Source organism: Podarcis bocagei (genome assembly GCF_964188305.1).
Source record: "Podarcis bocagei genome assembly, chromosome: 16".
In the NCBI taxonomy this organism is placed as follows: domain Eukaryota; kingdom Metazoa; phylum Chordata; class Lepidosauria; order Squamata; family Lacertidae; genus Podarcis; species Podarcis bocagei.
In genome coordinates this window covers 38,160,246-38,295,359 of record NC_138142.1, presented here as the reverse complement: position 1 = coordinate 38,295,359, position 135,114 = coordinate 38,160,246, and the positions used below count along the sequence as shown (strand labels likewise).

The window sequence follows — 135,114 nt, the reverse complement described above, 5'->3', positions numbered from 1 at the left end:
CTCTACATTGGGTAAAATATTTCTACATTTCAGGGGGTTGGACTAGATGATCCTCATGGCCTTTCCAACTCTACAATTCTATGATTTTATGATTCTCCTTGCACCCCAAAACTATATATTGCTGACTTCAACTTCCAAAAACAGATGTCTTTGCCCAGCTTTTCTTTAAAACAAACAAACACACACACACACACACACACACACACACACACACACAACCTGCTACTACTCTTATTATCGTTATTACTGTAATCATTACATTTATTTCTTGCCCTTCACCAGCAGGTGCCAGAGCAGCTTACAAGAACTTACAATTCAGAAGTATAGACAGTTAAAACAGATTGCAATCACGGGAATAGGGTGGCTCCCGAAAATTCATATCTCAGGTCTCAAAGGGCCGGTGGAAGAGGTGTGTCTTCAGCATTTTGCAGAAAGCCAGATAGTGAAGAAGCCAGTTGCACCACTGTCGGGAGGGATTGTCACAACTGAGGGACCGACACAGAATCAGAAATGTTGTAGGGTATGGGGTTGTGCAACCTTTAGAAGACAACCTTTAGAAGACATCTGAAGGCAGCCCTATATAGGGAAGTTGTTTAAAGTTTTATTACATTTTTATATACCTTATTTTTCGCTCTATATGACGCACCAGACCACAAGATGCACCTAGTTTTTGGAGGAGGAAAACAAGAAAAAAAATATTCTGAATCTCATTAGCCAGAACAGCAAGAGGGATTGCTGCGCAGTGAAAGCAGCAATCCCTCTTGCTGTTCTGGCTTCTGGGATAGCTGCGCAGCCTGCATTCGCTCCATAAGATGCACACACATTTCCTCTTACTTTTTAGGAGGGGAAAAGTGAGTCTTATAGAGCAAAAAATACGGTATGTTGGAAACTGCACTGTGGCTGGGGCAACCCAGTCAGACGAGTGAGGTAAAATTACAAACACAAACACAAATACAAATACAAATAATTGAATATGGCGTCCCTATTTTCATCAGAGAAATGTTGGAGGGTGTGGTACAACCTGCAATGCAGGAATAGACCCTGTCTATTCACAGGGTATTTGCTGCATATGGCATGTGCATAGTGCCCAACTTTTTCAGATAAAGAGACAGGACACACATCTCCTAGGAGAAGCTCCTGCGTCAGTCCACATGACCTGCACTGTGATCCCACCCTGAAAAAGCACTTTTTCATTGTGAGATCTTGTGCGGTATAGCCACCCAAAGTCTTTTGCAGGGCAAGAGTTGTTAAGGCTCCTGACAAGAGTATGGCGCAATAGCATGGCACCCCAAATGGCCACTGCTATCATGTGCATAAAAAAACCCAGGATGTCCCATTTTTTCTGGCACACTTTGCATGTATGCATATGTTCCTTCTTTTCTGACACAATTTATGGAATAAAGAACTGGCTCTGCCATCCATTTCAGAAGAGTGCCTATCGTACTGGCCCTTTCCAAAACTCTTCCTGTCCCCGTGTAAACCGACTAACGCTGAACGGAACGTGCCTTCTTTTATTTGGCCTCTAAACCAGCAAAACTTTTGCTCCAATTTATCTCTCTCGTATCGAGAGGAAAACAAACCTAAGTGTGTCAAGCTTCTACTATGGTTCCTTCAAGATGTTTCCATATGTGAGTCACCTTGTTGCCTGAAGCAGGAAGTGAGCAATCGTTCTAATTAATTACTTAATGAATGGGGTTTCTTATCCACCCCTTCTCCACTAGGCCCTAGGGAGGGTTACAACAGTAGAACGTGCTGTTACAAAACAATAAAACTAATGTTTTGATTTAATTATTATTATATCTATATCTATATCCATATTCTGTCCTCTACAGAGACTACCCTCATCCGTCAACCCAGTTCAGTATCATAGGAAACTGTTTTATACTGAGTGAGGCCACTAGTTCATCTTAGGCCAGCACTGCATACACTGAGCGGCAGTAGTTCTCCAGGGTTTCAGACAGCAAGTCTTTTTTTAGACCTACCGGGAGATGACAAGGATTGAACCTGGTACCTCCTGAATATTAAGATGATGCTCTACCACTGAGCTAAAGCCCATCCCCAAAGGAAAACAAGAAGCTGCATTATACTAGTTGCTGGAAACCACAGCAGGGAAGAGAGCTGCTGTTGTCTTTTTTAAAATAATAATAATAATAATAATAATAATAATAATAATAATAATAATAATAATAATAATAATTTTTATTGGTTTTACATATAATCACATTAAAGATAAAGGTAAAGGGGCCCTGACCATTAGGTCCAGTTGTGACCGACTTTGGGGTTGCAGCGCTCATCTCGCTTTATTGGCCGAGGGAGCCAGCGTACAGCTTCTGGGTCATGTGGCCAGCATGACTAAGCCGCTTCTGGCGAACAAGAGCAGCGCACAGAAACGCTGTTTACCTTCCCGCCGGAGCGGTACCTATTTATCTACTTGCACTTCATGCTTTCGAACTGCTAGGTTGGCAGGAGCAGGGACTGAGCAACGGGAGCTCACCCCGTCACGGGGATTCGAACTGCCAACCTTCTGATCGGCAAGTCCTAGGCTCTGTGGTTTAACCCGCAGCTCCACCCGTGTCCCCATAATCACATTACGTAACATCATATCCTCTTATTTTATCTCTTTGGCTGAACTGAGTCTAACGACCTCCCTCCCTCCCGTCTGATGGTTTACAAAATTAAACTTTGCATCGTTCCACTTTGCTTCATTTCCTAGTTATATCGTTACCTAAAATATTATATTACTCAACCTGAATAGGCAGCAGTTTCATCTTACAAATCTTCAGATAACCCTGCTAATGATGTTAATTGCTTACAGTTGTCTTTCAAATGTAATATAAATTTGTTCCAGTCCTTTTGGAATGCTTGGTCACGCTGGTTTCCGGATTCTTCCCGTCAGCTTTGCCAGTTTCGCAAAGTCCATCAGTTTCATCTGCCACTCTTCTTTTATTGGTAACTCCTGTTGTTTCAATCTTTGGGCTAACAAAAGTCTTGCTGCAGTTGTTGCGTATAAGAACAATTTTTTCTCTTGCCTCGGTATCTCCCTATCCACTGTACCCAATGAAAAATGCTTCTGGTTTTAAAAGAAAAGTGTTTTTAAAGGTGAGAGCTGTTGTCCTTGTGTCCTGCTTGTGAGTTTGCTGTAGACATCAGCTTGGGCACTGAGAGCACAGGATGCCAGACTTGTTGGGCCATTGGCCTGATCCAGCATACAGTGGTACCTCGGGTTAAGAACTTAATTCGTTCTGGAGGTCCGTTCTTAACCTGAAACTGTTCTTAACCTGAAGCACCACTTTAGCTAATGGGGCCTTCCACTGCCGCCACACAATTTCTGGCAGACAGCCAGAAGGCAATCTGAAGGAGTAAATCTGCCTGGTGGTAGCAGAGGATGGTTACGATCCATCGACCTCTGCTACCACCAGGCAGACTTACTCCTTCAGGTGGCCTTCTGGCTGTCTGCCAAACCTTAATTGCCTCTGTGTGAGTAGCTGCATGTACACAGTTTCCCAACACTGTTCTCATCCTGAAGCAAAGTTCTCAACCCGAGGTACTATTTCTGGGTTAGCGGAATCTGTAACCTGAAGCATCTGTAACCTGAAGCGTCTGTAACCCAAGGTAACACTGTACTCCTCTTATGTTCTTATTTATCAAGCCAAAACCTTTGGTCCATCCAACTCAGTATTGCCCCATGTTGGCTGGCTATAGCTCTCCAGGGTTTCAGACAGGGAATCTTTTTAGAGATGCCAGGATTTCAACCTGGGACTATCTCCATGCAAAACAGGTGCTTTACCAACAAACCAGCATCCTTCTGCAACACTTATCTTCTGGGCAACCTCACCCTGTTATGCCTTCCCTGTCTCCTTCCTCTTTTGATTTTCACAATCGATAAATCGTAAAGGCGCGAAGAAACCTATGTTTATCAAGTCCTCCCTTGGTTCCCATTGGGATTTCTTTCTTTCATTCTTAAATGCATATACCACTCTTCATCCAAAGACCTCAGCATAAAAATACAATCTATAAAATGCTATTAGCAGCTTTTAAAAAAGCACCTAAACACCACATTTTCAGCATAAACAAGAGGAAGAACCATTAGGAATGGGGCAGGCAAACGTTATGGGAGAAAACAGGTTGTGACTAGAGGGCTGATTCTCAGGAGCACTGCAACAACAGAAGGTGCAAGGCAGGGGAGACACAGAATTTTTGCATCTCAGAGGGCGCTGCTGAAATTTCAAAGACCAAAGTCCACCATTGCCACACCCTGAGCTTGGGTTGGGGTATCTGCCTGCCTGGAATCTCTCACCTCAGTCACCCAGAGAGACCTGTGCTTAGGTCCTGCTTAAGGGTACATTGCTGGGTGATTCCATTCGAGTGAGGTTGGGTGCTTTCCCAACACAGTGGAGTAGCAATCCACCAGCAGGGGCAGAGGGGAATGAAGAAATCACCCTAGTCCATTGGCCTGATTTCTTTCTTTTCTTCTTGATAACTTTTTTATTAATTTTCCAAAAATAACAAAAAGAAAAACAACAATACAAAAACAAAACAAAACAAATTGACTTCCCTCTAGTCCCTTCCTTGGTTCGATTATTTATCAACATACTGCATGCCCATTATTAAATTCTGAACCTATTTAAATGACCTATTATCCATTCATAACAAAATTACAAGTAATCTTAAAACTCTGTTAATCTATTAACCTGTGTGCAATGCTTCTGTATCTATGAAATAAACATTTTCCATTCTTCCTTAAATTCGTTGTCGTCTCTTCCTCTTAGTTTCATTGTCAGTTTTGACATTTCAGCATATTCCATTAATTTAACTTGCCAACACTGGCCTGATTTCACCCAATACCTGTGTCCCGTGTCAGTCATTGCACTGATTTCAGGACCACAGATTGCACCTGCCTGGGCAATAAGGTTGTTACTACTGGTACCTTTCTTCTGTTGTTGATAAGTAGGAAATGCTGAAACCGTGCTGGACTTTAGAAATTTAAAAAGCTCTGCTGGATCAGGCAAAAAGGCTTGCAAATAAACAAGGCCTTAATGCCAACAGGATGGTGATGGGTCAACCTCTTTCAGCCTGACTTGTTTTGTATTGTAGGGCTTTTGTGGACAGAGATGTCCCAAAACCCAATTCTTGGCGGAAGGGTGGAGACGAGTGTGCCAAAATGGAAATGGATTTAATTGGGTCATGGCATGTCCTGCTGTCTTCTTTCTTTCTTTTTTAATGTTCGCATCCCTTTGTTCAGATAAAGCTGTAATCATCAGCTGATTCATGCCGAAAGGCATAGCAGCTGGAAAAGGCGTGTGCATCCATCGGCTTCACCCTGAGAGATGAGGCAGGTGATCTGGGTGTTTTTCAACATCTTCTTTTCATTGATTGAGGGCTAGATCTGTGTTGTGTAAACCATGTTGTTTAGAGCCCCACCTAGGCCAACTGAGATAAACGAGCAAAACCGCATACCATAGGGACCACCTGAACTAGGGCTGAAAGCTCTGAACTAGGTAGACTTTAGACAGCATTTGGGCTGTTTTGCTTAGAGAAAAGGCAAGCAAAAGGCCCATATATTTTAAAAATCATGCATGACATGGCAAAGAAAAGTTTCTCTTCCTCTCTCATGAGGCTAGAACTATGAAGATGGAAGTTGTTCTGCTTGCAGACTTCACAACAGGGCATCCGGTTGATCAGTCTGAGAATAGGGCTGCAAAAGATGGAACTTTGACTGGCCTGGTTCATCGGGATCCATAAAAAAGAATTCACTTGTTTTATTATGTATTTATGTATTTATTTTTTACCTCAACTTTTTCCCTGACAGGGACTTAAGGCAGCTTGCAGATAAAATAAGAACAGCTATAAACATAAGGGGGGAACCATTTAAAAACAAACATTAATTTATTTTTTAAATAAAACAACAACAACAGAGCATAGGATCATAGAGTTGGAAGGGACCCTGAGGATCACCTAAGTCCAAGGATTCCCAAGCTTAGGTCGCCAGCTTTTTTGGGACTACAGTTCCCATCATCCCTGACCACTGGTCCTGCTAACTAGAGATGAAGGGAGTTGTAGTCCAAAAACAGCTGGAGACCCAAGTTTGGGAAACCCTGACCTAGTCTCAGGGTGTGTTACAACCGTATAACCTGACCCCCTATGAGGGTTAAAACAAATTGTAGTCACACAGGCATAAAGTAGGTTCCGAAAACAAACATTTCAGATGTGAAATGCCAGGGCAAAGGGGTACGTATTCAGCATTCACCAAAAGCTGTACAGTGAAGTTGTCAGATGCATCTCTGTGGGGAGGGAGGACTTAGGGGGTGCCACAGAGAAGGCCTTCTCCCAGGCTACAACAACTCAAACTTCTGAGGGTGGTGGAAATATCCATAGGACCACCTCTGCTGATCTTAACTGCCTAAGGGAGTCCCTTAAATATTTGGAAGAAGAACAAAAGAAGAGCATGCTATATCAGGCCAATGGCCCAGAGAGTTTAGCATCCTGTTCTCACAGTGGTCCACCAAATGCCTCTGAGAAGCCCTCAAACAAGACCTGGACGCAAGAACACTCTACTCTCTCCTGCGGCTTTCAGCAACTGGTATTCAGAAGTTACTCCCTCTGAATGCGGAGGCAGAGCATAGTCATCATGACCACTTTGTCCCCAGGGAAGAGTTGTTAGTTATCCTTTTTGGCAAAATGCGGTTACGTCTTCCCTCCTCTCCTGTAACCTCAATGTAGTAAATGCTGCTGACTGAGCATCCCGGTGATTATATAAGCACAACTAGATTTGTAGAGAGATTACATGTTGTATTAAATGCTTCTTAAGCTTTTTTTCTTTATTTCGAAAACTCTTCTGATCACTACATTAGCTATCTTTTGCTTCAGAAGCCTGGGCAAGGCGGACTTCTGCAAATTGAATGAATACACCAGGCAGAAGAATCTCTGTAATATATAAACAAGGGGGGGGGTGTCTACAAAAGTGTCCCTGTTATCATTTGTGTCTTTAAGCATGTGTACAGTTGGTGAACAGAGGAAGTTGCCATTGGTCCATCAAGCTCAATAATTTCTTTACTGATTGGCAATGCTGCCGAGGGTCACAGACAAGGGACAATCCCAGCCCTAGTTGGAAATGCTGGATATTGAACCCAAGGTCTTCTGCATTCAAAACAGATATTCTATTACTGAGCTATGGCATTTCCCTGAAAAATAATTGTAAGGTTACAGTTCTCCTGGTACTGAACATATAGGAACAGAGGAAGATACCTTATACTGAGTCTTATCATTGGTTCATCTAGCTCAGTATTGTATACTCTGATTGGCAGTGGTTGTCCAGTGTTTTAGACAGGGGACATTCTCACCCTGCCTGGAGATGCTAGAAATTGAACCCAATACCTACCTACCTACCTACACCCACCCACCCCATGGGTGCCAACTCCCTGGGGCCCTGGGTGCCCGAGCAACCACAAAATTCCCAATGTATGGACCGGACAGCCACAAATTTCGATGACAGGGCACCCATCCTGCACAGCACCAATAGCCTGGGCACCCATGGTTGTGGGCCAAGTTGGCACTCCTCTCTCTCACACACACATTTCTTCATTCTTTTCTATACCTGTCTTTCTTTCTCTCCCTAGTATATACTCTCTCCTTCGCTATCCCTTTCTTATAAACTGTATCTTAAGAAAATTCTATTCATTGATACAGTTTATAACTAGAATTTGCAGCCCAGAGCAAAACAGGCTGTTAGTTAACCCGCTGCAATATTTTACATGATTCTTGAATATATGTGCGCGATGTGGCGCGATATCTCCTTGCAGCCCATGTTTAAGAGATGGCTTGCTTGTTTGTTGTAGATTTGAAATGCAGTGTTGGTTAGAATTGGTAGGGTGCATTATCGAGAAATCCATTTGCAGCCAGTGTGGTGCAGTGGTTAACATGTGGGACTAAGACCTGGGAGATCAGGGTTCGAATCACCACTCAGCCACTGGTGAGCCCACTCTGGGTGACCTTGAGCCCATCAGTACCTCTCAGCCTAACTTACCTCACAGGGCTGTTGCTGGGATTTAGTGAGGATGGGTAATATACATGTATACCACCTTGAGCTCCTCGGAGGAAAGAAATGGGATATACAGTGGTACCTCGCAAGACGAACGCCTCGCAAGACGGAAAACCCACTAGACGAAAGGGTTTTCCGTTTTGGAGGCGCTTCGCAAGACGAATTTCCCTATGGGCTTGCTTCGCAAGACGACAGCCCATAGGGAAATATCCGGGACAGCGGGGAAGCGCAGCGCATCTTCCCCACTGTCCTCGGACCTCCTCCGAAGCGGGGCGGTGGGGCGGGAACACCTGCCCCCGCCGTCCCGCTTCGGAACGCTGCTCCGAACCCGGGCAGGGGGGGCGGGAACACCTTCTGAAGGCAGGCGGGGGGCGAAAGTCTTTGTCCCCCCTGCCTGCCTTCCCAGGGGCTTTTACATCACCCCAGACAGCGGAGAAGTCCTCCGCTGTCCCGGGGCGATTTTAAAATGCCGCCCGCCAGCATTTTAAGATCGCCCGGACAGCCGAGAAGTCCTCCGCTGTCCCGGGGTTTTTTAAAATGCTGGGGGTGGGAAGAAAAGCCCTTGTCCCCCCCCCAGCCTTCTGAAGGCGGTTTCCCTAGGAACGCATTAATTGATTTTCAATGCATTCCTATGGGAAACCGTGCATCACAAGACGAAAAACTCGCAAGACGAAGAGACTTGTGGAACGAATTAATTTCGTCTTGCGAGGCACCACTGTAAATGCAAAAAAAGAAATGATCTTCCATTTTCTGCCTTCCCTCATTTCTCTCTGATATTATGCAGGAACACCCCTTTTCTCCTGCCAATTCATGAGCCATACACCCCATCAATATTATACATCACTGATCAGATGTTAGCAGCATCCATTATGCTATACAACAGCTTGGCCTTCAGTGATTTAATAGTCAGTGTTTTTTTGGCTCACTGGGTCAAAGATATATTTTTAAAAAAGACTGCAAACACCCTAGAAAATGGGTGCATTCAGTAGTGGGGATTATAGTGTTCATTTCCCTGGTTATAATGCTAGTGGTTCTGCTGTCATGAATAGTATGAACTATATGCTGGAATACTGTCCCATATATCATTTCATGACACAATCCATGAAAATCAGGGGGAAATTGCAGTGCAAAACTCTTGTGGTTCTGCAGGTTCACGAGGTTGCAAATTGATTTTTTTCCTGAAAACAGTTAACACAGAAATGAGGCTAAACTTCCACTATATTCCACTGGATTTCCAGGAGTGATTTTTGTTGCATGTGGCAGATCACATAAAATGTGGACATCAGGTAAGGAAACAATGGAGAAACATAATCAATGGTATCTGAATGTATCTTGTGCCAACACTGAGTGTAGATTGGCCAGCTGTCCAGTGAGTGGTGACTTGTGTCCGTGTGGAAATGGGAGAAAAACTGAATTAAAGATTAGAAAAAAATGAGAAACTGAGAGAAACCAAAATGGACAGATTTTTCCATCTCTGTAGGTAATGGAAGTGAAACATATACAAAAATTGTTCAGATCACAAACAGGCTGATTTTGAGAATGTAGGAAGATCTCTGCTGTATTGGACCAAAGATCAATCTAGGCCAGCAACTTTTTCTGCACAAAGAACATCTAGATGCATCCAAGAAATCTGCAAACAGAGTAGCCCTCTACTACTGTTGAATCCTAGCAAACAGTATTCAGAGACATGCAGTCTCTGATCTTGGAGGTAGTATATATGTCCATAACAATTTCTGGACATTGATAGTCATATTAAAGGTAAAGCTAAAGGGACCTCTGACAGTTAAGTCCAGTCGCGAACGACTCTGGGGTTGCAGTGCTCATCTCGCTTTAGAATCCGAGGGAGCTGACGTTTGTCCGCAGACAGTTTTCCCGGGTCATATGGCCCAGCAACGGAACACTGACACCAGAGCAGTGCATGGAAATGTCATTTACCTTCCCATCAGAGCAGTACCTATTTATCTACTTGCACTTTTTGGCGTGCTTTCGAACTGCTAGGTTGGCAGGAGCTGGGACTGAGCAACGAAAGCTTACCCTATCGGTGGGATTGGAACCACCGACCTTCTGATTGGCAAGCCCAAGGCCCAGTGGTTTAGACCACAGTGCCACCCACGTCCCATGCTAGTCATATTATCCTCTATAAATTTGTCTAGCCCCCTTTTCAAAGTTGTCTAAGTTGGTAACCATCACTACTTCTCATGGAAGCATCTTCCAAAGTTTAACTATGTGCTGGGAAATATTTAGTTTCCTTGAATGACCCCATTAGGTTATGGACAAAATAGGGAGAGTGATTATATATATATATATATATATATATATATATATATATATATATATTCATTCCAAGGCAGGATCCCAAACATTGGGACCTTCCCTGATAATTAGGGACAATTGGAGCAAGCAAGGCATGTGATTCCACATTTGGAACAGTGTGCAAAGTGTTTACACAGATGTTCATAGGTTGGACTTCTTTCCACTTACGTTATTAAGACCAAGAGTTCATAACCTCAATTTGGCAACCTTGTTGGGTGGAGTCCATAGTGTGCTGAGTCGCAGGAAAAAAAAATAGTAAACACAATCAATAAGGTGATTATTCCTATCGGCTTGATAATCAACCACTGGAGAGTATGGGGAGTGGGTGATTACTTAAGAGCAATTTCCATGGAGGTGTCAATGGATTAATTCACACCCAAAAGTGTGTCATACTCACCTGGTGGTGGAGGAAACTGTATAAAAAGGTCGGCACCCAAGGACTGCCTTCATCATCTCTCTTGACTCTTTCCATCCTCCAATAACAAGTACAGGTAAGTCAAAGCAGGTGTCTTTCAAAGCTGATATTGCAATTGAAATGAATTTGGAGATGAATGAACCTCTTCAAGGTGATTCTCTCAGCTTGATTATGCCCACATTTAATGTTGCTTGAATCTGAATTTTGATCCTAGGAACATGAGAAACTGCCTTTGTGATGTTCAGACCATTGGTCCATCTTAGCTCAGTGTGATCTTTACTGAGTAGCAACAGGGGTTGCGGCTGAAGAACATTCCCAAACCTACCTGGAGATGCTGGAGGACAAACCTGGGAGCTTCTGCATGCAAAGCAGATGCTGTTTGTGCAATGTCTCCATGGTTGGAAGCACTAAAGCTTCTGTTTGCTGCTTGCTGGAAACTGCAGGGGGGGGGGAGTGTGCTTTTGTGCTCTGGTCTTGCTTGTGGGCTTATCTTTAGGGCATCTGCTTGGCAACTGTGTGAGCAGGATGTTGGACTAGGTGGACTATTGGCCTAATCTAGCAGCCAGGCTGTTCTGATGTTCTTATGGGTAACGATTAGGGAGGACTCTTGCATTCATGCTCTCCCTGTGGGCTTCCTGGAGAAATCTGATTGGCCACTGTGAGAAAAAGGATGCTATACTAGATAGGCCATTGGCCTTTTCCAACAAGCTCTTCTTGTGGTCTTATGTCCTTATGTTCTGCCCGTCTGCTAAACATTATGAATCAAGGAAACAGATGCAAGTATTTCTAGAGGGTGGGGAAACTTAAAAAGTTGGCATATTTGCCAATGTTAGGTTAGAACTTATCAACAAGATTATGGGTTCTTTTGAAAATGTTCTTTTCAAGCTTGATTTCCACACATATGGGCCTCTCCATTCCTGTGGAGCAGTAGAAGGCTTCTCATCAGGTTAGAACTCTGAGGCTGTGGAGGCTGCAGAGTGGAATTTGCCACCAGGGTTGCCTTCAGGTTTTGGTGGGCCTTGGAGCAAAGTAACCCACCTAAAGCCCCTTGTCTCAGTATCTTCTCGCTTCCAGCAAGTGCAGTGACCACCTGCTGGAAGTCTCCATAGGAGGTGGCGTTCTACCAAGCCAAGTCATTGGTCCATCAAGCTTAGCATTTTCTCCAAGGACTGGCAAAAAATCTATGGGATTTCAGACAGGAGTTTGTCCCAACCCTACTTACAGATGCTGGGGGTTGAATCTTCAGCCTTCTGCATGATATTCAGGAGTTCTACCACTGGCTCTTCCCATCGACATTACCAGTTAGAGAAGCAGTTAGAAGAAAGTTCTCTCTGCAGATGGAGGCCCTCTACAGGTGCCTATGCCCCTCCTTGGGACCAGTCCTGCCTCCCAGCCTTAGTGTTGCAATTCTTTTGTTTTTAAGTTCTTATCCATATGCAATCTCCTTTTGCCTATATAGCGTAACAGAGAAGCACAGCTATAAGCAAGTCATAAAAAGGATGCAGGAGGGGAAAGAATGAATGATTCAGAACTCCAAATATATCTTCTAAGCTGGCAAGTAAACTAGGGAGGAAAGGATTCCCTTGTCCCTTTGGTGTAACATGGATTCTTTCCACATTGCAATAGACTTCTCTCAAGTTCTGATTTAATATGGAGAATTTATAGAAATAATGATATTATTATTATTATTATTATTATTATTATTATTATTATTATTATTATTATTATTATTTCTACCCCGCCCATCCAGCTGGGTTACCCCAGCCACTCTGGGTAGTTTCCAACAGAGGGTTAAAAATACATTAAAACATCAGTTATTAAAAACTTACCTAAACAGGGCTGCCTTCAGATGTCTTCTAAATGGCAGATAGTTGTTTATTTCTTTGACATCTGGTGGGAGGGCGTTCCACAGGGAGGGCACCACTACTGAGAAGGCCCTCTGCCTGGTTTCCTGTAACTTCGCTTCTTGCAGTGAGGGAACCGCCAGAAGGCCCTCGGAGCTGGACCTCAGTGTCCGGGCAGAATGATGGAGGTGGAGACACTCCTTCAGGTATACTGGACTGAGGCCATTTAGGGCTTTAAAGGTCAGCACCAACACTTTGAATTGCACTCAGAAATGTACTGGGAGCCAATGGAGGTCTTTCAAGACCAGTGTTACGTGGTCTCAGCGGCCGCTCCCAGTCACCAGTCTAGCTGTCGCATTCTGGATTAGTTGTAGTTTCTGGGTCATCTTCAAAGGTAGCCCCACGTAGAGCGCATTGCAGTAGTCCAAGTACTTACTTGCGCGTTGCAAGTAATCCAATATTGGAATGCCTAATTTGCTGCAGATGGTACTTCCTTTGCATTATCCCTCTCTACATCCTGAAAGTGCATGTGTGCATTGCTAAATTATTGCAAACAAATAAAACAACAAAATACAGTCTAACCGCAGGCTCGATTACATCAAGATTCTTTTTGTACATTGTTGTCACCAATGAGCAAAATTTTCTGCTGCACCTTGAGAAAACAATGTACACAAAGGCACTTGATCCAACCCCATTAAACTGACCCTATTTCTGTCCACCCTTAAAGGAAGGGTGGGAAAGCTGAGTGAACTAAATGATGTGTAAAAATTGCACATACAACAACACAATATATAATTTGAAATCAATAGAAGAGCAGTGATTAATTCTCATTTCGCTGGAACTTCTTGCAAAACAAGGTGAGTTTATTGGAGACTCAGAAATCCAGAGGAAAAAAATCAGAGAAGGGATTGTTTCTCAGAGTTGCATGTGGAAGGACCTGGGTTCACTCCCCAACATCTCCACGTTGGGCTAGGATAACCATTGTCGGAAACTCTGGAGAGGTGCTGCCAATCAGTGTAGACAACATTGATCTCGATGGACAGTGGTCAGACTTGATGTAAGGCAGTTTCTTCTGTTAAAAAGAACATAGCTCAGTGGCATTACAATGTCCTCATGGAATGAATCTCAGTAGTAGCATCTCAGCATCTTCAGGAGGAGCTGGGAAGGCTATTGTTATGGAAATACTGGAGAGCCATTGCCAATCAGTGCAGTTCAGCCTTCCCCAATCTGGTGCCCTACACATGTTTTGGACCTCAACTCCCGTCAACTCAGTTGGGCACAATCATTCCAGCTGGGGCAAATGTGAGTTGAAATCCATAACACCTGGAAAGGATTAGGTTGCAGCAGATTGCTTTGGACCGATGGTCCCATTTAGTATAAAGCAGCATCTCATGACCCTTCCTACATTTTGGGTATGGAAAGTTGTGGGGGCATCCCTCATGTCAAGGCATTGCATGCACCAATATTGAATGTGTTTTGACCCAAATGAATGTGTGCGTGCGTGTTCAGTTCCATATACATGATTGAAAGTGTAATAAGTTGGCTTGTTAACCCTAGATCATAACATACTGGGAGACAACCTTAGCAGAACACGGACAATGAAAACCTTGCATTCTGAAAGCTTTCTAAGTATGTTTCTGGCAAAAGTGATTGATCTATGTTGACTTGTTTGCTATTTAGATGCAACATGTCCTCCTTGGTTTTAATATTATGTGGAGGAGCTTGCCATCACCCAAAATGGTACAATCACTTCTGTGAGAAACAGTTTTGACTATACAAAATACCAGATGCAGATGATGCTTTCTGGAATGAGATATGAGCTTTGCATGCTTAGAATCCTCACCTCAAAGAAAATAAGGTTCCATAATTCTTAATTGAAATCTGAGTCAGAGAATAACCCAACCAGCCACTCCAATCTCAATCCACTTCAATTTAAACAAAACTTAGCAGCCAATGCAATGGTGGTCCTCTAACCACACAAAGAGAGGGTTCTGCAGTCCTCATCCTCTTTCATTGGTAGCAGGATAGGAATATAGACTGTGATGGCCCTTCGTTGAGGTTTCCCATTTGGGGACAACGGGGGAGTTTATTTTCTGCACCATCTGAACCTGAGCCAGGCAAGAGATGATAGGAGTATCATTAAGTCTTCAAGTCTATTGGGAAGGTAGGGAACCTCTGGACTTGGGAGCTGCTAGTTTGCAAGATATTTCTTCTTCTTCTTGCATTAAGCACTACATAGCTAAAGGGTCAGATATTAAGAGATTACTCTAATGGTTTTTAATTAAAACTCATTGTCAATTTAGTTGGTTTCAGATTTGCATCATGCTAACCTAAGGGCAAGTTGCAACATCTTGCAGTGCTGCTTAAGATGATCGCCCTGTCCTGAAGACTGATGGCCAATTAAATTAGGGTTGTTCACTTGGAAGGGAAACTCATTGTTTTCAGCAGGGCTTGAGTAATGACACTTTGTTTGGGCTTTGAGCAGCCAACTCCCTTGATTTTCTTTCCAAAGTGTTCCATCCCTGCTTCCCACACAAACTTCCCTGTGATCATAACTACCACCTGAAAAGGCCTTCTTCATCAATCCTTTTCCAAAACAAATGACTAAATAATGAAACCTGGACAAATCCACTCCCATGGCACTAATTCAGAAGATATTTCATCTGATCCCAGTTCAAGAACCACTAAACACAGGGACTTTAAGGAACTTCTTTTCTGGATTATCAGACCAAAAGTCTGTCAGATCCCTAAGGACATAAGAAAAGCCTGCTGGGTCAGGGCAATGGCCCATCTAGTCCATCACCCTGTCCACACAGTGCACAACCAGACACCTGTGGGAAACCCACAAGTGGGTTTTGAACACACCACACACACACAATCTCCCCGCCTGTGGTTTCCAGCAACTGATATTCAGACGCATTACTGCCTCTGACCATGAAGGCAGAGCCAACACATGATGGTTTGTAGCCATTGGTAACCTTATCCTCTATTATTTCTTCCAATCCACTTTTAAAGCCTTCCAAGTTGGTGGCCATCACGGCCTTCCACAGGAGCGAGCTCCATAGTCTTAACTATTTGCTGTGTGAAGAAGCATTTTCTACCAACGCTTAGCTTCATTGGACAGTCATGAGTTTTACTTACAGATAGGTAGCCGTGTTGGTCTGCCATAGTCAAAATAATAATAAAAAATCCTTCCTGTAGCACCTTAAAGACCAACTAAGTTAGTTCTTGGTATCTGAAGAAGTGTGCATGCACACGAAAGCTTATACCAAGAACTAACTTAGTTGGTCTTTAAGGTGCTACAGGAAGGAATTTTTTTTATTATTATGAGTTTTACTGTTATGAGAAAGGGACAGAAAGCTCTGTCTTATCCACTTTCTCCATGCCATGTATAATTTTATAAATTTCCATCAGGTCACCTCTTAGTCACATTTTCTCTAAACTAAGAAGTCCCAAATGCTACAACCTGTCCTCAAAGGACAAACCTGTCCTTCATCCCCTGGATCATTTTGGTTGCACTTTCAAGAAGCTTCTCCAGCTCTACAAATATCCCTTTTGATATGTAAACTATCCTTCCTGAGCTGAGGTGCCCAGAACTGGACATAGTATTCCAAATGTGGCCACAGCATAGATTTGTATAACCTTCTGGATTATCAGGCCAAAGGTCCACCAGACCCAACGTCCTGTTTCCCACAGTTGGCCAATCAGAAGCCCCCAAGAAGGGCATGGGCATTATAGTCTTCACAGGCTGCTGTCTGCCAATGACAGTTGCACTGTTAGATACTGCCATGAAGCATTAAGGTCTAAAGCAATGTTCATCAGTCCTCTGATGTTGTTGGGCAACTCCCATCATTCTTGACCATTTGCTAAACCAGTTGGAGATGATGTGAGCTGTGGCCCAAGAACCTCTGGGGACTGAAGGTTAAAGAACCCTGTTCCAAAGTGACTTCATGACTAACATGTCAGACTGCTCCTAATTTCCTTAATATGTGACCTGAGTAAACTATGCCAGCTGGGCAATTGGCAGGTAATTGCTTCTACAATAGAATGTATTCTAGTTGCTGGGTATCATAAATGGACAGAGTGCTGTTGCAGTGGTTGTGGGCCACTGTGAGAACAGGAGGTTGGTTTAAATGGGCCTTTGGCTTGATCCAGCAGTCAGGTTCTTTTTTTTTTTTATCGGTAACAATGAGGGGCTCTTGCATTCATGCCCTGCTCATGGGCATCCTGGAAGAATTTAATTGGCCACTGTGAGAACAGGATGTTGGGCTAGATGGTCTTTAGGGTTCTTCTGATGTTCTTACAAATGTCACCTTCGAGCAGCCCATGCAGCCAGCAGAGTTAGGGCTTATGCTTATGAGAGTTGCAATCTAGAACCATTGAATTAAGGGAGGAGAAGGATATCAATGGCTTCTAGCCACAATGACTGTGTTTACTCTCCACTACCAAAGGCACAATGTCACTGAATACCAGTTTATGGGAACTACAAGTGGGGAGAGTGGCTACTTGTGGGCTTTCTGTAGGCATCTGGTTGGCTAATGTGAAAAGAGGACTCAATGGGTCATTGGACTGATCCAGCTGTGGGACGCTTCTGTTCATGGACACCTTTGTGAGCTGCAGCAGAGGGCATGACTTTATCAACCTCTCTATTAATCTGTAGGGATTTGGAACGAGTTTGTTGAATTAAATGTTGCATACCACATTGATCTCTCGTTGTGCTCTTTCAGAAACAGCTCTCACCCTGCAAAGATGTCCGTCGGAGGCGGTGGAAACATGTGCTATGCCAGCTGTCCTGCATCCACAGTGACTATACAGCCACCACCCTTCGTCCTAAATATCCCAGGACCAGCGCTCTACTGCCCTGACCAAAACTTTGGCATTGAGCAATACAACCCATGTGCAGGCTATGGCGGTGGATATGGAGGCAGCGGAGGAATGGGGGGACGTGCTATTGGTAGCGGAAGCGGCATGGGCATAGGTGGTGGTATGGGTGGAGGAGGAGGTTATGGAGGCAGCGGAGGAATGGGGGGACGTGCTATTGGTGGCGGAAGCGGCATGGGCATAGGTGGTGGTATAGGTGGAGGAGGAGGTTATGGAGGCCTTGGTGGTGCAGGTGGTTATGGGGGTGGAAGTATGGGAGGCCGTGGGCTTGGTGGTTTAGGTGCAGGTGGCAGTCTGGGCGGTGGAGGAGGTTATGGTGGGGGCATTGGTGGTGGTTATGGGGGTGGAAGTATGGGGGGCCGTGGTGGGGGTGGTTTAGGTGGGGGTAGCATGGGTGGTAGTGGTGGCATTGGTGGATCTGGTGGACGTAGAGGCAGCATAGGTGGTGGCAGCGGGGGCGGACGTAGAGGCAGCATAGGTGGTGGCAGCGGGGGCGGACGTAGAGGCAGCATAGGTGGTGGCAGCGGGGGTGGACGTAGAGGCAGCATAGGTGGTGGCAGTATGAGCGGACGTAGAGGCAGCATAGGTGGTGGCAGTGTGGGTGGACGTAGAGGCAGCATAGGTGGTGGCAGCATGGGTGGTGGGCTTGGTGGATCTGGAGGTAGTGTTGGTGGTGGCACTGGTGGAATTGGAGGCAGTATGGGTGGTGGAGGAGGAGGACGCCGAATCAGCGGGGGACGCCGATACAGTGGCAGTGGTGGCTACAGCAGTGGCGGATATGGTGGAAGTGGTGGCTACAGCAGTGGCGGATATGGTGGAAGTGGTGGATACGGAAGTGGTGGATATGGTGGAAGTGGGGGATATGGCAGTGGCGGATATGGTGGAAGTGGCGGATATGGTGGCAGTGGCGGATACGGCAGTGGTGGATATGGTGGAAGTTGCGGATATGGCATGGGCGGATATGGCAGTGGTGGATACGGCAGCTATGGTGGTGGATACAGTAGCGGTGGATATGGTGGCAGAAGTTATGGCACCAGAAGGATTATATACTCTGGAGGCCGCAGAAGCGGATATGGTGGAGGCGGCTACAGCAGCAGGTCTTATGGCGGCTCCTATGGTGGAAGCTTGGCGCTGCTGCCTATTACCGCATGCTACACCTGCTACTGAACCCAGAGGAAACAACCCAGAACTCACGGGACAACCGCAGAAACAAAAGACGATGAACCCAAAGCTTGCAGGAGTGGACTTGGGGAAACCCTTCGTCTTCTGTCGCCTGCTGATGACAAGCAAGCTCCTTGAACTGAATGATCAGCGAATCCACACTTGAACTTTGTGTGCATTTTTGTTTCCACAACTGCACACAAGAAGAAATAACTCGCAGTAATATCCTTTCCAGGCTATGTTGCTTTCTACAGACTTCACGACTATGACTTGAAGCGGGTGGGGGAGAGCATATAAGCCCACCCCTTTTCTCCGCTCTGACGATGAACAACCCACAACTGTGCACTTGCATGTCCTGTCTGAAGAGATTCTTGAATGCCTTGGACTGTAACCACTGAAGCATTGTGAAACCTCTGTTTCCACATCCAATGAAGCAATAGTGCAGATTGAAAAATCAATTGCATTCTAATTTATCACCCTTTTCCCTGCTGAAAAAAAAATACTGCTGTTTCTTCATTTCCTATGTCATTAAAGCTTTTTTTTGCATCATAAAATTTCCCCTCCTGTCTAGTTTGTATTCCCCTCATACTTCAAATTAGGCAGGTTGGGCTGACACACGAACAAGGAACTAAATGATACAAGGGCAGCCAAATGAGGGTTCCACTTGAGAGGGATTTTGCACCCACTTCAATTCAAGCTGGTCTGTAAAAAACAATTCCAGCCATTACCACATGGGGGCCTATTCACAAGGTATACTGAAACCTTCCAGGTAAACTGAGTCACTGGATCTTTCTGCATTTTATTCCCCTTTAGAGGAGGAAGTTAGTGGGTTAAAGATCATTAGCTGGAGAGAAAAAAAATCTTGATTTAAAATGAATTGAATGAGTTTATTTCAGAGAACCACATAGTTCCACAAATCCCCTCCAAACACCCATAGCAAACTGAGCAAACATCACAAAAAAATTCCTTCCAGTAGCACCTTAAAGACCAACTAAGTTAGTTCTTGGTATGAGCTTTCGTGTGCATGCACACTTCTTCAGATAGGAACCTGTAACTGAGCAAACATCAGTTAGCTAGGGCACACTGAACGCAAGAGTGGAAGGTATCCAACCTCCTTCCTAATGAAGGAAATCCAGACCTTAAAAGATGGCAGTCCAGCTTCTGTTTGGAGACCTAGAGTGAAGAAGAACCCATCCACCCTCAGAAGGTCGTGGATCATATACCTGTTATGGGCCAGACTGAGTTGGATGGACCAGCAGACTTTGCCCCCAGAACGTTCTTGAGATGTTTGTTCCATTCTCTTTTAAGGAAAAGGGGACTAAGTTAAAAAGTTGCAGGAATTTTATTTATTTATTTATTTTGCAAGCAGAGGGTCCCAAGGTTCCAAGATGGAGCAGCAAAATTACACAAACTTACAAGTGCATTTTCGATTGCACAGTTGACACAGATGTACAGTGGTATACCTCAGAAGTTGAATGGAATCCACTCTGGAAGTTTGACTTCCAAAACGTTCGGAAACCAAGGCACAGCTTCCAATTTGCTGCAGGAAGCTCCTGCAGCCAATCGGAAGCCACGGAAGCCCCATTGGATGTTCAGGTTCCAAAGGATGTTTGCAAACTGGAACACTCCTGGTTTTGCGGTGTTTGTGAGCCAAAAGTTTGACTTGCAAGTAAATCTACATCATAGTTCTTTTAGGGCATTGCCACCTGGGGGGAGGACTATGACTCAGTGCTAGGGCATCTTATTTGCATACAGAAGTTACTGGATGGCATTTCCACGTAGGGCTGGGGAAGTCCCCTCCCTGTAATCCCCGAGAGCTACTACCAGTCACTGACAACTGAACTGGCCAGACCCATGTTCTGATTTCATATAAGACAGTTTCCTATATACCTGCATAAAGGTAAAGGTAAAGTGACCCCTGACCGTTAGGTCCAATTGTGGACAACTCTGGGGTTACAGCGCTCAGCTCACTTTATTGGCCGAGGGAGCCGACGTACAGCTTCTGGGTCATGTGGCCAGCATGACTAAGCTGCTTCTGGTGAACCAGAACAGCGCACGGAAATGCCGTTTACCTTCCCACCAGAGCGGTACCTATTTATCTACTTGCACTTTGACATGCTTTTGAACTGCTAGGTTGGCAGGAGCTAGGACAGAGCAACGGGAGCTCACCCCGTCACGGGGATTCTAACCACCAACCTTCCGTCAGCAAGCCCTAGGCTCAGTGGTTTAGACCACAGCTCTACCTGCGTCCCTTATATACCTGCATAGGAACCATTTATAGTTCTCCACCTGTATATCAGATTGGAGAAGACTGATTTGTTGTTAGGGCAGTAAACAATCACAGGTGCTTAAAAAAAAGTTTTTGCCTGGTGCCTAAAGATATACAGTGGTACCTCCGGTTACAGACACTTCAGGTTACAGACGCTTCAGGTTACAAACTCCGCTAACCCAGAAATAGTACCTCAGGTTAAGAACTTTGCTTCAGGATGAGAACAGAAATTGTGCAGTGGCAGCGAGAGGCCCCATTAGCTGAAGTGGTACCTCAGCTTAAGAATAGTTTCAGGTTAAGAATGGACCTCCAGAACAAATTAAGTTCTTAACCCGAGGTTCCACTGTATAATGATGGCACCAGGTGAGACTCCCTGGAGAGAACATTCTGCAAATGGGGATGTATCTATGTATTCTCATCTATTTTTTAATGAATCTATATGCTGCTGTTCACAAGTTTAGTATCCTCCCACACCAGCTCACAACACATGAGGCTGTAGCCTTATTGGAGTTCACCGATTGGGTCTGCGTTGCTCCGTGACAGGAGGAAGGAAGTCAAAATGACACCGAGTTGGTTCAAAGAAAGAGTTTATTCTGCTCTCCGGATAGCAGAAGGCACTTGCGTGGTGAGTCCACAGCAAGTCCAAAGAAATGACAGGTTTCATGCAGTTTATATATCCTCCAGGCACCCTCTCACTCCTCCCCTAGGAGCCCAACCACGTTGGCATACGTACACAGGTTGACATCACATATGTTCCTGCTCTGGTACTCTCAACCATAAAAGGATCTTCCTTCCTGTACTTCTGACCATAAAAGGACATTCCTGTTCCTACTCCTATCTTGGAGCAAGAGGTCACTACTTCCGAGAACATGCTCTGGCGTTAGTCCCAGACTTGGGTCTCTGCGTCATTTGTGGCCAGGACATAAGATATGTCTGTTCTACTGGTAAAGTCAAGGCCAGTCTTGCCGTAAAACTGATAAGGAAGAGAGCTGTGTTCTTGTTTTGCATTTGCTCAACGGCTAAAGTTTATGCATTTTAGCTAAGGAGAAATGGGGATTTTGGTGCAGTTTAAAAACTGCCTACACAGTCAGTTTTGGGGTTTGGGAAACCCATTCCTTCAAGGCAAAACAAAAAATGGCACCCGCCATTGTTGCTGCCACCAGCTCCACCGGAGGTGACTGGAGGTGACCAAGGGAAGTCTTGGAGCACTGAAGCTGGGGGGGAGAGAAGGAAGGCAAGTGGGCGTGACTTGGAGAGCCTCCCAGAAGCCAACTAGAGAGCCTTGAAGGCCCGCATTCAGCTCTTGAGCCCAAGGCTCCCCATCCCTGCCCTAGGAATTTTCAAACAAAAATGGATCAAGGGAAGCGGGCTTTGAGGTGTTCTTCTTCTGACACAAAGAACGTCGATTCATATCTGGGTCTGGAGAGCACTGCTGTGCTCGGTTTCTGCTTGCAGGATTTCTAGAAGAGGGATCTCTGGTTGGCCACTTTGAGAACAGAAGGCAGGACTAGACAGGCCTGATCCTGCAGCTAGGCTCTTTTTACTGGACCTCCAGGTCCAGAGGCAGTCTGTCTAGGTTCCTAGACACTTTGGGGCATTTGGTCATGGAGAACAGGAAGTTGATCTAAGTGGGCCTTTGTGTCAGGAAAAAGCAGCAATGCAAGAGCGAGCTGCAGCTGCCTGGAATGCAAAACAGGATGTTGATGTTTGGGACTGCACTATTGGAACAAAGGGGCAGTCTATTCACTGTACTGAGCACCGGATGTTAGCTCAGAGTGTCATCTGACCTGTACTGGAAGTACAGGGGTGGAGTTTTCTCTCTCTACTGTTGGAGACTGGAGAGTGCAGACACGTTTCTCTGTACTGCTGGAAAGACAGAAATAAAGCAATGTAAATAGATTTCTGTCTGTCTCTTTTCCCCTCCCTGAGGGAAGCAGGGAAGAGGGAGGAGTTGGTGTGTCCCTCTCATGCTGAGTGGGATCGCCGGAAAGACCTTGCCTGTATACTGCCGGGAGACGCAGATGGGGAGGTCAGCCAGGATCTCAGCCGAATGCCTGGAGAAAGGCCAGTTACCTCTGACCAAGGCCGAGAATCCTACACTTTGGCTTGACCCAACAGATGGGCTCTTCTTATGATCTCAACTTATTTCTATACCCTCAACAGCCATGCTTTCTGCTGCTGCATCTACATGCTGCAACCACATGGTGGCACTCTTAAGAAGCAATATTAACCACTTTCAACATGCTCTGGGATGCTGATGATGACCTTTGTCTTAGCTATGAGGAGCTTGGGATCACTTCGACAAATATTAATCTCCACCAGTGACTCAGTTCACGGCCCTCCCTTGCCCCAGCCCTAGAAGCAGGCACACCTCACAAGGACACATAAGGCACTCAAGAGATGCAATATGATTAATATATTTTGAAACGAATGGACATAAATGTTTTGAAACTGAAAGTCGGCTTTTTACAACATTGTTCCATTTATTTTCGGAAATCAAACAGGACAGACCATGCATCTGTTGTGTTGGTGTCATTGACCAACGGCAGGCAAGCAAAAGGATGGGTGTTCGCTGAGGGACGGGACCAACTGATCTAGCAGGCTTCACTTGGGTCCGCTCCTCAAGCATATAGAGGACCTCCTCCTTCCGTCATGTGCAGTTTCTCATTGGATGTCCCACTGACTCTCCCCTTTTAGCCTAATGTTATATTTCATGAATGAGCTTGTTGTGGACAAAGTTGGTCGTTGTATTCTGAGCCAGGCAGGAATTTTCCCTCAGACTAATTGGCCCTGTCTAGGGGTTTTGCCTACCTCATAGCAATTGTCACAGCTTGGCCAGTTTAGGCATTAGGTTGGCCTTAGTCTTGGTGGAGGGGAGGTTGTAAGCTTCTGTCTGCCCCTCCAAGGACAGGTATATCCTTTTAAAGGGATCTGGGGGGAATCCCTGGTTGTCCAGACAACCAGGTGGGGACTATGGCCATAGCAAGGCAGCAGTCGAGCCTATTTGAAGTAGGTCAAATGTCCTCCATGACTCTGGTCTAAACCCTACTTTCAGCAGGTGGGCTGGTTGTTAATGGTTGTTATACCCAATGCCTATGCCAAACCTCTCATACCTGTAATCAATAAAAGTTGTGGCCTTATTTGACCCAAAATGCAATGTGTCTTGCCAGGTTATTATGCTCAAAGTCGGGGTCATCAGACACTGACTTTACCTATTTCAAGAGAAACAGGTAAATGCAGTAATGCTTCTGAATACCAGCTGCTGAAAACCACAGGAGGGGAGAATGTTCTTGTGGTCAGATCCTGGACTAGATAGGCCATTGTCCTGAACCAGCAGCCTCTTCTTATATTCTTATTCCACCTAGCAAATGTGCAGGCGGGTGGAAGTTATGCCACTGGTATTCTGGGGGAAGGAGGAGGGTCAGGCTGATCTTCCCTAGGATCTACTCTTGGGCAAAAGCTTCCGGCATTGCAGAGCCTTGGACTAGGTGATCCTTGTGGTTCCTTCCAGCGCTAAGATTCTATGATTCTATAACAGCGGTACCTTGGTTCCCAAACGGCTTAGTTGTCGAATAATTCAGCTCCCGAACACCACAAACCCAGAAGTTTGGTTTGTAAACGTTTTTCAGGAGCTGAACATCCGACAAGGCTTCCGACTGAAACTCCTGCAGCCAATGGGAAGCCGCGCCTTGGTTTTTGAATGGTTTTGGGAGTCGAACGGACTCCCAGAATGGATTAAGTTTGAGAACCAAGGCACCACTGTATTCTTAACCACCCTGCACAGTGCCACCTACTGGCCCTTGTGCTCAAACAACTTACATCACACCCACTCTTTCGAAAAACGGAAGGATGACAGCGCAACAGAGGCCATATTCACACCATACATTTAAAGTATTAAAAAAACAACAACCCCAAAACGCAACTCACTTTAAACAGCCATGTCTTCCCCCAAATAATTCTGGGAGCTGTAGGGTGTAGAAGTTGTTAGGAAACCCCTATATTCCCCTCAAAGGACTATGATTCCCAGAGTTCTCTGTGAAAATGGATTGATTGGCAAACTAATTTGGGAATGATGTCTGTTACAAATATATGGGAGATTTATTTATTTATTTATTTACCTACTTATCTTAAAATCCTGTTCAAAAGGCTAATGCAGTCATGTGCTCCTTGTGAGCTCCCTAAAGGTAGCTGACTGGACACGGTGAAAAACCAGGATGCTTGGCTGGGTGAGTTCTTGGTCTGATAAGGAAAGCAGAGGTGATATTATGCTGCCCTGAACTCCTTTGGAAGGAAGGTTGAGATATAAAATGAATGAACAGGTATCTTAGGTAGCAGGGTTGGAAAAAGCAGGTCTGCAGTGTGATTCATGAAGCTTTACCAGAGAGAATAGCTGTTTATAGACTAGAGAAGATCAGGTTTCTCTCTCCTATGGTTAAGACAAATTTGTACTCTGGATTTTGGGAGTACAACGTCAGCAATATGCTGATGACACACAACTCTACTTCTCCTTTACATCCGCAGGTGTGGCTGTGGACGTGCTGGACAGATGTCTTGCCTTGATAATGTACTGGATGAAATAATATGGACCTAAGTGAGACACAGCAATTGGTTTCAATGGGTGTGCTCTGAGGATGACTGACATTGGATTACAACCAAATTGGAATGGCTAACTTAAGTCCATTGGTTTCAATTGTTCTACTCTGTGTAGGATGGAGTGGGATACAACTCACTGGATCCCAACTTAGTCATGCTTAGAAGAGACCCATTGCAATCAACCAGACTGAAATTAGTCATGATTTCTTTAATTTTCAGTGGGTCTGCTCTAGGAATGACTAAGTCGTGATTCAGGCATAAATGTAATAATTGGGAATGCCACCCTTCTTGTTGCTAGATTTTTAGAAAAAGAAAAATCTTACTGATTAAAACACAGATAGACATTGTGTGCTGCAGCATAGCATAGGTTTTAATGTATGTAACAAGTCAAGAGATAACATTTAGAATATCAGTAGTCAGTTTCAAGTATAGTAGATATGTGGATACTTTGCCTTCCATGAATGACTTTTAGAATTGACCCATTGAACAATTAGGGGAAGGGGGGAATGCTCTCAAGGGCAGAATCAATTCCCCATCCCCAAATAGTATCCAGTGTCTCAACGTTGACTTTATTTTGGTTTTATAGAGTGACTCTTCCTTGTCGATGAGGTCTTCTCTTCCATCCATGCCATTTCATTCAGCGAAGAACTATGTGATCATGTGACACAGATGAAGTCAGGTGTTCCAGCTTCCATCACATGTCGGGTTGGATTCATGGGATGTATATCAGCATTGCCTCCCATTACTTGACAGCTCTTGGTGAGACATGTTGACCATTCCCATAGAAAAGGCTCATGCTTGACCCTGAGCAAAACAAATGCTCCATCTTTCTGAAGGCCAATTCACACATGCAAGTTATCCCCTGTTCCCAGAATTCAAACTTGCATGAATAAACATTCTGTTTTGTGCAAATAATATCCCAGGCTCATTATATAGGAGAAATGCTATTCAGATTGGAAAGCCCTTTAACTATAGATGTATGCAATTAAAATGAAGCTTAGAGCGAGAAGGGGGAAGTTTTGATGCAGGCCTCATTCGCAGAGGTGCTGAGTTCTTGTGGTCCATGGTTGGGGCTACGAGTGCTCAGCACTCCTGGGATACAGGAATTCATAGAAGCTTAGGCAAGGCGATCTCATGCCGTTGGTGGGGGTTCCTTGTTTTCCTTCATAGCAATGGTATTCCGCCTGAGTTTAATAATTGCTGCAGTAGCTGTATCTTCTTTCTAGGTATGATGGCCTGGAATAAAAATCCATCAGGCTTGAATTGCTTGCAAAGGCCGGGGCAGGGAACTCTGCAAAGCTGAGGCTTTTGTGTCCTCTACCGCCCTGACCAGAGCGGGCACAGGGGTTGCATTGGGTGATGCAAAAGGGCTGGTCAGGGCAGTAGAGGGCCGGTCCTGGGATGGTTAAGCAGAATGCTGGTGGCTGTATCCTGACAGTTGAGGGAGGGCAGCTAGCATAGCACCGAGGGTTAAATGACCCTTGACCCTTCATGGTTGGATGATGATGAATCTGAAACAACACAACAGGGAGAGAGATCATGAACAAAAGCTTTATAATCAACTGAGTCAGCACTTACTTTTGGGAACTAGATAGGCAGCTTCCAGGAAGAAGATTGTTATGGGGTGGGGGGTTATAGCTCTTAACTATACAGTGGTACCTCAGGTTACATACGCTTAAGGTTACATACGCTTCAGGTTACTAACCCAGAAATAGTACCTCGGGTTAAGAACTTTGCTTCAGGATGAGAACAGAAATCGTGCTCTGGCGGCTTGGCGGCAGCAGGAGGCCCCATTAGCTGAAGCGGTGCTTCAGGTTAAGAACAGTTTCAGGTTAAGAATGAACCTCTGGAACGAATTAAGTACTTAACCTGAGGTACCACTGTACAAACATAAAAAGTACCAGTCCAGAGTTTGTGTGTGTTTAATCAAAGGGAAGGACAAGAGCTCAAGACAGAGCAACGTCACATCACACAGAGAGAATCTCAGGTTCAATTTCAGACCGGGCTGGGAAAGGCTTCCTATATTCTATTTAAATCAGCCTTTATTGATCAGTGGTGGAGTATCTGCTTTGCAAACAGAAGGTCCCTTCTCCAATAAAAATAGGGACATCCTATTCAACAACAACAACAACAACAATTTATACGCTGCCTATATGACCAGGTTGGACTGTTTTTAGAAAGGAACTGTCAATGGTTTTCAATACACCAGTTCAACATCAAAAACAACAAAAGCATAAGGACATAGCTATATCAGGTCACTGGTCCGTCTATCCCAGCATCCTGTTCCTATAGTGGCCAACCAGATGCAAGCAGGACCTCAAAACAAGAGCACTTTCTCCAGAAACTGGTATTCAGAAGCATTACTGCCCCTTACTATGCGGAGGATAGCCATCATGGCTACAGCCACATGTTCCCCAACCTTGACCTAGAAAGGTCTCTTTCTCCATGTGCAACCCATCTCCCCATGTGCTTAATCATAGTGCAGTAAGTATCCAAATATGCCAACAATCTGCACAATCTCATTTGTGTGTGAAGGGTAGTAGAGTAACGTCTTCTACAGTGGCAATCCTATTATTACAGATAAAGTGAGGGTAATAAGCCATGAAGGAGGAAATGTTCTCCACTGAAACTACGTTTAACTATTTAGGCATGGTTAAAGCAGTAAATGAGCAGAACCATCTTCAGTTCCCTCTCCTGTTTTCTGAAATACATTTAATTAGTAATTAGGGGGAAAGAGAATTTAACCTGCAACTTGGTAACTGCCTGCAGAGCATTTGGCACAGTAACAGGGAATGTAAATCTGCACTTGAATTTGTAAGCTTTAATAACAACTGTTCTCTAACAAAGGTGCCAAAAGCAGTATATAAGTCAACTAAGGCTTTATAGAAATGTGTCCAGTGATGGATTTAGGGCGGTTTGGGCAGTCTGCCCCCCAACAGGGTGCTGAGTCAAGGGGGCACATCATCATCATCATCATCATCATCATCATCATCATCATCATGCCACCTATATTTATATGGATACCTACTGAGAAGATCCATAAAATAGCAACTGTGCCAAAAGGAATTATAAGAAATATTTAGGGAGCGGGTTGCCAAATTTTGTGCTCGCTCAAGGTGCCATATTACTAAAGTCTGCTCCTGATGTGCCCTTTCAGCCCTAATGTCTTCATAAAATAAAACAGGTTGAGATAAAAGAATTATAGGTGAGGACTGACCTAAAGCACGGTGGGTTGGTCAAAAACATGGTAGATCTTCTAGTTGTGGGAAACGTTGAGTGTGACTGAAACCAAATTAGGAACGATACCTCTTTTCTGACTTATCTTATGTAAATAAATGGGTTATAATTGTAAAGGTTTTGGTGGTGGTGGTGAGAGAAAAGATGGTGGATGAACTGCCTCATTCATTGCCCTTCTAAGGTAAAGGTAAAGGTAAAGGACCCCTGGACAGTTAAGTCCAGTCAAAGGTGACTATGGGGTTGCGGTGCTCATCTCGCTTTCAGGCTGAGGGAGCCAGTGTTTGTCCACAGACAACTTTCTGGGTCATGTGGCCAGCATGACTAAACCACTTCTGGCTCAATTGAACACTGTGACGGAAACCAGAGCGCACAGAAACGCCATTTACTTTCCCGCCGCAGTGGTACCTATTTATCTACTTGCACTTTGACATGCTTTCGAACTGCTAGGTTGGCAGGAGCTGGGACCGAGCAATGGGAGCTCACCCCGTCACGGGGATTTGAACCACTGACGTTCCAATCGACAAGCCCAAGAGGCTCAGTGGCTTAGACCACAGCGCTCACCCATGTCCTTCTAGATTGCCCTTCTAGATTCACACCAGCCGGGTGGAAATGATTTTCAGACCATTTCACTCTTGTTACTAATCAAAGAGGAATCAAGTATGTCAGCTACAGGGACATAGGAACTTGTCTTATACTAAGTCAGACCCATTGGTTCATCTAGTTTGGTGTTGTCTACAATAACTGGCTGTGCCTCTTTAGAGCTTCAATCAGGGAATATTCCCAGTCCTTACCTGGAGATGATGGGGATTAAACCTGTGAACTTCCGCAAGCAAAGCAGGTACTCTCCCACAAAGACCTTCCCCACAATAGTTTAGAGCCTTGCATCTTTTGCCCACCACAGTGATATAATTAGCTGACACATCATCCACTCCCAACGTCCACCATTCCCAAACCCCATGCACGCTGAGATTTCCACTCAGAGCTTACCTGATGTCTCGGAGGATCAGAAATCGCAAGAAGTGGTTTGAAGATCCCTCAAGCTCTGCCTTTTTATACGGTTTCTTGGGTGGCCTCGAGAAGTTGAGACATTTTTGTGTGTGTTGTTACTTCATGCTGGAAAAAGAAATAATTACATCCTTGACGGTGATTACCAAAATGTTGTGAATAATAATCTTGCTGATAGTGTTTATGAGTTTATCCTGGATTCAGCAACCCTATGTTTTAATATGTTACACCCTAAATACCTGGTTTTATTTCAAAACAGCACTGGCCTGTTTCTTGGGGTGTTCTCACCGGATCCGCTGGAAAAGTGGGAGATGGCAACCCCTTGGAAACATAGGAATCAATAGATCTTGGTATTCTCAACCAAAAACCACAGGGAGAATGCCAGCTGTTAAGAGTTGCCAACCATGATGATTTCATGTAGCATTTCAGATGTCCTGATAATAATTGTCCCTTAGCATTGCCAAGCACCTTATGCTGTGCTTTTGCTATTTCATTCTCTGTTTGTTCTTTTGTGGAGTGGCCTTAACTTTGTATTATTTTGACAGCCTGATTTCTGTATACTTTTGACAGCATGTGGGAGCACAAGGATTAACCTTAATTTTTGTCATCCTCTATAGAACTGTTTTAATACTTTAATCCTGGGATATATACCTTGGGCACTCCCAAAACATCAGGTGTTTGGGATCCATAGTGGCCAAAAAGTATTGAAATGGAAATTCTGTGTTTTTGCCTTGGTGGATTTTCTGAGATTGCAATGTATAAGAGGTTTGGCCCAAGGGTGGTAGTGGGAATATTTTGAATTGTATCCCACTAATTCCAACTCAGAGTAGATCTACTGAAATTAAACCACCTATGTTAGTCATGTCTACTGACTTCAATGGGTCTATTCTGTGTAAGACTAGCATGGGACATAAGCCTTCGTCCATGATTGGTGAGACCTCTTTGATATCTTCACATGTAAGGTTTTCACTGTTTAAACTAGGGGGGTATAATTTTATTTACTTGTTGCATTTATAACCCACCTTTTCCTCCAAGGAGTTCAAGGTGGTATACGTAGTTCCTCCTTCTTTATTTAATTCCCAACCTGAGGCAGGTTAAGGTGAGAGGCAGCAAAGGACCCAAAGTCACCTGGTCAGTTTCATAGCCAGGTGGGCTATGAACCCTAATCTCCCAGGCCCTAGTCCAACAATTTAACCACTACACCACACTGAATTTCACACTAGGTAGCTGTGCCAGAAATCAAGACCTCCTAGTGAACTAGTAGCCTTTCCCTATAATGTGAGAGGCTTTCCCAGGAGAAAGAAGGCCACTAAAATCTAGTGAGCTGGTTTCTCTATCTTTAAATACATTATCTTCTGTATTAATAAAACAAGACGGACCAAAAAAAAAAAAAAAGGTCAAAGGTAAATAAAGATGCTTTGGAGAACATGTTCTTGGTTACGTGTCTAAATGTGGCATGTCATCCAGGAAATCTGAGATCTATCACAAGTGCTGCCAACCCTATAGACAATCTTGGGTGCTAACCTCAGCAGAGAGGCCTCTCTTGAGGGTTCTATCTCCGTCAGAAATGCCCAAGGGACTAGGTCTCACCAGCTTAAGTGACATGAGGGTGGATTCCACTGGGACTTAAGGATAAATCCTTGGCAGCAAGAGCAATTTGACAATGTGACCAATGGAGTAGAGGGGTGGGCGGGCTCTTCTGTGAAATGGCAGGCTGTGTAGGTGAAGAAGAAGAGTTTGGATTTGATATCCCACTTTATCACTACCCAAAGGAGTCTCAAAGTGGCTAACATTCCCCTTTCCCTTCCTCCCCCACAAAAAAATACTCTGTGAGGTGAGTGAGGCTGAGAGACTTCAGAGAAGTTTGACTAGCCCAAGGTCACCCAGCAGCTGCATGTGGAGGAGCAGAGACGCGAACCCGGTTCACCAGATTACAAGTCTACCACTCTTAACCACTGCACTGCCACATTCCGTCTTGGTCACCCTTTTGGGAGCCACAGACCAATGGTGGATGCGGCCAAAGGCAATGAATGTAAAGTTTACCTTTGTACAGAAGGCTAGTTTCTGCAAATGCTCACCCCACCCCCACCCATCCTCCACCCAGACAAGCCACAGGCATAGTCAGAACTCAATGGCACATTCCAGCCCAGCAAGGGCTCTCAATGATGATAACAATAATAACAATTTATTATTTATACCCTGCCCATCTGACTGGGTTTCCCCAGACACTCTGAGTGGCTCCCAACAGAATATTAAAAACAAGATAAAACATCAAACATTAAAAACTTCTCTAAACAGGGCTGCCTTCAGATGTCTTCTAAATGTCAGATAGTTGCTTATTTCCTTGACATCTGATGGGAGAGCATTCCACAGGGCGGGCACCACCACTGAGAAGGCCCTCTGCCTGGTTCCCTGTAACCTCACTTCTCACAGTGAGGGAACCGCCAGAAGGCCCTTGGAGCTGGACCTCAGTGTCCAAGCTGAATGACGGGGGTGGAGACGCTCCTTCAGGTATACTGGGGCGAGGCCATTTAGGGCTTTCAAGGTCAGCTCCAACACTTTGAATTGCACTCAGAAACGTGCTGGGAGCCAATGTAGGTCTTTCAGGACCGGTGTTATATGGTCTTGGTGGCCACTCAATGAGAGTGTGCGGGCTGTGGCCTAGATGAAGGCACAAGAGCCACACAGGTAGGCTTAGAGGGCCTGGTCACTGGGAGTTGAGTTTCTTCATCACTGTTCTTGAGACTCTAGGGAGTTAAGGGCACAAACAGGGGCAGGGATTCTCAAGACAAGGACCAGAAAATAGAGACCATCCCATACCCTCCAAGTGCCCTGATTTTCCAGGTACAGTCCCTGGAGGGGGATGAGCTGGTGCTTTTTGCCAGCGGTGGCAGCAGCTGTGAGAGAGCAACCCATTGCCTCTCCATGGCCGCTGCCGCTGCCACTGCCGGCCTACTCCCTTGGGCAACTTGGAGCAACTATTTACTATTTATATGCCACACATTTTACTGGGTTGCCCCAGCACTTTGGGCAGCTATCTATCTATCTATCTATCTATCTATCTATCTATCTATCTATCTATCATCTATCATCTATCTATCTATCCACACACAGAGAGAGTACTTTTATTCTGGGGGGGGGATGCAGGGGTACGCTTAACCCTAAACATTTGTGAATCTTTGTACTTTTGTCCATTTTGTCCAGAAAAATAATCTCTCAAAGGACCTGTTGATGGCATTTTACCATTGTACTGTGGAGAGTGTATTAATTTATGGTCTCTGTGTGTGGTTTGGGAGCTGCACAGTCAGGGGAAAAACAATGCTGTCCAGGGTTGTAAAGACTGCAGAGAGAATAACTGGGTGCACTCTTCCCACCTTAGATCAAATCTACGCTTCCAGGTGCAATAAGAAAGCTGCAGAGATAGCGCAGGATAGTGCGCACCCCGGAAATGATCTCTTTCAGCTTCTGCCTTCTGGAAGGAGGTACAGGGTCCTAAAGACTAGGACTAGCCGCCTGAGAAACAATTTCTATTCAAATGCGATTTTGGTTTTAAACGCAGTGTAAGGAGTCTCTGTGGGTTTATATTGTATTTAATTATGAGGTATCAGAATTTTTAAGGGGCTAACCAGGCTGGGATAGCTGGGATAGCAGGCTTGTTGGTTTCTGAATGTCTGATGTAGATTTTCGGTTTCATTGTTCTGTATGGGACAATGACAATAAAGATTATTGTATCAATGTATTGTATCATATTGATTTACTGTATTTATTTTTCCTGATTTGAACTATAAAATGGTGATTTTCTTGCAACAAAATGAGAGTATCCCTAAACATTTTTGTAGGGGAAAAAAAGCACTTTATAAAGCTAATAAAACATCAAACATTAAAAAACTTCCCTATACAGGATTGCCTTCAGACAGCTCAGGGGCTGGATAACTCCATACCCTCTAACATTTCTCTGATGAAAATAGGGACCTCCTAAGGAAAAGTGGGACATTCCAGGATCAAATCAGAAGCCAGGATGGTTTCTCTAAATCAGGGACATTCCTGGAAAATAGGGGCACTTGGAGGGTCTGTGTGAGGCCACCATCCATGGGCCACCTCCAATTTTTTTCTGGCTGTTGGTGGTGACTGCCTACAGAAAATAGTGGATATTGGCAGGGGTGGGTAACTTTTTACCTTTCAAAAGTTCATCTGTCAGAGGTGACATACTGGTGGTGGATGGGCCAGTGGTGGGGCCAGAAGTGAGCAGAAATCTTCTCTCTCTCCCTCCCTCTCCCACTCCTCCCTCCCGCTTTCTTCCATCCCATTTCAGCCCCTCGTTCTTCCAACCCTGACTCTCACCCTCTATCTTTCCACTACTCTCTTATTCTCTTTCATGCTACTACCTTTTGCCCTTTCTTTCTCTTTCACCCACTGCTTACTCTCTGTGTCTTTCTGCCCCTCCCTTTCTGCCCCTCTTTCTGCCACCCCATCTCTCCTTCTCAGCTGCTCCATTCCCCCTTTCTCAGCCACCCTTTCCCCTTCATTTCCCCCTCTTTGCCAAATGCGTGAAATTATGCCAGGGGCCTATGTGGCCCCCTAAGTGGGCCTGTGTTGATGCCCTACTTATGGAACAGCCTCCCTGTGGATGCATGTTTATTTGTTTACTGAATTGCGGTTTATCTTCCCTCATAAAGATTCCCCTTTGATACAGGTTGCAAGTCTGGAGATGCAAATGACATTCAAGTGTCAAGGAAGAACAATAACAACTGTAAACCACAAAGAAAAACAGTAACAGGCTGTTAAATTAAAGCATAGCTAAAGCAGGACTAGCAACAACCCTCTGGCTCATGAATGACAAACCACAAGAAATGATAGTCTGCAAAATAACTGAAGGATGTGTTACTCCAACTGAGGTTCATTCATTTTCGTGGGTCTAACTCTGACTATGTTGGGTAGACTGATAGGAGCCAACTCCTAGGGTCCAAAGTCCCTTCTGCCCCCATTAAAATATTTGAGTAGGGCGGGTCTCCCCAAATTTGATGGACATTGCCATTCAAATGGTGTGCATAGACCACGTCTTGTGATTGATTATGCAGACTGGGGCTTACCTGCCCCCTCCAATATTTTATTCAAATTGGTACTTCTGCCCAGACTCAAATTAAAAGCCAGGGCAAAAGAGAAAGCTGTTGGCAACTTGTCTTTGGCCCGTGAAGTTGCCAAGTCATTACCATTTTATATTCTTCACTTTTCATGTAAACATGTTCTGTTTAGTTCTTCTGGCAGTGGCCTCCTTTGGCTAAAACTAATTCTACCAGTTTTCTGTAGGTCTCTTTTTCAAGACATGGATTCATTTTTATTTTTCATGTTAGGTCACAGCTCAGTGATAAAGAATCTCCTTCAAATGCCAAAGGTCCCATGTCCATTCCATGGAATCTCCAGATAAGAATGGGCATTTTCAACCTGAGACTCAGATGTTGTGTTGACAATGCACTACTAGGGCCATAGCTCAGTGGTGGAGCATCTGTCTTGAATGTAGAATATCCCAGGTTTGATTCTTGGAATTTTTATGTTGGTCTTGGAAATATATATGTCTGAAACACTCAAAGTGTCACTGCTGGTCAGGACAGGCAATGGCGAATGAGATGAACTCATGGTCTGATACCACCTTGAAGACCTTTCAGCAGACAACTGAAAAAGCAGCATTGCCCTCACCCCAATTTCACTTCCCCATTTACATCTGGCAAAGTCAAGGGGTCTCTTTGATCGTTTGATGTCTTGGAGTGTAGGAGCAAAAATTGGCTGAACTTGCTGGAAAGAATGATGGTGCTACCCACAGGCCACATTCTAGGAACGGTAGTTTGTTAAGGGAGCAAAGAGTTGTCAGGTTAAGGCACTTGGCAAATTTTGGCTCGGGGGGGAGATCTTCCTAACAACTCTCAACACTCTAAGCAAATTGCAGTTCACCTCATTCTTTTGGGGAAGCCGTAACTGTTTACATATAATATAATAATAATAATAATTTATTATTTGTACGCCGCCCATCTGGCTGGGTTTCTCCAGCCACTCCGGGTGGCTTCCAACAAAGATTAAAATGCATTAAAATGTCACACATAAAAAACTTCCCTGAACAGGGCTGCCTTCAGATGTTTTCTAAATGTCAGGTAGTTGTTTATCTCTTTGACATCTGATGGGAGGGTGTTCCACAGAGCGGGCGCCACTACCAAAAAGGCCCTCTGCCTGGTTCCCTGTAGCTTTGTTTCTCACAGTGAGGGAACTGCCAGAACGCCCTCAGCACTGGACCTCAGTGTCCAGGCAGAATGATGGGGGTGGAGATGCTCCTTCAGGTATACTGGGCCGAGGCTGTGCTGTGCTTTGAATATGTGGTATGACTGTGACCACAGAGGCTGGTGGCTCTTGTAGTAGCATTGTTGAAAGGAATATGCTTTTGTCTTGGGGGGGGGGGCAAAGGGAGAGGCTGGTTGGAAGTCCCAAGAAGCTGTACCAGTGCAGAACAGGTGGTGGTAAAAGAAAGATGAACCAAGGGGTAGCAGAGGTGGAGACACATTTTGTTCTCCCCACACAAAAAATACATTGACACCAAAAGTTCCTCACATATATGTTTGCCTTGGCTCCAGCTAGCACATAGAGGCACAGAGCTTTCTACCCAAATATGAATAGGTGGGAGATGTTTCCTCTCCTTCAAAGTGTGGGGTGGGTGTGTGCCCCCCTGACCACTGGTTTCCCCTTTCTTGGTTACACTCCCTGCAGTGGAGGCGGCTGTGTTAGGGCCAATGGAGCACTGCTTCAGCAACTCAGTCTGCCCTAAATCAGTGCCCCCCATCTGCCTTCAGAATAGAGGAAGAGCCTTTTGGATCTTGCTAATGGCCCATCTAGTCTAGCTTCCTGTTCTCACAGCTGCTCAGGTGCCTATGGAAAACCATCAAGCAAGACTCAAGGAAAAGAGCAATCTCCCCAGACGTGGTTTCCAGCAACTGGCCTGCAGAAGCATAACTGCCTCCAACCATGTACGGAGAGCATAGGCATCATGCCTAGTAGCCATCAATTGCCTTCTTCTCCTTTGATAGCTTTCATACTGACAACCAGTATCAGATCGTCAGTTTCATCTCCCTTGGTCTCAATGTTGCCCTTTATGCAACTCAGCAGTGGGGAAAAGGATGGAGACAAAACCAGAATGAGTTGGGCACTGGCTATCATTGGCTCTGGCGCTACCTATTGTTAGGCTCGTTGACCAACCACTCCCAATGTTTGCCAGCCTTCAATGACTCCCTGTGCAACATCTAGGGATAGGGGAGACATCTGGGCCATTTAACACCTTAATACAGACATACTTCATTTGCATGTCCCTAAATGATATTCAAATCTACCAAAATGAGCAGGAAGACGCCATCTAAATTGTGAGTTTTACATAGACAAGCCTTTATTTCAATAGTTGGGAAGCTGTTGAGACATCTAGCAGAGGCAGATGCTTCCCATAATATATTGGCTCAGATTTCTTGGTTGCAATTATTGATTAGGGATGGGTAAATGTATAACACATTGAAGCTTCTGATGAACATGGAAGATATGCTGAAAACAACCTTCTCCAGGCAATTATCCTCCTGAAAGCATCCCAAGAACACAGGATTTGTGTGGTAATCCACTGATGACAAGGCTCCTTTCACAGCTGTACAATCTAAATGGGATTTCACCATTTTTCCCTGGGAATTTAGGGGTGGTTCCTGATACAAGGAAACTACTAAGACTCACTGAAATGATTTCCACTGCTCCCAGAGCCAACCCAAGACCAGTAGGTTCCTCTGGAAAAGTACAAGATAATATCTTCCATTTGATGTACAGAGACCAAGTGGACTGACAGTGTATCTACTTATCTTGAAGCATTTATATCTCATTTTCCTTATACTATATTCCTTATCCTGAGTCAAACCTTTGGTCCCTCTAGTTCAGTATTGTCTATACTGACTGGCTATGGCTCTCCAGAGTTTCAGACAAGGGGACATTCTCAACCATACCTGGAGATGCCAGTAATTGAATCTGGGACCTTCTGCCCCTGCGTTATGGCAGAATCATGTTTTCCATCATTCTCAATCCTGCATGGTCAATGGTCAGGAATGATGGGAGTTGAAGTCCAGCAACATCTGGAGGACCACAGGTTTCTCACCCATGAATTAGGCTATGTTATGTAGGCCAGTCAAAAATAGGTGAAAGGAACATAAGAAGCTGCATTACTTACATATTGTCTACAGTACACTGACTGGCAATGGCTCTCCAACATCCTGTTATCACAGTGGCCAACCAGATGGCCGAAGGAGAAGTCCAGTGTTGGAAACTATTCTTTATAGTTGAAGTTTCCTATGTTTTGATTAGACAGACAGGCCCACCAAGTTCCAACAAAGGCTCCCTCCCCTTTCTTTCCCCTTTTAAAATAAAATAAAATAGAATAACCTTTTTCTTTTTACTTTGATGGGTGGGGAAAGAGGAAATAAGCACTGCTACTCAGACCTCCCTAGTAGCTCAGGAATATTTTTAATTTTTTTGAAGTCCCTATGACAGTTCATCAATATTTTATTATGAATTTCTGCTCATATACATAATTTTGCATGCAACGTTGCCTAAAATACACATTTTCTGGAAAGCAATTTCTTCTGATATAATGAAAATCTTGTATGTTATCATCATAAATTTTTGCAAGTTTATGCACACTTTAGCACAGGGTGTGCAATTTCCCCCCCACATGCTCCTTGGCTGTGGAGGATCTCATTGCAAAATTCAAAGAGATGCAAATTTCTTAGGTTGGCTGTGTTTCAGTTCAAGTAATATTTAAAAAAATGCAAGACACTTATGTAGGTTTTCCTTTAAATGTCAATGGAATCAAATTTATCCCCCATTTATAGCCAGCTCAGCTCTACCCATTAACAGCTTCTTACTGTCAACCAGTGCCTGCTGTCTGAGGCAGCTTCTTCCCCATGCCTTACAGTAGGGATGGTCCTGTTTTTCCCCTCTTTCCTCTGTTCCACCCCTCCTGACTCCCAATTAAACTAAATTCACACTGTACATCTAAAGCACTATGATACCACTTTAAACAGTTATGACTCCCCCCTCAAAGAATTCTGGGAGCTGTAGTTTTTAAGGGTTGCTGAGAGTAGTTAGGAGACCCCATACTACCCTCACAGAGCTACAATTTCCAGAGCTCCCTAGGAAGAAGGATTTAATGTTAAACTGTTCTTTTCTGCATTATTCCTGTGTGCTTTTGTCTGACTGAATTTAGCTCCAATACAGTGGTACCTTGGTTTAAGAACAGCTTAGTTTGTGAACAACTTGTATTAAAAACACTGCAAACCCGGAAGTAGGTGTTTTGGTTTGTGAACTTTGCCTTGGAAGCAGAACATGTTGAGTGTGTTCCATTTGTAAATTGAGTCCCCCACTGCTATGGAAAGCACGCCTTGGTTTAAGAATGCTTTGGTTTAAGAACGGACTTCCGGAATTGATTAAGTTCGTAAACCAAAGTACCACTGTACTTACATAGCTCCACCTGACTCAGAGTACATAGAGAAACAGAGCTACGTGTCGTCGGCATACTGACACCATCAAGCTCCAAAAAGTATAATGGCTTTGCCCTGTGGCTTCATATAAAGAACATAGGGATAAAGAACTGTGCTTTGGATCCCATAATTTCATTTCCGTGGGGTGGAGAAAATGTTCCCCAGTGCCACCTTCCAGAACTAACCTTGGAGTTAGGAGCAGAACTACAATAGCACTGTGCCCCAAACAACCCACACGGCTGTCCAAGTAAGATACCATGGCTGGTGGTATTCAAAACCAACAAGGGATCAAGATAATTTAAGCTAAGGGTTGCCATACATCCTCCTTTTCCAGGACACATCCTCTTTTTCATGGATATGTAAAATGAGAGTCGTCACAGAGATCCATAGTTAAAAGTAGAAGTTGGCAAATGTGTCCCCTCTCACTTTCTCTTTCTCTCACACATAAGAACACAAGAAGAGGCCATCTGGATCAGGCCAGTGGTCCATCTAATCCAGAATCCTGTTTCGTGGCAAGTCCCCTCCCCCATGTGAAATGAAGACACTGAACACAGTATTTAAGGTTAATGGGCATAAAAGGCCACAACTTTATTGATTACAGAATTGGAAGGTATTGGCCTTAGGCATTGGCTCCTATCGACTACCCGGCATGGGGACCGGGAAGGGTTGTCCACAAGCCGTGGGAGTCCTGTTGAAGTACGCCAACTAGGATCCCAACGGGTGTCACTGCTCTGGGGCGTGCCGGGGGCCCTTACCCCCCTAGGTTTCGGACAAGGCAACGCCCCCCGGAGTCCTCTACCGGACTACCCTTTTCTTTTGGGGAAGGTGATGGCGTTTCCTTCCCCCCTTTATTTGCATACCAATTAACCCCTGCCAATGCCTAACTGCCAACACCGAATAAGTTGTGACGATTGCTACGAGGTAGGCGAAAAAACCAAAAGGCTCAACGAGTGCCAACTTGGAAAAATTCCTACCAGGCCCCTTGCGAAGTCCATAGCAAGGTCGAGGCTACCTAAAACCTAAGGGGTGGGTGGGGTGGGAAAAAACCGCTCAGCTGGAAAGGGGGCAAAGAGGGCGGTCCCCGGGCGTGCCTAGCCTTAAATAGGCTAGGCCACGCCTCCCCGGTCTGCCGATTGGCGGGCCGGGTCGCCGACACATCCGGGGATTCCCTGATCTCGTGGGGGCAAAGGCCAGCCCCCGCGTGGGATGTGGGAGGGATTTCTGCCCGCAACCCCATCTCCTCCCAGGTCGGAAATGGCTTTCTCACAGTGAGAAACCAGATGCCCACAAGAAGGATTCAAGAACGAGAGCCCTCTCCCCTCCTGTGGTTTGCAGCAGCTGGATATTCAGAAGCATTGCTTCCTCCAGCTGTGGAGGCAAAGCATAGCTTTGATAGCCACCGATAGCTTTCGCCTCCACACACACATACCTCTTGCACAGCAGATCATAATTAAAGGCAACCCAAATGGTTTCAGTCGCCTGAAATCCTGGCTAATACCAGACTGAAAGGGATCAAGATAATCTATTTCCTCCAAGAACACCAAATAGCCTGCTGCAATGATCTTTGGTTTTACCCTCAACTGCTTGGCAATTGCTGTTACTTCTGGTAATCATTTTCCAAATTGGACTTCTCTTCCTACAAACATTCCAGTTAACACTGGCAGATGGCAAGCACGCTGCAATTTGGGCCCGAATAATTACACCTTCCCTTCTATATCTTTCCAGGTAATTATTACCTGGAGTCCCAGGGCACCCAGCAATTATGAGATGTATCAATTCGTAGTGTCAACACCATCTGTAATAGCGAGTATTACCTGTGGTTTGAGCAACATATTTCCTGTACTTAACTTACGAATCACACTTTCAGTGTGGTCCAAGTGGGCAGAGCTCAGTCACAAAGGTGTGGACCATTCTGGGACTCAGTTGCCTGTGGAGGCATGTACTTGCCTGGTAGCTTTGAGCAAATCAACGCACTTCCAACCACAGTTCATTATCTTCAGAACTGGGAGTCACAAGATGGTTGTCTGGAATGTTGCATGTAAACAAAGCCGGAATAAGGTTTGCAACTGTCCTCACATTTAGAAGATGAGACTTCTGGCAAGATGTCTCAGAGCTTCCTTTACCCTCCACCGTCCCCACCAGGGTTGTGTTTGTGGGATGTGTGTGTGTGTATGTGTGTGTGTGTGTGAAGCTGGTCAGCTCCTTCAGTTGCTATTCTTTTTTGCAATGCTTATTTTATTAAAATGCAAAATAGAGCATAGAACAAAACCATCACAGAAAGCAGGTATGAAAGATCAAAGCAAAGAGAGCCCAGAGACATCAGCAATACATTCCTGACTTTAGATATAATAGAAACTATAGTTAGTCTATAAACAATTTAAGAAACACCATTGACAATGAGAGTTAGTGTGGTTTAGTGGTTAGAGTTCTGGACTAGAATCTGAGAGACCAGGGTTCAAATCCCCACTCGGACATGAAGCTCACTGGGTTGTGACCTTCGGCCGGTCACTCAGTCTCAACCTAAACTATTAAACAGGGCTATTGTGAGAATAAAATGGGGAGAACTATATATGCCAACCTGAACACTTTTGGGGAAATATGGGATATAAATGTGAAAGATGGATAGATAGACGTTTCTTGTTTTCTAGAGTGAGGGGGAGCGCTGTATTTCCAATAAACTTTAGCTTGTGAAACTCTACACCTACTCCTTTTTTATTACCCACAGCCATTTATAGATGGAGGGAAATTGGTTATATTCTGAATTATTGATGCAAATAATAGTAATTTCAAACAAATAAATTTGTTCTTGGTTTTTTGAGGTTCTCAGTTTATATTTTTATTTTTCTGGTAGGGCTGATTCCCATACCTTTGGGTACCCTGAAGAAATATCTGCCCTGGCTAGATCCCTTGAAAATTGGGCTATTGTGACTCTGGCCACATTTAGCACATGAATAACGAACTCTTTACAGTGTAATCTTTTACCATTCACTTCTAAAATGTTTAGGAGAGCCAGCTGTGAGGTGGGTAGTGTGCTACAATTTGTAATTGCATTTATCTCTTAAAACACAGAAAGCCAGGACTTTTGTATTTTTCCACAATCCCAGGGATGTCTATAATCACATACTTGCTGGCATCACCTACAACACTATGGTGAACGTAAAATTTGTAATTAACATAGTTTTAATAGTTTTAATTCCCTCCTCATCTTGTAGAGGAGACAAGGGGGAGTTCCAAACAAGAGTTGAAAACAAACTATAAACATTAATCCATCAATACTACCTGACAGGAAGTATTAAAATTCAAGTCCATGATGTTCAGAGCAGCTATTGAGTTTTGTATGTGGCTTGGACATGTCTTGGTGTTTCAACTTTGCTTGCATAAACAATAAAACAGCACCAATCTGCCACATATTGTTATATTTTTTTCCTACTTGCCAAACCATCTTAAATCAGTTAGCTATTGTAGAACACATTAGCAGCAGCTAGCAAATCAGCAACTACTATCTGAGAAGCTGCAAAATGACATCTTCCCGTCAGTTGTTATTCTGAGAATATAGGAGATTCCTTAAGACTCTCAAGAAAATTTGTTGTAGACCAAGGGTGGAAGCCCTGCTTCGAGAAGTTGTGGAACTCCAACTCCCCTCAACCACAGCCAGTGTGGATAACTGTCAGGTTTGGTGATGACAACTGTAGTCTAATAACATCTGGAGGACCACAGGTTCCCTATTCCTGAATTAGAAGAAGACTGTGCTTTGATGGAGGTGGTATAGGCAGCAAGGTTTAGTTCAAGCATTGGTTTAGTACCAACATAGAGAAGCTGTGGTACTCTGGCTGTGGTTGCACTACAACCCCCACCAGGCCCAGCTTGCATGGCCACTGGTTAGGGGTGGAGTAAGCAATAGGCAACCATCATGACTTGGAGCCATTGATAGCCTCCATGAATATGTCTATTGCTCTGTTAAAGTCTTCCAAGGTTCGTTGCCATCACTATATATTAATGAGTGAATTCCATAGTTTAACTATAATAATAATAATAATAATTTATTATTTATACCCCGCCCATCTGGCTGGGCCTCCCCAGCCACTCTGGGCGGCTTCCATAAAAACCAGAAATACAGTAAAATGTCACACGTTAAAAACTTCCCTGAACAGGGCTGCCTTAAGATGTCTCCTGAATGTCAGGTAGTTGTTTATCGCTTTGACATCTGCTGGAAGGGCGTTCCACAGGGCGGGCGCCACTACCGAGAAGGCCCTCTGCCTGGTTCCCTGTAGCTTTGCTTCTCGCAGTGAGGGAACCGCCAGAAGGCCCTCGGCGCTGGACCTCAGCGTCCGGGCAGACTGATGGGGGTGGAGACGCTCCTTCAGGTATACTGGACCGAGGCCGTTTAGGGCTTTAAAGGTCAGCACCAACACTTTGAATTGTGCTCGGAAACGTACTGGGAGCCAATGCAGGTCTTTCAAGACCGGTGTTATATGGTCTCGGCGGCCGCTCCCAGTCACCAGTCTAGCTGCCGCATTCTGGATTAGTTGTAGTTTCCGCGTCACCTTCAAAGGTAGCCCCACGTAGAGCGCATTGCAGTAGTCCAAGCGGGAGATAACCAGAGCATGCACCACTCTGGCGAGACAGTCCGTAGGCAGATAGGGTCTCAGCCTACGTACCAGATGGAGCTGGTAAACAGCTGCCCTGGACACAGATTTGACCTGTGCCTCCATGGACAGCTGTGAGTCCAAAATGACTCCCAGGCTGCGCACCTGGTCCTTCAGGGGCACAGTTACCCCATTCAGGACCAGGGAATCCTCCACACCTGCCCGCCTCCTGTCCCCCCAAAACAGTACTTCTGTCTTGTCAGGATTCAACCTCAATCTGTTAGCCGCCATCCATCCTCCAACCGCCTCCAGACACTCACACAGGACCTTCACCGCCTTCACTGGTTCTGATTTAAAAGAGAGGTAGAGCTGGGTGTCATCCGCATACTGATGAACACCCAGCCCAAACCTCCTGATGATCTCTCCCAGCGGCTTCATATAGATGTTAAAAAGCATGGGGGAGAGGACAGAACCCTGAGGCACCCCACAAGTGAGGGCCCAAGGGTCTGAACACTCATCCCCCACCACCACTTTCTGAACACGGCCCAGGAGGAAGGAGCGGAACCACTGTATAACAGTGCCCCCAGCTCCCAGCCCCTCAAGACGGTCCAGAAGGATGCTATGGTCGATGGTATCAAACGCCGCTGAGAGATCCAGCAGAACTAGGAAACAGCTCTCACCTTTGTCCCTAGCCCGCCGGAGATCATCAACCAGTGCGACCAAGGCAGTTTCAGTCCCATGATGAGGCCTGAATCCCGACTGGAAGGGATCCAAATGGTCCGCACTGCATGAAGAAATCATTCCTTTCGTCTGACCTGGATCTTCCAACATTCGCCTTCATTGGATGGCCTCACTGGGTTGTAGTATTATGAGAGGGGGTCCACTTTGTCCACACCAACATAATCTCACAGACCTCTATCATGTTCTCTCCCCTTACTTGTCTATTCTCTAAAGAGTTGCAAGCTTTTCAAATGTTGCAACCTTTGCCGATATTGCTCCAGCTCCTTGATAATTTGGGTTGCCTTATTCCGCACCTTTTCCAGATCCCCATCTTCTCAGGGGTCTTCTATGAAGGGAGAATTGAGTGGCCAAATTAGTGGCTTCAAGGCATTGACAGTGACACTATCCTGATGACCACCAACACCGGCTGTGTCTCGTAACCAGTTGTTGATGGTGATGTACAATTTTTCGGGAAGCAGCTTCATGAAGACGAAATGCTGAGTCATGGCACTTTGTCCATGCAAGGCTGAAATATTCGTCATGCAGCCACTGGTATTGTAAAATACTTTGATACGGTGTTCAAGAGAAATGTATGATGAAATTGAGGTGATAATTCATGAATATTAGATTATAAAGGAAAGGGTGTCAGCTCTTTGAAGCAATCGGGGATTTTCCCTGTGGCAATTTATCAGCTCACCATCATACCCCCTGAGAAAAAAAGGAAGTATTAAATATGCTTCCTGCTACCACCAAGCAGTATAAAAAGCCTTTGCTCTAGGCTTCTTCCAAACACTTATCTTAATTTCTGCACTTCTCAGAGAAATAGGTAAGTCCACTAGGATTCTGGAACTGTGGCCATTTCTTCTTATTCTTCTAAGTGTGCCACAGTTCTGCAGGGGTCTGTCAGTAGCTGCTAATTGTTGAGGATAAGTAGGCTCAGGGATTTGCTACATTGTGGCAGGTTTTCAAGCAAATCGGCCTGTGTTGCTTCTTCTTCTTTGCATGATGGAATATTGTAGTGGGTTGGGGTAGTGCAACCGGCAAAAGCTCTCTGGGTCTTACAATATAGGTGAGGAACATGCAGTCTTCCAGATGTCATTGGACTCCAACTCTCCAATAAATGAGAGCAGCAGTCCAGCACCTTCTAGAGTGCTGCAGATTCCTCACCACTGATTTACCAGCATAGATGAGAATGTTTCTTGAATATTGTAATTGGGGTAGAAAGTCCAATGGTAGGTTGCTTCCTTTTCAGTAGAATTCAAAACCTTTGTGGTAGAGGTATGGTTGCCAGTTGTTGCCACAGGTTCCTCACCACTGATTTACGTGCTTAGATGAGATACTTGATTGAGGTTTATCATTGGTCCAAATGGAAGGTAGCTTCCTTTTTGCTAGAACTCACAAGCTTTGCAGTAGCAATAGCAGTGGTGGAGGCAGTTGTTGCCTTCTACACAGCTCTACCATGAAGCTGTGAGTCCCACCAAGAGGAAACTACCAGGCCCTTGGACTATCTATCCTAAAATGTGTCAGGCTGAAGTATTTCTCATTCTTTCTATGAGAGGTCCTTTAAACTGATACCAGCACTATTTAGACCTGGGACCTTCTGCACTTTCTCATTTGGTTAAGGGAATTGCTTATATTGAGTCAGAAGACTGGCTCATCTAAATTGTAGAGTTGGAGGAGGCCATATAGATTTACAAGAACAATTTTCTACTCAATGAGGAAAATCCAGAGCTTGATAATCCAGAATATATTACTGCCCAGCTATGAGTCCCACAAAGAGGAAGTTACCAAGCACTCAGATTATCTTTTCCATGGTGTGCAAGTAGATGGCCTTTTGGTCTGATCCAACAGAGCCCTTAACCTGTGTCTGTCTCAGACTTCTGGGAATTCTGCATAACACTGACTCTTCTTTTAGATCTACCTCTAAACCTCAAAGATGTCTTATGGCCGTCGTTCTGGTATGTGGCAGGATCCTTGCTATGCCCAGTGCCCTCCTTCAACAGTGACCATCCGACCACCACCTTTTGTCCTGACCATCCCAGGGCCAGCTCTCTGTTGCCCTGACCAGCCTTTCTGCATTGAGCAGTACAACCCATGCACTAGATACACTCACGGAAGACCTTCTCTGTATGGCAGTGGTGGCTCCAACATGTCCGACTTCTACTCTCAGCCCCAGCTACCATGCAACTATGGTAGCTGTCAATTCTAAATCAAGACCAAAGAAGGATGTGCATGGAAGAACAATGGGGCAAACAAAAATAAGGAAGAGCTGGACCGGTTCTTACCACTGCCTTCTGAGAGATTGAACACCCAGCATCAGAACTGGCACAAGCAACAACCTGTGGCATCTGAATTGGGAATTATGGAATTGGGAGAAAGAGCCAGAGAGAGATTGCAATATGAACGCCACACTGGGGCCCTTCCCTAAATTCCCCAGTGTAATGTCCTAAGAAGATCTCTCTCCTCCCAAAAAGAAAAAGGAAATGCAACCCTGATTGTGAATGCTCCCATTTCTGAACATGCATTGTATACCCTTTTGGTTTGTGATCTTCTTCCATCCTGTTCTACGACCCTTCTTTTTCTTGCGGGAAGAAAGTATTATGGAACATGGTGTCTTTCAGTCTGTATTCTGTTTGCCCTTTTCACTGAACTATTTGCATCTCTTTGCTCTCATATTAAAATTTCAATTGCATCGCAAAGCATTTGCCTCCGCTTTTTCTTCTGTGGTTGAACTGAAATGTGGTAATGCGTACGGTTCCCTTGTTGCCTCCTGTCCAGGAATTGAGCTGACCTAGACCAGCTTAGCTTCAGCACAGTTGCAGCAGCATCCAGCTCCAAATAATACCTTGGGGCACTCATTCTACATCAGAAGTGTCTTCCAGAGAACCATTAGAAACCCTTAAATAAGTGGAGTTGAACAGTGGCAAGAGAGAGAAAGATAAAAACTTTATTCGCATTAGCCATAGCAACAATAAAACATTACAGTATACGCAGTGCAGTGGAACAGTGGAGTTGAACGGATAACATCAATGGAGACTGCTTTGTTTCACAGAATTGATGCTGTCCTTCAACAACCATTTCCAGCACAGTTTTATTTTGCTAATTGAAGTACTTAAATAGATACAAATTGCACATTTGTATGAGAGATCACAAGGTGGCATACAACCTAAAAACACAGTATTACTTCCAAATTACAGTACAGTGGTACCTCGGGTTACAGACGCTTCAGGTTACAGACGCTTCAGGTTACAGACTCTGCTAACCCAGAAATAGTACCTCGGGTTAAGAACTTTGCTTCAGGATGAGAACAGAAATCGTGCAGCAGCAGCGGGAGGCGCCACTAGCTAAAGTGGTACCTCGGGTTAAGAACAGTTTCAGGTTAAGAACGGACCTCTGGAACGAATTACCGTATTTTTTGCTCTATAAGACGTACCAGACCACAAGACGCACCTAGTTTTTGGAGGAGGAAAACAAGGAAAAAAATATTCTGACTCTCAGAAGCCAGAACAGCAAGAGGGATCGCTGCGCAGTGAAAGCAGCAATCCCTCTTGCTGTTCTGGCTTCTGGGATAGCTGCACAGCCTGCATTCGCTCCATAAGACGCACACACATTTCCCCTTACTTTTTAGAAGGGAAAAAGTGAGTCTTATAGAGCAAAAAATACGGTAAATTCTTAACCCGAGGTGCCACTGTAAAAAGGTTAAATAATAATATCCGCATCAGTAGAAGATAGTTGAGAAGTAATCCCAGAGACTTTGAAAGCCCTGTCAGAATGATTCCTGCTGAGTCTCCACTGGCAAGGAGTTCCATGGGGGAAACAAGGTACACTGAAAGCTTGCCCCCTAGCAGAAGCTAGCTGAACACCAAGGTCATGTGAGACCACCCAAAATCCCCCATCAGAAGACCTCAGCAACTGAGGCAGAGCACAAGGAACCATGTGATCTTTAAGGCTTTCTAAATTAACACAATAACCTGGAGCAAGGCCCAGGTAATCTGAGCAGGTCTCTTGAACTGGAGTAGCATACTCTTTTGCCAGTAGCCTCCTCCTGCGACCAGTTTGTCTTCTGCATTCTGCACTAGTTGCAGCTTCTGCATCAGAAACAAGTGTTAAGGTGTTACAGTAATCAAGTCTTGAGCTTATGAATCCGTGAACTGCTGTGCTCAGGCTGTCTTGGCCCGGCAATCAGATTCTAATAGCAAATTCATTAAATAAATGCCACCCCACCTATGCACATGAAAGGGCTATGAGCAGGCTCAGGGAAACACAACGTGTCTAGAAGAACAAAACAAATTCAGCTGGGTAGATCAAAACAGCCCATTGAGGGTTGAGCATGTGCAGGGGGCACAAAACACAGTATTTGGAATGGAAAACTGGGAGGGGTGTTTAGGAGAATGGAATGGAGTAGCTTATAAGAGGGCATGGTTGGCTGGAACTCTGAGCAACGTCTACTCAATCACAACCAAGGAGGCATTAGTGAACATACATTTTTGGAGTCAGCCTACCTTTGATGAAAGTGAACAAAGAAGCAAATGAGAAATTTTATTTATTAAAACATTCCTTCTGAGCATCCAATTTCAGGGTATCAATGAGGCCCGCATCATATCATCATGTGGCTTAAGGCCCTCGTATTTACGGGACCACCTCTCCTGGTATGCCCTGCAGAAGACCTTAAGGTCCATGAATAATCATAGTTTAGAGGTCCCGGGCCCTAAGGAAGTCAGACGATCCTCCACCGGGGCCAGGGCCTTCTCAGTGATGGCTTCAACCTGTTGGAATACTCTGTCCCATGAGACCAGGGCCCTGCAGGATTTAACTTCCTTCCACAGGGCCTGTAAGACAGAGCTATTCCACCTGGCTTTCAATTTGAATTTAGCCTGATATAATAATAATAATAATAATAATAATAATAATAATAATAATAATAATAATAATAATAATAATAATTTATTATTTATACCCTGCCCATCTGGCTGGGTTTCCCCACCCCAGTGACTCTGGGCAGCTTCCAATAAAACACTAAAATACAATAACCTATTAAACATTAAAAGTTTCCCTAAACAGGGCTGCCTTCAGATGTCTTCTAAAAGTTTGGTAGTTATTTTTCTCTTTGACCTCTGGTGGGAGCGCATTCCACAGGGCGGGTACCACTACCGAGAAGGCCCTCTGTCTGGTTCCCTGTAACTTGGCTTCTCACAGCGAGGGAACTACCAGAAGGCCCTTGGTGCTGGACCTCAGTGTCCAGGCAGAACGATGGAGGTGGAGACGCTCCTTCAGGTTCACTGGATCTTTTATTCCCCTTCCTTCCCTCCCTCTCCACTTTTTACGAAGATTGCCCACTCTGGGACCCACAGCTAATTCTCCCCTGGTCTCCTCGCTGGCCCAAATAGGGCTAATTTAGCCAGCTAACCCTGGTGATCATCTAATGTTTATTGGATGGATTTCCCCCCTAAATTGATTTTTGAATTATGAATTTATTGTTATTCACGTTTTATACTATATTTTATACTGTTTTTTCTTGCATCAATTGAGCGTTTAAAATTTGTTGTTAGCCACCCTGAGCCCGGTTTTCTGAACCTGGAAGGGTGGGGTATAAATTAAAAAATATATATATATATTTATTATATCACCCTTGAGACTGCGTGGCCCTCAGAAATAAAATAGGGTTGCCCACCCCTGCTGTATCATCTTCTGTTCTGATGGCTTACTGTAGCCCACCAGAACATTGTTTGGATCAGTGGAAACAACCTTGTGTGGCAAGACTGTGTCCATCAGTCCTTGTTCTTCCACAGCTTAAACGCAAGAAACCAGAGACACATTGATCGTTTTGATGATTCCTTTGATTTCAATTGCCGAAACCTCAGGAACTGAGAGATTGCATCTCATACAAGAATGTGGCTTTAGCTTGTTATGAGGAAAAGGACCTGTAGGGTGTAGCTTGCATATGCTATTGTTCTGAGGTTTGTGAGCAACTCATGCTCATAAACAGAGCGCTCAATTACTTACTGTAATTAGAAGTTCTTTCCACATGAAAAACATTCAGCTGGGAGGCAGAGCCCTGTCTGAAGATGTATCATGCAAAGTCAGATGCCAGCATCTGAAGTACATAGCTCTTCTTGTTTTAACTAAACTTTAACATTGCTGGTATGTAGTGCTCATGACTGGGAAATGAAATCTGAAAACGTGACTTTTAGGATCATAGTATTTTAGGGTTGAGAAGGACCATCAAGGCCATGCAACTCACTACCACCCTCTGCTCAATGCAAGTATAACACTCCTGAAAGATGGCTGCCCAGAGGCTGGTTGCTCCACCAGCAAACAATTCTTAACAGTTAGGAAGGTTCTCTGGACATTGACCATGGAAGCATAGGCAATTCATCTTGCTTCTGCTGAAATATATGGAATTACAATCCCTAACAGATCCACGGCAGATCACCCAGAGAATGACCTGCAGAGTGACCTACCTTCTCATCACTGTTGCCCTTAAGCAGTCTGGTAGAAGCTTTCAGTTCTCATTGAGAACAATCTCTTTCTTGGGGCTAGAGGAGTACCTGTTCCAAGATTTGTTCATTTTCTGTTGGAAAACATCGACCATAAGCTCTCCAGGGGGTACCTCCCAGAGCATCTCCACCACCTCATTATCTAATACAGTTGTGGATAAATTTTGTCTCCCAATTGTTGCTGAACTACAGCTCCCATCACCCCTGGCTGTTGGCCGTGCTTGCTGGGGCTGATGGAAACTGTAGTTCATCTATTATCCAGAGGGCAAAATGTTCTTCAGCCTTCATGTACAGCAAAATTTGAAAGCAGATTTCAAACCTTTCTACTTGGATGAAATACCTCTGAAATGTCCTGGGAAATTAGATGACTGTCAAGGAGAACCATATTGGTTTTGGTTATGGAGTTTTGCTTCAGAGTATTTGTTTCATACACCTCTACCTGAGATCCACATCAAGCGGTCATGCAGATTGAACCTAGAGGTACTGCTGGCTTTGCCAAAAGTTATTTTGCTGCCCTCAAAACCCATCAACTGCTTCTCCCAATTCAAATAAGGCTGGGCCAAAACCAACCTCTTATACTCTAATGATCTGCAACAGAAACACCTACCCTACAAATTTTAGGTAAAGGGGCCCCTGACCATTAGGTCCAGCCGTAGCCGACTCTGGGGTTGCGGCACTCATCTTGCTTTACTGGCCAAGGGAGCTCACCCTGTCGCGGGGATTCGAACCGCCGACTTTCTGATTGGCAAGTCCTAGGCTCTGTGGTTTAACCCACAGCACCACCTGCGTCCCACCCTACAAATTTTGCAGTTCACCAAATTTTGCAACGCAATTTTGCAACAAAAGAATATGTTCAAAAGCAGTGAAAGGGAGGGGCATGAAAATGCTTTTATGCCTGCAAAAATGAAAAGCAATTGTGCATGCTAGTAAGGGAAATTGTTTCCAAAAACATGTGAAGGAGGAAAAATGCAGACAAATTGCGTGCTTTTGTGAAAATGTGTACTAAAATGCTCATGAATTTCTATGAGGATTTAAAAGCACATCTGAACTGATGCAGAAATATGGAGAACTGAATTGAAGACTGGAGAAATGAGAAAATGAGAGAAACTGACGGGACGGAAATAAACCCATGTGTTGCCAAATGTCATTCCTGCAAGATTCCAATGCAAACAGTCTGTTTCATTATCTACCTTTTCTTTCCTACATTTCTGCCCTCTTTCGCCACTTCTCTCCTCCTACTGAAACTCACTGGGGAAAAACTTATGGGAAAGGGGAAGACCAGCAAGAAGCTATAAAGAGACTTTAGTTATAGGATCCAATGAATGTCAGGAACCAGCAAAATGGAGCAAGCAAGTCCAATTGTTTTGTTTTGTTTGACAAAGTTCCCTTGAAAGTCCTTGGATAAGAATCCTGACCCCAAACATGAATAAGTCCTTGGATAAGAATCCTGGATCTTGGATAAGTCCTTGGATAAGAATCCTGACCCCAAACATGAATCTCCAAGTCCATCATGTAGTTTTGCTGCAGTCAAAACAAAACACACTGGAATATTACACAGGGAAAGAGGAAGGAAGGCTAATGGGGAATGCGTCCCTGGGGATGAAGGAAGAAAGCCCACTTCTTCCGAAGCCTGGTGTGTTCAAGGTTTACTCTCAGCAATCTTTAGATCTGGGACAGGATGTGCCAGAGCAAGGGAGCAGGGAACAGCCTTTGCTAAGGCTGCTGCTAAGGCGGAAGGCAAGTGGGGGCAGCCCAGCCCAGCCTGTGATGCTGATTGTTGATTGCAGTATAATAGTTACTTATTAAATTATATTGCGTGCATGTGGTTGCACCAGCCTAGCTGGCACCACTGTGGATAGGAGGCTGCTGTTTGGAAGGTATGAATACAGCTCTCTGCTTTCCTGCCTCCATACTTCTCCAACTGCACACAAAAAATGTTTATCAGTTTCTGCACTATAGAATGCTTTGACGGATCTCCAGTGAGTGCCAGTGGTGGTGAGTTGGTTAGATTGCTGGATTGTGACCTTGGGAGAGTAGAGTTTGAATCCCCACTTAACCATGAAGGTTAATGGGTGACCTTGGGCCAGTCCCTGTCTTTCAGCCTAACTTAGCTCATGGGGTTGTTGTGGGGATTAAATGAGGACAGGGAGAACTTGCCGGCCACCTTGAGCTCTATGAAGAAGAAAAAGGGATCTCAATGCAATAAAAAAAAACCATAGAATCAATTTATATCTCACGCAACAGGGGTAACTGTTGGAAGAACATCAAAGGTATTGCCCTCCCACTTTTACAATTGGACTAGCACAGCACTTTATCATTATCATTATCATTATCATTATCATTATCATTATCATTATCATTATCATTATCATTAACATTTATGTAAAGGTAAAGGACTCCTGGACAGTTAAGTCCAGCCAAAGGCAACTATGGGGTTATGGTACTCATCTCAATTTCAGGCCAAGGGAGCCAGAGTTTGTCCACAGACAGCTTTCTGGGTCATGTGGCCAGCATGACTAAACCACTTCTGGAGCAACGGAAACCATGACGGAAACCAGAGCGCACATAAACACTGTTTAACTTCCCGCCGCAGCAGTACCTATTTATCTACTTGCACTGGTGTGCTTTCAAACTGCTAGGTTGGCAGGAGCTGGGACAGAGCAACGGGAGCTCACCCTGTCACAGGGATTCGAACCGCTGACCTTCTGACTGGCAAGCCCAGGAGGCTCAGTGGTTTAGACCACAGCGCCACCCGCTTCCCACATTTATGTACTGCCATTCATCACAAGATCTCATGGTGGTTCAGAGAATATAATACAGGATAAAAGCACAGGTAGATAATTAAAACAAAAACAACAACGCAATAATCCTCCCTTCCAACAGGCATATTTAAAAGGCTGTAGAATATCAGGCAGCCAAAGGTCTGGTTGAAGAGGAACATTTGTGCCTGGCTCCTAAACATTCCACAAATTGGGAGCCACTAGAGAGAAGGCCCATTCTTGTGTTGCCACCCTTTGGACCTTATGTGGAGGAGGCACACAAAGAAGGGCCTGAGATGATGAACGCAAAGTCCAGGATGGTTTATATGGGAAGACACAGTCCTTCAGATATTGCTAAGAGCAACTACCTTAAAATTCTGTGCCTGTGAAAGTATGTGGAATGTCCAGGTAATTTCAAAGGAAGATCCTTGAAGAATTTTGATGAGAAAGCGTGGAGATTTGCAAGAGGGTCTCTCCACATGAATAGGGCCGCATTCACACTACACATCATAAAGCGGTGTGATACCATTTTAAACTATGATTCTCATCACCCGTGACCACTGGTCTTGCTAGCTAGGGAGGATGGGAGTTGTAGTCCAAAAACAGCGGGAGACCCAAGTTGGGAAAACACTGGTTAAGGGAGTTGAGAGTTGTTAGGAGACCCCCTTTTCCCCTCTCAGAGCTACAATTCCCATAGCGGTTTAACAATCCGTCATTCTGGGAATTCCTCTAACAGCAACCTCCTGGTTAGCTGCAGGGTGACAACGTGCCCTGTGTTATACAGAACAGCTGTTAAGCAAGAGGCTCTGGTCTGTGTGGTGCTGGTGCACCCCTTACCTTTTATAAAAATCCTATTTGAACTTTCATAAAATTCAGTTTTCAAAACCCTTAGCCTCACTCTCGGATGGTTTCATGGATGGATCTAGGAGAGGGTGGGTAGCTGCCAGGGTGTCACAGGATGAATAAGCCCATCAGGGTGCCACAGATTAGGACCAAAGGGCGGATCAAAATGCCCATGCACAGCTTTTCTTTTCTTTTTTAGAAATAATTTTTACTTGGTTTTACAAGTATAGAATTACCACAAAACAAAATACACATCCATATTTAGAGATTTCTCTGAATCTCTGGACTTCCCACCTTCCCCTCCATGGGTCCTATAATAATAATAATAATAATAATAATAATAATAATAATAATAATAATAATAATAATAATAATAATAATAATTTATTATTTATACCCCGCCCATCTGGCTGAGTTTCCCCAGCCACTCTGGGCGGCTCCCAATCAATGTTAAAAACAGTACAGCATTACATATTAAAAACTTCCCTGAACAGGGCTGCCTTAAGATGTCTTCTGAATGTCAGGTAATTATTTATCTCTTTTCCAACTGCATATGATTCAGTAATCCATATCTTATATCTCTCCATTTTATCCATTATATTTGCCACATTACAAGTGTTAATTGCAATCCTACCAAAGTTTTCATCTCCTTACAGTGGTTTCCCAAGTACCATATTTTTCCGACTATATGACGCCCCCATGTCTAAGAACACCCCCCCCCATTTGGTGGGACTAAATTTTAAGAAAATGAGGGGAGATGGCCCAAAGTTGTTGAGCCCCCCGCCAGCTATAGGCAGGAAACACTCCCTAGATTGTTTAACGCTCACTGCGGCATCGGGGGAAGTTGCACATCGGGGGTGCGCCACTTCTCCCCCCCCCTCCCCATGCCACTATCTTTGTATTGGATGACCTCAGTTTTTTGACATGATTTTTGAGTCAAAAAACCTCTTCTAATACATGGAAAAATACGCTAAATGATAAATTCCCCTAATCTTTATTAAAGTTTTGGTCTTCTTGGTTCTTGAGCTTGCCGGTTAGTTCTGCCATTTCAGCATACAGTGGTACCTGAGGTTAAGACTAATTCGTTCCGGAGGTCCGTTCTTAACCTGAAACTGTTCTTAACCTGAAGCACCACTTTAGCTAATGGGGCCTCCCACTGCTGCCACACGATTTCTGTTCTCATCCTGAAGCAAAGTTCTTAACCTGAGGTACTATTTCTGGGTTAGCGGAGTCTGTAACCTGAAGCATCTGTAACCTGAAGCGTCTATAATCCGAGGTACCACTGTACTCCAACAGCTTAGTTTGCCATTCCTCTCTGGTTGTCTTCTTTGTCTTCTTTCCCTCTCTTGGGCTAGTAACATCCATACAGCCCTAATGCAAACTTGTGTCCTTTGCCCTTGGTTTTGCCCTCTCTATTGTTGGGAATTCAAAAGTGTTTATCCTAACCAGCAGCAGTGGTGAGTGGCACCCACTGGGACTGGTGAGGTGGAATGCATGGTACCCAAACAGTAGGTGGCGCCAGAGCCAATGGCAGCCAGGTCCCAACTGCTTGTAACATCGTCTCCGTCTTCTTCCCTGCTGAGTTCTACAAGGGACAAGATGGAGGGCTTATCCACACTAGTTGACCCTAGGTGGCCCTCAGAGTCCCTTGCAACTCCACAATTCTGTGATTCCGTTCTATGATTCTTTCCAGGCATGGTTCGTGATTTAAAGCTCAGTGTCTGAGTGCCTTTCCCTGCTTTCTCCATGAAAACCAGCTCTTTAAAGCTCAACCTGAGCAAATGACAAACTGTGGAAAAACTGAATTGATGTTGAGCTCTAAAGAATGGGTTTTTGTAGGGAAAGCCTGGGGATTGGGCAGGGATGGATTTATGTATGATGAGGCCCTAGGCTACTAAAGGTAATGGGGCCCTTTATATGTCCACCTGTCCTTTGTCAACAACAAATTGTCGTTGCTGTATGTGTTGAATATATTATATATGGTAATTTATGGACCTAAGAGGTATCTAAAGTAATTGTCGAACTGAAATACAGTTAAGAAGTGTATTAATAGTGAAATACAATTAAGAAGAAGTATATTATTAGTGAAATAATTATTAAGCTCTAACATGAGTCTGACCAAACTGCGGGAGGCAGTGGAAGACAGGAGTGCCTGGCGTGCTCTGGTCCATGGGGTCACGAAGAGTCGGACACGACTAAACGACTAAACAACAACAAACTTTAAATGATTTTTTTATTCATAACAAACTTAATAATGCAAACACATTGGCATTTGGCAATAACAAAGGTTCCTTTAGAAACACTTTTTTTCCTTCAATTTTTTTTGGGGCCCCCAAGAGAGTGGGGCCCTAAGCCAAGCTTCCTCAACCTCGGCCCTCCAGATGTTTTTGGCCTACAACTCCCATGATCCCTAGCTAGCAGGACCGGTGGTCAGGGATGATGGGAACTGTAGTCTCAAAACATCTGGAGGGCCGAGGTTGAGGAAGCCTGCCTAAGCTATAGCTTGTTTAGCTTATATATAAATCCAACACTGATATGGGGGGGGGGGGAAGCTCAGACACAAAGAGTTGAGGTGTGGCCCTGTGCCTGTAAATAATCACAGAACTGAATCATAGAATTGTGGAATTGGAAGGGACACTCAGAGTCATCTAGTCCCACCCCCCTGCAAAAGGAGTGCTGAGTGGGGCAAGAAAGGTTAGTGTTGCTAAACCCTAAGACTAAGGAGGAGGAAGCTGGCAGACATTGCCACTCTGTGGACTGGTTTTAAGAAGGCAGACAGAGGTTTGTGGAATTCTGCCTCATTCATCCTGATGAGCCAGTCTCCACTGCAAAGTAGTAGTACCATCTTGAGTCTCCAGATCCAGCCCCCTTTCTGGTTTCCAGTTAATCATAGAATCATAGCATTGTGGAGTTGAAAGGGACCCCAAGGGACATCTAGTCAACTAAAGCATCTGTGGCGTTTGTCCTCCTATGTGTGTGACATCATACTGGGTTCATAGGGAAAGGGTTAACTAATTGTAATATGACGAACCAATGGGAACACAGGGGGCAGAGTTAACTGTGTATAAGTTTAAGCACAGAGGTTTTTAGTGAGTTAGAGTTGTTGAGAAGACAGTCTCAGTTAGGAGAGACAGAGAAGATAAGTCTGCGGGTTGGGCTAGTCTGGTGTGAAAGAGGGAGATAATTTGTTAAGAGGAGTCAGTGAAACAGTTGAGATAATCAGTCAGAAGGTATTAGGAAGGTATAGGCCAGTAAAGAAACTAAAGTTAAGATACTGACAGGAATATTATCTGAGAAACCATAAACTCGTTAAAGTTTGTAAAATAAACTTGGGGTTTTTTTTGTTTACTTTTAACAGCTGACTGGACTCAGTGTTTTACCAGAGAGTAACTGGTTGGTGGCAGCGGGGAAGTGAGCACAGTGGTGGCACAGGGATCAATAGACCATTAAACATCCGGAGACCCTGTGTGATCGCCACAGCATCCGTGACAGATGGCCAGCCAACCTCTACTTTGAAACCTCCAAGGAAGAAGAGTCCACAACCTCCTGAGGGGAACCATTCCACTGTCAAATGGCTTTTACTGTCAGAAACTTCTTCCTGATATTTACATGGACTCTCCTTTCTTGTAACATGGAGCCATTGGTTTGAGTCCTACCCTTCAGAGCAGGAGAAAACAAGCTACATGTTCCATCTTGAGATATTTGAAGGTGGCTATCATATCTCCTCTCAGCCTTGTCTTTTTCAGGCTAAACATACCCAGCTTCTTCAGCCATTCCTCACAAGGCCTGGCTTCCAAGCCCTTGATCATCTAGGTTGCCCTTCTCTGCACACAGTTGCAATGATAGAGAAGCCAGTGAATTAATTGCCCAGAAAATCCCTGCATTTCAGGACTAGATTCAGGGCTGTGTATCTTTGATAAGAGCCTGTTGATGTAATAAGGAGTTGGCTGGGTGAAATTTCTGTGAATCCTGGAAGGATTTTTATTTTTATGCAGATAGGTCGGGCTACTCTAGTAAACTGGGCATGTGTTTGTGTCTCTGCACCTTTGCTTGTGTAATTTGATTTGCTCCCTTTTCTTGACAATAGTTATCACCTGATTTGGGTTTAATGGCAGCTGATGTACTGGCAGAGTTTCTCCTCAAGGGAGATGGAGTGTTGATGTTACAGCCCTATTCTTTTATGAGCTGAAAATGAAAGGATGGCTAGATGGGAGGAGGATTCTTAGACTACCTCCCTCCTGATATGTTCCTCATCAACAATTTTTAAGCTCAAGTGGCAGGAACTTAGAAACATCAGAAGAGCCCTGCTGGATCACGTTAGTGGACAGTCTCTGGACCAACATCATGTTCCCACAGTGCCCAACCAGGTGCCTCCATGGAAACCCCATAAGCAGGAGCTGAGCACAACACAATGCTCTCCACCCATGGTTACCAACAGCTGGTATACAGATGTTAACAGCCTCTGACAATAGAGTTACAACAAACAAATCAGAGCTAGTAATATTGTGTTTTCAGGTTGTAAACCACTTTGTGATATGTTATAGACAACTGTGGTTTGTAAATATTTAAATCTATAAAATAAAATATATAGAACCGTACTGGAAACGCTTGTTGAAGGACACCATAAAATATATTTTCAAAAGTGGCATGTCTATTCTGTTGTTCAACTTGATTTTATATATATATAAACCACAGAGCCTAGGGCTTGCCGATCGGAAGGTCAGCGGTTCAAATCCCCACGACAGGGTGAGCTTCCGTTGTTTGGTCCCTGTTCCTGCCAACCTAGCAGTTCGAAAGCACATCAGCACATCAAAGTGCAAGTAGATAAATAGGTACCACTCCGGCGGGAAGGTAAATGGTGTTTCTGTGCGCTGCTCTGGTTCACCAGAAGCGGCTTAGCCATGCTGGCCACATGTCCCAGAAGCTGTATGCTGGCTCCCTCAGCCAATAAAGTGAGATGAGCACTTTTGCTTCTTTAAAAATGAGCTGATTGGCTTGATGACTCTATGAAATCCACTTATCGTAGAGAATGAGGGACCCAAGGTATCATGAACCCAGATGTGGCTGTAGCTGTGTTGAAACTAAGTTGGTACAGTGCCTGGACAGGAAGCAACAAAGGAAGCCCACACTTCTGTTCAACCATAGAAGAGAGGAGATAGGTGATTTTGGATGCAATTCAAATTTTAATATGAAAGCAAATAGGAATAACCCGGTCAGAAGTGCAAATACGATGTGAAACGAAGTACTGGATGCACACAATTCTCAACCTGTTGCTAAGATCAAGTTGTCAGCAGACAGTAAGAGCAGTATACAAGGATTTTAAATACAACTGCAATAGGCAAAACAGATATAGACATAAGTAAAACATCCATGCATTGTGGATGTTCAACATTTCAGGTGGGAGTTGTGGAAGCTGATCTAGCTCTTCTTGTTTTCTCCATCGTTCTTCCTTGGATCTTTCACTTTGGTCTTGATTTAAAGCCAGCAGTTACCAGTGCTACATGTGTTGCTTGGCAGGGCCTGGGTATAGAACGCGGACGTGTTGGAACCACCACTGGCATACAGAGAAGATCTGCCGCCGCCATATCCGTAAGCGCATGGGTTGTACTGTTCGATGCGAAAAGCCTGGTCAGGGCAGCAGAGAGCTGGCCCTGGGATGGTCAGGACAAAAGGTGGTGGCCGGATGGTCACTGTTGATGAGGGGCACTGGGCATAGCATTGATTATTCCATCCACCACGGCCAGCAGACATCTTTGAGGTTCAGAGGTGGACCTGAAAGAACATGGAGTCAGCATCATGCAGAGTTCCCAATGGAGAGCACAAGTTTGATATTAACAATAGTTAAGAGCTCAATAAGACGCCAAAAGGCCATCTAGTTCCATACAATGGGATATATATATATATCCATGGAGTCAATAGAGGGATTTGTTTTTCATTCTCCCCCTTCCATAGTAATAAATAAATAAATAAAAATTTCTGCCATTCAATGAAGCTGCATTGCAGAAGATTCAGCACAGTGAAAAAGGAAGTTCTCTGTCACACAGCATATTGTTAGGGATTGATCACCAACTTTACAGGCTTTACAGGCGGTTTATATTCAGGAACATACAAAACTGCCCTATACCAAGTCAGACCAATGTTCCACCCAGCTTGGCTTTGTGCTTATTGATTGCCAGTGACTCTCCAGGAGTTCAGACAGGAGTCTCTCCTACTCAGAGATGCCAGGGACTGAAACAGAGACCTTCTGCAAGCATGACAGATGGTCTTCCACTGAGCTATAGCCTTTCCCCCAAATCAACTATCAAAGCCTATAAAGCTATCAAAGCCTACAATGGTTGTTTACTAACTCATTTTCTCTATGCTAAAGTCTCAAATACTGTGGTGTTTCCTCATAGGGTAGTGATTCCATGGAGCTGAAGAGTTTAGGGAGTCTTGGTATTGCTGGGTGAGACCATCAGAATAAGAACATGAGAACATAAGAACAAAAGAACATAAGAAGAGTCTGCTGTATCAGGATAATGTCCCATCTGGTCCATCATCCTGTTCTCACAGAGGCCACCCAGATGCCCCCATGGGAAGCCCTCAAGCAGCAACTGAGCACAAACCACTCTTGCCTTCTGTGGTTTCCAGCAACAGATATTCAGAAGCATTACTCCCCCGGACATTTGAAACAGAACATGGCCATTGTGGCTTGTAGTCACTGGCAGCCTTATCTGCCATGATTTTTTAAAGCCATCCAGATACGTGGCCATCATTGCTTCCTGTGGGTTAGAATACCATAGCCACCTCTATTTAAAATGGATATCAGCTAATTTTGAAAAGTCATTAACCTGAGACCTTGGAGAACACTGGGCTAAAGGAAGAGCTTCCCCAAGAGATAGCTGTCCACCTTACAGAAGAGGGGGGAATACAATGCTAGGCTTACTCAGAGTAGGCCCATTGAAGTTAACAAACGTGACAAAGTTAGATTCGTTAATTTTCATGGGTATGTAATGAGCTGGTCTTCATTGAATAAAACCCTATAACTCTAATGAGGGAGAAACTCTAGGTTCCATTACTGGTACAAGCAGAAGGGTAGTGGAAGGGTTCTTCCACTCTAGAGGTCTTCAAGCATACGCTGGGCAGTAATATATTCTGGATTATCAAGCTCTGGATTTTCCTCATTGAGCAGAAAGTTGGTCTTGAAAATCTACATGGCTTCCTCCAACTCTACAATTTAGATGAGCCAGTCTTCTGGCTCAATATAAGCAATTCCTATAACCAAATGAGAAAGCACAGAAGGTCCCAGGTCTAAATAGTGGTGGTATCAGTTTAAAGGACCTATCATAGAAAGAATAGGAAATACTTCAGCCTGACACCAGGAAACCTGACACATTTTAGGATAGATAGTCCAAGGGCCTGGTAGTTTCCTCTTGGTGGGACTCACAGCTTCATGGTAGAGCTATGTAGAAGACAACAACTGCTACCACCACTGCTACTGTTACTGCAAAGCTTGTGAGTTTCAGCAAAAAGGAAGTTATCGTCCATTTGGACCATCTATCCCAATGATAAACTTCAATCAAGTATCTCATCTAAGAATGTAAATCAGTGGTGAGGCGTCTGTGGTCCTCTAGAAGTTTCTGGATTGCTGCTCCCATCATCCTTGACCATTGTACCTGTTGATGATGTTGGAGTGCTGGAGTCCATAGGTTCCTCACCTTTACTGTAAACCCCAGAGAAGTTTTCCCCACCAAAGTGCTCCAGCCCAGCATAATGCAGCGACACACACACAATTCAAGTGCACTTGCTTGAAAACCTCACATAGCAGTGCAATCTACCCTTGAAAATTAGCAGCAACTGACATTCACCTCCATAACTTTGTAAACCTAGAAAATGTGCATCCTAGAAAATTTGTACATTCAGAAAATGTGCCCGCTTTCTCAGAACCCAAGTGGACTTACCTAGTTCTCTAAGAAGCAGGAATGCAGAGAAGTGTTTGGAAGCAGCCTAGAGGATGGGCTTTTTATACTGTATCTCTGGTAGCCTGGAACATACTTAAGACTCCCCCCTTTTAAGGGGTGTATGATGACAAGTTCATAAATTGTCATAGGGAACTCCCCAGATTCCTGTAAAGAGTTGACACCCTTTCCTTAATAATCAGAATACTCACCTCACTGAATACTCACCTCACTGTTGTCATAGGGTTCTCCCAAACGAAGTATCAAAACATTACAAATCTTTCAACATACCGATTGCTGCAGGGAGAGTGTGCCAAATCAGCTTTTCCTCTTCACAAATTTGCTCTCCTAACTGGTACATCACAATAAACAAGTTGTAATGGGACATAGCTAATGTTACTTGCAATCAGGATGGATGGAGTCACTGCTGGTGCCCTCAAACTGGTAAGGTGCCCACTAAGTTAACCCACCATAAAAGACCCCTGAGACTTTGGGAGTCTGGAAAAAGTGTCAAATAAGGCAACACTGGGATGCGGGTGGCGCTGTGGGTAAAACCTCAGCGCCTAGGACTTGCCGATTGTCAGGTCGGCGGTTCGAATCCCCGCGGCCTGCCAACCTAGCAGTTCGAAAGCACCCCCGGGTGCAAGTAGATAAATAGGGACCGCTTACCAGCAGGAAGGTAAACGGTGTTTCTGTGTGCTGCGCTGGTGCTGGCTCGCCAGAGCAGCTTTGTCACGCTGGCCACATGACCCGGAAGTGTCTCCAGACAGCGCTGTCCCCCGGCCTCTTAAGTGAGATGGGCGCACAACCCTAGAGTCGGACACGACTGGCCCGTACGGGCAGGAGTACCTTTACCTTTACTTTAAGGCAACACTAATGCAGCTTCCTATATTCCAATGTTCCTAATTAAATATTATCTCACCCCCTTATAGACGTAACTGGTCACTCTACTTTGCCAGGAATGGTATCTTGTAGATACCAACTCATCAGGAGGTCTATTTCATGCAATGTTGGGATCAGGCCCTTGGACGCATCGCAATAAGTGATGTCTCTTATTGTCTTATTGGTGCCTGTTAATGCAAAATCTGTCTCCCAACTTCTCTACACTTCAAATGTCTGGTACAACGGCTTATTTCCTAAGTTAGATGGGTTCCAGGCAAAGCTTTTTTCCGGTCCTTACTACAGGTCCCAAATTCTGCCCCAAATCCAATTTTATTTCTGGAAACAGGTGAATGCCCACTTTCCACCAAAGCTTGTTGGGCTGCCTTGAAATACTGGCTTAAGATCTCAGTATTTGGCTTGGGGAAGTGATTACTTGTACATTTAACCAATGAGGAGTTTATCAGTCCATGGCTGTCACCATCCCTTTTGTATCAACTGGGCTACAATACCACTCTTGTATCCCTGAGGTGAAGGCTTTGGGACATCTCACATAGCGACCTGCGATCCAGATCCAATGTAATCTATCGCCCGATTGCAGCTGGAATCCAATACGGGCACGACTTTCAGTTAGCCTCATATCTTAGGAATTTGTCCATACCCACCTACTGACATTTATTTACCAAAGCTAGATTAAATGCATTTCCATCAGAACTTCTAAATGGTAGACTAAGAGGCATCCCCTATCAGAATAGGCTTTGTTTGTGTTCTCAGGACGTCGATTGCATGAGCCATATCCTACTGCATTGTGGGCATTACGAGCAAGCAAGGTATCAACTGATCAAAGCCTTACTAGCAAATCTGAAGCTTTCCATATTAAATACCTTCCGGAGGATAGGTCAAATGGCGTTACACTGACTGTGGCAAAGTTTCTTACGGAGGTTGCAAGAAACAAAGACCATCACGCTCTAGACATAACAAAATGACTACCTCGGTCTCTTTCGCCTGTTGTTTGGTTGTCTTAACTGTATCTTGTTTTGAAACTGTTTTGTGGGTCTATGGGCGGCGCTCTCTCTCTCTCTCCCTCTCTCTCTCTCTCTCTCTCTCTCTCTCTCTCTATATATATATATATATATATTGGTGCCTGCTGAAGACCTTCCTTTCCCAACAACCTTTTTATGGATTAAAACAAAGCTCTGATCCGATTCTATAATAAATTTGAAAATGTTTTTAGTAAAACGTTTTTATTATCAATTCCTTTGGGATGTTTCTAGCAAGTGATTCATAAATGATTTTTTCTTTGTATTGATTTCTCTTTCTCAGCTCATTTTAAATGATGCTTTATTGAGCTTATTGCCATTTTGTATGGTGTATTTTTATGGAAACTGTGATCTATAAGGGTTGTATCCCATGCTGCTCTTCCTCAGAGTAGACCCAGTGAAATTGATGGACCTAGCTTAGGTCAATGGAATTTAGCTTCTGAGAACCCTGAAATTTAGGGCCTAGATATTAGATCAACCTCTGCCCTCCAGGTGTTACAGCTTCCATCAGCACCAGAAAGCATCGCCTAATGGCCAGGAATATATAGGACTTGCAGTTCAGCTATATTTGAAGGCCCAAGGGTTCCTCACACCTGTATTAGATAATTGAACATGCAGAGGTGATGCTCTGGGAGGTCTCCTGGAGGGTTTTTGGTCCATGTTTTCCTCCAGAAGACAAGCAAACACAACCCAGATCTGATTCTGTCCTAGCACCAGGGGAGAAATGTACCTTCAGGGGAACTGGAAGTTTGTACCAGGCCATTTAAGGGAAACAGCGGTGAAAAGGTAGGCCAGGAACTGCAGGCTATACTTTGGGTGATTGTTAGTAGACCAATGAATGACTGTGATTCCAAACAGTTTAATAAAAGCCAGATAAATTTGCAAGTGTATGTGTTTGTGGTAAATGCTAGGAGAAACTGCCTAATTGTTGAGATATGTTTGATGGTGGAGCAATCAGCCTCTGGGCAGCCTTTGGTTAGGGATGCTGTACTTGCGAGATCCCAGCATTGAACGAGGTGGTGGTGGACTGGATACTCTTGAGAGTCTCTCTAAAGCACTATAATTGTAGAAGTTAGTTTCCTAGTTTTCCTTTTCTAGACATCAGTACTACGAACCTGGGAACACTGAAGTTTAGTTAAAAGAAGAAGAAGGGCTGTGAGAAAAGACTTCAGATACTGGCATTGATGTTGCATGATGCATCTTCAGGATGAGTTACTTCACAGGGCTCTGCCTCCCAGCTGAGTGTTTTCCATGTGGCAAGAACTTCAAATTACAGTAAGTAATTGCCTGTTCTGTTTATGAGTTTCTTGCAAACCTCAGAGCAATAGAGCATCCAAGTTACACCCTACAGGTTCTTTTCCTCATAGCACACCAAAGCCACATTCTTATATGAGATGTAATCTCACATTTCCTGGAATTTGCTCCATTGGGATCAGGAGAATCATTATCAAAATGATCACTGCATTGCTGTCTTTAAACCACCCAAAAACCAGGACTTATGGCTACAAGCTTGCCACATCTGGGTGTTTCCAATGAAACATGCTAATTCTGGTGAGCCACGTTAAACAAGAAAGGCAGAAGGTGCTACTTCAGAGGTAGCCAACAATGTCTTTCTTCTGAGAACCACATTTCCTTAAGGATGATCTGATAGTTTTCTCGTGGCTACCCTGAAATTCTAATTGAATACAGAGCCATAATGTTTTAATATTTGAAGAAATGAAAACCTCAAAGGTATTTATGTATGTGACTACAGCAACAATGATTCTGTACACTCAGTACTTAGCAAGCACTTAGCTGACACTCATGATGCACAGAGTTTCTTTAAAGCCACAAAGACCATCTATGGCCAATAAATCATTGCATATGCCCCCTATGCTCAACAGACGGTAAAGGGACCCCTGACCATTAGGTCCAGTCGTGACCGACTCTGGGGTTGCGGCGCTCATCTCGCTTTATTGGTCCAGGGAGCTGGTGTACAGCTTCCGGGTCATGTGGCCAGCATGACTAAGCCGCTTCTGGCGAACCAGAGCAGAGCACGGAAACGCTGTTTACCTTCCTGCCGGAGCAGTGCCTATTTATCTACTTGCACTTTGACGTGCTTTTGAACTGCTAGGTTGGCAGGAGCAGGGACCGAGGAATGGGAGCTCACCTCATTGCAGGGATTCGAACCGCTGACCTTCTGATCGGCAAGTCCTAGGCTCTGTGGCAACCCACATCCCACAACAGATGGTACCACACTTCTAAAAGATAAATAAGCTATTGTGCTGCGCTGGAAAGAACATTAACAGCATCTCCTTAACTGCAACTCCCCCATAGCTGCTGAGGTCGTCTCACAAATTCTGCAAAACCAAGTTAGAGATGAGCTTGCAGTATCTCCAAATCTGGGAGAGTTGTGTATAGCTATTAACCAAATGAAAAACAACAAAGCCAGTGGACCTGATGGGATACCTGCTGAAGTCTTAAAAGTGGGCAGAATTGAACTTACACAGCAACTTCACAAGTTCATTGAAAAAATCTGGGAGAGAGAGGAGATCCCAGGAGACTTTAGGGATGCCAAAATTATCAATTTTTTTAAAGGTGATAAAACAGATTGCAGAAACTATTGAGGCATCTCTTTATTAGCTACTACCTGCAAAAGTATGGCAAGGATCTTAGCAAACCAGCTCCTAACAATATCTGAGGCTAATCTTCCTGAATCCCAAAATTGTTTGAGACCTTCTAGGGCAGTGGACATGATTTCACCTCCCAAAAGCTTCAAGAAAAATGCAGAGAGCAAAACCAACTCCTGTATATCGTGTTTATTGACCTGACTAAGGCCTTTGACACTGTAAATGGTAATGCCCTGTGGACTGTCCTTCCAAAAATTGACTGCCCAGATAAATTTGTGAACATCCTGCAGCTCGTCCATGATAATATGACAGCAGCAATCACAGATAACAATGGCTCTCAAAGTGAACCATTCACAGTGGGATCAGATGTTAAAGAGTGTTATGTTATCGCCCCAACTCTATTATTTTCATTGTCATGATTCTACACATTGTCGAAGACAAACTCCCCATCAGAGTAGAAATCATATATTTATTTCCTTGACATCTGATGGGAGGGCGTTCTATAAGGAGGGCACCACTATCGAGAAGACCCTCTGCCTAGTTTCCTTTAACTTAGCTTCTCACAGTGAGGGAACTACCAGAAGGCCCTCAGAACTGGACTTAAGTGTCTGGGCTGAACAATGGAGGTGAAGACGTTCCTTCAGGTGTACTGGGCTGAGGCCATTTAGGGCTTAAAAGGTCAGCACCAACACTTTGAATTGTTCTCAGAAACGTACTGGGACCCAATGTAGGTCTTTCAAGATAGGTATTATGTGGTCTTGCTGGCCGCTCCCAATCCCCAGTCTCGCTGCTGCATTCTGGATGATTTTTAAAATTAAGAAGGGGTAAAGGAATGGTTTTCATAACTTAGATGGACACATGACACCCTACGTTTAATAACACATTATGAATGTTAATGCGCCGCAGAGCAACCAGCAACCAGCAGTAGGGAAACAACATTTTGATGCAGGAAACAAAGGGAAGAAACACTTTTAATTTACAAGTATGCCCTGTGACATTTTAGAACAATATATCTAATATCGTTCTAAGAATGTTAAACTGGTCGGTCTAGATCGAGCCATGGCCTTAATGGTTTGACGTTCACTGTGGTGTGCATGCCTGACCTTCAGGGTAAGTTGACAAGGGAATGCTCATACCCAAAATGCTTTGGGAATTTTACCCCAAGGACCTCTAATGTTGTTTTCCTCCCCAGATTAGAGGCCAGATTAAACCCAGGAACAAAAAGCCACTTCAAGCGATGGCTCCCTACAGTTTGAAGTAGGTGAATAAGAGGAGTCCCATGCCAGTTCTGGTTTTCTTCCAAATTCCACTTTTGGGGTGTTGAGTTGTGGCAAATCTACGCTGAACCTAGAGTGGGAGCAAAGTTATTCAGACACTGCTTTCAAACTTTATATTCTTTGTGAACTAACTTCCACCAATGTATTTGATAGTTTTGAAACTTTACTGTGTAATACTTTGTTTTTAAGTGTCATACCACCTTGTGATATCTTATATTAAGGTGCAATTTGTAAACATTTAAATCAAGAAAGTGAGATATAGGGAATTATGCTGGGAATGGCATAAAATCTATAAAATGAAATAATCTGCATTGATGTTATATGTTCTGGTGTTTGAGTCGATTTAGTTTAGGTTCTTTGTTTTTGTTCTTTAAAAAAAGTGAACTGATTTAATCAAAGGTACCTTGAAGGCCATTTCTAGTTTCGAATGAGGACCCCAAGGTATCACAAGGGTAGGTGCAGCTGCAACTGTGCTGAAGCTGAGTTGGTCAAGATCAGCTCAGTGCCTCGACAGGAGGTAATGAGAGAACCTTACCTAATTCCACACTTCAATTCAATCATAGAAAAAAGAGAGAGGAGATCAATGTTTTTGGATGCAAATAGAAGTTTAATATGAACCCAGAGAGGTATGAATAGCCCAAAGAGAAGTGCAAACAGAATGCAGAAAGAAATACTGGTACATTATGTTTCATAATACTTTGTTTCCATAAAATACAAGGCTGATAGAACATGGTGGAATAAGACTGCGAACCAGATGGTACCCAATGCATGTTCAGAAATGGGATAATTGACAAGCAGGGTTCCTTTTTGCTTTTAATCTTTGCTTTTTTGAAAGGGGGGGATCTTCTTCATACAATTCACCAGGGAATTGAGAAATGGATCCCGGGGAAGGTGTCATATATATAACCCACTCTGGCTATCAATCACAATTCAGAGTAAAAATTCAGAATGGATAATACTCCCACAGTCCCCATCCCATAATACTGTTTCCTCAGAATGACTTGAATGTGCAATTCCTTGTAGAAATTGCTTGGTGCACCCACAGTTCGAATTCTGGTGCTCAGACCAAGTGGCCTGCAGATGGTGAAGCATTATACATGGATTTTAAATTTAACTACCTTAGGCAAAACAGATATAATGCGGAGAATTAGAATGTAGGCATAATCAGTATGCGATAAGCATAAGGAAAGCTTGCATGTATCTTATTTCAAGAAGGGCTCAGATGCCACAGGTCACGCCTTGTGCCAGTGTGATGTTGAATATTTCAGGAGGGAGTGGTGGGAACTGGTCCACCTCTCCTGTTTTTCTCTTGCTTTATTTTGGTTGCCGTCCTTCTTCCATGCATATCCTTCTTTAGCCTTGATTTAGAACTTGCAGGTACTGTAGCTGCTATTGTGGCATGAGCTGCTTGTATTGTGGCTGGAGCTAGTGTGGCTGCTATTGTGGCATGAGCTGCTTGGCAGGGCATGACAGCCACCACTGGCATGCCGAGAAGATCTGCCCAGAGGTTGTGCCAGAGGTTTAACACATGGGTTGTGCTGATCAATGACAAGAGGCTGCTCAGGGCAGTAGAGCTCTGGCCCTGGGATGGTCAGGACAAAAGCTGGCGGCTGGATGGTCACTGTTGAAGGAGGACATTGAGCATGGCAAGAATCGCGCCAGATACCAGAACGACGACCAGCAGACATCTTTGAGGTTTAGAGGTGGATCTGAAAGAAGATAAGAGTCAGCATTACATCAAGCTTGAGGTGCTGGTTAAGAACCTAAGGGGAGCCCTGCTGGATTAGACCAAAGGGCCATCTAGTGTAGAGGTTTATCAATTGAAGGTTTTATTCCTTCATAATTCCAAAACATGGGTTCATCCAGTGAAGCTTTCTAGTTGCCTGACTCAATCTATTTAAGTCCCATAGCACCATGATAAAGCACACATGTTATGAACACTAGGCCTCAGGTCCAAATAGGAGCAAGTTCTGCTTTAAGGACCTAAGGCAGAAAGGCTGGGAAGGACATCCACCTAACACCAGGGAATATGATGCATAAGCATCCATATGCCAATGGCCTGACAACTTCTTATACATGGTAGCCTCAGCTTCCTGATGGAGCTACATATGTAGAAGGCAACAGTTACCATCCATACCTCTGCTCCAAAGGTTTTGAGTTCCACTGAAGAGGGAGCTAACTACCTTTGGGCTTTCAATCCCAATGTCAATCTCCAACAGAGTCTGCACTCCAGAACTACCTATCCCAATATCAAATGTCAGTAAAGTATCTCATTGATTTCAAGGGCTTCTTTTCACCTGGAACTCAGTTCCAGAACCTCTCAGGTGGGCACCATTGTCATTATAAGAGAACAAGCGAGGTGTTCATGGTGAGATCCGGCACCTCTTTTTCTAGAAAAGTAGCACCGGCTGTGCCCATAAATCAGTGATGAGGAACCTGTGGAGCTCCAGAGGTTGCTGAATGGCAGCTCCTAACCAAGTATAATGCATCCACATCCAAAGAAAGAGAAGCAATGCAAGTAAGTTAGCTTGAAAACCTCACACAAAGGAGCAAATCCCTCAGCCAACTTATCTATCCTGCAGATCACTCCTGTGTAACTTCTGCATATCTAGAAGATCCAGAAGCTGTGCCCATTGTCCCAGAACCCAAATAGACTTACCTAGTTCTCTGAGAATCAGAAACGAAGTGTTTGGAAGAAGCCTAGTGCATGGGCTTTTTATACTGCTTGGTGGCAGGAAGTTTATTTAAGACTTCCCTGTTTTTCTTTTGGGGGTGTAATGGATATAATGAAGAGCTGACATATTGCTATAGGGAACACCACAGATTTTTTAATAGAGGTGACACCCTTTCCTTGATAATCTAATATTCATTTATGGTCACCGCATTGGCATGTTATGTTTCTCCCAAACTCAGTATTAAAGCACCACACATATTTTAACATAGGTCAATGTGCCAAAATCAGCACTTGATCTTCACAAAGTTGTTATTGAAACTGGCACATCATGATCAGCACGTGGTTCCAGGACATAGCCAGTGTTTGTGGCAATCAGGATAGAGACATTGCTGGTACCCTGATACCACTAAGTGTCTACTAAGGTCTTTCTTTGTGGAAGACCTCTGAGAAGATGGGGATCTGGAAGAATCAGGATAGACAAGGGGAAGGACATACTATGGGAAATTTATACTATTAGCACATCTTGAATTTTTCAACTTTCAAATTCCAAAGATAAGGAGTACTAAAAAAAAATGAGAATTCAAAGATATTTTGGTCGAATCAATATGATTTAATTCTGTTTTGTAATTTAAAAGTGTGTAAGATTTCATAAAAAATGGTAAAGGGACCCTTGACAGTTAAGTCCAGTCGCGAATGACTTTGGTGTTGCTGCTCTCATCTCGCTTTACTAGCCAAGGGAGCAGGCCTTTGTCCACAGACAGCTTCCGGGTCATGTGGCCAGCATTACTAAGCCACTGCTTGTGAAACCAGAGTAGCACACGGAATTGCCATTTACCTTCTCAGCAGAGCGGTCTACTTGCACTTGCCGTGCTTTCGAACTTCTAGGGTGGCAGGAGCTGGGACCAAGCAACGGGAACTCACCCTGTCGCGGGGATTCGAACCACCAACCTTCTGATAGGCAAGCCCAAGAGGCTCAGTAGTTTACACCACAGCACCACCTGTGTCCCGTAAGATTTCATAGAGATCATTAAAAAATGATTGCCATGTACTTGCAGTTATATGTTGTTATTATTATTATTTACTTGTTTAGCATTACTTGACATTTTCAGAAGGTAAACTTCAAATTATTCAGTTTTCTAAAAGGAGTTCATATACTTCTTCATCAGACATAGACTTACCAAGCTAAATGTTGTCCATTCACAAACATAATAGCAGATTTGAATTCCTGACATCCCCCAGAAAACATATTTTTCAGACCCCCTCACTTTAAAAAATTGCAAAAAATTTGTTTCACCCCCTAAAATGACATGCCATATCGAATTCACCCCCATGGCATATACATGCAGGTCCTGCTACTGGAATGCTTGTTATCCACAAATTCAGATCTCCAAACATAAAACTGATGCTCAAACCTCATTACATTCTTCGTTGATTCAGTCAGAGTTTGCACACCTCCTAACTTGTTTGTTTGTTTTTTGCCATTTGGGGGCAGAAACCAGGGAGAAAGGGACGGGGAATTTTACCTTCTGAATCTTTTGAATTCTCAACATTTTTAGCACCCCTTATCTTTGGAATTTGAAAGTTGAAAAATTCAAGATGTGCTAATAGCATAACTTCCCCATATTATGTCCTTCCCCTTGTCTATCCTGATTCTTCCAGATCCCCATCTTCTCAGAGGTCTTCTACAAAGAGAGACCTTAGTAGACACTTAGTGGTATCAGGGTATGAGCAATGTTTCTATCCTGATTGCCACAAGCACTGGCTATGTCCTGGAACCACGTGCTGATCATGATGTGCCAGTTTCAATAACAACTTTGTGAAGATCAAGTGCTGATTTTGGCACATTGACCTATGTTAAAATATGTGTGATGCTTTAATACTGAGTTTGGGAGAAACATAACATGCCAATGCGGTGACCATAAATGAATATTAGATTATCAAGGAAAGGGTGTCACCTCTATTAAAAAATCTGTGGTGTTCCCTATAGCAATATGTCAGCTCTTCATTATATCCATTACACCCCCAAAAGAAAAACAGGGAAGTCTTAAATAAACTTCCTGCCACCAAGCAGTATAAAAAGCCCATGCACTAGGCTTCTTCCAAACACTTCGTTTCTGATTCTCAGAGAACTAGGTAAGTCTATTTGGGTTCTGGGACAATGGGCACAGCTTCTGGATCTTCTAGATATGCAGAAGTTACACAGGAGTGATCTGCAGGATAGATAAGTTGGCTGAGGGATTTGCTCCTTTGTGTGAGGTTTTCAAGCTAACTTACTTGCATTGCTTCTCTTTCTTTGGATGTGGATGCATTATACTTGGTTAGGAGCTGCCATTCAGCAACCTCTGGAGCTCCACAGGTTCCTCATCACTGATTTATGGGCACAGCCGGTGCTACTTTTCTAGAAAAAGAGGTGCCGGATCTCACCATGAACACCTCGCTTGTTCTCTTATAATGACAATGGTGCCCACCTGAGAGGTTCTGGAACTGAGTTCCAGGTGAAAAGAAGCCCTTGAAATCAATGAGATACTTTACTGACATTTGATATTGGGATAGGTAGTTCTGGAGTGCAGGCATAGATGAGACTCTGTTGGAGATTGACATTGGGATTGAAAGCCCAAAGGTAGTTAGCTCCCTCTTCAGTGGAACTCAAAACCTTTGGGCTGGAGGTGTGGATGGCAACTGTTGCCTTCTACATATGTAGCTCCATCAGGAAGCTGAGGCTACCATGTATAAGAAGTTGTCAGGCCATTGGCGTATGGATGCTTATGCATCATATTTCCTGGTGTTAGGTGGATGTCCTCCCCAGTCTTTCTGCCTTAGGTCCTTAGGTTCCTATTTGGAGCAGAGGCCTCGTGTTCATAACATGTGTGCTTTATCACGGGGTTATGGGACTTAAATAGATTGAGTCAGGCAACTAGAAAGCTTCACTGCATGGACCCATGTTTTGGTATTATGAAGGAATAAAACCTTCAATTGATAAACCTCTACCCTAGATGGCCCTTTGGTCTAATCCAGCAGGGCTCCCCTTAGGTTCTTAACCAACACCTCAAGCTTGATGTAATGCTGACTCTTATCTTCTTTCAGATCCACCTCTAAACCTCAAAGATGTCTGCCGGTCGTCGTTCTGGTATCTGGCGCGATTCTTGCCATGCTCAATGTCCTCCTTCAACAGTGACCATCCAGCCGCCAGCTTTTGTCCTGACCATCCCAGGGCCAGAGCTCTACTGCCCCGAGGAGCCCCTTGTCATTGATCAGCACAACCCATGTGTTAAATACCCTCTGGGCAGATCTTCTCGGCATGCCAGTGGTGGCTGTCATGCCCTGCCAAGCTGTCATGCCCTGCCAAGCAGCTCAGGCACCCACAGTAGCAGCCACACTACCTGCAAGTTCTAAATCAAGGCGAAAGAAGGATATGCATGGAAGAAGGACTGCAACCAAAATAAAGCAAGAGAAAAACAGGAGAGGTTGACCAGTTCCACCACTCCCTCCTGAAATTTTGAACATCACAACGGGCACAAGGCGTAACCTGTGGCATCTGAGCCGTTCTTGAAATAAGATGCATGCAAGCTTTCCTTATGCTTATCACATACTGATTATGCCTACATTCTAATTCTCCGCATTATATCTGTTTTGCCTAAGGTGGTTGAATTTAAAATCCTTGTATAATGCTTCACCATCTGCAGGCCACTTGATCTGAGCACCAGAATTCGAACTGTGGGTGCACCAAGCAATTTCTACAAGGAATTGCACATTCAAGTCATTCTGAGGAAGCAGTATTATGGGATGGGGACTGTGGGAGTATTATCCATTCTGAATTTTTACTCTGAATTGGGATGGATAGCCAGAGTGGGTTATATATATGACACCTTCCCCGGGATCCTTTTCTCAATTCCCTGGTGAATTGTATGAAGAAGATCCCTCCCTTTCAAAAAAGCAAAGAAGAAAAGCAAAAAGGAACCCTGCTTGTCAATTATCCCATTTCTGAACATGCATTGGGTACCATCTGGTTCGCAGTCTTATTCCACCATGTTCTATCAGCCTTGTAATTTATGGAAACAAAATATTATGAAGCATAATGTATTTCTTTCTGCATTCTGTTTGCACTTCTCTTTGGGCTATGCATACCTCTCTGGGTTCATATTAAACTTCTATTTGCATCCAAAAACATTGATCTCCTCTCTCTTTTTTCTATGATTGTATTGAAGTGTGGAATTAGGTAGGGTTCTCTCATTACCTCCTGTCGAGGAACTGAGCTGATCTTGACCAACTCAGCTTCACCACAGTTGCAGCTGCACCTACCCTTGTGATACCTTGGGGTCCTCATTCGAAATGAGAAATGGCTTTCAAAGTACCTTTGACTCAATTGGTTCACTTTTTTTGAAGAACAAAAACAAGGAACCTAAACTAAATCGACTCAAACACCAGAACATATAACATCAATGCAGATCACTTCATTTTATAGATTTTATGCTGTCATTCAACAACCATTCCCATCATAATTCCATATATCTCACTTTCTTGATTTAAATGTTTACAAATTGCACCTTCATATAAGATATCACAAGGTGGTACAACACTTAAAAACACAATATTACAGAGAAAAGTTTCAAAACTATCAAATACATTGGTGGAAGTTAGTTCACAAAGAATATAAAGTTTGAAAGCAGTGTCTGAATAATTTTGCTCTCACTCTAGATTTCCCACAATTCAACACCCCAAAAGTGGAATTTGGAAGAAAACCCAGAATTGGCATGGGACTCCTCTTTTTCACCTACTTCAAACTGTAGGGAGCCATCGCTTGAAGTGGCTTTTTGTTCCTGGGTTTAATCTGGCCTCTAGTCTGGGGAGGAAAGCAACATTAGAGGTCCTTGGGGTAAAATTCCCAAAGCATTTTGGGTATGAGCATTCCCTTGTCAACTTACCCTGAAGGTCGGGCATGTGCACCACGGTGAATGTCAAACCATTAAGGCCATGGCTCGATCTACACTGACCAGGTTTACATTCTTAGAACGATATTTGATATACTGTTCTAAAATGTCACAGGGCATACTTGTAAATTAAAAGTGTTTCTTCCCTTTTTTTCCTCCATCAAAATGTTGTTTCCCTATTGCTGGTTGCTCTGCAGCGCATTAACATTCATAATGTGTTATTAAAAGTAGGATGTAATGTGTCCAACTAAGTTATGAAAACCATTCCTTAACCCTTTCTTAATGTTAAAAATCATCCAGAATGTGGCAGCTAGACTGGGGACTGGGAGCGGCCGCCGAGACCACATAATACCGGTCTTGAAATTCCTACATTGGGTCCCAGTACATTTCTGAGGACAATTCAAAGTGTTGGTGCTGACCTTTTAAGCCCTAAATGGCCTCAGCTCAGTGCTGGGAGCCAGTGTAGGTCTTTCAGGACCGGTGTTATGTGGTCTCGGCGACCACTCCCAGCCACATTCTGGATTAGTTATAGTTTCCAGGTCACCTTCACCTTCTCCCCATGGAGAGTGCATTGCAGTAGTCAAAGCAGGAGATAACCAGAGCATGCACCACTTTGGTGAGACGGTCCGTGGGCAGGTAGGGTCTCAGCCTGCGTACCAGATGGAGCTGGTAGACAGCTGCCCTGGGCACAGAATTGACCTTCGCCTCCATGGACAGCTGTGAGTCCATAATTATTCCCAGGCTGTGCACCTGTTCTTTCGGGGGCCAGTTACCGCATTCAGGACCCAGAATCCTCCACACCCATCCGCCCCCTGTCTCCCCCAAACACTACTTCTGTCGTGTCAGGATTCAACCTCAATCTGTTAGCTGCCATCCATCCTCCAACCACCTCCAGGCTTTCACACAGGGCTTTCACCGCCTTCACTGGTTACGATTTGAAAGAGAGGTAGAGTTGGGTATTATCCGCATCCTGATGAACACCCAGCCCAAACCCCCTGATGATTTCTCCCAGAGGCTTCATATAGATGTTAAAAAGCATGGGGGAGAGGACGGAACCCTGAAACACCCCACCACTGAGATTCCAGGGGTCTGAACACTCATTCCCCAACACCACTTTCTGGACACGGCCCGGGAGGAAGGAGCAGAACCACTGTATACTAGTGCCACCAGCTCCCAGCCCCTCTATCTGGTCCAGAAGGATGTTGTGGTCAACGATATCAAAGGCTGCTGAGAGATCCAGCAGAACTAGGAAACAGCTGAGGTTGGAATCATTTCCCATCCTGCTTTAAGTCATTACATCAGGCATTACTCTTCCTGCTTACTAAAAACAGGACTGAAGGAGTCTGCCCATCTAGCTGGCTTTCCCCAGCCACTCTGGGTGCCTTCCAACAGAATATTAAAAATAGAATAAAACATCAGACATTAAAAACTTCCCTAAACAGGGCTCCCTTCAGATGTCTTCTAAATGTTGGATAGTTGTTTATTTCCTTAACTTCTGATGGGAGGGCATTCCACAGGGCGGGCACCACTACTGAGAAGGTAGCCTTGGCCCAGTATTCCTGAAGGAGCGTCTCCACCCCCATCATTCAGCCTGGATACTGAAGATCAGCGCTAAGGGCCTTCTGGCAGTTCCCTCACTGCGAGAAGTGAAACTACAGGGAACCAGGTAGAGGACTTTCTCAGTAGTGGCGCCCACCCTGTGGAAAACAATAAAACATCAAATGTAAACAAGTTCCCGAAACTTTCTAATATTGCTCCAGATCCTTGCAGAAGCTAGTATGGTGAAGGATATGGAACACTTGCATACTGAGCTTGAAGGAAACATATGACGACAGTGATGTGATTATCTACCAATATTTGTTTATCAAGGAAAGGTTGTCTGCTGCTTACAGTAAACCAGGGTGTTCCCTATGGCAATTTACCGGCTCATCATCATACCCCCTGACAAAATAAATAAATAATAGGAAGTCTTGAATATGCTTCCTGCAACGAAATCTACTTCCTGCTACAAAACAGTATAAAAAGGCCATCATCTAGGGTTCTTCCAAACACTTCTCCTCATTTCTGCTGCTTAGAGAACTAGGTAAGTCCATTTTGGATTCTGGAACAGTGGGGACATCTTATGGATCTCATTGGTGTGCCAAGGTTATGTGGGTGTTCTGCTAGTAGCTGCTGGTTTTAAAGGATAAGTGGGTTTGGGGATTTGCACCATTGTGTGAGGCTTTCAAGCAGATAATGTTGGAATGCATATCATTGCTTTGCGTGTTGCTGCATTCTGATGGGCAACAACTCTCTGGGGTTACAACACAGGTGAGGAACCTGCAAGCCTTCCAGATCTGGTTGGACTCCAACTCTCCAACATCAGCCACAGCAAATACAGACGATGGTAAAGGATGGTGGAGGGCCATAGGTCTTTAGGTTGATTGACAGCTGATGCCCTTTTAAATGTGTTGTGGGGGGGGGGTTGTTGGTTTGTTCTTGTTCTTATTTTTATTATGTATTTTGTGGGTTCTTTATATTGCAATTTTATGTTTGAACTGCCCTGAAATCTACAGGTAAAGGGTGGTATACAAAATTATCATGATAAATCATAAAATAAATAAATTAGGTACAGTCATACCTCATGTTACGTCCGCTTCAGGTTGCGTGTTTTCATCTTGTGTCCCGTGGCAACCTGGAAGTACTGGAATGGGTTACTTCCGGGTTTCGCCACTCGCGCATGTGCAGAAGCGGCACTTTGAGTTGTGGGCTTTTCACATTACAGACGGGCCTCCGGAATGGATCCCGTCAATAACATAAGGTACCACTGTACTTGATTGAAGCTTGACATTGGCTTAGAGAAGCCAATGTTATGTAGTTTCCTTTCCAGTAGACCTCAAACCTTTGTGGTAGAGTGGGGGTGGCAGTTGTCTCCTTCTGCATAGCTCTGCTAGGAAACTGACGCTTGTACAAAGAGGAAGTTTCCAAGTTGCTGAACTATGTACCTTGACATGTCAGGTTTGCTGGCGTCAGGCAAAGGTATTTCCCATACTTTCCATCTTGGGCCCTTTACAGAGACGTTGCCAGTGTTTGGAGCAGGGGCTTCCTGCTCACAACACAGGTTCTTTATTATTTGGCAATGGGTCTTACATTGATTGAGCAAGACAACTGGCCCAACTAGAATTGGAGAGTTCATCTACGCTGAATCTTCTGCTAATCAGATTCATTGTGTGGTCTCAGATTGTAGTATTATGGCAGAGGGGGGGGGTGAGGGAGGGAGGGAGGGAGGGAGGGAGGGAGGGAAGGAAGGAAGGAAGGAAGGAAGGAAGGAAGGAAGGAAGGAAGGAAGGAAGGAAGGAAGGAAAAAGAAAGAAAATAGTTTTCATAACCAGTTCATAACCAGTGTATGTCTCGAACAATTTATCTTTATTGGAAACTCTGCATAATGCCGATTCCCTCTTCTTTCAGATCCACCTCTAAACCTCAAAAATGTCTGCTGGCCGTCGTTCTGGTATGTGGCAGGATCCTTGCTATGCCCAGTGTCCTCCTTCAACAGTGACCATCCAGCCACCACCTTTTGTCCTGACCATCCCAGGGCCAGCTCTCTGTTGCCCTGACCAGCCTTTCTGCATTGAACAGCACAACCCATGTGCTTATGGATATGGTGGCGGTAGATCTTCTAGGTATTTCAGTGGTGGCTCCAACATGTCCGAATTCTACTGTCATGCCATGCCAAGCAGCTCATGCAGCTATGATAGTTGCAAGTTCTAAATCAAGTCCAAAGAAGGATATGTATGGAAGAAGGGTGGTGCACCCAGCCATTTCTACAAGGAAGTGCACATTCAAGTCATTCAGAGGAAGCAATATTATAGGATGGGGACAGATTGAAAGTTATCCATGCATTCCCTCAATGCATGGTAGTAAGAAGATCTTTCTCCACTAAAAAAAGATAAAGAATGCCCCTGTTTCTGTGAATGCTCCCATTTTTGAATATGCATTGTTTAGCATTTGGTTTGTGGTTTTCTTCCACCATGTTCTACCACCCTTGTGCTTCATGGAAGCAAGCTATTTTGGAACATGGTGTCTTTCATTCTGCATTCTAGTTGTACTTTTGATTTCACTATTTGTACCTCTTTGCTTTCATATAAAAATTTCAGTTGCATCCCAAAACACTTATCTCCTCTCTTTCTTTTATGACTGAATTGAAGTGTGGCACTGGGTGGGGTTATCTCATTCCTCCCTTTCCAGGCACTGAGGTGATCTTGAGTAGCTTAGCTTCAGCACAGTTACATCAGCATCTACCTTCATGATAGCTTGGGGTCTTCATTCTAAATGAGAAATGGCTTTCAAAGTACCTTTGAATCAATCAGTTCTCTTTTTCAAGAACGGAAACAAAGAAACTAAATAAATAGAGTCAAACAACAAAGCACATGACATTAATGCAAACTACTTTAGTTGGTAGATTTTATGCAGTCCTTTAAGATTTATAGCACAGTCGGACATATTTATTTAATTAATTTGTTTAAATAGTAGCTGTCAGAGTTGCTTCCAGATCCTAGCTCACAGAGGATCACGCTAGCCAGCGATCATTAAGTAAAAGTCTTTATTGAGTTACAGTTTCCATTCTCAAGCTACTGCGTGCAACTCTACGTCTAGTGGCTAGATCGGCGAAGCTCCGTCTGAGTCTCCGCCCTTTGTGCACCAACTTAATATCCTAGCCCTGCTCCACCTTTTCCGCCTGACTGTTCTCCTCTGGGTCCCTCTGCCCCCCGGGGTCTCTTCCTTCCTGGATTCTTCTGACGCCGACCCCCCGGACCCTCCTGTCTCCTTGCGCCGGGCTTTAGGACCTGGCTCTCTTTCAGGGCTGCCTACTGCGTCACTTTCCTGTGCATTTGAACTTGGCGCGCGCGCCCAACGTTCCACTTTCCGTCTGACCGTTTCTTCGCTCCCCGATGGAGGTGTGGCCACTCCTGACTCATGCCCTCCCCCCTGTTGTGAGCTGCCAGCGCTTAATCCCTGGCTCCCTTCCTCTTCCCTGCTCTCTGGCGGTGACGCTGGTCCCGATTTCCAACTGCTCTCCTCTGAGTCCCCTCTGGCTCTATCTTGCTGGGGTGTCCCCCTAGGCTCCCCCCTTGCCCTGGCCACTGGTGCTCCTTTCTGTGAATCTTCCGATTCACTGGAAAGACTCGGAGATCTCGGGTCGTCGTCATCACTCATCTTTTCTTCTGCCTCCTCCCCCTCGCTCTCTGTTTCCTCCCTTGCCCTTGCCTCTGCTCCTGAACCCCTGACATCCATCCCCCCCTCGAAGCCCCCCGTTCCCCCCTCCCCTCCTTCCGGTGCGGGAGCTGGGTGCTGCTGTGTCAGAGGGACGAACGTCGGATACAGTTCGCTTCTCGTGGCGGGCCTCCATCTGAAGTCTCCCGGTTCTTCCTCCCTGCTCTCGTCGACGACGGTCACCTCCTCTTCCATCTCTGTGCCGCCGTGCTCGAAACCAGGGTCGTCCCCGAAAACGTCCATGTCCGTCTCTCCGTCACTTCCTCCTGGCGGCGTTGCTCGTCCTGGACCTTCCAGCCACTTCCTGCGCCACTGCTCCTCTGGTCTATCGTCCCACCAATATGAGGGTTCAGAGGCAGATCCCGAGGGTGACCCCTCCGGGGAACGGGCGTCTCGTATCGGGTCCTCGTCCGAGTCGAACCCCCGGAACGTGCTGGCAGAAAGCGTGGGCGTGAAAAGCCAGTCGTCGAAAAAGTCTGCTGGCATTGGTCTATGTGGGAAGAGGGCATGAAACTCGTCTTTGAGCAGAGGTTCGTCCAAGGCGTAGCCCGGCACCCAGCTGTTCGCACTGGCCGGGGTGCCCTCCTTGGCGAGAAGGTATTCTACCCCCTCTTCCCCCCATCTGGAGTCCAAAATCTCCGTGACTTCGTTGATGCGCTCCTCCTGTGCCACTCCCGCGTGCCCGGTTCTTTCTCTGAGCGGACTCGGTGCCGTTCCGGGTTCCTGAAACCTGTGCGGTGCCTTGTAGGGAGTGAGCACCGATCTGTGGAACACCGGATGCATTCTGGAACCCTCCGGAAGCGCCAGCCTGAAAGCCACCGGGTTGACCTGCTCTTCGACTTGGTAGGGCCCCAGTTGCTTATGCCCCAGCTTCTTCTTGGCCAACGACCTGGCCGGCACTGCGTGGGCTGCTAACCAGACCCAGTCCCCCACCTGGATCTCTTCGCCAACTCTTCTGTGTTTGTCCGCCTGCACCTTGTATGCATGTTTGGCCAGCTCCAGGTGCCGCCGCAGCTGATCGTGGACCTCCTGCAACTCCGACGCGAACGCATCTGCTGTCTGCGGCTCCCCCTCCTCCATTCTTTCCAGTCCCGGGAAGGTTCTGGGGTGCCTCCCGTTGTTGGCGAAGAACGGCGTGACCCCCGTGGACACGTGCTTCGTGTTGTTGTAGGCGAACTCGGCGAGCGGCAGGTAATCCACCCACGTCGCAGGCTGTTGATTCGCATAACACCTCAGGTACTGCTGCATGATGGCATTGACCCGCTCCGCTTGCCCGTTGGTCTGCGGGTGTCTCGCCGACGCCAGGTTGATCTTGACGTTCAGGAAGCCCATCAGCTTCTGCCAGAAATTCGAGATGAACTGCCGCCCCCGGTCGGACAGAATAGACCGTGGCAGACCGTGAACCTTGAACACGTGGTCTATGAACAGTTTGGCGGTTTGCTCCGCCGTGGCCACCTTAGCACACGGGATGGAATGTGCCATCTTGGAGAACAAGTCCACCACCACCAGCACGGCCGTCTTGCCCCTCGAGCTGGGCAGATCCGTGACAAAGTCCAGGGCCACTCTCTCCCATGGTTCGACCGGAGTTTGCAGCGGTTCCAACAGTCCGGCCGGCGGTCTGTGCACTGGTTTGGCCCTCTGGCAGGTGTCACACCTCGCCACGTAGTCCGCGACCTCCCCTCTCATTCCGGGCCACCAGAAGTCCCTGGCGACTAATTCCACCGTCTTCTCCTTGCCAAAGTGCCCGGCAGTGGGCGCGTCGTGCAGCTGCTGCAGTACCTTGGCGCGAAGTTCGTTTCCCGGCACGTAGATGGCCCCTTTACGGATGAGCAATCCATCTCTCAGCTGGAACTCGTTGGTCGCTGCCGTGCCCCTTTGCACCTCTGCCATCTTTGCTTGCGCGAAGGAGTCATCCTGCAATGCTCGTCGCACCGCCTCCAGGTCCACTGTTGCCGCAGCGCACGCCCACACTGTTGGTGCGAAGATGTGCATGGCGGCCGCTGGCTTGGCGTCCTCCAGATACTGTGGCTTACGGGAGAGAGCGTCCGCCATGATGTTGGTGTCCCCCGGGACGTACTCTATTCGGAAGTCGAAGTTCGCAAAGAACTCAGCCCAACGTATCTGCCTCTGGTTCAGGAACTGTGCCGTGCGCCAGTGCTCCAGATTCTTGTGGTCCGTGCAGACCTGCACTGTGTGCTTGGCGCCGATCAGGAAGTGCCTCCACGCTTTGAACGCTGCATGAATGGCCAGCAACTCCCTGTCCCAGATGGTGTAGTTCTGTTCAGACTTGCTGAGCTTCCTGGAGTAAAACGCTCCCGGACGCCAAACCCCCTGCGGGTCTTTCTGCAGCAGGACTGCTCCCACGGCTCTGTCCGAGGCGTCTGTCTCGACCCTCATCGGCCTGCTGGGGTCGACATGCAGCAGCTGCTCTTCCGATGCGAAGAGACGTTTGAGTGCCTGAAAGGACTGCTCCGCCTGCTCTGTCCAGATGAACTTCTTTTTCTTGGAGCTAAGCGTGTCCGTGATGGCCGCTGTCTGCATAGCGAAGCCTTTGATAAACTTGCGATAGAAGTTCGCGAAGCCGACAAACCGTTGGACCTCCTTCCGGTTGCGTGGGCTTTTCCAATCCAACACCGCTCGAACCTTGGCGCTGTCCATGGCGAGCCCCTTGTCAGACAACTTGTAGCCCAGAAAATCCACCTCCGTCACGTCGAATTGGCACTTCTCCAGCTTGGCGTAGAGCCTATGCGGCTGCAGCCTGCTCAGCACTTCCTTGACGTGTCTGTCATGCTCCTGCTGCAATTCCGAAAAGATCAGGATATCATCTAAGAAACAGACGCACGTCTTGTAGAGGAGCCCCGCCAACACGTGATGCATGAACGCTTGAAAAACGTGGGAGCCATTTTGCAATCCAAAAGGCATAACTCTATATTCGTAGGTGCCCAGTGGCGTGAACATGGCTGTCTTCCACTCATCTCCTTCCCGCATGCGAATGAGGTTGTACGCCCCTCGCAGGTCTAACTTGGTGAACACGCTGCCCTTCCGTACCTTTGCGAGGAGGTCGTCGATTCGGGGCATGGGGAAGTCCGATGGCTTGGTCACACTGTTTAAGATGCGATAGTCCACTACAAGCCTTTTTTGGGGCGTGTCCCGCTTCTTAACAAAGAATACAGGACTGCCCCCCGCTGCCTTGGACTCCCGGATGAAACCGCGCTCCAAATTATGATCTATGAACTCTTTGAGTTCCTGCAGTTCGTCCTCAGACATGGAATACAGCTTTCCTTTAGGCAGCGCCGCCCCTGGCAGCAGGTCAATTTTGCAGTCATATGGTCTGTGGGGGGGCAGCCTGTCTGCCTCCTTCTCGCAGAAAACCTCCAAAAATTCTGCGTACTTGTGGGGAATCGCTTGCAGCGTGCCTAGCAGCAGCTGTGACTCCTCTTCCTCTCCTTCCTGCCGGGGCATGATGCAGTGTTCAGCACAAAAGGAAGAGCCGAAGGTCAGCTGCCTCTGGTACCAAGCCAGCGTTGGGCTGTGCTTGTCCAGCCAACTCATGCCCAATACAATGGGCGTGTCCGATAGTTGAGTGACGTTGAAGCTGATGATTTCCCTGTGATTCCCAAGCCGCATCACCATTGGTGGCATCTGCTTCACCACTTGCCCCCCTAGCAGCTCCCTGCCATCCACTGTGACAACCTGCAGGGGCAGCGTGGCAGGCAGCAACTGTATAGCGTGCCGGTCGACAAAGTCCTGCCCTATAAAGTCCGCATTGCTTCCTGAGTCAATGGTGATTGGCACGTCCATGGTGATTCCATTGGGCAGCTGGAGCGATGCGGTGAGCCTCACCACTGGTTTGGGCGGGAGGGGGTCCATGGGCGGTAAAATCTCTGGGGACTGCTTCACTGACACGTCTGGCTGGGCCCCAGTGCCTCTTCCTCCAGCCAGACATCGTCGTTTCCCTGCTGTGGTACTCCTTGCTGCGTTGCTGCAGTTACCATTGCTGAGGCTGCAGTGTGCTTGTGGAGCCTCCGGGGACACTCTTTCGCCATATGCTGTGGATCCTCGCAGATATAACACTTCCTGTTCCCTCTAGGAGGCTTCGCTTTCACTGTTGCCGGTGCTAGGGCTCTGGCTGCTGACTGAGCCCTTGCACTTCCAACCTCCATAGGTTCCACCCCTCCTCCTGGTGGATGCGTGGATTGCGCACGCGCTGCTTCTCTGGGAAGGAAGGAGGAGCCCCTGGCTGGTTCGCGCCCGCCACGCCCTTCGTCCCTGCTCCACGGACGTTCTTCCAGCCACACCCCCACTGCCAGCGCCCTCTGAACGATCTCCTGCATGGTCCGGGGTCTCTCCCCCCTCGCAATTTCATCTTTAACCGAGCCGTGCAATCCCTCCCAAAACAGGTCTCTTACAGGAGCCGAATCTCTGTCCCATTCCAGGGCACTGACCAAAGCGAAAAAGCGTGCATGGTACTGCCTGACGCTGGCCCTCCCTTGCTTCAGTCCATGTATCTGCTGCCGAGCAAGATCCACGTCAATGCTTGATAAAAAACACCCATCCATCGCTTTAATAAAGGCATCCGCATTTTGGAGCGCCGGATCCCCATCCCTCCACAAATTGCGCAGCCATGCTTTTGCATCTCCATGCAAATGGGACATGATGAATCCCACTTTCTCTTGCTCATCTCTAAAGTCTTTTTTCAGCAGTTGCAGTGCACACATTACATCTGCTCTAAAGTTGGGGTACTGTTGCAGATTCCCATCGAAGTGAGAGACCAGACCGCCTGTTCGTCTCGCCAACCCACTTCCCTCCTGTTTGGGTGTCAGTTGCCCTTGCTTAGTAAGCATGTCCAACCTGACCTGGAGATCCCTGCAGGCGGCAGCTGCCTCCTCCTCTCTCTTCCTGGATGCGAGAGCCTCGGCATTCAGTTGTGACACTGCTTCTCTGAGTTCCGCTATCTGCTGCTCAGCCGTCATGTCGTCTGCCGTTCGTGAGCTCGCTAGTAGGCACCTGCTTCTCTCCTCACCTCGAGGCTGTAGATGCCCACAATTAAGAGACGGAGCTTACTGTCAGAGTTGCTTCCAGATCCTAGCTCACAGAGGATCACGCTAGCCAGCGATCATTAAGTAAAAGTCTTTATTGAGTTACAGTTTCCATTCTCAAGCTACTGCGTGCAACTCTACGTCTAGTGGCTAGATCGGCGAAGCTCCGTCTGAGTCTCCGCCCTTTGTGCACCAACTTAATATCCTAGCCCTGCTCCACCTTTTCCGCCTGACTGTTCTCCTCTGGGTCCCTCTGCCCCCCGGGGTCTCTTCCTTCCTGGATTCTTCTGACGCCGACCCCCCGGACCCTCCTGTCTCCTTGCGCCGGGCTTTAGGACCTGGCTCTCTTTCAGGGCTGCCTACTGCGTCACTTTCCTGTGCATTTGAACTTGGCGCGCGCGCCCAACGTTCCACTTTCCGTCTGACCGTTTCTTCGCTCCCCGATGGAGGTGTGGCCACTCCTGACTCATGCCCTCCCCCCTGTTGTGAGCTGCCAGCGCTTAATCCCTGGCTCCCTTCCTCTTCCCTGCTCTCTGGCGGTGACGCTGGTCCCGATTTCCAACTGCTCTCCTCTGAGTCCCCTCTGGCTCTATCTTGCTGGGGTGTCCCCCTAGGCTCCCCCCTTGCCCTGGCCACTGGTGCTCCTTTCTGTGAATCTTCCGATTCACTGGAAAGACTCGGAGATCTCGGGTCGTCGTCATCACTCATCTTTTCTTCTGCCTCCCCCCCCTCGCTCTCTGTTTCCTCCCTTGCCCTTGCCTCTGCTCCTGAACCCCTGACAGTAGCGAATTGTGCTTTTGTATAAATATAACACGTCAGGTTGGTTTGCAACATAAAAACACAATATGACAGTAAAAACATTGAAAAAGTCAGTAGAAATTGGTTGGCAAAGAACCTCAAGTTAGAAAGGCCCATCTGAGTACTACAGCTGTTCCAAACATTTTCGCAGAAGCTAGATGAAATTGTGAGTGTGTTTGTTTATGGTGAATGTTAGAAGAACATGTCTAATTGTTAAGAGCTGGAACATTCCCGTTATCACCGCTGTTGTTTATTCTGGTCCTGGAAGTATTTGCAAGAAATATAAGAGTAGATAAAGAGATCACAGGGATAAAAACTGGAAAAGGTGAATTTAAATTGAAAGCATATGGTGATGATTTAGTAATTACGGTGGAGGATCCCAAAAATTCTCTTTCTAGAGTGATAGAAAAGATTCAAGAATTTGGAGAAGTGGCAGGATTTAAATTAAATAGAAAGAAAACTAAGTTGTTAGTAAGAAAATTGAAGGAAGAAGAGATAAAAGTTCTAAGTTCATAAAAAGGTAAAATACTTAGGGATATGGTTAACAGCAAAAAATATAAATGTCTACAAAGACAATTATGAAAAAGTGTGGTCTGAGATAAAAAGGAATTTAGAAATATGGAGTATAATGAACCTTTCCCTACTAGGAAAAATAGCAGCGATAAAAATGAATTTATTGCCAAAAATGCTCTCTTTTTTTTTCAGACAGTCCCAGTAATGGTGAAAGATGATTGCCTCAAAAAATGGCAGAAGGATAAGTTTTTCGGGGGGTGGGGGTGGCAAAAGACCAAGGATTAAACACAAGATACTTACAGATATAAAAGAGAGAGGCAGTTTTGCCCTCCCAGACCTCAAATTGTATTATGAGGCTGCATGTTTGATGTGGATTGGGGACTGGATAAAACTGGAAAAGGAAAAAAGCATTAGATTTGGAAGGTCATGATAACAGATTTGGATGGCATGCATACTTATGGTACAGGAAAGGGAAAGTGCACAAAGGATTTTACAATCATATAATCAGGAGATCACTAATGAGGGTGTGGGAGAGATATAAATATCTAATAGAAGAAAAAACACCCTGGTGATTATCAGCAATTGAAGATTGAAGCTTCGTTACTCAAACCGCTTGGCAAAAAGGGGAAGTGGCCTACATATAGAGAATTGCTGAAGGATCAGAAAGGGAAATGGAAATTAAAAGATTACGAGGAAATTAAAGATCATTTTCAGAGTTGGTTGCACTATAGACAACCACATGAGATGTACAAGGAAGATAATAAAAAAGGATTTAGCTATACAACTTCCAAATTTCCAAAGGAAGTTATAGAAGTATAACGGAAGTTGTTGAAGAAAGCATATAGTATTCTGCAAGAATGGGAAACAAAAGATGAGGAGGTCAAATCGGGCGTGATCAAATGGGCACAAGATAAAGGACACAATATACAATTCGAGGACTGGGTAAAATTGTGGAAAGTAAATTTGAAATTTACAGACTGTTCTCTTTTGAAAGAAAATTATATGAAAATGATGTATAGATGGTATATCACACCAGTACAGATAGCAAAAATGTATAAAACTGGGTCAAACATATGTTGGAAATGTAAAGAAAAAGAAGGGACTTTTTATCATATGTGGTGGGAATGCAGAGAAGTTAAAAAAAAATGGTAAAGATATACAATGAATTGGAAAAAAAAAATGTTTAAAATGACATTTGTAAAAAAAAACCCCAGAAGCATTTTTGTTAGGGATTGTAGGACAAGATCTGCCAAGAAAAACAAAGAATATATTTATGTATGTGTCAGGGAACTGCCATCGGAAGGACAGGTGGTGGAAGGGCTCACGGAGGTTGGGAGAGACTCGGCAGCTGAAGAGGGAACCAGCAGGGGGAGAGGAGGGTCTCTGAGGGAAAGTGAGCAGGAGGGATGGCCCAGAGACACTTCCAGCGAGAACAGTGGGGAGGTTTCTGGACCTCCCATAGGGACACCCACTCCTCTCCGGAAACTGTCACGCCGTGAGTCCAGAAGACGTGTTTCCGTTAAGGAGCTTTTATGTTGGAAGCGATTCCGAAAGCAACCACTGTCGGAATCTGCCAGTGACTGACGGAGCCATGTTTAAGGCGCTCCGTCACAGACAGAGGTTTGCGGACTTGACCAAACTCTGAGGGACTGGGATTTTACGCACAAGCAGCTCATCATCCCATCACAGTATGCTACAACAGCGACAAGATTCTTGATAGCACAAGGATGGAAGAATGAGGAAATCCCAACAAAAGAACAGTGGCAAAAGAAATTGATGGACTATGCAGAGTTGGCTAAATTGACATACAAACTGCGGGACAAGGACAACTGTGACTTTAAGGAAGAATGGGAGCTTTTTACAAGTTATCTAAAAAGACAACAAAATGAACTGGACTCCTTGGCAAATTTTGAATAAACATTCACAACTTTATTGGTTGATAACATGGTAGACAGATCACGTAAGGATATGTATATAGCATGCAGAGAATAATATGTGTAGAGAAATCAGAGACAGGAGCTGAGGGAAGTCCTTGGTGGGAGGGGGAGGGAGGGATGGAAGGGGGGTAGGAAAATATGGGGAAATAATGTACCGGTATGTGATGATATGGTTGATAATTTGTTGAAATTGCTTAATAAAAATATTTAATAATAAAAAGAGAGCCGGAACATTCAGCCTCTTGGCAGCCATCTTTCAAGAATGTTGTAGTTGCAGAATTCCTGCACTGAACAGGTGGGTGGTGGATTGGATTACCTTGATGGCCATCTATACTCTAGACTAGAGTGCCACAAGGCAGTTTTTCCGTTCTCCCTGTCCAGTCATCAGGACTAAGCAACAGGCCATATTGAAGTTTTGCTAAAACAGGAAGAGCTATGTAGAATGACTTCAGACGCTGGAATCAGGCATCGCATGATGCAGCCTTAGAAGGAGCGACTTCACAGGGACCTGCCTCCCAGCCGAGGTGTTTTCCATGTGGGAAACACCTCAAATTACAGCGATTAGTTGCCCATTCTTGTAACACGCACAAGTTTCTCACAAACCTCAGGGTAGTAAGTCACACAAGTTACACCCTACAGCTTCCTTTCCTGATGAAACAATAAACCACATTCGCATATATGACATATAATCTTGTATTTCCTTGGCTCAATTGGCACCAGAAAGGTCATTATCAAAATGATCGCTACATCCTTCATTTCCCTCAAAGATCATCTCATACAGGGTCCTCATGCTTTTGGTGGGTAGAGCCAGAGACAAGAAAAAGTGTCAGAAAGAAAGAAAGAAAGAAAGAAAGAAAGAAAGAAAGAAAGAAAGAGTATTTTGTGGGCTATCAGCCTCATAAAACCCCTCCCTCTCCTCCTACCCTCCATATTTGCTATGGAGTCCCCCCCCCCCAACTCTCCGAAGCAAATTTTAATGTCTTGAGAGGGTGGGAAGCCATGATATAGAAAGAAGAGGGATGTATAAAACTAAGTCCTACTTAGCATTGTTATTTGTTCATGGGAACAAATTTAGGTAAAGGTAAAGGGACCCCTGAACATTAAGGTCCAGTCACGGCTGACTCTGGGGTTGTGGTGCTCATCTCGCTTTATTGGCCAAGGGAGCCAGCGTACAGCTTCAGGGTCATGTGGCCAGCATGACTAAGCCGCTTCTGGTGAACCAGAGCAGAGCACGGAAACGCCGTTTACCTTCCTGCCAGAGCGGTACCTATTTATCTACTTGCACTTTGACATGCTTTCAAACTGCTAGGTTGGCAGGAGCAGGGACCGAGCAACGGGAGCTCACCCCGTCGCGGGGATTCAAACCGCCAACCTTCTGATTGGCAAGCCCTAAGCTCTATGGTTTAACCCACAGCGCCACCCATGTCCTGGAAACAAATCTATATACCATTAAATTATATTAGTCTCTAAATGGTTTACAAAGATACAATACAACAAAATCAGTTCAAGCTATAAAATCAAGCATTAATTAAAACTGCTGCTGGATTTATTTATTTATTTTAAAAGTCTCAGTTCAGATGTTCAGTAGAAAGAGAGCTTGTCTGAAAGAAAGTCCCAATTAGTCATGGCTATGGATTCAAATTGGTCTACTCTGAGTAGGACTTAGTTGTACACCCTCCCCACCAATATATTTCCTGGTTTATTTATTTTTACACAACTTTCTTTTAAACAGTACTGAAAACTTTTCATGATATCTCATATAAATCTGACTTGGCACTCCCCTTACATTCTCCAACGGGCTTTTAACAAACATGCTACTGTGAATGGAAGACGCATTTCAAAACAGGTGTCAAACATGACTTGCAATCGCTCACTGTGGAATGTATTTCTTTTTATCTGTTCCGCTGCCAGTGGGGGATGCCAAAGTCAGTCATCCATAATTGCTGTCAAGTTTTGGCTTGACTTCTGTTGAAGTAATTTCATTGGAGACTTCCCACCCAGTCACAGCAAAAACAGCTTCAGCTGGATGAGAAATACCAACAAGTCATTATGAGGGTGGTTTTTGCTGAGTCTTCCTTCCTGAAGTGTTTTCCCCTTGCCTGTCTGCCTCATTGCATTTGTCCCACGTGGCTTACCTATTTCCATATTCTCCTCACAGAGCTACAATTCTAAGAGTTGACTGGGAAGAAGGGTTGATTGTTAAACCTCTCTGGAAATTGCAGCTGTGTTAGGGAAATAGTTGGTCTCCTAACCGGTCTCAGAACCCTTAACAAACTACTTTCCTCATGATTATTTGGGGGAAGCCACAACTGTATAAAGTGGAATCACAACTGCATGCAAAAGATGTGTCTTTTAGGAGGAACCTGCACTTATCTGCACTATAATGTTGATGAATTTTCATGAGAAATTTTCATCTAGTTATAGACATTGCAAATATCTGGGAAAATGTGGAGAACTGAATTGAAGATAGGGAAAAACGAGAAACCGGGAGAATGTGAACCTGACAGATTTGTCCCACCCAACTGAAGTAGCCATATTGAAATTAATAGGCCTCATTTAGGTATGTCAATTCATTTCTATTGGCCTGCTCTGAGTAGGACGTACAGTCATACCTCGGGTTACAGATGCTTCGGGTTGTGTTTTTTCGAGTTACGGACGCACCAAAACCCGGAAGTACCGGAACGGGTTACTTCCAGGTTTGGGAAGTTGCGCATGTGCAGAAGCGCTAAATCGTGCTTTGCGTATGCACACAAGCACTGAATTGCAACCCGTGCATGCACACACAAGGCGCTGCGGGTTGTGAACGCTGTGGGTTGCAAATGTGCTTCCTGCACAGATCACATTCACAACCCGAGCATCCACTGTATTTTGGATACAACACAATGCATTATGTGGGCTGAGATCTTACTGACTTTCATTGCCCCAGGCTCCCAGAATCAATCCCCATATCTGTAGAATGGGATGCAGAAGATCTTGGGTTCAATCCCTGGCATCTCCAGATATGTCTGAGAACATATGTCTGAATGAACCTTCATTCAGAACCATGCAGATTGGAATCCAATAGTAGTAGTAGTAGTAGTAGTAGTAGTAGTAGTAGTAGTAATAATAATAATAATAATAATAATAATAATAATAATAATAAATTTTCTTTTCTCAAAACAAGTATCCAATATCATTGCTAAACATACATTTTCCAATTTCCCTCCTCCCTGTTGACTTCCCTCTGGTTTATTACATCAGATGGTACATTCTGCTGTTTATACACAATATTGTGTTATCACATTGTTGTATTTCTTTTTCTCTGTAAATAAAATTGTGTTTATTTAAATCCTGCCAGCGAGACCATTTCTTTCAGTTGTTTCTGCAAATATATTGTAAAGAGTTCCCATTCTTTTTCAAATTCACTATTGTCCTTTTCATGCAGTTTGTCCATTAACTTGGCTAGCTCTGCATAGTTCATCAACTTTTCTTGCCATTGTGCTTTTGATGATACTTCTCAGGTCTTCCAATTTTGAGTTATTAATCGCTTGGAATCCTACAGCCATATTTCACCGCATCCATTCTGGCTTTAAAATTAGCCTTGAGACCCTTTCATTCTGTGCTGCTCTTAGTTGAGTTGCTGGCCTGATTTTTTAATTGAATGATTTAATTATCTCAATTGCTGATGGCTTTAAATCAGTGTCTCACAACCCGAGGGTTGTGATCCACAAATGGGTCAGAGGCCTGTGCAAAGGGATCACTGGCTTTATAAGTAAACCCAAAATTGTTATTGCTTTTAATCATGCTGGGGTGATGAAATCACCTAACAGGTTTTGTTTCATTGGCGTGCTATAATGCTTTGCTGGCACTTCTAACTGAATGCCGGAAAAGCTCAAGTCTTATATGTCAACACTTGGGAGCAGTTCTCTGGGTGCTGGTGGCAGAGAAGACCTAAGGTTCATAATTCACGTGACAATAATTTGATGGGTCAACATACCAAGTAACTATGGACCTAGGGTTCGCCATACCAAAAAGGTTGGGAGCCACTGGTTTAAATTCTTCTATTCCACACAAACACCTCAACTGTATTTACAGTGGTACCTCAGGTTAAGTACTTAATTCTTTCCGGAGGTCCGTACTTAACCTGAAGCACCACTTTAGCTAATGGGGCCTCCTGCTGCTGCCGCGCCACCGGAGCCCAATTTCTGTTCTCATCCTGAAGCAAAGTTCTTAACCTGAAGCACTATTTCTGGGTTAACGGAGTCTTTAACCTGAAGCGTAGGTAACCTGAAGTGTATGTAACCTGAGGTACCACTGTATTGTGTTTTACTGGAATGTGGTAGCCTGGGACTTTTAGGGTTGTGTCCAAAGGTAGTCCTACTCAGAGTAGCCTCTGTAAAATTTATGGACACCAGTGATTTAGGCCACCTCCACATCATACATTTAAAGCAGTGTGATTCCACTTTAAGCAGTCATGGTTTCCTCCAAAGGATTCTGGGAGCTGTAGTTTCTTAATGGTGCTAAGAGGGGTTGGGAGACTCCCGATTCCACTCAGAGTTGCATAGTATTGTGTTTTGTATTGTAAGTTGCCTTGGGAGAACCTGTGCCCTGGAAAGGTGACAAAGAGATATTCAAAATAAAGAAATAAAGGAAATCCCTGAATGCTGCCTGGAGAAATTGCTGCCTCATCTACATCCCTCCCAGAAAACCTAGCCCCAAACATTCTCTATGGTCATGTCCTAACAAGCTGACAACATGGCGTTACCACATTGACAACACCCCAAATTACCGTAATTAATTAGCTGCTTCTCCATAAGTATTAAATAGGCCTTCACCTGTCTCCAGAGCATATTATTATGCACACATCGTTATAGCTGCAGATTTTTATCACCAGAGAGAGGCCAAATGGCTGAATCACAGAAATCTGGGCTTCTGTTATGCCACTCCTTCCAAAGGCTGAGGAGAGAAGCTTGCCTTTTGGGAAAGCGACTGCAAATAAAAGAATATCTTTCTAGATCTCATGGTGGCTGGAAGTCACCTTGTCTAGGAACATATATATGGGGCAGGCAAATGGGATACGATCTTTGGAAGGGAATATGAAATAGGAAGACTTTATTTTTTAATGTTTAATGGAGAGAGGGCACAAAATGTTTAATTTTTTTTAATGTTCAGTAGTGGGAGCAAAGAAGCTAGTGTAGTGTAGCATTTAGAGTGTCAGACCTTGACCTGGGAAAGACCAGGGTTCAAATCTCTACTTGACCATGAAGCCCACTGGGTGCCTTCCTACCTCACAGGCTTGTTGTGGGGATAGGATGGGGAGGGGAAGAATCAAAGACACCACGTTGACCTCCTTGGAGAAAAACTTGAAATAGAGATGGAATAAATAACACAAGAGATTTTACTTTCTTGGGCTCCATGATCACTGCAGATGGTGACAGCAGCCACGAAATTAAAAGACTCCTGCTTCTTGGGAGAAATGCAATGACAAACCTAGACAGCATCTTAAAAAGCAGAGACATCACCTTGCCAACAAAGGTCCGTATAGTTAAAGCTATGGTTTTCCCAGTAGTGATGTATGGAAGTGAGAGCTGGACCATAAAGAAGGCTGATTGCCGAAGAATTGATGTTTTTGAATTATGGTGTTGGAGGAGACTCTTGAGAGTCCCATGGACTGCAAGAAGATCAAACCTCTCCATTCTTAAGGAAATCAGCCCTGAGTGCTCACTGAAAGGACAGATCCTGAAGCTGAGGCTCCAATATTTTGGCCACCTCATGAGAAGAGAAGACTCCCTGGAAAAGACCCTGATGTTGGGAAAGATGGAGGGCACAAGGAGAAGGGGACGACAGAGGACAAGATGGTTGGACAGTGTTCTTGAAGCTACCAGCATGAGTTTGACCAAACTGTGGGAGGCAGTGGAAGACAGGAGTGCTTGGCATGCTCTGGTCCATGGGGTCACGAAGAGTCGGACACGACTAAATGACTAAACAACAACAATGTAGTTCATGAAAATGAAACGTGATCCTAGATGTTTAAATCTTGCATTGCATTGTTCATAAACAACCAGAATGCACAGGAAGGGCATCTGGAGCAGTGATGGCACTGTAGAGGTTGGATCAGTGCTAGTTGCACTCAGAGTAGACCCATTGTCATTAATAGCTATGACTAACTTAGGTCCATTCATTTCAGTGGGCCTATTGTGAGTATAATGTAGTTGGATACAGCCCATTATTTGAGTATACATAATGTTCCAGATCATTGCTAATCATTGTAATTATCTCACGGTATGTCCTTAAAATTCTTGTTTTTCAAATATCCACAAAAGCACATAATGTTCAGTGATTCTCAGGAAGTTTGGATTCTTTTGCAGCCTGGTGCTTTCCAGAAGTTTTGAACGACAAACTCCAGCCATCAATGAAAGTGCCACGTTGGCAGAGGCTGCCCTAGAAGAACATCTTTGCATGCCAGAGCTGTTTCACAATTATAGCAAGGAAGCACCAGGAAGTAAGGAAGCTAATTAGGGATGGGCTGAGCAGCCAATTCCATCCCATCCCATTCTTGCTGGTCCTCAGTCATTCATCTGTTCCTCTCTGACCTTCTTGCATCCCACTCTGTCCTGTTAAGAGCATTTTAAACACATTTGGTGCCCCCTCTCCATTTTTTAATACAAAAGGATGGGGTGGTTTTGATATTATTATTTTTTGGAATTCCTCATAAAAAAGGTGTACAGCATGTGCCTGAAATGGACATATTTCATAAATTTATTGTGTATAAACTTGTTAGGGTTTTATTGTTGTTTAAAAAATAGTTTGTCTATATGACAGTGTTTACATGACAGTGACCAAATAATTAATTAAGGGAAAAGACAATAGAAATTACAAATATGTGTGAACAAAAGGATTGCATTAGACAGCAAGAGCAAAATGGAAAGGAAAAACCAAAATAATTTTGCATTTTTATGTTGTGAACTACCCTGTGATCTTCACATGAAGGGTGGTATACAAAATTATTATTATTATTTAATCATCATCATCATTAATAGTTTGTTTGACTATTTTTTGTGTTGTATTCTATGTATTCCTGAAACTTGGATCTCTGATGCGGACTTCAGATCTATGTGCAGACTTCATCTCTTATCTCTTAGGATCAGATTGGAAAAAACACCTCTAATTCGAGCATCCGATGTTAGTAGGTGGAAGCTGTAGGAAATGGCTCGGCTCCATGCTCGTTTAACAATTGAGGACTGGGCGAACTCGAGTCGTAGGGCTGCACCTGAGACACATCTTGGGACGCCGGAAAGAGATCTCAGAAACATATGAAGTGGGCGATCCAAGTTACCTGATATTGCTGTAGTCCATACTTCGCATCCATATAATAATTTTGGGACAACTTTGGCATTAAATATTTGAATTGCTGCTGGAAGTTGTTTGCCGCCCTTCTTTAACACTACAGCTGCAGTCGATACACCGCACAACCGAACAAAGTCCCAAGTAGCCTTATTGTACAAGGACAATCGAACTAGGACATATCTGAGGAGCTGAAGGACCCTTTAACGGTCCTCCTCCAGCCTCAACAGTTGTTTTTGTTTTTGTTTTTGTTAAAGTAATCGCCCAGGACGATATCTACCTTTACCTCCCCACCCCTATTTTATGTTGTTATCTCAATGTATATTATGCTATGGCCACACGGCTAATGCAATAAATAAAGACAGCAACATCTCTTATCTCAGAGAGGGAAGGGGAAACTTTTCATTTTCATTTATTACCTTTATATAGTTTTGAAATGTATTGATCAAATAAAAATAAAAGAAAGGTATATAAAATAAACATGTGTATTTATATACACACTCATGTGATTTTTTGCACACATTACTTGGATGGAAACCTCATTGCAAAATTGTTGGGTTTGGGTCTGTGCAAATTGGGTAAGTTTCCCTTTAAATGCAAACTGGATTGAATTTCTCCCCCATGCTTTTTGCTTAGATTGAAGCATTCTGGCGTAAAGTGCTACAACTGCTGAAGAATGTGGCAAGAAATCACCACAAAGCACCACATGAGGAGAGACAATTACAGGGTTCCATCCCAGACCAATATCTTGACCAAGATTTGCATGGCGTGGAAGCGTGTCATTCACTCTGTTGTGATGTTTCCTCCTACCAGGATTTCACTGCAACGCTGTGGAATTGGACTGTATGGAATTTGCTGCCATGCTGCCCCAGTTACGTAAAATGTGTTGAATTGCAGATGGCTAGAATGATCTGCCCCCCCCCCATCTGTTCCTTGCAAGCTGTGCAGGGATATTCTGAAAGAGTTTAAGAGGTGCATGAGGTGAGGTGATACAGTACCATCAGTGGAGGTTGGTAACCATCGCGAGCAGTAGGATGAAAGGCAGGGAGGTTGACAGTAGGTGGAGCCAGAGCGGAGGGTGGCTGGAGCAAAAGAATTATAGTTTTGTCCACATTCTCCTCCTCTTCGTTGAGTTCGACAAGGGGCAACACAAAGACTAAGGAGACGAGTTTGGATTTGATATCCTGCTTTATCACTACTCTAAGGAGTCTCAAAGTGGCTAACATTCTCCTTTCCCTTCCTCCCCCACAACAAACACTCTGTGAGGTGAGTGGGGCTGAGAGACTTCAGAGAAGTGTGACTAGCCCAAGGTCACCCAGCAGCTGCATGTGGAGGAGCGGAGACACGAACCTAATTCACCAGATTACGAGACTATCGCTCTTAACCACTACACCACACTGGCTCCCAGGAGGAGGAATCTGATTGGTTACCCCCTGACTGGTTGTACTGAAGAAGGCAGGACAGTTGAGCGGTGGCTACAGGCTGAGTGAGAGTTCTATTTCAGGTAATGTGTACAGTCCTTTCATTGGGTAAGATTTGCAGAGACACCACACACACCAAAATAACGTTTGAGGGTCTTATCAAGCTACTTTTGATTCTTCAGTTGTTGGAGCCTGCTGACAGGAATTGGCTTTGAGTTTTGCCTTGACAGCCTACAGTTGTGAAAGGCATTGAAATTTTGGTGTGTCAACATCAAGCGACTACTTACAACTTTCTGTAGGCCATGGGACTCTTTGTCATGCTTTGATGCAGTGCAATAACCTGCTATGACTTTTGAGTGGGTTTTAAAAAAATGAGTTTCACTATCCATTATGTCGTAGATGAGGCGAAAAATATGGCTTAGATAACCCCAAATTTCCCCTAGGGCAACCCTCCTGTGCTATATATTCATTTTTCTCTAATATCTCAAGTTGACCCACTAAGACGGTGCCTTCATGTCTCATGTGGGTGTAGGGTATGCTGTGAAGGGACGCAAGGTCATCACCTTCCTGAAACTAAGCAGGTCTGGGTCTGGTCAGTGCAGGGGTGGGCAACCCTTCTCTCTCAACCAAGCCAACCTCACTGGATTGTTGTGAAAATAAAATGAAGAGGGATAGAACTGTGCATGCCACCTCAAGCTCCTTGAAGGAAAGGTGAGCTATACATGAAACTCACTTCATATCAAATCAGGGATGGGGAACCAATGGCCCTCCAGATATTACTGAATGGCAACTCTTATCATCTCTGACCATTGAGCATGCTAGCTGGGGCTGATGGGAAGTGGAGTCCAACACCCTCTGAAAGAAAATTGGCTCCACGTCTATGTTTTACATCCCCATAAAGGCACATCCCCATAATAAGTGATCCCTGATAGGTTGGGATATGCCTGCTACTTTGGTTTTCAGGATGAAAGAAAGGTGGGATATAAATATGATGGAATAAATAAATGCATCAAGCTACTATAAACACTCTGCATTAGACCTATTGGCTGTCACTGACAGGAAATGTAGTCCAGACAATTTAGAGGGCACTAGTTTAGGGCTCCATTGATTTTCCGATATCATTCCAATAACAGCCTTATTATAACAATGCCAATTTTATCCAATCAATACAGGCTTCCTCAAACTCGGCCCTCCAGATGTTTTTGGCCTACAACTCCCATGATCCCTAGCTAGCAGGACCAGTGGTCAGGAATGATGGGAATTGTAGTCTCAAGACATTTGGAGTGCCGAGTTTGAGGAAGCCTGAATTAATACAATTATTAAAAATTAAAATATATATATACAATGGTGCCTCGCAAGACGAAAAAAATCTGTTCTGTGATTCTCTTCGTCTAGTGGTTTTTTCGTCTTGCGAAGCAAGCCCATTGACGGATTAGCGGATTAGCGCTATTAGCGCTATTAGCGGCTTTTAGCGGCTTTTAGCGGCTTATCTGCTGATCGGATCAGCTGATAAGCGGCTTAGAGGCTTAGAAAAAGGGGGGAGGGGAAAAAACCAGCAGGAATTCGCAAGACATTGTCATCTTGCGAAGCAAGCCCATAGGAAATTCGTTTTGCGAAGCACCTCCAAAACGGAAAACTCTTTCGTCTAGCGAGGCATTTGTCTTGCGGGGCACCACTGTACTGAATTATACAGTTTAGTTAAAATGGCCTCCTCACGTGCTAGATTTGATGGCTTCCTCTTTGGTTTTTATTTTATTTTCTGCATTCCAAAGTCTCGGAGAAGAAAGCTTTAAGGGACTCTTATTTGGCCTATATAGAAACATCAGCCTAAATTATCTACCTCCAACTTCTTTCAAAATTTAAAAAGAGTACAATGCCCTACTAGCTATGAAAAAAAGGCAGTTTGAACAAAACTCCCTGTTACTGAACGCTTCACTAAATAATGACGTCAAACTCTTCTGGCATTATCTGTATTCTGTCAAAGGTTATGGCCAAATAACCAGAAAAAGGAGTGTTTAGAGAGCCATTCAGGTGTCATCTTGTTTTGCCAATGATGGCTCATAACACCACTTTTTCTTTTTTTCTTTTTGAGTAATACCATAAAATTATATATCAATGGAGAGATGATTTAATGAAGAATGTAATGCAATAACTTTTATGAAGGATTATTTATTACAACATAAATAAGGAGGACATTTGTCAGTGTGTGATGTGATTGCTATCAAGCTGGTCGGGTTTTTTGTTTTGCTTTTTGTTCTTTCATTTAGTGAGCTTGTAAAGCGTAATAAAATTAAAGAAATGGCGCAAAGAGGTGACTGGCCACCCAGAAAGGGATGTAAAATAGTACTATTAAGTGAACAAGGCTACAGTTATGAAGAAATTAGAAGATAATTTTATGGTATTATCCCTAAAAAGAGTGGTGTTATGAGCCATCAAACCTTGGAAATACACCTTCTCCATAGTTTTGGCTACTAGTGTGGTAGATCTGAGAGGTCAGCACACATAAGAAGCCACAGCTTCCAGATTCTTTCTGGGATGTCATTGCTATCAAAGTGGTATGACAGTGCTTTCAATGTGTGCTGAGGTTGTGACCAGAATCCAGTGTGTACTATAAAAGCTTTTCCTCCACCTGCACCCATCACTATGGTTGTTTTGCTAGCTGTGAATCGAAAGGAGCCGAGATGTTGTTGACATGCAATATTAATAATATTTTATTATGAACAAAGACAAGAAGGAGCACATTCTACAAAGGCACATTTGCGAAACAAAGTGCATTCCTGATGACAAACAGTTTTCCCCATGGAACCCTCTGACAGCAAAATTAAAGGCTGTTAGCAAATGGCAGATCCCAGATAGCAAATAAGGATCAAATATTAGGTGAATATATTACATACTTCACGCAAAATGACCTGAGCACTGTTGACTTGTTGACATACACATAGAAGTAGACAGAAGTGCAATATCAGATAGGCATGTTGAGTGTCCTCATTTTAGGCCTTAAGATATATATATGGCTACTGTGGAAGATCAACCAATTGGTAAACAATGACATTTCTGGATCACTGGAACATATTCTTGCTTTGTTCTCATTTTCCCCGAGTGTGTTAATACCGATAGCTGCTGTAGCTGTAGGTGCTGCTTGGCAGGGCCCGAGAGGAGAAGTTGGAGAAGTCGCTAGCATACAGAGCACTGGCACCACCATGGCCACCTCGGGCACAGGGGTTGTACTGCTCAATGGCTAGAGGCTGGTCTGGGCAGTAGATGGCAGGCCCTGGGATGGTCAGGACGAAAGGTGGTGGCTGGATGGTCACTGTAGATGCAGGACACTGGGCATAGCACTGGTCGTATCTACCACCACTGGCCATTTTTGCAGGACTGGAGGGTAATCTGAAACAACAGAATTGGATCTAGAATGAAAACAATGTATTAAGCCCTTTGCAGATTTCAGTTTCCTGTGGGCCAGATGAGGAGGCTTCACTGATTGCATCCAAGCTGTGAGTCAACAGTTCCCCACCCATATTATAAGAGCTAGAATAGGAGTAGAAAATGAGGTGTCCTCCAGCTGTTGCTGAAACACAACTCCCACCATCTTTGACTATTGCTTATGCTGGCTGGGGTGGATAGGAACTGGAATCCAGCTACAACTAGTCATATGGTAGAAAACTGAGATAGTAGAATAGAGTCACCACTTCAGCTGGAGATACTGTTAGTGCATCATGGGTAATGTTTGTAGAGCTTCTTTCTCCCTGCAGTACTAGTCTTCTTCGTATTGGGTGTTGTATAGGGGAACAATGAAAAAAATACAACCCCCGACTTGCACCCTGAAATGGTACTGTCCATTATTTGACCTAGTTGTCCTTACCTCATTCTGAAACCATAGCTCAAAACCCTCTAAAGTGACTTGTGAATGAAATGGAAACAATGAAAGGCTGCTTCATAGGGGAAGCAGCTATGTTCTTCATAGGGGAAGAACATTTGATCCCCTACTTGTGCCCTGAAACCGCCTATGTTTCAAATTCCTATGTGCCCCACTCATTCTACACAACATCTATAGAGATGGTTTCTTCCAGATGTTTTGGACTCCCATTCCAACTAGCCCTAGCCAGTATAGCTAATGGAGAGGAAATGTGGCAGTTGGGTCTGCAACATCTGGAGGGAATATCTGTAAGAAAACCTTTGGGAAATAGGATTTCATTTTTCAGCTCAGTGCTCTCTCAGTGCATCTCTACTAACGCTTTACTAAGAAACAAAGGAATCAGAAAGACCTCATGCTCAACGTTCAGCTTCTTTGTATTTTTAACCATGCATGGATGCAAAACAAAGAAGTCCCTCTCCAATCATATGAAATGCCTCCATTCTTAAGATTCATAGTGCTCCTCTACAATGCCCTCCCATAGAAAGCCCCTAGTACTCACCAGTTCTCGCAGGGACAAGCAGAGGATTGATCTGATAGATCACCTAAAGGATGAGCTTTATATACTGTTGGCTCCATAGCCTGGAGGAGCTGAGACACACCCATAGAGAGTTTCCTAATCCGTTGTCATATGGAAGATGCCTCAACTGATTGTAGATAGTTACCCCTCCCTGTTGGTGATTACAAGTCGGCGAGTAAGGCGAGAAAAGAAGACCCTCCCAGGTAGTGACAGATTCTACTTGGGTCAATGTGGTGTGGTTGCTATATACGTTACACCCTATAGATTGTTTAAATATTACGTCTCTATAGGGATAAATCAATGAACAATGTTTCCAGTTGACACACCAATGAAACACTTGGTGTTGGGTCACCACAACAGCATGACATTCCGGTGCATAGTGGAATGAATGAATTGCCTCTTGCTCAGTCCTTTGCAGAGGAAACCAATGAAAATAAATCAAATCAAATTATGCTAGGCATGACATGGTTATTGATTTCAGGGTGGAGCTGTGAGTTAAACCACAGAGCCTAGGGCTTGCCGATCGGAAGGTCGGCGGTTTGAATCTCCGCGACGGGGTGAGCTCCCGTTGCTCGGTCCCTGCTCCTGCCAACCTAGCAGTTTGAAAGCACGTCAAAGTGCAAGTAGATAAATAGGTACCGCTCCGGCGGGAAGGTAGACAGCGTTTCCATGCACTGCTCTGGTTCACCAGAAGCGGCTTAGTCATGCTGGCCACATGACACGGAAGCTGTATGTCGGCTTCCTCAGCCAATAAAGCGAGATGAGTGCCACAACCCCAGCGTTGGTCACGACTGGACCTTATGGTCAGGGGTTCCTTTACCTTTACCTTTACACCTACTCTGAGGATGTTTTTGGAGACAACCATAATATCATTTATGTCTCACCTTTTTCTCCAAGGTGCTTAAAGTGGCGTATATGGTTCTCTGCCTCCTCATTTAACCCCCACAACAACCCTGGGAGGTAGGTGAGGCTGAAATGCTCAAGGAGTGTTTCATGGCTGAGTGACAATTTAAACATGGGTCTCACAGGTCCTTGTCAGACTCTCTTAACCACTGTACTGCACTGACGCTTGATCTTTCTGTATTTCCAGGTTTGCATATTAACCCCCAAATACTGCAGCAACATAGTGAGTCTTCAAGGCCTGTTTGAAATTAACAAGCAAGGGCCTTCTCTAATCACAGCTGAGACAGAGCTCCATAGGTTCTCTTGTGAGGTGCCCCCACAGATAAGACCCTATTCCATGTAACTGCCTATCTGATTTAATTTACAGGTGGACATCCAAACAGTAGCTCTAAAGTAGATCTTATGGCAAACTTTTCTGAACTTGGTGCATACTTTATGCCAACTGTATAATTTTATTTTATTTGCCCCCAAGACATAATGGTGAATGGATGAGTGGAGGTGGGGAAAGGAAGTGATTTTTTTGACACAGCATTAATTTTAATGGGCAGTGATGAAAAATCAAAGACAACAAATTCCTTTTCCAGTGCAGGTGAATAGCAGGCCAGTGAATAGTTTTGGGTGGACTCAACACACTCATACCCTTTTGGAGTCATACCCTTTTTGACAGTCACAAAAGGAAATTGAGGACAATTGAGGGCAATGGAAATGGTGGTTATTTTTCAAGCAGTGTTGATAAATATTTGGAAATGGAGATGTAAGCTCTGCTGAAAATGTTCACACAAAACTGTGAATAGTGTTGGCTTGGCTCTATGCAATAATGACTTTTAATTTTAAAAAAAAGTTCAGACAAAATGTGCACATAATATATTATGATCTTGTTTATATTTAACCTTGGCAGAAGAAGATTAAAAAGAATGCAGAAATCTTTTTCTTCAGATAGATCAAAAGACTGCAGTCCATTAGATCATTGTTGTTACCCCTCACCCCTCAAAACACTCAGATCCATATTGAAATGAAAGCTGGGGGGGGGGTGATATTTGGAGAAATTATCCCTTTACCATACCCTTCCAAAATGTAGCAGAACAAGTTCTCATGATTATTGGCAGCTTTCCTAAGCAAGTTAGTTAAGTATCACTTTAGAAAGGATTAAGGGTGACAGATTATCTTCAAAAGGGAGGAAGATGGATTCAGTTTATGGGTGATGCCCTAAACGTGAATAGGAAAGAATTAGGACAATTGGGTTAGGTCATATTTGTGTGAGGTGGGGGGTTAGAGCTTTTTCTTCAGCCCATATGCAGGGATGAAGAAAGTGTTAGGTTATAGTTCCATTCCACCTTAAAAGGGTACAGGCATGACTGTTGTGTGTCACATGCCTGTTTACTTCCAGCACAGATCTGCTGGGAACTTCCGTTTGTATATAGCTTTTGGGTTACTGCTGTTTTGCTGGAGACGAAGGGAAGCAGACATGTTTTCCTCTGTTCCTGAACTATGCTGAATAAAATGCTGTACATTATGCTTACACATTTCTCTGTCCACCTCTTCTGCTGTGAGAAGATTTACACACTCTGCTGATAAATCGTGCCCGGGTCTCTAAATGTATCTGAGGCTCATGTCACTGATTGATGCTGTTTCCAAGGGAGACCAGTGATCGTCCAGCTGCCGGCCGGTGGCTGGAGCCAGCTGGGGGCCAGCCTGATGCCCCCATCTCCCCGGCAGTATCCCAACAGAAAGACCCTATGAACAGTTAGGACACTTCAACAGGGTACTTCAGTCAATAGCAGCAAGAACATGAGGAACCTTAGCATGGAGCTTCTGTGAGGGAAATGTCAATAGGAACTGGAGACAATGGCAGCCTTAAAAGTCCTGTCCAACCTCACACCTCTGAAGGCTGTTTTTCCTCTGAAACTCACCTTTTGCCATACCCTCTAACATTCCTCAGGTGAAAAGAAGTATACTTCTCACTGCAATGTGCTCCATGTGGGGCTACCTTTGAAGGTGACCCGGAAACTACAACTAATCCAGAATGCAGCAGCTAGACTGGTGACTGGAAGCAGTCGCCGAGGCCACATAACACCAGTCTTGAAGATCTACATTGGTTCCCAGTACATTTCCGAGTACAATTCAAAGTTTTGGTGCTGATCTTTAAAGCCCTAGAAGGCCTCAGTCCAGTATACCTGAAGGAGCGTCTCCACCCCCATTGTTCTGCCTGGATACTGAGGTCCAGCACTGAGGGCCTTCTGGCAGTTCCCTCGCTGCAAGAAGCCAAGTTACAGGGAACCAGGCAGAGAGAGGGCCTTCTTGGTAGTGGCACTCACCCTGTGGAATGCCCTCCCATCAGATGTCAAAGAGAAAAACAACTACCAGACTTTTCGGAGACATCTGAAGGCAGCCCTGTTTAGGGAAGATTTTAATGTTTATTTTATTTTTTATAAGATTTTTATTGGTTTTGCAAATTTTTTAAAAAAACAAACAAACACTTAAAAAAAACAAACAAACACGTATAATTTCGTAACATATTTTCATAAACCTCTTTTCTGAGACTTCCCCATACCCCCCCTTTCTGCATCCCAATGTCCATAATTTTATAGCAACTCCCAGTTGTTACTTTCCAACCTCAGTCATCTTAGTCCTCTCTATATTCTAACCTTATGTCACTGTATCCCTTTGTTCCTAGGAACCAAAACACTCTAACATTCATTGAGTTTATAATAGTCCTTAAGGTAACTTTTGAATTTTCTCCATTCTTCTTCCGCTGTCTCTTTTCCTTGGTCACGGATTCTGCCTGTCATCTCGGCCAGTGTCATATAGTCCATCACTTTCATCTGCCATTCTTCCAGAGTGGGTAGATCTTGTGTCTTCCAATGCTTTGCGATGAGTATTCTTGCTGCTGTTGTAGCGTACATGAAAAAAACTCTATCCTTCTTTAACACCAATTGGCCGACAATGCCCAGGAGAAAGGCCTCTGGTTTTTTAGGAAAGGTACATTTAAGTACCTTTTTTATTTCATTATAGATCATTTCCCAGAAAGCCTTTATCCTCGGGCATGTCCACCAAAGGTGGTAGAAGGTACCTTCAGTCTCTTTACATTTCCAACATTTGTTATCGGGCAGATGATAAATTTTTGCCAGCTTGACTGGGGTCATGTACCACCTGTATACCATTTTCATAATGTTTTCCTTTAAGGCATTACATGCCGTAAATTTGATACCGGTGTTCCATAACCATTCCCAGTCATCTGACATGATGTTATGACCAACATCCTGTGCCCACTTAATCATGGCTGATTTGACTGTTTCCTCCTGTGTATTCCATTTTAGCAACAAGTTATACATTCTAGATAAATTCTTAGTACTAGGTTCTAACAATTCAGTTTCTAGTTTAGATTTTTCCATCTGGAAGCCAATTTTCCTGTCCTGTTTGAAAAATTCCACTATTTGATGGTATTGAAACCAATTTTGTACCTTATGCTTCAGTTTCTCATAACTTTGCAATTTCAACTTATCTCCATCCTGTTCCAAAATTTCCCAATACTTCGGCCATCCGACCTCCATATTGAGTTTCTTCACTGCCTTGGCCTCCACTGGTGAGACCCATCTAGGGGTTTTGTTTTCCAACAGATCTTTATATCTTCTCCAAACATTAAACAATGCTTTTCTAACAATGTGATTCTTAAAGACACTATTAACTTTGTCATACCATAGATATGCATGCCAACCAAAAGCATTGTTAAAACCTTCCAGATCTAAGATGTCTGTATTTTCGAGGAGCATCCATTCTTTCAGCCAGCAAAATGCTGCTGCCTCATAGTACAATTTCAAGTCCGGCAGGGCAAAACCCCCTCTTTCTTTAGCATCTGTCAATATTTTAAATTTAATTCTGGGCTTTTTGCCCTGCCAGACAAATTTCGAGATATCTTTCTGCCACCTCTTAAAACATTCCATCTTATCCAGGATCTGCAAGGTCTGGAACAAAAATAACATTCTAGGCAATACATTCATTTTAATCACAGCAATTCGGCCTAACATTGACAATTTCAAATTTGACCATATTTCTAGATCTTTTTTAATTTCCGACCAACATTTTTCGTAGTTGTCTTTGTACAAATTCACATTTTTAGATGTCAAATAGACCCCTAGATATTTCACCTTCTTAACCAGTGTCAACCCTGTCTCCTCTTGAAACTTCTCCTTTTCTGCCTCTGTTAAATTTTTTCCTAAGACTTTGGTTTTTTGTTTATTCAGCTTAAATCCAGCTACCTGGCCAAACTGTTGTATTATTTCTAAAACCTTTTTCGTACTAGTGTTTGGCTCTTGCAAAGTCAATACTAGGTCATCTGCAAACGCTCTTAGCTTGTAATGTTTAGCTCCGACCTGCACTCCCTTAACCTGCTGGTCTTCCCTTATCATATTCAGCAACACCTCCAGAACTGAGATAAAAAGTAATGGGGAAATTGGACACCCCTGTCGTGTTCCTTTTTCTATCTTAAGTTCCTCCGTCACTACATTATTTACAATCAATTTAGCTTTTTGTTCAGAGTATATTGCAGCCATACCATTCTCAAAACCTTGACCTACCCCCATCCCATGGAGATTCTTTATCATGAAGCTCCAAGAAATATTGTCAAAGGCTTTCTCCGCGTCCACAAAGATCAATACTGCTTTAGTGTTTATATTCACCTCTAGCTTTTCCAAAATATCTATCACATTCCTTACATTGTCTGCTAGGTGTCTTTTAGGGAGGAAGCCTGCTTGGTCTCCATGAATCTTCTCCATCAATACTCTTTTAAATCTTTTTGCCAAAATGTCTGCAAAGATTTTGTAATCCACATTAAGTAGTGATATTGGGCGGTAGTTCTTCAGTTGAGTCTTTTCAGTCTCTGTCTTTGGTATGAGTGAAATATATGCTTCTTTCCACGATTCAGGTGTCTTTTTTCCCTCAAGGATCTCATTACAGACTTCTTTCAGTGGTTGAATCAGCCATTCCTTCAGCAATTTGTAGTATCTTGAGGTCAATCCATCTGGTCCTGGGGATTTGCCCAGTTGCATATTCTGAATGGCAGCCTCTATCTCTTGTTCTGTTATTCTCTGGTTCAAATCCATCTTGTTTTGATGAGAGATTTTTTGTAATCCATATTTATCAAGGAATTTATCTATATCTTCTTCATTTTGCGGGCCTTGAGTATAAAGCTTTTTAAAATAACTCAGGAAGCAATTTCTAATTTCATTAGGTTTAGATATATTCTTTCCATCCACTTCTAAACTTGTGACTGTATTTAGTTTCTGCCTTTTCTTCAGTTGCCAAGCCAGAAGTTTACCACATTTATTTGCTGATTCAAATGTCTTTTGCTTCATCTGCTTTATCTTCCATTCAATCTCCAGGTTCATCAATTCCATATATTGTGATTGATATAACTTGATCTCTCTTAAAATCTCCTGGGACTTTGGTTTTGCTCTTAGTTTTTTCTCTGCTTCTTTTATCTTTTCCAAAATCTTTTCTTTTTTCTCATTTTGTTTTTTCCTCATTATTGAGTTTTGTTGAATCAAGAAACCTCGCATCACCGCTTTGCTTGCGTCCCAGATCACTCTTTTCTCAACGTCAGCCCTCAAGTTTATTTCAAAATAGTCTTTTAGGGTTTTTTGGGCCTTCATAAGGATTTCCTTGTCTCGAAAGAGGGCGTCATTCATTCTCCATCTAAATTGACCAGTTGTTGTTAGTTTCATTTCCATCTTCACGGCGTTATGGTCGGAGCAAGTTTTTGGGCAGATTTCTACCTTCTTAATCTTTAGGGCCATACCACTAGTAATCCAAATTTGATCAATTCTGGTCCAGGTCAACATTGCTTGGGAGAAAAAGGTTCCCTCTCTCTCCAGAGGGTTCCTTGTTCTCCATATATCTATCAAGTCCATGTTTTCAGTCATTTCAAAGAAAGTCTTAGGAAGTCTCCCTTCCTTACTGATTGTTAGTCTTTGTGCCTTATCCATATTAGTGGAGACCACGCCATTCATGTCTCCCATAATTATCATATTGTAATCCAGGTAGTCCGTCAGGGTTTCATGAAGTCTCTTAAAGAAGTCAGATTTGCCTTCATTTGGTGCATAAATTCCAACAACTAAAAGTTTTTCTCCTTGTACTTGTATCTCCACTGCCAAGTATCTCCCTTGTTCATCTTTAAATATCATTTTTGGAGCCCATTTTTCTTTCACATATATTACAACTCCTCTTTTCTTAACTTTGTCTGATGAAACAAATTCTTGTCCTAGCCTTTTATTTGTAAGTAGTCTCCTGTGGGCTCTAGTTATGTGCGTTTCTTGTAGGCATATCAAGTCCAATTGTTCTCTGTTCAAAATATGAAATACTTGTCTTCTCTTCAAAGGCCCATTCAGTCCATTACAATTCCAACTAAGGAATTGCAAAGCCATCTTGTTATTTTCTTAAGGCTCCTCCAACAGCTCCAAGTTGTTGCTCTTCTTCTGATGGTGGTGGTTTTTGTCCAATCGAGAGATTCAGGATATCTAGTGCTCTCCTCTGTTCTGCCAGTACATCCACAGTCCCCTTCTGTAAGTCCTCCTGATTTCTTGCCAAAAATTTGTCTTTATCTTGAATTGTCTTTATTTTCACCTTTTTTGCCTTGTAGTCAAATGACAGTCCTTGTGGAAATTCCCACCTAAAGCGGATGGAATTTTTCTTTAACAGAAGAGCCAGGTCCTTGTAGAAGTTTCTTAAGTCCAAGATATATTTTGGGATATCTTTGAAAATCTGTACAGTTGAGTTGCCAATTTGCAGGGCCTTTTCAAAATGTAGTCCTAATATTTTGTCTCTTTCCTCCTTGGATCTAAATGTAATCAGGCAGTCTCTCGGGGTCTTTCTGTCCTGTTTTTTACCCAGTCTAAAAGCTGTTGTAATTTTAAATTCGTCTTCCTCCAGATCCCAGCAGTCCACAAACTCCCGTGTCAGGTATTCCGCAAGGTTGTCTCTCTCGTTCTCCGGGATCGATCTTAATTTCAAATTTCTCTCTTTTCTCTGTAACTCCCACAAGGCCAAAGTTGCATCATGCTCATAGACCTTCTTGGCAATCGGCTCTAATTTCTCTTGCGTCTCTCCAGCAACAGCTTTGGCATCTTCGGCAATTTGGCGTGTAGTAGCGTTTTCCTCCACCAATTTATTAATAGATTCTGTGTTCTGGTTTAATCTTACTGATATTTCTGTTAATTTTTGTGTATTTTCTGAAGTCTGTTTTGTCAAAGACTCCAGAGTTTGATTTATCTTAAGCAGAGCGTCTGTCACAGCTTCCATAGAGGCAGCTGCTCCTTTTTCCTGTTCTGTTGTTCCTGCTGGTCCTGGAGTTGCAGCTGAAATTGAGCCTCTTTTCTTTGTCTGTTGTTGTTGCAGCTGTTGTTGTTGTTGCCTAATTTTGGCTCTTGTGACAATCTCTTCTTGTGCGCCACTCATGTCAAGGTCACTTCCCACGGGAGCTGTTTCCTGTTGGAAAATTCCACTTTCCTAGGCCGTGTCGAACTTTACTTTACCCTCTAGGGGGAGCAAATCAAAATGGCCATAAAATAAAGTGTCCAAATACAAGAACAAAGGAGAATGTCCAAAGGTATAGAAAAAAGAGATTAACACAGTCAAAGTCAATATTGCTATAAGCTTGTAGCTATAAATTGCCACAGTTTCCCGGTCTATGCTGTTTCTCCTTGTAATACACTGTAGCCAGTCACAATGTGGACTTTGTATCACAGTATCACTTTGCAGGCAAAAGTCAGTTCAGTGACCTATTGTTCTGAAAAGGCAGACCGTTTCGTGCTTTCAATAGATGAGACAGCAGAGGCTTTTACTTCAGGTAGATCATGCAGTTTTTAAAGTCTTAATCACCTCCCCTCTGCCCTGCTAGCTAGAGGGGAGATCCAAAGTCTCAGTGCCCGGTTAAGTTAATTAAAAAGCGGGTTTCATCGGATGCAAGTTTAAAGTTCCGTTACTTTCACTTTCATGCAGTCGGGGGGAGGCAGACTTCCTTGATTTAATCCCCCGCTTTCAGCTCAATTTTCAAGATTTAAAAGGGGTCCCAATTGTTTTTCAAATCCTACTCACGGGAATTCCGTCCAGAATTTCTTTTCAGGAAGAAATCGGCGCTCTCCGCTTATGGCGACGCGGCTTCACTTCGCAGGCTGGGTAGCGACTCTCAGCACCGCGCTCACTCCCGATGTCGATCCGTAGCCTTTAAAAAGGCTCTTTCACGGTACCGGGGGGCGCAAAGGTGCCCACCGAGTCTCCTTGTTCTCAGGCTTCAGCGCCTGAGATTTTAGGGGTCCCCCGCTCGCCGTAGCGGGTAAGACCCGAACTTGCGAAGCAGTCCTTCTCCGGAGCTCGGAGGCAGGACCGCCATTAAGCGCTGGCACCGACCGGAAGTCCGAAGATTTTAATGTTTAACAGACTATTGTATTTTAATATTTTGTTGGAAGCTGCCCAGAGTGGCTGAGGAAACCCAGCCAGATGGGCAGGGTATAAATAAATTATTATTATTATTATTATTATTATTATTATTATTATTATTATTATTACTTTCCCCTGCAACTGACCCTCCTCGACCCCCACATTTCTGTCCCCTGCACCACACACCATTTCCTATCAGAAGAAGGGCAAGTGCCACCATCACTATGCCGATGGGAACCCTCCACAGTCCTGGGAAAACCCATTAATCCTGATTTCATTCTTTGGTAGATTTATAAAAAAAAGAAAAAAAATACACTCTAATAAAGAAATTTTAGAAAAGGACATATGTGGATGCACAAAGCATTATTATTATTATTATTATTATTATTATTATTATTATTATTATTATTATTATAATAAAAAACAAAGATTCCTTGCTCCATTCTCCCTTTCTTCCTATCCAGGGTGGCCCTGTCCTCTGCCTGCCCCTCAGAGCTGCTGCATCATGCAAGCCTGGACCTCAGTGATGGTAGACTCTCTTCCTCCTTACTTGCTCTCCAGCAGCAGCTGCGAGCTGCCCAAGGAAGAAGGCCAGCAGCGGTGGCCACAGAGAAGCCACAGGGTGCTCCCTTGCAACGGCCACTACTACCGTCGCTCAAGACAAGCACCAGCTTATCCTCCTCCCTGAGCTCAGCGGCTGCGGTGCTGGCGGGGGAAATAGGGACATTCCGGGATCAAATCAGAAGCTGGTATGGCTTTTGTAATTCCAGGACTGTCCCTGGAAAATTGGGACACTTGGAGGGTATGCTTTTACTAGAATTTACAGCGTGGGGTTAGCTAGTCAGAAGTCTGGGGATACGTAGGAACTGTTTTGCAGCATCTGAAAGCTGGGTTGGTCATGGTTATTGTATTGTGGTCTTTCTTGGTGGTCATCATGGCCATTTGGCTGACCATGTTTAGTGTGGTTAAGAATGAAGCAGAGGTTACCTTCTGAGGATTCTTTATAGTGTTTGTCCAACCAACGTCTCACAACCATTTGATACAAGGCACTACAGAAGGGAAGCTACCCTTAGGAATGTGGGAAGCAAGCTTAAATCCTTGTACTGAGTCACAGCATAGGTCCATTTGGCCCGGAATCTATACTGACTGCCAGTGGCTCTCCAGGGCTTCAGACAGGATCCTTTCTCAGACCTACTTGGCCACCTTCAGCATGCTAAGCAAGCGCATCACAACTGAGCTGTGGACATTCTCAAATAAGAACATAGGACCCTGTCTACACAGTTGAAGGCTGCAGCTTCAAAGGACCTTTCAAGAAGGAAATGCAGGGAAAGACGTGTGCTTGAGACCTTGGAGGTCCTCTCATTGTCAGAGTAGAACATGGCACAGATCTAGTAGCCCTCCCTGCATTGCAGGACTACAACTCCCCTCATCCTTGGCCATTGTCCTTGCTGGCTGGAGTTAATAGGACTTGGAATCCAAGAACATTGATGAATTACAACTCATTGTCTGGGATTCTTCGTGGTGTGCAATATGTCTCTATGCATGGAGAGATGCATCTCTGCCCCATGTTTCAAGGGAAGGATATAGATCAGTGGTAGAGAATTACAAATTGCCACAGAGTTCAATTCAGGGGATTCCCCAGTTACGACTGGGATAGATCCTGGAGACCCCAAACTGTCAGAGTAGAACAAAGTCAAGGAACCAGTGGACCTACAGATATTGCTGTAATACATCTCTTCTCATCCCCACCATTGATCTGTATTGGCTGAAGATGATGGGATCTGAAATGAAAGTACATTGTTGAACTACAGCTCCCATCATTCCTGACTATTGGTCATGCTGGCTGGGGCTGATGGGAGTTGTAGTCCAACAACATCTAGAGGGATGCTCAGGTTCCACATCTGTGGTATGTAGACTCAACTCTTCATTCAAGGTTGGGGAAAACCAGTTGCTCTCCTGATGTTGCTATACTACAACTCCTCTGAACCCTGACTATTGGCCATTCTGATTTTGACTGGTGGGACCTGGATTTCAAGAACACTGATGAACTAGAATTCATGATCAAGGATTCATCATGGAGAGCATTGTGTCCCTATGTATAGAGAAATCTATTTCTTTTCCATGTTTCACAGGCAGGACATAGTTCGTTAGTAGAGCACCTGCTTTGCAAGCGAAAGATCACAACGCTCAATTCAAGGCATCTCTGAGTGGAACTGGGAAAGTGGTATAAGGGTGCTTTCAGTGTATGGTGTGGCTGTGATGAGCGTCATTGCAACATAAAACCTTTTCTGCTGTTCACACCTACTACAACAACAACTTTACCAGGTATGAATTGAAACGAGCCAGTAAGTTGTTAAGATGCAATATTAATAATATTTTAATATGAACAAAGACAAGAAACAGCACATTCCACAAAGGCACATTTGCAAAACAAACGGCATTCCTGTACACAAACAGCTTTCCCCATGAAAATCTCCCAAGGTGAAATTGAAGTCTGATAGCAAATGTTGTATCCCAGCAGGACTAGCTTAGCCCCCCCTTTTCTAACTGCAAATAACAATTAGACACAGCGGAAGCTCAATTGTTTCGTAAACAATGACATTTCTGGATCTCTATTACATCTTCTGGTTTGTTCTCATTCTCCCACAGTTTTAATACCGATAGCTGGTGTAGCTGTAGTTGCTGCTTGGCAGGGCCCGAGAGTAGAAGTTGGAGAAGTCGTTGGCATACAGAGCGCTGGCACCACCATAGCCACCTCCATATCCACCTCGGGCACAGGGGTTGTACTGCTCAATGGCTAGAGGCTGGTCTGGGCAGTAGAGTGCAGGCCCTGGGATGTTCAGGACGAAAGGTGGTGGCTGGATGGTCACTGTAGATGCAGGACACTGGGCATAGCACTGGTTGTATCCACCACCACTGGCCATTTTTGTCGGATTGGAGGGTAATCTGAAACCATAGGATTGGAACTAGAATTAAATCAAAGTTTTAAGTATCTGCTTATTTCAATATTTTGTAAGCAAGATTTTTGAAGTCCCGGTATATTGTACCCTGGCAGTTCTGCAGCTCAAATATACAAGGGCTAGAAGAGAGGTAGCCAATGTCACGCCTTCTAGATGTTGTTGCATCACAACCCCCATCATCCTCAACTAATGGTCCTACTAGGTGTGACTGATGAGAATGGAGTCCAACTACATCAGGAGGATCACAAGGTGAAGACAATACTGTGCTACTGTAGATTGACCAATGGTGCAACTCAGTAGATGTTCATCTATATGTTTATTTGTGTGAGCATCTCTAGTATTTACTTTTTCATGCAGTTTCAACCATCTGATAGAGCGACACATGCTGGAAAGATGAAATGGTAGAAGAGATTCACCACTTCACATGGAGGTACTAATTTTTACAGGAAATCTCCCTGCATACAGAACATTAGTGTATCAAGCAAAAAGTCTATAGATCTTCTTTCTTCCTGTGGTGTAGGTATTGTGCAGGCAGGCTTTCACACACACACACACCATGAGCACCATCAAAAAAATGATCTCATACTTGCAACCTGAAATGATGCATTTTTTCACCTTCCTATGTCCCCACCTCATTCTACAGCCATAGACATAGATCCTTCCAGATGTTCTGGACTCCAATTCCAATCTGCCATATTCGCCATAGCCAATGCACAAGGAAGATGGCAGTTGGGTCCACAACATTTGGAGGGAACATCTGGAAGAAACCCTTTGAGAATTTGAGGAGAGTTTTTTATCTCATCAATATCCTACTGTACCTTCACTGCAGCTTCTTCTCCACTAGGATTTCTTTTGAGTAAAGGAATCACAGAGGCCACTGGTTCACATTTGGCTTTCTTGTTTCCTTAACCATGCATTCCTTAACTATGCATTCTACACTACCGTGGGGTAGTTGCATAGGAAAACCTCAACAGTACCACAAGCAAATGAGATCCCCCCAGTCTCAAGGTTCACAGAGTGCTTCTCTATGACAACCTCCCAAAGAAAACCCCTGGAACTCACCAGTTCTTGAAGGGAGAAATGTCTCAGAAGAGGATCAGTGTGAAAGACTCCCCAAAGGAGGAGCCTTTTATACTCTAGCTCTATAGCCTGGAGGAGATGAGACACCAATTTCCTAACCTATTGTCATATCAGGGACACCTCAATTATTGTAAACAGTTGCATTCCCTGTTGGTGATTACTAGCCAGCTAGCAATCGAGTTTGATGACCCTCCCACGTAGTGAGAATTAGTTTCTCTCTCACTTAGGACAATATGCTTTGTATATATGTTACACCCCATGGATCCTTTTGATCTTACTGTTCTGATGGGATAGATAAAAAAATAAGACATCCAGTTAACATTCCAGCAAAAGCCATAGTGTTGGATCATTGGCAGTCTGGGATTCTGCTGCCTACTGAAATGTATACGTCACCTCACCTCTCAAAGAGCCTACTCAGTGGAATGAATATGCATTGCAATCGTGACCAATCTGATTGAACTGACAGGTGGGCATCTCAAGAAGGCCATCAAAGCAGAACTTAATGTACAAAAACAAATCTCTATGAAATACATGGAGAAGATGGTCCACACATTATCCCAACTGTGTTCCACTGACTTCATTTGGTACAACATGACAGCATCTTTGTTCACAAGGAGCTGTTGGCTCTTCAGCCAGACTCAAAATTGTCAAACATGGGGTGGATGGTTTGAGAGCGTATAGGACATTGCCTTGTCTGAGCATTTAAGCCATGAAAGGAAGCTTCTGTGAGGAGTTATGAAATAAGACCATTTTGATGTTGCATGTTCTCTGTTCATATGCTTTAAAAATAAACATGACACATTGCACAGGCCCCCAAAGAAACATACCTCTAGGTGATGGGGATATCTGATTGATATGTGACTCTTATATTCAAAATGTCATTTCATGGAATCTATTTTTATTGCCCTCAGCTCTCAACTGGGGGCAGCCAATCCAGCAGGCCAGTGGGAGAGACAGGAAGCAGAAGGCTCATTCCATCAGTTTTTCTTGAGGCCCAGCTTATTCAAGCACATCCTGTCCCTCAACAGTGCCAGATGCTCAATACAGGAACAACCATTAATAAAATGGTGCCTGATTTTGATTTTGCTCTTCCCTCCCTCCCTCTGCCCTTTCCCTTGTGTGTCGTCTTCTTCTTCTTCTTCTTCTTCTTCTTCTTCTTCTTCTTCTTCTTCTTCTTCTTCCTCCTCCTCCTCCTCCTCTTCTTCTTTTAGATTGTAAGTCAGGTAGGGACCATCTTGTTTTGATTACATAGGTCAATCTGGAAGCTTTTTTGGCTGAAGAGCCAGGTAAAGGTAAAGGGACCCCTGGCCATTAGGTCCAGTCGTGGCCGACTCTGGGGTTGTGGCGCTCATCTCGCTTTATTGGCCGAGGGAGCCGGCGTACAGCTTCCAGGTCATGTGGCCAGCATGACTAAGCCACTTCTGGTGAACCAGAGCAGCACACGGAAACACCGTTTACCTATTTATCTACTTACACTTTGACGTGCTTTCAAACTGCTAGGTTGGCAGGAGCAGGGACCGAGCAATGGGAGCTCACCCCGTCGCGGGGATTCGAACCGCCGACCTTCTAATCGGCAAGCCCTAGGCTCTGTGGTTTAACCCACAGCACCACCCGCGTCCCTTGAAGAGCCAGGTACTAATGCTCAAAATCAGGGTTTCCCAAACTTGGTTTTCCAGCTGTTTTTGCACTACAACTCCCATCATTCCTGCTCTACATGAATGAATGAAAATGATGCAAAGGTTTATTGAACCTTCTGTTAATTTTATTCCCACTGCCATGACAACTCCACCCCAATATTATTCTTTGTTGCTTTATAGTATTTTTCTTTTTTAAACTCAACATTTTGTTCTTTTTTAAAAAAAAAAACACCAAATTTTGGAACAATGAGAGTGTCTCTCTGTGATTCTATTTAACTGATGAGAAATGGTTGGCGGAGATAAAACAATACAGGAAATCTTGGGCACAGCATAAATCTTTATCAGCAGTGGTTCCAAACCAGCAGTGGTTGAAAACAAAAACCTTTTCCGTGAAGCTGAAAACATTTGCAGCTAACTGGATAGTTTTGGTTGGGCTCAATGCAAGAGTTTTCTGGGGAGAGAGATTCAGAGAGTAAGTTTGTTTTCCAAGACACTTTGGGGGTGTCAATGCTGTGAACCCCTCCATCATAGGCCCAGCTTGTATATATATGTAAATAAACCATGTATCATAAAGACATCACAGTCTCCGCTGTGCCTCATTTCCAAAAGGAAACAGAAACCCTGACTAAGCACCTGCAACCCCTAGAGTTTCTCACCACTTGAAGATTGAGATGTAGTGCAACAATCTGCTCAGCTCCACAGCCTGGAGGAAATGAGAAACAAGAACTAAGAATTTCCCAATCTGTTGTCTAATGGGAGACACCTTAGTTTGGTGTAAACAGTCACCTTCCCAGTTGCTGATTACTTATCAACTAGTAAGGGAGATGGGAATGACCCTCCCAGGTTGTGAAAATTAGTTTCTTCCCAGCTCAACACAATATGGTTTGTATATATGTTACACCCTATGAATCCTTTAGATTTTACAACTCTAGTTGATATTTTTCTTAGGTGTCCAATTAATAATAATAATAATAATAATAATAATAATAATAATAATAATAATAATAATTTATTTATACCTCACACATCTGGCTGGGTTTCCCCAGCCACTCTGGGCAGCTTCCAACAGAATATTAAAATACAATAGTTTATTAAACATTAAAAGCTTTCCTAAACAGGGCTGCCTTCAGATGTCTTCTAAAAGTCTGGTAGTTGTTTTTCTCTTTGACATCTGGTGGGAGAGTGTTCCACAGGGCGGGTGCCACTACCGAGAAGGCCCTCTGCCTGGTTCCCTGTAACTTGGCTCCAGTAAGCCTTGGTGTGGGGTCACTGGCAATGTGGATTTCTGCTGCAGAGTGGAATGTATACAGTGGTACCTCGGGTTACAGACACTTCAGGTTACAGACTCCACTAACCCAAAAATAGTACCTTGGGTTAAGAACTTTACTTCAGGATGAGAACAGAAATGGTGTGGCGGCAGCTGGAGGCCCCATTAGCTAAAGTGGTACCTCAGGTTAAGAACAGTTTCAGGTTAAGAACGGACCTCCAGAACAAATTAAGTTCTTAACCCGAGTTGCCCAGGGTCCAGGCAGATATTTCCACATCACCTGCTTCCAGATTTCTTTAGACTTCAGTCGGAGAGTCACCCAACTAAGCCATGACTTCTCTCTTCGAATTTATCCATTATGATAGCAATGACCATTGTTAATAATCCACACCTTTTAAAAAGATAACAACGCTACCTACAAATTCCCAACAAAGTGGATATACAGTTCTGTCTGCAATTAGCAGCAAACACAGAAACAGTCCATGGGTTGTCCCTCGATATCTGAAACTGCCCCCTTCCTGCTTCTCACCAAAGACCTCAAAAGAAGAAGGTGGAGTTCAGGGGTCAGTCACAAAGCAGAAAATGGTGCAACTAAGTGGCTTGGCCCTGTAGCCAAATGCCAATCACAAGAATTATACTGGAGTGACTGTTCTAGTGGGGAAGGACATATAGGGTATTGAGTATGGCTGAGTAAGTGCTGTGCATGCAGGTACTTGAGTATTCAGGCTTTACCAGAGGTTTTATACTACACATTATCCAGTTATGAATTGCAATGTTGAAGGATCTTTCAGGAATGAAATGCTGGAAAAGACATTTGTCAGACCCTGGAGACTCCCTGGTTTTCTGAGTAAAATAGGGACACAGAACCAGTGGTCCTCTGGATGTTGCTATACTACAACTCCTCTCATCCCTGACCATTGTCCATGTTGAGTTTGGCTAGTGGGACTTGGAGTTCAAGAACAATGATGAACTACAGCTCAATGTCATAGATTCATCATGGAGTATACTCTATGCATGGATAACTGAATTTCCAATCCAACTGAAGGACATGGCACAGTAGTAGAGCATATGCTTTGCAAGGAAATGGTCACAAGGTTCAGTTCAGGTTATTTTCAGGTAAGTCCTGCAAAGTCTTGTCTGAAACCCTGAAGAGCTCTTTCAGTCATCCTTCAAGTCATTGTTGACAATACTAAGACTGGGTTGGTTTAAGACAGCATTCTTTCATTTCTTGGGTGGGGGGATCATTCAGTGGTACAGCATATGTTCTACATGTGAAAGGTTCAACGTTCCAAACCCAACATAGCTAGGTAGGGCTAAGAGGGACTCTTGTCCAAAACCTTGGAGAGCCATTGCCAATCAGTGTGGAACTAGATGGAGCAGTGTATTGACTATGGTTAAGGCAGTTTCTATGTAATGGTAGAGAAAGTTCTATACATACAGAACATCCCTGGCTCTGGCTCTGGTATCTCCAGGGATAGCATGTTATGGGAAAGTCCTCTCTCTCCTCCGGAGACCCTCCAGAAGTAATACAGTTAAGTGCTGAAAATCCTATGCTAGGTGTAGTAGGTATGAGTTACTCGTGCGTAAACTGGTGCCTCTCTAGGCTAATTTGCCTTGTTAAACCTTTCTGACTGGGCAGCCCCTTCTCATAGTGGCTGCCTCAATCGCTGGCAGAATCCATCAGTGGGCATTTCTTGAACCTCTTCCAGCATAAAAGTTGTTTGATGCCCAGTCTCCACCTTCTCTCACTGCGCGGGAGTCTCCTGCGCAGGGAGGGCGTGGGCAGCGGAGGACCTGGGCTTTCCTCACTGATGTCCAGTGAAGAATCCTGGAGCCCTCTCTCCGATTCCCCCATCAGCCCCCCTCTATCCCTGGTGTTGCGCTGAATTGCTTCCCCCTCTACTGGGCTGTTTCTCCCCCTGCTGCTGGGTCCTTCTCCCGCATCATCAGAGAGCCTCCCCTTCGCCTCTCGCTCTGATGTCAGTTCCCTGACACTAGGTGTATCAGTGCAGCTTGCTGTGTTCACCTCCCCACTTCAACAGTGATGGATGATCATTGAAAAACACTTTTTTAAAAGTATCAGGATCGTAGGTCTGTAAGGTCAGTACCCTTAACTAACTTGAATTCCCGTGATTCTTTTGGGAAGCCACAAGTGTGTTACTACTGGTGGGGCTACCTTTGAAGGTGACCCGGAAACTACAACTAATCCAGAATGTGGCAGCTAGACTGGTGACAGGAAACGACTGCCAAGACCGCATAACACCAGTCCTGAAAGACATTGGCTCCCAGTACGTTTCCGAGCAGAATTCAAAGTGTTGGTGCTGAGCTTTAAAGCCCTAAACAGCCTCGGCCCAGTAGACCTGAAGGAGCGTCTCCACCACCATCGTTTAGCCCGGACACTGAGATCCAGCACCGAGGGCCTTCTGGTGGTTCCCTCACTGCGAGAAGCGAAGTTACAGGGAACCAGGCAGAGGGCCTTCTCGGTAGTGGCACCCTCCCTGTGGAATGCCCTCCCACCAGATGTCAAAGAGAACAACAACTACCAGACTTTTAGATGACATCTGAAGGCAGCCCTGTTTAGGGAAGCTTTTAATATCTGAAGAACTATTGTATTTTAATATTGTGTTGGAAGCCGCCCAGAGTGGCTGGGGAAATCCAGCCAGATTGGCGGGGTATGAATAAATAAATAAATAAATAAGACAGATGAGGGTGCCACCAATGTATGGTGTGGATGTGACTAGATTTGTTGCAGTATAAAAGCCCTTCCTCAACACGTACCCATCACAATGGTAAATTTACTAGTAGTGAATTGAAAGGACTCAAGACGTTGTTGAGATGCCATATTAATAACATTTTAATATGAGCAAAGGCAAGAAGTAACACATTCAAATCTTAAGGGGAGATTTGAAATTCAGATGGCATTCCTGAACACAAACAGCTTTCCCCATGGAAATCTCCCAAAATGAAGCTTAAAGTCCAATAGCAAATGGTATATCCCAACTGGACTATCTCAGCCCCGTTTTCTAACTGTAAATAACCATTAGGCATTGGGTGAATACATGGAAAACGATGTAAGCACCGTTGACTTGTCAACATACATGGAGAAGTAGGCATGAACATGAAACAAAAGTGCAGCGTCAGAAAGCTTTGGGATGCGACTGAAGTGCAGAGGGTTTTGAGCATCCTCACTTGAAACCTTAAGCCACATGACTACTATGGATTCTCAACCATTCAGCGAACGATGACAGTTATGGATCAGTAGTTTGTCTTCTTGCTTCATCCTCATCTTCCCACGGTTATTAATACCGATAGCAGCTGTAGCTGTAGTTGCTGCTTGGCAGGGCCCGAGAGTAGAGGTGGCAGAGGTTGGAGCCACCAGTAGCATACAGAGAATGGTTGCCACCGCCGTAGCCGCCACCGGCACCAACACAGGGGTTGGACTGCTCAATGGCCAGAGGCTGGTCTGGGCAGTAGAGAGCAGGCCCTGGGATGTTCAGGATGAAAGGTGGTGGCTGGATGGTCACTGTTGATGCAGGACACTGGGCATAGCACTCATTATGTCCAGCAGCATTCCTATGGGCCATCTTTGCAGGACTGGAGGGTAATCTGAAAGCATAAGATTGGAACTATAATCAAACCATTGTCTTAAGTATTTGAAAATTTCATTGTCCCATGGACTGGATAGGGAAGCTCCAATGTCTGCATGTGGTGTGCAGGCTGTCACTTGCCACCTCAACTATACTGTATAAGGGCTAGAATAAGGTAAAGGTAACGGGACCCCTGACCATTAGGTCCAGTCGTGGCCGACTCTGGGGTTGTGGCGCTCATCTCACTTTATTGGCTGAGGGAGCCGGTGTACAGCTTCCGGGTCATGTGGCCAGCATGACTAAGCCGCTTCTGGCGATCAGAGCAGTGCACGGAAATGCCGTTTACCTTCCCACCGGAGCGGTACCTATTTATCTACTTGCACTTTGACATGCTAGGTTGGCAGGAGCTGGGACCGAGCAATGGGAGCTCACCCCATCGTGGTGATTCGAACTGCCGACCTTCTGATTGGCAAGTCCTAGGCTCTGTGGTTTAACCCACAGCGCTGGGTAGCCAATTTGGGGCCTTCCAGATGCTGTTGAATCACAACTCCCATCATCCCTGACTATTAGACATGCCTTCAGGGACTGACGGGAATGGAGTCGAACTACACCTGGAGGATCATACCATCCCCATCCCTGGTGAAGAAAATGCTGGGATAGATGGAGTAAGGAGGTGACATAGTACTGTATATGGTAAGACCATATGTTTCAGAGTGATAGTATCTCAAGCGATTACTCTTTCATTTAGTAGCAAGCATATAATATAACTACACATATCAGAAAGCTGAGATGGTAGACTGCACTCCTCACTTCTATTGGAGGTACCATTTTTTGTGGGAAAACTCTAAGCAAGCAGAACATTCGTACATCTAGGGAAAAGTTGCCCTTCTTTCTCCCTTTGGTTCTAATATTCCACCTGCAAGAGGTTGCTGCTGTTGTTTTACACACAGGGGCATTTAATAATTGCATGCCCTACTTGCACCCAGGAACGGTACTGTCAATTATTTCACCTTCCTATGTCCTCACCTCATCCTACAGCCATAGACATGGTTCCTTCCAGATGTTTTGGGCTCTGATTCCAATCAGTCCCAGTTGCCATAGCAAATGGACAGAGAAATAACAGTTGGGTCCATAACATATGGAGGGAAGAAAACCTTTGAGAAATTGTAGGCACTTTTCACTTTGGCTGTATCTTACATTCACCTTAGCTGCATCTTGACTAGTACTTCTTCTGTGTAAAGGAATAAACCTCAGCTTTGGGTTACTTTTTTTGTATCTTGAACCATCCATTCTACAGCTCCCATAATCCCAGAACAGCAGCAAAACCATAAAGTACACCCTTAAGTCAATAAGATACCATCATTCTTAAGATTCATATAAGATTCTATAATGCCCTTCCATAGAACCCCCCTGCAACTTACCAGTTCTTGAAGGGAGTTTGAGCAGATGGTTGATCTGAAAAACTTCCCAAAGGATGAGCTTTTTATATGCTCAGCTCCATAGCCTGGAGCAGTGGAGACACACTGACTGTGAATTTCTTAATTTGTTTTCTTATGGGAAATATTAATTTATTTTAAACAGCCACCCTCCCTGTTAGTGATTAGCAGTTGTAAGCAGGGGAATGACCTTCCCTGGCAGTGAGAATTAGTTTTCCCCCAGCTCAACACAATGTGGTTTGTGTATATATAAATATATATGATCACCCTATGGGTCCTTTAAATTTCATGACACTAATTGGATAAATAAATAAAACCTAGATGTCTGGTTAACATTCCAATGAAAGTTTTTGTGTTGGGTCACTGACAGTCTGGTATTCCGCTGCGTAGTGGTACATATACAACACCTCCAATTAAGTCTTAGAGTAGACCCATTGAAATAAATATAGCGTAGTCAGTGAGGGTAATCAAGGCCAATCTGACAGAATTTGCAGGTTTGTGTCTCAAGAGGACCTTCAAAATACCATAGACGAGGTTTTTTGACTCAAAAATCATGTCAAAAAACTGGGGTCATCCTATACACAGATAGTGGCATGAGGGGAGTGGCTGCTCACTTTGCCAACCCCCAGCAATGGCCCTGCTGGGGTGATGGCATGCATGCCATTGCCCCTTAAAAAAGCTCAGAAACTTTGGGCAATCTCCCCTCATTTTCTTTAAATTTAGTCCCCCAAAATAGGGGGCGTCTTATACATGGGGGTGTCTCATACATGGAAAAGTACGGTAGTTCTTCCTGTACAAAATGGATATCCACAAAATGCATACAGAAGTTGTTTTGTATGTTAGCTGAACACCATTCCATTGACTTCTGATTTATTTGGTTGCCGGGGGGGGGGTGGACACACGGTATGGGTAAGAAGGAGAGTGGTTCTCCAAGCAGCTAATTAACTGATGGAAAATGCTTGGTGGAAATAAAACAATAAATATTTGGCAGAGCATCAGGATTTACTGGCAGAGAGGTTTTTTGTTTTTGTTTTTTTTAAAGGATCATTGAAAACAAAGGCTGCTCCCATTACAGTTGGGAATATTCACGGCTGACTGAATCATTTTGAGTGGACACAACACAACCTTCAGCTTTTTTGGTAGGGGTGCCATACGTCCGGAAATTTCCAGACACATGCAGGATTTGGCTATTGGAAACAGCATCTGGGTGGAAATCGCTTATATGTCTGCGAAAATCCAGACATAGGACAACCCATGTCGGAAGTGTAGATTTTGTCGAATTTCCTTAAAATTTGCTGGAAAAACTTTGGAAGAAGAAGAAGAAGAAGAAGAAGAAGAAGAAGAAGAAGAAGAAGAAGAAGAAGCAGCAGCAGCAGCAGCAGCAGCAGCAGCAGCAGCAGCTAAACAACTTTACCTAAAGAAGCTCAACAATTTTTGTGTGTAGATTTTCACTTTTTGAAATATGGCAACCCTACTTTGGGCATGCAAATAATAGGTGACCATATGATGGTTTCACAAAGGGCAACTGAGGGCAATGGGAAGGGCAGTGAATATTCTATTTTCTAGCTAGAGTTGACCGTTAGTTGAAAGTGGAGGTGTGTGTTTTCTTCCTAGCTCTGCTGAAAATATTCACACAAAACTGTGAATACAGCTTGGTTCTATGCAATGCTGGTCTGCTGTGATTATACAGATTTTTTATTTTAGCAAATGTTTTATCTAAATTGTGTGCAAGGAATATTTTGACCTAGCTTATATTTGATTAGGGCAAAAGAAGACCCCCACAAAAAGCATATATATTTTTCCCAGACTGATCAAGAGGTTGCAGCCCATTGGATGATAATTGTTGATTACTCTCTCCTATCCTTCAAGCCCCTCACCATGATTTCTCTTAAAATGAAAGTTGGGGGAAATATTGTATTTGGAGGAATGATCCCCACCCCCACCCCCAAAAAAACCTGTTGCAGAACAGGCTTTACTGATTACTGGCAGGTTTGCTAAACAAGGCAGATAAATACAATTCAGAGAAGGATTAAGGATATTTGATTATATTTTAAAAGGAGGAGGATGAATTGGCTAAGAGGCCCTCAGTTTATGGATGATACCCAGAATGTACAGGAAAGAATTAGACAAATTAAGTCAGGTCAGGTTGGGTGTGTGAAAAAGTGCCGTCCTCAAGGTTTGTCATGAATAGAACCTGGAAATGTATGCATGCAAGAAAGATGTTCTGCTACTGCATTGACCAATATACCATCTACGTCATTGTTGCCTACTCTGACTAGTAGTGGGTCCAGGCAAAGGATGGTATTTCCATATCACCTGCTGCCAGATTCCTTTGGACTTCAAACTGGGAGTCAACCAATTAAGCCACGACTCCCCTCCTAGAATTCATCCCCAGATGTGACATTATGATAGCAAAGATCTCCGCCAATAATCCTCACAGTTCTAAAATATGACAACACTTCCTGCATCACAGTGACATTCCCAAAGACTATGGATATACAGCTCTATGTCTGCAATTTACAACAAACACAGAGGCAGTCCATGGGTTGTCCCTTCTTATCTTGTGGTTCTCTGTAACCTCCCCCTCTGTGCTTGATGTTCTCACCAAGACCTCACAAGGAGAAGGTTGAGTTCAATCACGGAGCAGTAAATGGTGCAACTAAATGGTACAACACCTTTGCCAAATGCCAAAAGCCAATCACAGGGATGAACTTGTGATTGCTCCATTTGTCCTGTTGGGAGAGGATACAGCTCATTGTGATTGAGTATGCGCTGCTCATGTAGGAAGCTAAGTGTTTGATCTCGGTATCTCCAGGGGGATGTTATTAGAGGTTGTCAACTTCAACAATTCTGCAGTTGAAGGTTACACCTTAGAAGGATCTTTCAGGAAGGAAATGGTGGGGAAGACATTTGCCTGAGATCCTGGAGACCCTCTGATTGCCAAAGCAGGACATAATTGATGAAACAGTGGCCCTCTTAATGTTGCTGTACTATGACTCCCCTCATCCTTCACCATTGGCCTATATTGACTTGGGCTGATGGGATCTGGGTTCAATAACTTCATGGAACTACATATCCCTACATATACCATCCCTGACTATTGGCTATACTGGCTGGGGTTGATGGGAGTGCAACATCTTGAGGACTCCACAGGGTTCCCATCTGTTCCATATGGGCTCAAACCCTAATTCAAGTATGGGTGAACCTGTGGTCCTCCTGACGTTGCTAAACTACAGTTTCCCATCATTTCTGACCATTGGCTATGCTGGCTGGGGTTGAAATCCAATAACACCTGGATCCCCCCCCCCCGCATCCATAGATGCTTTTACACACTTTTAGAGGACAAGTAGCTGTGACACTATACCAAAGACATTATGTCAGCAGTTCTGATGTGTTCACCATGTATGGACTCCACCTTGGATAATCTAATGAGAGCGAGGTTTAAAGGACCCAACCCAACACTTAAACATATGTCATAACCTTGCATTCATTATATGGCTCCATGAAGCTGATGACTAATTTGCTTATTGATGAACACGGAGTCCTAGTTCAGAATGCAAGAAAAGCCTTTTAGCTACCAAAATATCGGGAATACAAAGCTTCCTTAAGTGGAACATGGACTTATTTTGACCAGCTCATTTGACAGTCTTGTTTGACTTGACTCCATTCCACTTGTTCTGCATTCGTCATCATATCACCCTGGGATGAAATATCTAAGGAGACAGTTTTGCCACTTCTGTGCTGAGCATGGAGCATAAGTATAACGATGACTGGTAACACCAATGGATATATTCTGCCTCCTCCATTGGATCTGGCACTTTGGATAAACACTGATCCACCTTGAGATGATATGGGGCAGGCACCTTCACTACATTCCTTCTGGCAGTTTCTTAAAACATTTTTTGTTTGTTTAGGCAAGCATATCTGGTTACATAAGCTACTGTTTTGTTTTGTTAAAATAACCCTCTTTTTTACTTTTTTATCACTAAACAGTGAAAAGTACATTGTTGTAGTGGTGGGGTGTGTGACAGCACTTCTTGCCCACTGTCTCAGATTACGAATGTCCTCATCCTTACACCAGTTAAACTTTGCGGGTGAGCTACTCCAGGTCCTGCTATATACCCAGCTGACCACTGTGGTCTGCATGAGAGGACCTCTGCAGATATCATCTCATCAAGAGGTTCATTCAATACAATGTAGGGATTGAGCCTTTAGCATGGTGGCACTTTTCAATACATGAGATGTCTTGCTGGTGTCTAATGAAGACTTTCCAACAAGCCTTTGATGCAGACTTAAAAAACAAAAAAAGTAGGATGATTCTATATTGAATTTGAATTTGATATAATAACACACACACACACACACACATTTGTTGTTGTGATGTTTCATTGGAAACAGTTCATCAATGAAATTTACCCCAGCCAGTTTTTATTGATTTCTCTTTCAGCATCTCTATTGTCTTTTCAGCACCTACTGAAGACCTTCCTTTTTTCAATAAGCCTTTGAAATGAACATTTGTATCCCATATTGCATCTGTATTGGATCTGAAATGCTCCTTGGCTATCCTCTATCCCCTGGTAACACCCAGGCATGACTACTGCAATGCATCATATGTGGAGAGAGTTTGGATTTGATATCCTGCTTTATCACTACCCTAAGGAGTCTCAAAGCGGCTAACATTCTCCTTTCCCTTCCTTCCCCACAACAAACACTGTGAGGTGAGTGAGGCTGAGAGACTTCAAGAAGTGTGACTGGCCCAAGGCCACCCAGCAGCTGCATGTGGAGGAGCAGAGACGTGAACCCGGTTCACCAGATTACGAGTCAACTGCTCTTAACCACTACACCACATTGGCTCTGGAGCTACATTTGAAGACTACTGAGAAATTTCAATTAGTTCAGAAGATGGCTCATGACTTGCGTACATCTCCCAAGTTCTACAGCAACCACACTTGGCTTCTTATCTGTTTCCTAAAAGGTAAAGGTAAAGGACCCCTGACAGTTAAGTCCAGCCATGAATGACTCTGGGGTTGCGGCGCTCATCTCGATTTACTGGCCGAGGGAGCCGGCGTTTGTCCGCAGACAGTTTTTCCGGGTCATGTGGCCAGCATGTCTAAGCCACTTCTGGCAAAACCAGAGCAGTAAACGGAAATGCCATTTACCTTCCCGCCGGAACGGTACCTATTTATCTACTTGCACTTTTTGGCATGCTTTCGAACTTCTAGGTTGGCAGGAGTTGGGACCAAGCAAAGGGAGCTCACCCTGTCGCGGGGATTCGAACCACCGACCTTCTGATCGGCAAGCCCTAGGCTCTGTGGTTTAGACCAGTGTTCCCCAACCTTGGGCCTCCAGCTGTTTTTGTACTACAATTCCCATCATCCTTGACCACTGGTCTTGCTAGCGAGGGATGATGGGAGTTGTAGTCCAAAAACAGCTGGAGGCCCAAGGTTGGGGAACACTGGTTTAGACCACAGCACCACCTGCGTTTCCATACTGGTGTTTATTTGGTGATGTTCTGCCTCTGTACAAGGAGGTTCTAAAGACACATCATAGCTCTTAGTGTCCATTGACAGGCCTGTTGTTTATGAATTTGTCTATAAGAATGCAAGGGTGGAGGGGGAAACTTGGTTCCGATCTGCCTGATGGGGATTCATTTAAGCACAGCTACTGCACCCACGGTGGCAAACATTGGATGCTTTGAAAGGGTGTCGTTTCCTTTGAGCAATGGATGAGGGTGTTTTATAAACAGATGTGCCAATCACCATTGTAGGGTGCTGTGATTTTCATTGCATGGTTAGCATGCAATGATTGCACTTCATGTAAACACCTGAGCCTAGGAAATAGTAACCATCATATTCCAGACACTTGGAAGCACTTTCTAAAATTTAAGACAAACCATTATAATTAAAAATAAAAATAAAATCTTGTGTGGCTCTGCTTTAACAAACAGCAATCAAGGAGAGCTCTTCAGACCTCCAGAAGCTGCATTGTAGACAACCTCAAATTGCAAGGCTATCAGAGACCTACAAAGGCCTATTCAGAGGCCTGTAAAGCCTATCAAATGACACAAACAAGCACCAGAAAGAAAGTCTGCCATGTGTCCAGTTCTGGGCACCACAATTCAAGAAGGACACTGAACGTGTCCAGAGGAGGGCAACCAAAATGGTCAAAGGCCTGGAAACGATGCCTTATGAGGAACGGCTAAGGGAGCTGGGCATGTTTTGCCTGGAGAAGAGGAGGTTAAGGGGTGATATGATAGCCATGTTCAAATATATAAAAGGATGTCACATAGAGGAGGGAGAAAGGTTGTTTTCTGCTGCTCCAGAGAAGCAGACACGGAGCAATGGATCCAAACTACAAGAAAGAAGATTCCACCTAAACATTAGGAAGAACTTCCTGACAGTAAGAGCTGTTCGACAGTGGAATTTGCTGCCAAGGAGTGTGGTGGAGTCTCTTTCTTTGGAGGTCTTTAAGCAGAGGCTTGACAACCATATGTCAGGAGTGCTCTGATGGTGTTTCCTGCTTGGCAGGGGGTTGGACTCGATGGCCCTTGTGGTCTCTTCCAACTCTATGATTCTATGATTCTATGATTCTATAAGATGATGGTTTTTTTTAAAAAAGAATACACACCTCTTAATTATTTTAAAGTAAGAAAGAGGCAAACCCACTTCCTTCCTGTTGTGAGTGGACATGGAGGAAAGAGAATCCTTTGTATGTGCTGCACAAAAAGCCATTGAACCTATTTGTCTGTAAAATTTCACAGGCTTAATTCATCCCAGAGGGGCTCCTGGGCCGATAAATTTTATCCACTTTGTCCAACAATACCCATTTTTAGATTCCCCATTACACTGAATGGGGAAATGCAAAGCTTCGTTTTACATAGGGTGGCACAAAATCCGAATCACAGATGGAAGCAGAGAAAGCGCAGAATGATGCAGCAACAGATTGGGATATAATAATAATAATAATAATAATAATAATAATAATAATAATAATAATAATAATAATAATAATAATAATAATAATAATACAACATGGATACAAGGCAAATCTTGGGGCCCATACGCTGACTGTGCACACAGCAGGAAGATGACAAATTCCAGGTAATTCCAGGTTTGCAGTTGCGGAAGCAGTGTGCAGCCTTTTTAAAACAAGGCAGAATGTGCCTTATGTTGAGTTTGTGAATAAGCAATACTCACAATCTGAGGAAGAGCAAATTCCTGCCATTTCCAGTGTGCCCAGTGATGCAATTTTGTGCTGGCACCAGGACTAGGACATTCAGTGGAGTCACTGGTCCCAGGAAAGTGTATAAAAAGCTCCAACTTCAGGATGGTTGCTACCAGTTCCACTAATTCTTCTGCACCTTGCATCTGAAGCAACAAGGTAGGTCTCTCCAAACCATGTATTCTGTTAGCATCAGAATATTTCATTTGCTTCCATTTGGGGAAATGTCTTCCTGTTTCATTAATTCTTTTCCCTCTCGTTGCGTCTCTGCATTGGGTTAGCTAACTGTTGTATATGTTTCTTATCAAATTCCTTCTGCATCTTTTTTAAACTTTACAATATTCTGTCTTATCCTGTCATGTCCCTATTTTATTCTTGTCCAAGGTTAGCACAGTGATTTCACTCCCTCCCCAGTGGTACCTGGTACCCGTTAGGACCAGTGGGGCAGAGAGCAGGGATCCCAACAGTAGGTAGAACCTGAGCCAATGCTAGGTGGATCTAGAGACCTTTTGCATTTAATGGACGATGTTAACTCAGCTCCATCCATCTAATGGAACTGCACTAAGTATAAGATTTCAATGTAACCCACATGTACCCTAGAAACATCTGAAACATTCATGCTTATAATTAATCTGTTCTTTTCAGAAGGATCTCTCCACCATCCAAAATGTATTTCGGAAGTCGGCAGTGTTATTTCAGGTACCCTGTGTCAACAGTGATGATCCAAGCACCACGCTTCGTCATCACCATCCCAGGACCTTCTCTCTGCTGCCAGAATCAGCCACTGAAGATTGAACATCTCAATCCATGTGCCTTTGATGGGTTCAGTAGACGGTTGGGACCTTTGTCTGCTACTACAGGTTCCAGGTTTTCAAGCTTTAACTCCCAAGGTGCCCTGCCATGCCGCCAATTCAACTACAGGCGCTACTGAATCCAGATGAACATACATGGAATCAGGAACTGTTGAGAAGAACCAAGATTCATGAGTGGACCACCTTGAAAACTAGTAAAGACCTACTGCATGTTCTGAGTGTCGCAAAGAGTCCTGTGAAGTTTAAAAGCGTGCATACAAATTTGGCATCAGATTAATGTGGTTTTCCAATACAGGGGTGGCTGACCCATGGTCCTTCAGATATTGGTGGCCTCCAAATCCCATGAGCCCCAGCCAGTATTGCCAAATGGCCTGGGACGATGGGAGTTGCAGTCCAGCAACATCCAAAGTGCCACAGGGTCCCCTGTCCCTCTACTAAATTCCACAAGTCGGCTTGCTTTATATATTCCGGTTTATTATGAGGCACAACTAACCAGCTTATTTTCATTTTATGTCCTCCCAAACTGTTACCAGAGCAAGTATGAAATTCATTTATTTCTAATGCAGTTTTTTCTCTCTCCCATCCTTGCATTGAGAAGGGACTTAAGACACCCTCAAGGAACAAAATAAAATGGACACTGTAACATGCATTTCAAAGTGGTGTTCAGGAAATTCACACTGCGGACTGAAACTCATAGTTGCTGTTTATTTCTGATGTCTTTTAAATAAAACCTTTTTCTGCATCCAATGATCTTGATGTATTGTTTTGCATTATTATTATTATTATTATTATTATTATTATTATTATTATTATTATTGCTTTCTCTTTGGTGTACAAATTCAATAGGAGACTCCAACCCTTTCATGAAGATGAGTGTTTGTGTGGAACCTGTTGTACATGCTGTTGTACTTCAACCCCCTACACCTCTGCCCACTGTCCATATTGGCTGGGCTGCTGGGAATTGGAGTCCAACATTATCTGGAAGGCAGAGTTCCTGGTCCTGTTCCTGAAGTTGAAGGAACTTGGTTCAATCCCTGGCACTTCCGCCTTAGAGCCAGTGTGGTGTAGTGGTTAAGAGCGGCGGACTCGTAATCTGGTGAACCGGGTTCGATTCCCCGCTCCTCCACATGCAGCTGCTGGGTGACCTTGGGCCAGTCACACTTCTTTGAAGTCTCTCAGCCCCACTCACCTCACAGAGTGTTTGTTGTGGGGGAGGGAGGGAAAGGAGATTGTTAGCCGCTTTGAGACTCCCTAGGGTAGTGATAAAGCGGGATATCAAATCCAAACTCTTCTTCTCTTCTCTTCTTCTTAAAGGATCATGGGCCCTCAACATGAAAACCTTGGTATATTCCAATCATATACCTACCAAATATCCCAGAAGTTACATCATCCCATTCTAATTTGAATTTTAAATTGTTGCAACTTTCATTGGGACCAGCGAGTGAAAGGTGGGTAATAGAATCATAGAATCTTAGAGCTGTAGAGTCCGTGACAGATGGCCATCCAACCTCTGCTTAAAAACCTCCAAGGAAGGAGAGTCCACCATCTCCAGAGGGAGTCTGTTCCACTCTGGTACAGCTCTTACCATTATAAAGTTATTCCTGTTGTTGGGTCAGAATCTCCTTTCTTGTAACTTGAAGCCAGTGGTTTGGGTCCTATCCTTCTGAGCAGGAGAATGCAAGCTTGCTCCATCTTCCATGTGGTTGCCCTTGAGATGTTTTAAGATGACAATAAATTTCCTCTTAGTCTCTTCTTCACCAGACTAAACAGACCCAACTTAGCCATTCCTCGTAAAGCTTGGGTTCCAGACCCTTGTTCATTTTGGCTGTCCTTTTCTGCACACATTCTAGCTTATCAATATCCTTCTCAAATTGTGGCACCCAGAACTGCACCCAGGACTCCAGTTGTGGTCTGACCAAGGCAAAATAAAGTGGTACTATTACTTCCCTTGACCATGACACTAGAGTTCTGTTGCTGCAGCCTAGAATAGCATTAGTTTTGTCTTGTTTTTTGTTTGTTTTTTCCTGCTGCTGCATCACACTGTTGACTCGTGTTAAGCTTGTGGTCTACTAAGACACCTAGATCCTTTTCACATGTATTACAGGCAAGCAGGTGTCCCCCACTATCTTAGATTGGTACAGCTGGTTCTTCCTGCCTAAGTGCAGAAGCTTACACTATTCAAATTCATTTTGTTAGTTTGGGCCCAGTTCTCCAATTTGTTAAAGTCACCTTGAATCCCGATTCTGTCTTCTGCATCATTAGCTACCCCTCCCAGTTTGGTGTCATCTGCGAATTTGATGGACATCCCCTCAATACCTTCATCCAAGTTGCTTATAAAGATGATGGTGATAATGATATCAGGAGATATCTGCACTAAAATGCCGACAGCATCTTGTGAGGTCTTTATTTTAAAGGAAGAAACAGAGATTAAGATTGGTAAAAATAAGAAATTGAGAGAAACCAAAATTGACAGGTTTGGCTATTCCAGTTTCAGGTGCTTTGTGTTTCCCTGGAAAAATGAGATAGGGTATATTTTATTTGAACTGATAAATATACGGAAAGAAGAAGAAGAGAACACCTTGCTTCTTCCATGGAAATAGAAAGGAAATTCCATTCTGAGCAAACATTTAGTTGATGAAAGATGGCGAGGCCTCATCCTTACACATTGCATACAGTCCTCCTAATTACACTATGATTTATCAATGCCTTGGCATGAGAATCAAAGCTCAGGTGACTGAAGTAGTTGTGCAATGCAAGGAAAATGAAAATCATAATGATCAGCTGTCAGAGACATGGAAACCCTGGTGTCACAAACCTTTGTACTCCACCCTGTGACATACCAGCTGTTTGTGGCGGTTTATGCTCAGTGTCATCTGTCTCTTTCCATAACCTGCTGAGGTGAGCTGATCTCTGGGTGTGCTAGGTGGGAAGGGCAGGGCAGAGAACCAGGTCTCAGGAGGACTTGACGGGAGAAGTAAGAGAACTGTGGGAGCCCTGACTCTGCAATAAGATACCCA

At 44.3% G+C, this 135,114-nt stretch overlaps 1 protein-coding gene and 7 long non-coding RNA genes across 12 annotated transcripts; 4 read left to right on the top strand and 4 right to left on the bottom strand.

The window, feature by feature from the left end:
• Window positions 1–10,684: 10,684 nt before the first annotated feature.
• On the top strand, window positions 10,685–19,206 carry LOC308575151 (uncharacterized protein). Of its 5 annotated transcripts, XM_081173705.1 has the most exons (4): window positions 10,685–10,842; window positions 17,338–18,005; window positions 18,042–18,077; window positions 18,114–19,206. In XM_081173705.1, the coding sequence occupies exons 2-4, from the start codon at window positions 17,360–17,362 to the stop codon at window positions 18,656–18,658; spliced, it is 1,227 nt and encodes a 408-aa protein (XP_081029831.1). In that variant the 5' UTR covers window positions 10,685–10,842; window positions 17,338–17,359; the 3' UTR covers window positions 18,659–19,206. The 5 variants fall into 5 exon arrangements, with proteins under 5 accessions (XP_081029831.1, XP_081029832.1, XP_081029829.1 ...); XM_081173706.1 differs by having other exon boundaries at window positions 17,338–17,612; window positions 17,700–19,206; XM_081173703.1 differs by having other exon boundaries at window positions 18,042–19,206.
• Window positions 19,207–25,858: 6,652 nt separating this feature from the next.
• Window positions 25,859–29,931, bottom strand: LOC308575294. The gene is made up of 2 exons (XR_014002737.1): window positions 29,739–29,931; window positions 25,859–27,025 (listed from the first exon to the last, which is right to left on the bottom strand). It is a non-coding gene; the product is annotated as an uncharacterized lncRNA (long non-coding RNA).
• Window positions 29,932–45,214: 15,283 nt separating this feature from the next.
• On the top strand, window positions 45,215–47,303 carry LOC308575293. The gene is made up of 2 exons (XR_014002736.1): window positions 45,215–45,430; window positions 46,520–47,303. It is a non-coding gene; the product is annotated as an uncharacterized lncRNA (long non-coding RNA).
• A 5,646-nt stretch (window positions 47,304–52,949) lies between these two features.
• Window positions 52,950–77,980, top strand: LOC308575374. Its single transcript, XR_014002826.1, has 3 exons — window positions 52,950–53,096; window positions 65,658–65,834; window positions 77,565–77,980. It is a non-coding gene; the product is annotated as an uncharacterized lncRNA (long non-coding RNA).
• Window positions 59,867–63,080, bottom strand: LOC308575290. Its single transcript, XR_014002733.1, has 2 exons — window positions 62,644–63,080; window positions 59,867–60,475 (listed from the first exon to the last, which is right to left on the bottom strand). It is a non-coding gene; the product is annotated as an uncharacterized lncRNA (long non-coding RNA).
• On the top strand, window positions 73,208–75,284 carry LOC308575323. Its single transcript, XR_014002771.1, has 2 exons — window positions 73,208–73,252; window positions 74,204–75,284. It is a non-coding gene; the product is annotated as an uncharacterized lncRNA (long non-coding RNA).
• A 23,035-nt stretch (window positions 77,981–101,015) lies between the features above and the next one.
• Window positions 101,016–102,987, bottom strand: LOC308575295. The gene is made up of 2 exons (XR_014002738.1): window positions 102,747–102,987; window positions 101,016–101,718 (listed from the first exon to the last, which is right to left on the bottom strand). It is a non-coding gene; the product is annotated as an uncharacterized lncRNA (long non-coding RNA).
• An 11,460-nt stretch (window positions 102,988–114,447) lies between these two features.
• On the bottom strand, window positions 114,448–116,380 carry LOC308575289. The gene is made up of 2 exons (XR_014002732.1): window positions 116,120–116,380; window positions 114,448–115,043 (listed from the first exon to the last, which is right to left on the bottom strand). It is a non-coding gene; the product is annotated as an uncharacterized lncRNA (long non-coding RNA).
• Between the last annotated feature and the right edge of the window lie 18,734 nt (window positions 116,381–135,114).

Bases quoted from the DNA above. Each gene is read 5' to 3' on its own strand.
- LOC308575151 (XM_081173702.1), top strand. From the start codon at position 17,360: ATGTCCGTCGGAGGCGGTGGAAACATGTGCTATGCCAGCTGTCCTGCA.